The sequence below is a fragment of the Chenopodium album genome, chromosome 3, assembly GCF_948465745.1.
Source record: "Chenopodium album chromosome 3, dcCheAlbu1.1, whole genome shotgun sequence".
NCBI classification, from domain to species: domain Eukaryota; kingdom Viridiplantae; phylum Streptophyta; class Magnoliopsida; order Caryophyllales; family Amaranthaceae; genus Chenopodium; species Chenopodium album.
In genome coordinates, this window is record NC_137836.1 from 17,395,306 (window position 1) to 17,539,484 (window position 144,179).

Sequence of the window (144,179 nt, forward strand, 5' to 3'; positions counted from 1 at the left end):
TGAACCCCACTGTTATCATACACTAAAGTACGGTGGCGTCCAAAGGGAAAGAAGATAGAGCAAAAGAGTCGTCAACAAGTTTTAGGAACTTGTAAACCGTTCACGAGGTGAAGATTACACCCCTTAACGATCCAGGAGATCGTCAACTCCAATGGGTCTGGAACCATGACTGGTAGTTCGGGGATGAAGGTACAAATCCAATCTAAAAGAGATTGAACCTACCCTAATAATAGGCCTCTACTTTATTCTGATCGTATTCATGTGCGCTTTTCGACTAACATGCAATCAATAGGTTTAACCCTAAACCTGTTTAATCTATGTTGGTTGAAAATTATGCACAAATAAAACTATTATTGGCGATCACTTGAATTATAATCAAATTAACCCTAAACAAGATTATTAATTATCTTATTAAGCATGATTACAAGTACCAATTCCCTTTAAGCATGCATAAAAGGTGTGATCAAGCAATAACAATAAATATAATCAAGCAACATGATAATAATCAAATAATTATATTTATAACAATTAAAATAATCATAATAACGCTAAAGCATAATAATAGCAAGATCCTAGGCATGATACTAACAAGATTAATAACAAACCCTAGCATGTCACTAAACAATAAAAATCAAAGCTTTAACCCTAACATGATACTAACATGAATATTAGAAAAGAATATAGGAAGCATCACAGGAATCATAATTGTCATATTTGATAATAGAAATTATAGTTTTTACCCTAAACATGATACCAAGAATCATTGTTGTCATTCAAAACATTAAATTAAGGAAAGCATCCTAACATGATACTAGGAATCATAATAACAACCTAAACATGATTTCTATATCATAATATCAACAAAACCATTAAAGCACTTACTTGGATGCCTCATATCTCTTTCTAATAACAAAGTACACGTGTTAGTAACTTCAAGGAAAATAATAAACAAATAATTAAATTAAATAATTGAAATAAAGATTAGGGACCAAACCCTCAGAAATATCAAACCTTTCACGTCTAGTGCGAATGCAACTTCGAATTATGTTAGGTGTGTCTAGTGCTAATGTATGAGGAATTGGGTTTGTAAAAGGGTTGGTTTAGAAAGTGAGAGAGAATCAAGAAATTCTTGATGAGAGTTGGTTTAGAAAGAGAGAGAGAATAAGCTTTAGCTTAGAGATATAAGAGAATTAGAGAGAATAAGAATTGATGGAAATTGATGATTGAAAACAAAATTTTAAGAGGCTATTTATAGAGAAAATCAGTCGGATGGATAAAAAAACGAATCAAAGTTTCGACGAGAATAAAACTTGATTAGCGCCAGACGCTGGTAATTAGCGCCAGTTGCCAAGCCTTAGCGCCAGCGCTAATGCTTAGCGTCAGGCGCTAATAATCAGTTTCACGCGTTTTTGTTTTTATCATATCTTTTGATCTGGAAGTTCAAATATGGAATATAATATTTTGTTAGAAATCTCTTGAAGTCTAATTTCTAAACCAATTAGAATCAGATTAAAATATTTTGTAGATAAAATGATATGGCCGAAATAGTAGGATAATGTCCGTTTTGGATAGAGTTTTGTATCTCATTCACATCTTTTTCATTATAGCTCCGATTTAATATTATAATATATCACTGGAAAGATAATTTCAAGATCTATCCAACCATATAAAATTTGGATAAATATTATGAGGCATGAAAATAAAATCTGAATATATTCCACTTCGTACAAAACAAGGATTCTTAAAAAGAGTAGTTTTATTCAATTTCAAACTCTTTAAAACATAATTATCAATCCTAACTCCATTAGGATTTAAAAGAACCTTATAGAGTATTCTAGAAAACTATAATCAATCCTAATAGCTTTAGGAATGATAATTAAGAATAGGCCCTCCCCTAGATCATTGGGCTGCATATAAAAACCAAATCGGGCCCAGTTTAGTATTTTGGCCATAACTTCCTCATTATTCATCAGAATTGGGCTTATAATATATCGTTGGAAAGGTATTTTCAAGACCTATCCAATTACACCATTATTGGACCCTTATCATGGACCAAACTAAACTGGAATGCACGTTTTTCATAAATAAGGTAAGAAAAGAAATATTTTCAAAAACAGAAAGAAGAGATATTTTAATAAAAACATCCTCATCACTAGACTTTTCACACTTTCGCTTTGTTCGATAATCAAATGACGTGAAAGGTATTCATCACTGGGTTTGGTTTTGGGGAGACACATTTGGGTGTCTACACTATCCTTCTTAAGGAATGATCGAAGATTGTAAATGTTGTTGTAATTGTGATAACGGCTACCCATCTATCTCAAAATAAGGCAAGGTTGAATAATTATGTTTACGTAGAATTAAAGTACCATAAACAAATTATATAGGTAACTTTAAACACTTTATTCAATATTAATTGATCCCAATTGAATTTTAAGTGAATCCAACACCCTTTATTTTTGTAATAGTTGACCGGACTGAGGCCCTACCATCAAGAATTACATTTTCAAGGTGAGTAAACTCTTTACTGATTACAACTCTTGTAACTCTTGGCTGAATAATTAACCATCACATATTTAATTATTTCCCTTTGCTTCAAGGTTCTAAACTCTTGTTCGTTGAGCATAACAACCTAAATGTGTAGAATGTGATCTACCCCAAATTACCTAAGATAACAAGTGACACTCTGCTGAGGCAAACCCATCACTCACGATCGAAGGGTTGTTGAGTATCTAATTGGAAATGCAATCTCAATATTACTAGGACCTAGATTTATTATGTTGTGATTATTTACACTACTAAAATTCGGTGATTTAACGACTATCATAAAAACGGTCGCAATTAATATTAATTACGACAGTTTCATAGCCTATTGTAATTTTAATTATTTACGAATATTTTTTATAATATTGCGGCCGTTATAACGGTCGTTAAAATTATATGATTAAAAAATTATTATTAATCTTGTTGTCGTAGAAGTTTTAAAAATAAATTAAAACAAAATCGTAAATGCTTTTCTACAGAAAGGAAAAGGGGAAATAAGAAGCAGATAAGAAGGGGGAAGAGGGAGAAGATCGAACAGCGAAAGAAGCGGTCGCTGACTCCGCCGTTGTACCCACCGACGAGCTGACTCCGACCGGCGTTGCTACACACAGGTATGCCATTTTAATATTATTTTATTTTATCAATTTCGATACTTTGTGCGAAAACCCTAGTTTTGGGTCTCAAATCAACCCCCCACGTAGACCATCGTCGCCGGATTCCACTCTACCCGTCCCTCCTTTGTTTTCCGACGGCGGTACTCAGGTAAGTTGATGGTATTTTTTTTTATTTTATGTTCATTTGGGCATAAAACCTAAATTTGAGTCACAAATCAACCCTTTGTAGGCCTACCGTCGCCGGTTTCCTCCTTCTATCTTAGCCTCCTCCGTTTTCAGTCATATGTACTCAGGTAAGTCATGCAATTTGGTTTTATTTTTTATATTTTTTTTTAGTTAATTTTGGCGAAAACCCTAAATTTGAGTCACAAATCAACCCCTTCGCATGCCTACCGTTGTCGGTTTCCTCTTCTATCCTAGCCTCCTCCATTTTCCGTCGACTATACTCAGGTAAGTGGCCGGAATTTATTTTTTTTAAAAATTTAGTTAATTTCTGCCAAAACTCTAAATTTAGTTAATTTTGACTATACTACTGTTTTTTTAATGTGATGATCATATTATTAATAATGTTGATCTGATATTTCTGCCACTGCTACTTGATCTCATTTATGGTTGTTATTTAAGGATGGTGCATACTATTACACTAAACTCTATTTGGTGCTGGACCACCTTATTAAAACTTACTTACATAAGCAAATTTTACACAACTTCTTGTTTTTATTTTGCACTACTGTTTTTTTTTTTACATATCACAAAAAGTTTAGCTTTCAATGCCTCGAATTTTTTGGGAGAAGCATCATAATATGACTTGAGAATTTTAATTAATTAATAAATAAATCTCATTATGTTGCTTTTTTTGGTTATCCCGTTTTGACTATCGACCTTATTCATTTCAATTCATTTTGATCAATCATTGTTGGTCATTTATGTATGTAAAAAGCAAAATTAAATTATATTAGATCTCATAATCTTGTTAGATTCGATTTTGATCAATCCGTTTTCTTATAAGTTATGGTTGGATTTGCACATTTGTTGAGACACAACTTTGACCATCAATATCTTTAATTAGAGACTATTATTTTGTTACAAATATTTTTTTTTGGATAAATTTGTTGAATTAACATCATTCTTTATAAATTTTGTTGTAAAGTTTAATTATGACCGTGCATGGCACGGGATTTAACCTAGTTTGTTACTATAGGTAATCTGGTGGTTATTTATGATTTTCATGCATGCTTATTACAATTATAGAATATATTTAAGTAACTTGTTAGTTTTAATAAGTTATTTGGGTCACTTAACCCAAGTAATTTGGTTGTTTTTTTTTATATATTTTATTTAAATTCATTATTGTGGCCGAAACTGCTAACTGTGGGTAGCAAATTAACCTCCTTTGCAGCACCACCGTCGACGGGTTCCTCTTGTGCCCGTCTCTCCTCCTTTTTTCGTCGTCGCCACCAGGTAAGCCGTGTGTACTTATTTATTTTTTTTAATTCTAAAGATTTTATAAATACCTTAACTAAGACTGTAACACCACCGTATACTAGGACCACCTTCGTCACCGCCTCTGCTTTTCCAGTCAACTCCTCCACTGTGTGTTTTCTTCCCTTCTTATATAACTACTTCTTATACTTGTGCAAATTGATTCATATTTATGTTATTTGTTCATGGAGTTGTGATCTATATTTTAAAAAATTGCATCTTTATTAGTTGCATTTTTTATTTCAGTTTATTAGCATTGCTTTACTTGTGAATGTAGTACTTGATTAAGCGGATTTTCCTAAAGTGATCTTAAATGGTCTTTTTCCATTATCAAGAGGTTTGCTATCAATAGCTTGGTTCATTGTTGGATTTTTTTTACGCTTTGTTGTGCGTAGGATTGGAATAGACATTTTATTTTGCTATATGTCCAATTTAGGACTATTAGTTGGTATGAACTCGTGTGTTGGATAATTTTCGTTTCCGTTTAAAAAAAAGATTCTTGTAGAATGGTTTTAGATTATTGAAATTAATTACATGATGATAACCCTTTATTAAAATGGAGAAATGTGAAGTGGGGATAAATCTATTATAAATTTCTATGGTTCTTTATTATTATTATTATTATTATTATTATTATTATTATTATTATTATTATTATTATTATTATTATTATTATTACTAATTTTTTAAAAAAATATGTATGTTTATATGAGGGGTTGTGATAATTTTGATGAGTAAAACGTTAGAAGCTTGTGAAATCAACAGATATATGTTTAAATCTCTTAATAAAGAACAATGCTTATGAAATCAACTTTCCCGTTCAAGTCATGACAAGGACCTTTCGATATCATTTCAATTCTAATTGTATCTTATACCATTATTGTAATGAATGCAAGTTCAGTGTGAATGATTAATGTGATTTGTTTTTCATAGTGTTGTAGAATTTGTCACCATGAAATGGAAAGAGCGTTGGTGGATGTATGATAGATACGATGGTCGTAATGCCCGTAAACTTAGGCAAGAGTTTGTGGATGGTGTTGAACAATTCATACGGTTCTGTGAAGCTCATCCTGAGAGCCCCGACATAGATGAAGTAAGATGCCCTTGTCTGTTATGTAAGAATAGACGTCTTCATGATGCAAACACAGTAAAACTCCTTTTGTACAAAAAAGGGTTTATACCTGATTACTATGAGTGGGTTTCTCATGGTGAAGGGTTCCCTACATCAAGTGTAGAGCAACCAAATACGTACCGTGAAATGGTTCTCGATGCTCTTGGGAGTAATCATGAACCATTGGGTGACGAGAATATTAGTGGTTCAGATGAAGAGCCAAATGCTCAAGCAAAAGCATTTCAAGAGCTTTTAAAGGCTGCTGAGCAACCACTGTACGAAGGTAGCTCCATGTCTGTGCTAGAAATGGCATCTCGAATTGTATCTTTGAAGTCGGAATACAATTTTCCCCATAGGTGTGTTGATGGGTTTGCTTCATTACTGAACGAAGCGATTCTTGACAATAATAATATGGGGAAAACATTTTATGATACAAAGAAGATTCTTAATAGACTTGAGCTTCCGCACGAGAAGATTCACGCATGCCTAAAGGGTTGTATGTTATTTTGGAAAGCTGATGCTGATTTGGATAAGTGTAGAGTGTGCAATAGGGATTCATACAAGAGGACTTCAAAGGGGTCATTGGTTCCTATAAAAGAACTCATCTATTTTCCCATCACTCAAAGGCTACAACGATTTTTTGCAACAAAGAACGTTATGAAGGAAATGACTTGGCATTACCAAAATCCAAGAGTCTAAGGCACAATGGTGCATCCTAGAGATAGTGAATCTTGGAAGCACTTGGATAGATCCTTTCCCGATTTCGCATCTGAACCTAGAAATGTGAGACTTGGTATGTGTACCGATGGGTTTGCTCCTAATGGCAAGTTTGGGGGTCAGTACTCATGTTGGACAGTCATTATGACCCCTTATAAATTGCCTCCATCGATGTGCATGAAAAAACCATTTATGTTCCTTTCTTTGCTTGTTCCTGGTCCTAAAAATCCGAAGGGGAACTTAGATGTGTATATGCAACCGTTAATTGATGAATTGAAAAAACTGTGGGATGTTGGTGCAACAACTTACGATGTTTCGCAAAGAAAAAACTTCAATTTGCATGCAGAAATCTTGGGGGAATATAAGTGATTTGCAATCCTATGGTATGCTTTTTGGATGGGCAACAGCTGGTAAAAAAGCATGTCCATATTGCTTGGACAAATCAAAAGATTTTTGGCTTGAACATGGTGGTAAAAAGTCATTTTAGCCTAGTTATGACCCTATAGCCTTGTATATGCATGGAAATGTCTATGATTAAGCAATTGGAACATATAAGCATGTTTATTATGATAAATATGAGTTGTTTGATTGATAAATTCTTAGAATATAGCGAAAACAAAGAACATGGGTAAGTTAAAAGGTCATTTAAGCCATTTTAGCCTAGTTATGACCCTATAGCCTTGTATATGCATGAAAATGTCTATGTTTAAGAAATTTGAACCTATAAAAATGTTTAATATGGTAAATATGAGTTTTTGATTGATAAATTCTTAGAATATAGCAAAAACAAAGGAAATGGATCAGTTAGAAGGTCATTTAAGCCATTTTAGCCTAGTTATGACCCCTTGTATATGCATGAAAATGTCTATGAGTAAGTAATTTCAACCTATAAACATGTTTACTATGCTGAATATGAGTTTTTTTATTGATAAAATCCTAGAATATAGCGAAAACAAAGAAAATGGGTAAGTTAGAAGGTCATTTAAGCCATTTTAGCCTAGTTATGACCCTATAGCCTTGTATATGCATGAAAATGTGTATGATTAAGAAATTTCAACCTATAAACATGTTTAATATGCTGAATATTAGTTTTGTTATTGATAAAATCTTAGAACATAACAAACACAAAGGAAATGGATAAGTTAGAAGGTCATTTAAGCCATTTTAGCCTAGTTATGACCCTATAGCCTTGTATATGCATGGAAATGTCTATGATTAAGCAATTTCAACCTGTAAACATATTTAATATGCTGAATATAAGTTTTTTTATTGATAAAATCTTAGAATATACCAAAAACAAAGGAAATGGATAAGTTAGAAGGTCATTTAAGCCATTTTACCCTTATTATGACCCTATAGCCTTGTATATGCATGAAAATGTCTGTGATTAAGAAATTTCAACTTATAAACATGTTCAATATGCTGAATATGAGTTGTTTGATTGATAAAATCTTAGAGTATAGCAAAAAAAAATGGAAATAGACGAGTTAGAAGGTCATTTAAGCCATATTAACCTAGTTATGATCCTATCGCCTTGTATTTGCATGAAAATGTCTATGATTAAGAAATTTGAACCTATAAACATGTTTAATATTCTAAATATGAGTTGTTTGATTGATAAAATCTTAGAATATAGCAAAATCAAAGAAATTGGGTAAGTTAGAAGGTCAATTAAGTTATTTTAGCCTAGTTATGACCCTATAGCCTTGTTGGCCTTTGTATATGAATGAAAATGTCTATTATTAAGCCATTTCAACCTATAAACATTTTTAATATGCTAAATATGATTTGTTTGATTGATAAAATCTTAGAATATAGCAAAAACAAAGGAAATGGATAAGTTAGAAGGTCATTTAAGCTATTTTAGCCTAGTTATGACCCTATAGCTTTGTATATGCATGAAAATGTCTATGATTAAGAAATTTCAACCTATAAATATGTTTAATATGCTGAATATAAGTTGTTTTATTGATAAAATCTTAGAATGTACCAAAAACAAAGAAATGGGGTAAGTTAGAAGGTCATTTAAGCCATTACTTCCAAATTATGACCTTGCAGCCTTGTATTTGCATGAAAATGAATACTTTTAAGCAAATTCCATATACAATAGTGATTAATATAATGAATATGATTTGTCATGATTACAGGATGCCTACCAAAAGAAGCTTGACGAGTCTTCCACTCAAGGGTAACCGGACCCTAACCAGCTGTACTGGGAAGTTGTTAGTGTTTGGAAAAAGGGTGTAATGAAGGGCCTAGGTGCAAGCGGTAGTTTGTTTTATAGCCCCTCTTCTAAGAAAGGCTCGCAATTGTACAATCCTTCTATAGCTTCACAGTTGGAGGAACGTGTGCAAGCCAAGGTTGCCCAGCGAATATAGGAGGCAAAAGTGCAAATGGAGGCACAGTTTGCTACGCAATTGCAAGAAGCATTGAAGAAGGAGCAGGAGGAGACGACACTTGAGAGTAAGCGAATGATAGAGATGATGTTGCAGAACTTGTTCTCTAACTGTTCAGGTGGTCCTCCATTTCAGGTTCATAGGGAAGATGACCCGGACATGAATAGTGGTGGGGTTAATTTGTTACAAGACTCCGGTGTCATAGTTTATTTGTTCATGTAGCTCTTAGTTTAGTATTGTTCATATAGGCCTTAGTTTTTTTTTTTTTTTTGGGGGGGGGGGGTAAAAATATAGGCCTTAGCTTTTTTTTTTTGTTTGGGAATATAAGCCTTAGCTTTTTTTTGAGGGGGGATATAGGCCTTAGGTAATTTTTGGGGGGAATATAGGCCTTAGCTATAATAGTGTTCATATTGGCCTTACTATTTTTGAAAGAACATAGGTCATTACTTTGTATAGTTCTTATAGGCCTAACTTAGTTATTCAATTTAGATTATAAAACTATTACTAACTAATTACTATTATTATTAACTTGAGCATTGTTATTGTAAGTATTGTTCAAAGTTGGACTTGTTAATATGAATTATGCATTTTATTTTTAATTTTTATTATTTTTTAATTTAAGAAATATGATAACAGGTTATAGGTTCAGGTTAGGATGGCATCGTTAAATTAAAGCAAATGGTAATATTATCATAAATTTTGCGACTATCTTGGTGGTTGCAATAACACTAAAACTGCGACCGTCACTTATGTCGCAAATTCTCATTAAATTGCGACCGTTAAAGTATGTCGCAGATTTCAAGAATTGTGACCGTTCACACCGGTCGCAATATGTCAAAAAGTACGACCGTTCCGAACCTGTCGCAATTGTTAGCATTTTGCAACCGTTTCTTGTCATCGCAATTGTTATCATATTGCGACCGTTTTTTCCCTGTCGCAATTCATTAAAAGTTGCGACCGTCCACGCCTGTCACAATTTTTTAATATTGCGACCGTTAAGGCAGTCATAAATACAGAATTACGGCATCTAAATAATAGTCGTTGAAAATATAGAACACGGTCGCAATATTTTTTGCGATCGCCAAATGGTCGTAAATTCTAATTTTTGCGACCAATAGAATAACGACCGGTGCGTTGCGACTGCTAACAGTCGCAATTACAATTTGCGACTGTTTTACCTATTTTTTACGACCAGTGATGGCGATCGCAATTTACTGTTTTTCAGTAGTGTTAGTGAACTCTAGCGCATCATCAATCAACATAAACAAAATCTAACATGCATAATCTACTAATGCATAAAACAAAACATGACATAGTATGGCCTCTTAGTCCTAAGAAAACTAGAAATGAAATCCTCCCACTTAAACCTTATGGATCTCCATCCACCTTGCTCCTTTAGACCTTCTCTTTATGGGCTTCTTTGGACTAAACTATTTAAATAACTAATCTATTTACTTTAAATAAAAGTTAAAAAAAAATACTTAACGGTATGCAGACCGTATTTAGATTAAAAAACATCACGATGTGCAGATCGTATTTAGAATCTATGGGTCATACCAGTCTATATATAACAACATAATATCATATACTATATAAAAATAATAAATCACTCAACATGCTTGTTTAAAACACAACATCGAATGTTCATAATTAAAGCAACACATTTCCTAAAATATCTCATCTTTTAATTCATAATTAGATAATATCATAAATTATTCATTACCAATTATAAAATATCATATATTTTGATTTAAGCATGAGATAGAATCAAATCATATTTTAATCTTGGAAGATAAATCTTTTTTATTTTCCTATGATTATCCTAACTAATTTAAGTGATTCTATCCTAATTACTAGCCAATCAAATAATTTTAGAATCAATTATATCCTAATCTAATTATGGGATAATCACATTATTTAAATCAATTATTATCCTTTTGGAATATGCTTATAGAATCCTAACAAATCTTATCCAAAATTAAAAACCTTAATTATGGATAATTACCAGATTAAAAACTTAAATATGGATAATATCAAATTAGTCAACTTTTGAATGTTTGATTTTATCCTAGAATAAAAGGATTTTATCTCAAATAAAACTAATTTTATCCCAAAATAAATTTGAATTTATCTTGAAATATTTTTAAAACAAAATATTTTTTTAAAGGAAAAATACACTTTAATAATCCCAACTTTGTCCAATTTATTTTAAATAATCCAAACTTTCAATTATTATGTAATAATCCCAACTTTTACCTGTGTTTTTTTTTCTTCAGTCCCGATTACTGGTAACCTGGAGAAAGGGTTAATATTTTTTTTAAATGAAACTGCCACATGTCGCACGTTTATTTGTTCAAAAAAAGAAAAATAAAATAATAAATAAAAAACAAAAAAAATTAACCCCAAAACCAATACACAGCCATGACTACCGTCGGTGGCCAAGACCTTCCCAAATCAGCCATGACCACAGCAGGTGGCCACGACTTTCCGGCGCCTACTACCTCCTTTCTTTTCCCCTCCCTTCTCCCATCTCCCTACCCAACCTAACCCCGAAACATAACCCCTCAGATTAGATATCGGTCCAACAAAGGTTTGACGGCGAAGGTCCAGTTTTCCCGGCTTCTAGGTTGCAATTTTTGGGCAAATTATCTGGGGTTTAGGCTGTGGTTTCCTAGCGACGGCATAGGCGCGTTGAAGTTTCTGGTGATGTCTGTATTTCTGCCGGTTTTCGACTTATTTGGGGGACTTTTTAGGCATTTATCTCGGTTTTTGGGTGCGATATTGGTGTTGTTTCATGTGTAGTTTTTAGGCGTCTTTAAAGTGTTTCAAGTGGCTGTTGTTCGGTGGCTGTATTCTGGTGGTTTTGGGAGTTTTTTAGGTGAATATTTAGGCGGTTTTTGGGCTGTGGTTGGAGTGGGGGACCGATTTTTGGTGTTAAAAATTGGCGGCGGGGCTGGACGGGGTGGTTGGGGTTAGGCTGGAAAGAAAGGTGGCCACCATTAGTGGCTGGTGGTTTAAGTTTTGTAATTTTTTTTCGTTTCTTTTAATATTTTTTTTATTTAGTTTTAATCTTTTTGGACCAATCACGTGTCGACACGTGTTAGGCAACCTACAATAATAAGTTGTTGACTTTTGTTGTCCGGTTTGGGATTGTTAGAAGAAAACGCACATCAAAGTTGGGATTAATATAGAATAATCAATAGTTGGGATTATTTAAAGTAAATTGGGCAAGGTTGGGATTATTAAAATGAATTTTTCCTTTTTTAAAATCGTCTGCCACCGCCAGCCACCATGGTTGGTTAGCCGAAGCTAGCCACTACCGCAAGGACAACAGCGAGCAGCATCACTGTTGTGGCTGCAGGCCACCATGCATGGCCAGCCTAGGCTAGCCACGATGACTGGCTGCTTTACAGCAGCCACTATCGTGCAATGATGTAGCAACAACACTATGTGGTTGTGCAATAGTCGTGCAACTCTTGCACGCTGCATCCTGCCACCCTGGATAACCTGCCCTCCCTCCCTCTTGGACTATCCTCGGTCGGCAGCTACGGATTTTTTTTTTGTTAATTTAATTAAAATAAACATTTATTAAAATTAAATAAAATCAATCCAAAATTAAAATTAAATCTTCATTCAATTTTAAAATTAGGGTTCCTCATAAAATTAATCCAATTTAATTCTAACTCTTATAATTAATTTGATGATCATACAGAAAACACTTTTATGCATAAATCAATCTAATTAAAATTATGAAATTTGAATCAAATCGAATTAAATAAAAAACAAGCACAAAATCAAAATTTAGGGCTATGATTTTCGAAAAATCTGAAAATTGGGTAGGTTGTTCGAAATTTTTGAGCAATTTAGGGCTAAATTTCGGTCCTCTTCATGGCTATTTGAGCATAATTAAATCATATTTAATCAATTCCAAGACTTAAGTCACATTTAATATAATAATTGAACCATAATCAAATTAATTAACTCTCTTATTTGATTATAAAATTAGACTTCAAATAATTGTATTACTATAATCAAGCGTGTTCATGCAAAAAGGTTAACTGATACCACTATAGGAATTTTTAAGTATTATAAGCGGAATTTCATGAATCATATTCATACGCACCTAAAATAGGATCGCATGCATAACACACAAGAATTATATAATCATACTGATCGGGGATAGATAGTGTCGTTGGTCTACTAACCCTAATCAAATTAGAAATTTATAAAACCTAAACTACCCTAATACGAGTATAGGGGTAAGTAAAGGGTCGAACCCAAAAGGACTAAGTGTATCAATCTATGCTAATTAGACTACTAGGGAAGCTTGTGAGATAGAGAGAGGTTAAAATAAACACAACTAAGAACAAACAACTAAAACTAGGGAAAGTGGAATTCAATTACATCAATACATTCAATAACATCATACAATTAGATGAAAATGACCTTTATTAGGAACAATCAACACATTTAACTCACTCTCGCACAATTAAGCATGTTAATTATCCTACTAAGCTAATTCACTCTCGTGCAACTAGCCTAGCAAAGGTATGGAAGAAATTAGGGCTCTCAACCAACTCACTCTCGCACAATCGATTGAAGGCACAATTAAGAACATAGAATCAATTAGCTAGAAAGATTCTAATACATAAAAGCATCATCCATACACAATAATCAAGAAACAATTCCATACTAATCACAATCAATCATTCAATTTATTAACATGACCTTCATCCATTTCCCTAGAACAAAACCTAAGCTAACATAATGAACAAAAATATGGAAAACAAGGTAAAATAATAATAAAAGCAAGAATCAAATAACTAAACTAAATAATCTACTCAAAACAACAAATAAATAAGTAAAAACAATAATAAATGAAAGCAATAAAGGTGAGAGAAAGTTAGAAAGACTCATTGAATTTATGAGAGGAAAAATCCACAAATTTGCTTCTTCAAAATCCCAAAAACTCCATGAAAAATCCAAGCTTTTTCTCTCTAAACTACTCCTAAACTAGAGAGAGAAACTCCTAATCTAACCCTAAGAGAGAGAAAATAAAAGAACTAAAACTACTCTAAAACTAGGGTAAAATTAAATGTTCAAGAGTTAGTAGAAAATAACCCCAAAGGGGTATTTATAATACAAGTTAAATAAAAATAAATAAAACTAATTAAAACTAAATAAAAAAAACAAAACTAAAATAAAAAAATAAAAGGAAATGAAAAGGGAAATAACCCCAAAACCCCCAAACTTTTATCAGACCCACGAAAACCCACAGACTCCTCCTTCAATCCCCCTTTCCTCTTCGTGGCTGCTCTGAACCTTCATCCAACATCACGCATCATCATCTTCGTTCATACTCCATCATCATCAGCGATTATTACTCAATCACCACCGCTCATCAACCACAATCATCTAGCATCACCAGATTCTCGGCCTTTGGATTAATTGAAGAAATCGTGGCCGTCCAATTTTCATAAAAATCACATGAAAAGCTCGTGATTGACCCACATTTGTGCGCCCGCGAAGACGTCGCGCAGAGGTCGCGCAAACCTTACTGCCTCAACTCTGTTTTGGACTCCAATTTGTGTGCGCCTTCTGACAGGGTTGCGCGCCCGCGGAGGTCTGGGTAGCTGCAATTGTTGCAGGTTGTTGCTGGTTGTTGACGGTGGTGCAGGGGTTGATGTTGGTTCAGTTGCGTGGTTGAAATTGGTTGGTAATTGGGTTGGAGTTTGGTGGTTGATTGTGGGTGAAGGGCTGGTGGGTTGCTGCGTGGGTGCTGGTGTGATTGGAGGTGGTTCGGGGTTGCTGCTGTTGATGTTGGTTGCGTTGTTGGTGTTGTTGTGGGGTTGCTTGCGTGAAGAGCAGGGGAGTGGTGGAGGTTGGTGTTTGATGGCTGCTGGCTGCTGGCGGTTTTGGCGGAGGTTGATTGGAGGTGGTAAGGGAGTTGCGTGGTGGTTGATTGGAGAGCTGGGCTGATGGTGTTGTGTTTGTTGCTGTTGGTGATGGTGTGAGTGAGAAGCTGGAAGCAGGGGAAGAAGGAGAGTTGGAGCAGGGGAGATGGTGAGTTGTGCTGCGTGTTGTGGTGTAGGTTAAGAAAATGGGTGGTGTAGGTTAGGCTGGCAGCAGGGGTTGGCTCAAGGGCAGCAGCTTGACTTAATTCTCGGACCTTGAACTCGATCGACCAAGGACCCGAAAACACCTTACAACCAAAAACAACACGAGGGGATTAACGGGACAAAGACTAAAATAATAAAATAAAATAGGAAAAATAAAGTAAAATAAAATAAGATAAATAAAGTAAAATAAAATGCTAAAACTAAAGAAATAATAAAATTAAATGAAATAAAATAAAATAAAATAAAACAAACTAGAAACTAAAATAAAATAAATAAAATGAGAGAAGTGGGAAATTATTAACTAAAACTACAAAAATAAACTAAAAACTAATAAAAAGGGCAAAAATACACAAAATAAAGATAAAAGACGAGAATAATAAAATAATAGAAATAAAGGATAAAAACGGTGAAATTATTGGAAAATAAGCTGGAATACGACTTAATAAACACCCTAAAAGTGACATCAAAGTCGCTTATCACATACCTTTGAAGCGTGATCTCCACATAGCTATTCGATCGGCAAATCATGGAGAGAATAGAGCCACAAGTGTGACTCCTCTACTTAGTCCACGGGATTAAAATGAACAGTCGACCTATACTAGATTGGTTGAGTAAAGGGGAAAACCACGATCACCACCTTTATCGAACAACTGACCACCGCACGAACCATCACCACCACGAGCACACCATCAGTGCCGAGAGAGGGGAGAGAGAGAGAGAGAGAGAGAGATTGAGAGGCTTGGTTTCATGTTTACTAATTAGGGTTTCAACTTAACAAGAAAATTGTTCTCTCGAATAACCTAGGAACCTAGTCTACTTATAATCATATTATATTTGAACTAGGTTAGGAAGCTCGAAACCTCTCAAATCCCTTCATATAACCGCCCACCTAGGGGACGAGGCCCATCATGGGCCTCGCCCTCTGATGCTCGATCTAGACCCTTTGTGTAACCTTATAGGATCCGTCCATTTGGGGTGTGACCTATTTTACTAGCCCCAAGATCGTTAGCACCTCTAGCTATGATATATCAATGACTCTAATGTACGATCTTAATTATCTCCATAATTTGATCCATTTATATATCTAGTAATTGCACTTGATGAAGACATAAATCCTTCACTTATTGTAACTTATCTAAATTTATCTGAACTGATCTGAACTTATCGCAAATGAAACTTATTTTAATAAGGTGAAGAGAACAAGCCCAAAGTGGGGACATTATTAAATAGTTGATTTTATCTCATTATAATTAGGTTTTTATGTAAAATCTATTATATGTATTTTAGGAGGCATGTATTGAAAGGGGGAAGGGAAACATTTATGTCTCTTTAATGTCGTGGTGGGAAATAAAAAAAGAAGAGGAGATATTAGGTAGAGCAATGATGATGAGAAGATCTTATTTAACAAAAGGTCGAATGAACAAGATTAGGATCTAATTAGTGCCCAAGAAATTTACTGCTTTTCCTTGCTAGATCATCACTTAGCTTCAATTCACTTTGACTGAGCATAGTATAAAAGAACGCGCTTGATAAGTGACTTTTAGGGTGTTTATTGAGTCGTATTCCGGCTTATTTTCTAATAATTTCACCCTTTTTATCCTTTATTTCTTTTTTTTTTACTTATTCTCGTCTTTTATCTTTATTTTGAGTATTTTTGTACTTTTTAATAGTTGTTAGTTTATTTTCGTATTTTTAGTTAATAATTCCTAGTTTCTCTCATTTTCTTATTTTATTTTATTTTCATTTTTTGTTTTCTTTATTTTATTTAATTTCTTTTGATTTTATTTTTAAGTTATTTTATTTTATTTTATCTTTATTTTATTTTATTTTATCTCGTGGTAATACCCTCGTGTTTGTGGTTGTAGGTGTTCCGGGTTTCAAGGTCATATTCGTGTTCGGAGGTCCAAGGTTCGAGGCGCAAAACTTGAGCCAACCCCTGCTGCCAGCCTAACCTACACCACCCCATTTCCCTATCCTACACCACACTGCCCTGCTCCCTGCTTTCCACTCACCAATAACAACTCCAACTTCACGCACTCCACAACAACAAACCAACCTCCCTTAATTCCTCTGCTCCCAACTCAGCAGCGAACACAACCACCATCATAACCTGCCACAATCAACCCACGCATCCACCACACCACCAAAACCGCAGCAGCCGCAATTAGCAGCCCCCAAACTCACCAACACCAACTCACACCACCTCCAATAGCCACTGAAACCATCATCTATCTCCACCATCAACCACATACCTCCACCATTGCAGCCTTCACGCAAACCACCAAAACCCACACCAATTAACCTTCTCCAATCACCGCTGCTGCTTAACCCACATCGCACCACCACAATCACACCGACACCACCCAACACCAGCAGCAACCCGCAACAATTGCAGCACCTAACTAGAAAAACCGCATCCACCTACAACCTCCACTATACTCACACATTACAACCAGCAGCGCCACTCAAACCCAGCCTCACCTCCCATTTCGCCACCAAAATCACAACCCACAGCGCCCCTGCTCACCTCACACCAAGAACCACCAAAACACCTCCAATCACCACCCACCAATAACCGCAATTCACCCAATACCGAAACCACTCACAGCCACCACAATTCACCAACTGTAACAGCAGCCACTACCACCACCACGCAAACCCCAACAGCTTCCACAACCACCACCAATCGCACCTTCAACACCACCTATCAGCCCACCACAACCCGCAACAACAATTACCACCTCCAATCAACAACAACCGCCCAAATCACCACCAAATTACTCAGCTCATAGCCGCGCAACTCACAACACCCAAACTCACCATCTCAAGCCTCAAACGCGGATGCACACCCCTGTCAGAAAGCGCACACAATTGGAGTCCAAAACAGAACGATACAGTAGCTTTGCGCGACTTGCTATGCGACCTCTGTGCGGGCGCGCAAATGTGGGTCAATCACGAGCTTTTCACGTGATTTTAATGAGAATTGGACGGCCACGATTTTGGATGCTAGATGACGATGATGCTGATGAACGGTGAGGATGGTTGTTTGGGATGATGCGTGAATGGGTGCTTGAATTGGAGCGCAGGGGAATTTGAAAGTGAAAGGAGTTTGGGGGTCTGATTTCTCGTGGGTTTGGACGGGAATTGTGGGTTTTGGGGTTTTTTTTCTTTTTCATTTTCATTTTCATTTTCCTTTTATTTTATTTTATGCTTGTTTTGTTTATTTTTGGTTTTTAGTTTAGTATTTTAATTGTTTATGTTTAGTTTTATTTCTTTTTCTTTTATATTATTTTTAGCTTGTATTATAAATACCCTCTTTGGGTCATTTTCTAAAAATCATCAATCAACATTTTATTTTAGATTAGATTAGTTTAGCCTTTACTTTCTCTCTCTTAGGGTTAGTTTAGGAGTAGTGTAGAGAGAGAAAACTTGGATTTCCATGGAGTTTTTGAGAGGTTGAAGAAGCAACTTTGTAGAACTTCTTCTCATCTATTCAATGAGCATTTTCTAACTTTCTCTCATCTTTATTTCTTGCTTAATTCTTAGTTTTTGCTTTTTGTTTATTGATTTGAGTAGATTAATTAGTTTATTTGTTTAATCTTGTTTTTATTCTTACTTTACCTTGTTTTCCATGTCTTTCTTCATTATGTTAGCTTAGATTTTGTTCTAGGAAAATGGATGAAGGTTATGTTAATAAATTGAATGGTTGATTGTGATTAGTATGGAATTATTTCTTGATTATTGTGTATGGATGATGCTTTTACGGATTAGAATCTTTCTAGCTAATTGATTCTATGTTCTTAATTGTGCTTTCAATCAATTGTGCAAGAGTGAGTCGGTTGAGAGCCCTAATTTCTTCCATACCTTTGCTAGGCTAGTTGCACGAGAGTGAATTAGCTTAGTAGGATAATTAACATGCTTAATTGTGCGAGAGTGAGTTAAATGTGTTAATTGTTCCTAATCAAGGTCATTTTCATCTAATTGTATGATGTTATTGAATGTATTGATGTAATTGGATTCCACTTTCCCTAGTTTTAGTTATTTGTTCTTAGTTGTGTTTAGTTGAACCTCTCTTTATCTCACAAGCTTTCCTACTAGTCTAGTTAGCACAAATTGATACACTTAGTCCTTTTGGGTTCGACCCTTTACTTGCCACTAACTAACTTAGTGTAAGTTTAGGCTTTATAAATTGTTAATTTGATTAGGGGAATAGTTTAACGACCTACTTCAACCCGCGATCAAATTGTGGCGCCGTTGCCGGGGACTAAGGCGTTCATTAGTGTGTGTTGATTAGATTAGCTAGGTTCTTGTATATTATTTGATTTTGTTTGCTTTTCTTTGCTCTTTGTATAAAAATGGCATGCTTATCTTTTCCTCAATTTGATGGTGAACCCTTCTATGCTTACTTTGAAAGACTAGATGGTTTCCTTAGTTACCATGGGTGTTCTCTCAGTGATGATTGTGGTATAGCTTATTGGGGCATGAATGAGTATACTAGGGGAATGGTTGAGGACATGAATAATGGTAGATTTTGTCATTTGTCTATGCATGAGGCTTGGGATTTCTTCACATGGCTTGCTAGGGACTCTTTAGATAGAGAATCGCATGTTTCTTGCTTTGATTCTCAATGCCAAGATTCTTTTAATTTTTGCATGAATTCTCTTGATACTTCTTATGTGCCTTGTGATAATCCAAGTATGCAAATTGACACCTTTCCCCCTTATGCTCATTTTGACGAGGTTTGTGCTAATTTTGATGATGTGCAATTGGACTTTGATCATGAACCTCAACCCAATAACATTGATGCCCGAATTCTTTCTCAAATGCAATATCTCACCCAACAACTCCAAGAGCTTCAAGAGGAACAAAAATTTAGAGAAGTGAGGCTTGCCCAAGTGATGAGTGCTTTGGTTGATGTAAATGGATGTGAGGCACCTCACTTGGAGTGTGAGAGTGTTTTTGAAAATGATGTGGGCCAAGGGTGTGAAGGTGAGGAGAAATTCTCTTGTGATGAGAGGATTTTTGAGGATTTTGATCCTTTTCATTCCCCATTTGAGCTTGAGTGCCATCCTTCCCCTTATTTACCCCCTTTGAGAGCTTCCCTTGGTGAGGATGTGAGTGAGCCATCTTCCATTTTGAACGAGGGATTTCATGAGGTTGATGATGGTGAGTTTGATCTACCAAGAGAGATTGAGAGTCCCTTGAGTGGTGGTGGAAGAGTTGAGAATGAAGAAAATGTCAATTTTGAGGATTCTAACCCACTTCCCCATCTTAATGAGTCTACTTTGCATGTTTGTGACCCTTCTATCAATGAGTCTTTGGACTCTTTTGAGGCTATTTCTAGTATATTCGTTGAAGGAGTAACAAAGCATTATAGCCTTTTGAGAGGGTTCATTGGCAATGCTTCATGGGAAAGGGATGAGTTTGAGAGAAACCTTTATCCTTTCATGCATGGTTTAGAGACTCTAGGCTTTGAGGATCTTGAGGGAGTTGTTGTTCATTGTTGTAATAGAGAGGAGGATGAGGTTGTTTCTATTGGATAGTTTTTGTTTGAGGGAGATGTGAGTCATGAGTGTTCTTTTGAGGATTCTATGATTGATTTTCATGCCCTCATTGGTGATGTGAGGCTTTGTGAGACCATTGTTTCTCCTTCCCTTCCTCATGTCCCTTTCTCAAGGAAATTTGACCACATCTCCTACTATCCCATGTTCCTCCCTTCTTTTGTCAAAGAGCCTATTGAGGACCCTCTCTTGTTTGATGAGACTTTTCCTTTTCATCCTCCTATTATTGAGGAAATGGGTGATTGTGCCACCCAAAAAGATTTTGAGGAGGTTTTGCCTTTTTATTCTTTTCCTTATTTTTCTTCTTCTTTCTCTTCTTATTTTCTTGATTTTTCTTTTGATTTTTCTTCTTTCTTTTGGCATCTTCCTCCTCACTTACGTGCAATAATCTTGTTGCACGTCCTCCTCCCTTCATTTGCCTACTTGTTATCATATGAAATGTGTAGTAGTGCATTTGATAAGCTCTTGCGTTCGTTGCAATATTATTTACTAGAGCGGTCTTGCTTGGAAGTTAAACAAGCCTTTCTCGGGAAGTAACCCGAGGTTTTATTGCTTTCATTTTCTTTTCTTTTTAGATTAGATTTTCTCTCATGGAAATGTTTGTGTGCCCCTTGCTAGGTACACGACTTGATATACACTTATGCATTGGTTAGGATCAAGAATTAAGGAAGTTTAATGCCTATTTTTGCTAGCATATGGCAATCGAGATTCAATTCAAGAGGAAATCGGCTTTGAAAGGTTAAATGGGTTTATTTGCGGGTGTTTACACCCACCTATATCCGGTAATATCTTTCTTAGCTCTTTCTCTAATGGTTGGTGACTCGTTGGACGTGTGTTGGTTTGTTGGATTGATTTCTTTCTTTTCCCCTCCCATGGATTATTTGGTTTATGTTTGAGTATATTGTCTCATTCAAGCTTGGGGGAGGGTATTTTATCATGCTTTGGTGGGATGTTGATTCATTTATGCCATGCACTTGAGTATATGCATTTCCATGTCTTTTCTTATATTTTGAAAAGTCCAAAAAGATTTTTGTTTACTTTCAAGGTAATTTTGGCAAAATGTGTTTTGTTTGTTCTTATTTTGGACATTCTATTTTGGGAATTTCATTCTTGAATGTTTTTATTCCTAAGTGGTAAATGTGTGCACGGTTTGAGAGTGTCATTGGTTAACTCTAGGATACTATATGCAAAGGTAGTAGGTTAAGAACTTTTAAGGGTCCATGAAGCCTTAGTTCACGGGAATGTGGTAAGATGGAGTTGCTCTCTATAGTGGATTTGATACCCTTGGTTGGTATTTGTTTGGTTATAATCCCTTGTGAGCTTCATTTGTTCTAGCCTTCATCACCTTGTTGAGCGGCTATTTAGGATCCTTGACTATGCATGTCTAAATCCTTGTTTTGACCTCTAGCTCCCAAAATCGTGACCGAGCCACTCTTGGGGAGGAAAAGGGCACCTTTTCTCATTTTTTCTTTATCTTCTTTTTGTTTTGTCACAAATTTGGTTTTCTATTTGGCATCGACCTACTTATTAACCAATTTGAGCCTAATGTTTCCCGCTCTTGTTTAAACCGCATTACAAACCCAATGGCCTATGTTTACCAACCCTTTTAGTTAGTGAAGCATTGGCATGTGAGGTTTGAGAGTGTTGAGATTTAACAACAAAATTTGTGAATTGGTTTAAGTAAGGTATTGAAAATTGAGCTTGAAAAGAAAATGCAAAAGAGTTTGAGAAGAAAGATGCAATTCAAGAAAATCAAATGAAGTTTCAAGAAAAAGCCGTCCATAGTAAAAAAAAAAAAAAAAAAAAGGCAAGGACATCAAATAAGAGCTAAAAAAAAAAAAAAAAAAAAAAAAAAAAAAAAAAAAGAAACAAAAAAGAAAGAAAGAAACAAAAAAAAAAACACAAAAATATTTTAGTTTGGTTTCGTTTTCTTCCCTAGTTTAAGCATTGAGGACAATGCTTAGTTCAAGCTTGGGGGGGGGGGAGCGTTACTTCGTTTTTGGTATATGTTGTGTTAGTGTTGAATAAGCTTGGGGGAGATGGCATTATTAGTATATTTGTTTGATATTTTGTGATTTCTTGAGTTTGTTTTTGAGAGTAGGCCACTCTTTTGCTTCACTTAGGAAATATCACCAAAATTTTCAAATTTTTACCCCGCCTTAACCCTTAGCCTTACGTTACAACCAAATAAAAGACCCTTAGACTTTATTGGGGTTAGGTCAAAGAACGGTGGAGGGAGATAGACTTCAAACCTATGGAGAGAGTATGCATAGTTGAGATGTCGGGATTACCTTCTCAAAGTTTTTCATTTCTTTATCTTTTTCCGGTTCCTTCGTGGAATCATGAGAAGCTAGCTTAAGGGTTGATTTGAAGCTAGTGGAGAGAACGCGGCCCGATTGGTTGGGGCTAGGGTGGATTGTGTCCCCATTAGTTCTCTATGCTTAGCATATGTTATGTTTCATTAAACCATTGACATCTTGGAACGTGCATACATTTGTCTATTTAGAAAGGTTTGCATTCATTGGTGCTTGTTCCTATCTCTCGTCCAAATATGACTGTGTTTTCTTTCTCTTGTTTTCTTTCTTTTTCTTTTCTTTTTATTGTCTTGCCTTGGTTTTTGTTTAGAGTTGTGGGTTAAACTCTTAGGACACCCTCACGAACTCACGAGAGCACACTCGTCCTCTAGGGCGATCTAGGGGTTTAAAGGGCTTGTCTTTAGTTGCTAAAATTGACCGTGATTCCTACGAAAGTGAGTTAGTGTACATTCTTATTCTCCTTTAGTGTCTTAGCTTTGCTTGAATAATTCACTCTCCTTCTCTCGTGTTTCATGTTAATTTGCTCGAGGACGAGCAAAAGGTTAGCTTGGGGGAGTTTGATAAGTGACTTTTATGTCACTTTTAGGGTGTTTATTGAGTCGTATTCCGGCTTATTTTCCAATAATTTCACCCTTTTTATCCTTTATTTCTTTTATTTACTTATTCTCGTCTTTTATCTTTAGTTTGAGTATTTTTGTACTTTTTAATAGTTGTTAGTTTATTTTCGTATTTTTAGTTAATAATTCCTAGTTTCTCTCATTTTCTTATTTTATTTTATTTTCATTTTTTGTTTTCTTTATTTTATTTAATTTCTTTTGATTTTATTTTTAAGTTATTTTATTTTATTTTATTTTATTTTATTTTATTTTATTTTATCTCGTGGTAATACCCTCTTGTTTGTGGTTGTAGGTGTTCCGGGTTTCAAGGTCATATTCGTGTTCGGAGGTCCAAGGTTCGAGGCGCAAAACTTGAGCCAACCCCTGCTGCCAGCCTAACCTACACCACCCCATTTCCCTATCCTACACCACACCTCCCTGCTCCTTGCTTTCCACTCACCAATAACAACTCCAACTTCAAGCACTCCACAACAACAAACCAACCTCCCTTACTTCCCCTGCTCCCAACTCAGCAGCGAACACAACCACCATCATAACCTGCCACAATCAACCCACGCATCCACCACACCACCAAAACCGCAGCAGCCGCAATTAGCAGCCCCCAAACTCACCAACACCAACTCACACAACCTCCAATAGCCACCGAAACCACCATCTATCTCCACCATCAACCACATACCTCCACCATTGCAACCTTCACGCAAACCACCAAAACCCACACCAATTAACCTTCTCCAATCATCACTGCTGCTTAACCCACATCGCACCACCACAATAAACACCGACACCACCCAACACCAGCAGCAACCCGCAACAATTGCAGCACCTAACCAGAAAAACCGCATCCACCTACAACCTCCACTACACTCACACACAACAACCAGCAGCGCCACTCAAACCCAGCCTCACCTCCCATTTCGCCACCAAAATCACAACCCATTGCGCCCCTGATCACCTCACACCAAGAACCACCAAAACACCTCCAATCACCACCCACCAATAACCGCAATTCACCCAACATCGAAACCACTCACAGCCACCACAATTCACCAACTGTAACAGCAGCCACTACCACCACCACGCAAACCCCAACAGCCTCCACAACCACCACCAATCGCACCTTCAACACCACCTATCAGCCCACCACAACCCGCAACAACAATTACCACCTCCAATCAACAACAACCGCCCAAATCACCACCAAATTACTCATCTCATAGCCGCGCAACTCACAACACCCAAACCCACCATCTCAAGCCTCAAACGCGGACGCACAACCCTGTCAGAAAGCGCACACAATTGGAGTCCAAAACAGAACGATACAATAGCTTTGCGCGACTTGCTGTGCGACCTCTGTGCGAGCGCGCAAATGTGGGTCAATCACGAGCTTTTCACGTGATTTTTAATGAGAATTGGACGGCCACGATTTTGGATGCTAGATGACGATGATGCTGATGAACGGTGAGTATGGTTGTTTGGGATGATGCGTGAATGGGTGCTTGAATTGGAGCGCAGGAGATTTTGAAAGTGAAAGAAGTTTGGGGGTCTGATTTCTCGTGGGTTTGGACGGGAATTGTGGGTTTTGGGGTTTGTTTTTCTTTTTCATTTTCCTTTTATTTTATTTTATGCTTGTTTTGTTTATTTTTGGTTTTTAGTTTAGTATTTTAATTGTTTATGTTTAGTTTTATTTCTTTTTCTTTTATATTATTTTTAGCTTGTATTATAAATACCCTCTTTGGGTCATTTTCTAAAAATCATCAATCAACATTTTATTTTAGATTAGATTATTTTAGCCTTTAATTTCTCTCTCTTAGGGTTAGTTTAGGAGTAGTGTAGAGAGAGAAAGCTTGGATTTCCATGGAGTTTTTGAGAGGTTGAAGAAGCAACTTTGTGGAACTTCTTCTCGTCTATTCAATGAGCATTTTCTAACTTTCTCTCATCTTTATTTCTTGCTTAATTCTTAGTTTTTGCTTTTTGTTTATTGATTTGAGTAGATTAATTAGTTTATTTGTTTAATCTTGTTTTTATTCTTATTTTACCTTGTTTTCCATGTCTTTCTTCATTATGTTAGCTTAGATTTTGTTCTAGGAAAATGGATGAAGGTTATGTTAATAAATTGAATGATTGATTGTGATTAGTATGGAATTATTTCTTGATTATTGTGTATGGATGATGCTTTTATGGATTAGAATCTTTCTAGCTAATTGATTCTATGTTCTTAATTGTGCTTTCAATCGATTGTGCTAGAGTGAGTCGGTTGAGAGCCCTAATTTCTTCCATACCTTTGCTAGGCTAGTTGCACGAGAGTGAATTAGCTTAGTAGGATAATTAACATGCTTAATTGTGCGAGAGTGAGTTAAATGTGTTGATTGTTCCTAATCAAGGTCATTTTCATCTAATTGTATGATGTTATTGAATGTATTGATGTAATTGGATTCCACTTTCTCTAGTTTTAGTTATTTGTTCTTAGTTGTGTTTAGTTGAACCTCTCTTTATCTCACAAGCTTCCCTACTAGTCTAGTTAGCACAAATTGATACACTTAGTCCTTTTGGGTTCGACCCTTTACTTGCCACTAACTAGCTTAGTGTAAGTTTAGGTATTATAAATTTCTAATTTGGTTAGGGTTAGTAGTCCCAACGACATATTTTCCACCCTCGATCAGCGCTAATTTTTAGAATTTTCTTTAACGAAAGGATAACCTTGCGAGTGTAAAACAAACAAATAAGGAAGCTTTTCGAAAAGAAGTAAAACAAGTTAGCTTGTTTAAAGAAACGAGTAGATACACATATGACAAAAGATACAAATGCATACCATTAATAAAAGGATAGAGTCAGGTCTTTTATTGTACAAGTTGAAGGAGAGGTTACCTCCATGGTCATACAATTGGAGAAGATGAACGATCTTCAATAAATGCTATGTGATAAACTACAATATAGCTTAATTGGCTACTAAGCCAAAGGAAACTACGAAAGCTAAGAAAAAAGCTATAAAGAAATGAAATGCTTGTTGTTGAATTATTTGTGGATGTCTTCTTACTTCTATCTATAGGAAAAATGGAGCAGTTATGGGTGACTCCCATAACTGTTGTAAGGTTATACTTCGTGGCACCATCTCTACTTTGAAAATTAAAATCATCCATTAGCCTTCTAATCTGGTCTATATATAATTGGTCCTTTAATGTGATACCAGCCCAATGGTTGTTATGTTTTAATCAAACTAGCCCAACAGACCATTCACTGACTCTAGGAATTCTCAACTTAGTCAAAGTCAAGAAAGTCAATTAAAAGTCAAAAATCTGATTTATGGGTGTAACAATGAGTTAAAGGTCTTGTTTATTTGTGTTTTAAGTGCTTCTGATTTACCATTTCTTACAATTCAAAGTCCAAAGGAGCTCAACTTCGATTTGAACTAGAGAAGTGTTACTTGTCTTATTATTCGCTGTCTGGTTAAGTTAGAAGACCGAAAGTAAATGTCTACAATATGTCGAGATAATGGATCATGGTGATTTTATTTAACTAATTGTCAATGACATACAGTATTGAAAGAGAAACCTAAATTTCAATATGTATTTGATGCATAAATTTCACATATTAATTTTAGTAAAGAGCAAACAAGTCACTTGCTAAGCATGATAGAGGAAAAAACATTTCAAAATTGTGACCAAGAAATCATGATCAAAATTACTTTACAAATAGTGGTCATAACTACCTCGTCTACACTTTAATTAAAGAATTACTAGTTGTAGACACCTAAAAATGTCTCCCAAAAATAAAACCCGTGAACAACAACCGCCATTATTGGTCGGGTTGAGTATTTAACCTTTGGAGTGCTTAATCCATAATTCCATTCAATACATTTTGTAAACCAACTCAATTCTTAGCCCATATTGCTAAACCATAACTTACTTTTCTTCTTTTCGTGTCCACACCACAAAACTGATCTAAAATGATTTTGTTAACATATAATTTTGATCCAATTATTACTTGGTTGCTTAGGCCTTTCAATAAGCTTTCCAACGATATATATTATAAACCCAATTTCGATTTAAAATGAAACAGATATGAGCAAAACACTAAACTTGGCCCAAAACCGACACCTTTTCATTAAAACGGCCATATATTTAAATCTACAAAAGATTTTGACCTGATTCTAATTGGGTTGGAAATCAAACTTGATAAGCTTTCCAACTATATATTATATGCTTTATTACGAGTTACGGATCAAAAGTTATCATAATTTTAAAAACGCGTAAAAACTGGATTTGCCGCGTCACGACATAAATGTCGCGCCACGAGGTTTGCTAACATGTCACGGCACTGTGCACCGTGTCACTGTATTTTGCACCATGACACAATGTTTTCCTAGGGTTTTTTTTCTTTGCGGCGCTTCACATTTAGGGTTCTGTGCTTCACCCTACGCAATTTCTTTCTAAACACGAACCTGATTTCTCTAGTTTCGGGGCACAAAATCATTCTTTCTTCCTCTCTTATAAATCAAAACCTTCACTTTTCTCTCTCTCTCTCTCTTTCTCTTTCTTAAACCTAATTTCTATCCTTCCCTATTCTTCCACCATACATCCTTTAAGCACTCCAAGGAGTCCATACTTGACCCGAGGTGTCGTCCTTAAACCAAGGCGTGAAAAGTATAATTAAATGAGGGTTTAAACCAAATTAACTCTACTTCTAATTTAGTTTAATTTCAATTTGATATACTTCCTCTGTTCTTTTATTATTGCACCATAAGGGTTTGACACAAATTTTTTGGTTGTGGAAAAAAGGATGAGAGAGAAAGGTAGAAATACCAAGTTACCCATGTTATTCTATACACAAAATAAAAAGGGTTGAAAAGTAAGGGTATATTAGGTATTTATAGTGTGAACACAAATATTTCTTTTCCTGACATGGATATGGTGCAATATATGTGAAACTTCCTTAAAAGGCAAGTGGTGCAATATTAAAAAAACGGAAGTATATTTTTATTGAAGTTACTAGCTGTAGACACCCAAATGTGTCTTCCCAAAACCAAACCTAGTGATGAATACCTTTCATGTCATTGATTATCGAACAAAGCAAAAGTGTGAAAAGTCTAGTGATGATGATGTTTTTATTAAAATATCTCTTCTTTCTGTTTTTGAAAATATTTATATTCTTACCCTATTTATGAAAAACGTGCATTATAGTTTAGTTTGGTCCATGATATGGGTCCAATAATGGTGTAGTTGGATGGGGCTTGAAAAGACCTTTCCAACGATATATTATAAGCCCAATTCCGATGAATAATGAGGAAGTTATGACCAAAATACTAAACTGGGCTCAAACCGGATTTTACCTACGGCCCAATGATCATGTGGAGGGTCCAAAGGTCTAATCCTATTCCTAAACTAATTAGGATTAATTAGAAGCTTCCATAAGTTTCTAAAAGATATTAATTATCCTTTTTGAAAAGATAAAATCAAAGAATTTGAGTTAAATAAAAACTTTCCTTTTATAAAAACTTTCTTTTTTTAATCCTAATTCTATTCGAATTTAAAGATGTTCAAAGAAAGTCAGATATTATTTTCGTGCCTCATAATATTTATCCAAATATTATATGGTTGGATAGAAATTAAAATTATCTTTCCAATGATATATTATAATATTAAATCTGAGCTATAACGAAAAAGATATGAATGGAATACAAAACTCTATCCAAAACTGACATCGTCCTACTATTTCAGCCATATCTTTTTATATACAAAATATTTTAATATGATTTTAATTGGGTTGGAAAGTAGACTTCAATATCTTTCCAACGACATATTATATGCATTATTCGGACTTCTGGATCAAAAGATATGATAAAAACCAAATCCGCAAAAACTGTTGTCCATCGAGTTTTATGTCGATTCGAATTCGAATTCTTTTCTTATTCTTCGACCCTCTTTTTTCTCTATAAATATAGGTCATATCTCCCCTTTTTAAAAGAAACAATCCTCATCAACTCTTATCAAGAATTTCTTGATTCTCTCTCCCTCTTTCTAGCCTAGCCTTTTACAAACAAAATTCCTCACACATTAGATCTAAACACACCTAGCCGAGTTCAAAGTTGCCTTCTCCCTAGACGTGAAAGGTTTGATATTTCTGAGGGTTTGGTCCCAAATCTCTATTTCAATTATTAATATAATTATTTTATTTTATGTTTTCCTTGAAGTTACAAACGTGTGTATTTTGTTATTAGAAAGAGATACAAGGCATCCAAGTAAGTGTTTTAATTGCTTAATTGATATTATGATATAGAAATCATGCTTAGATTGTTATTTTGATTCCTAGTATCATGTTAGGATGTTTTATTGCTTCCTAGTATCATGTTTAGGGTAACAACTAAAATTTCTAATATTAAGTATGATTGAAAGAATGCTTCCTATTTCGTTCCTAATAGCATGTTAATATCATGTTAGGGCTAAATATTTGATCTTTATTGTTTAGTGACACGCTAGGGTTTGTTATTAATCTTGTTAGTATCATGCATAGGATCTTGCTATAATTATTATATTTTAACATGATAAATTTAATTATTATTATTATTATTATTATTTTGATTATTATGATGATTATAATTATTTGGATTATTGTTATGATTATTATTATGTTGCTTGACAATGTTTATTGTTATTGCTTGATCACACCTTTTATGCATGTTTAAAGGGAATTTGTACTTGTAATCACGCTTAATAAGATAATTAATAATCTTGTTTATGGCTAATTTGATTATAATTCAATTGATCACCAATAATAGTTTTATTTGTGCATTAATATTCAACCAACATTGATTAAACATGTTTAGGAAAAACCTAACGATTGCATGTTAGTCAGAAAGCGCACATGAATACGAGAAGAATAAAGTAGAGGTCTATTATTAGGGCAGGTTCTTTCTCTTTTAGATTGGATTTGTACCTTCATCCCCGAACTTCCAGTCTTGGTTGCAAACCTGTTGGAGTTAACGATCTCTTGGATCGTTAAGGGGTGTAACCTTCACCCTGTGAACGGTTTACAAGTTCCTAAAACTTGTTGGCGACTCTTTTGCTCTAGCTTCCTTCCCTTTGGATGCCACCGTACTTTAGTGTATGATCACAGTGGGGTTCAAGTTTGGGGTAATGCTTGAAATATTCCCTACACTAGCAATTTATTCATGATGTAGCAATTTAAAATAGCGCGCGAAATATGAGTAATTAATTAATTTAATTACTTATTTTATTTTAATATTGCTAGTATCATAATTAGGTTTATTATTATTTGATTTGACTAAATTTATCATTGTTAAATTGCTTTCAATATTAATGTTTATTTATTGTTATTATGATCACCATATTGCAAGTCAAAGAGAATATGTAACTGAATATCACGCCTAATAAGATAATTTGGACAACTGGTTTAGGTTCCTTTTGAATCTTGTTATTAATCAAAGTGATCACAATACTTAGAGTTATATGTTGCATTAATATTCAATCAATTTAGCCTAATAATTGTTTTAAGCAAATTGAATATTTGTTTGTATGCCTTTGAGATTGCAAGAATCACTTTTCACTATAAGAATCGAGTAGATGCCAATACGGGCGAATGTGACTCCATAACTCACTTCGTACCATCATCCCCGATCTTCCTTTCGTGGTTTCGAACCATATGGAGTTAGTAATCTGATGGATTATGAATGGGGTGTAACCTTCATAGGTCAATCTTTGTTGCCTTTCGTTGTCCCTTTATCGTGGTTGTCTTTTATGATCCGTGAATGATTTACAAGTTCCTTAAAAACTTGTATGCGGCTTCCTACTTTATTTGTCCATAATCATATACGTAAATTCCCACTTCCTATGAGTGCTAAGAATATTCACACATGCTTGACGTAGGCACACTTTCAAATGACGCCAACAATTTGGCAACTCCACTAGGGAGGATTCTTGGTTATTTATCGATTTGAGTGATCAGTATTTAATTGAGATGAGTAGATGAGACTTGAAAGATTCTTGAATTATATTTCTGAGATTTAATTGGCATTGTCACATATGCATATGCATTTTAGCTTACCTATTTTTCCACAATAGTATGTGTTCTACGTATGTGGCTAGCTCGAGGGATTGAAGCTCTATCAACCCGAAAACGCTCATGAAAATTAGGGTTCGTTCGATTTTTTAATCCACCCAAACCATGGTTTAGAGTTAGATTTCATCACAAACTTGCGGAGCCTCCCGTTAGCATACACCCTCAGGGAGGCTACCTTGCTTACGCGTTTAAACTCTTAACCATGATACCTTTAGACACCCAAAAGCTTGACCATAGAGGAACATATAACTTGACTTTAGGTTGCGAAATTCATTGCATCATACATGACAATGTGCTTATATGTGCATTTTTTTATTGTATTTTTTATTTTAATTTTTTTTTCTCCTATCAAACCCTTTTTATTAGTCGAGTCATAGCTTTTTTTTTTTTTTTTGAGTTTAAACGGATTTTTATTTCCGTATCCTACACAAGCATTAACTTGTTTTGGTCATAGACAGAGTTCTAGAAACAGTTATGTGTCGTGCAACCTATGGATATGTATCCCCGAGTTTTACCTTTCATTTGGAGTTGGTTTTGTTCAAATCAAAGTCACATATCAAAAGTTATAACTGATATGCTACATCCTGTCTAGTTTAGGTGTCTTTTAGCGTCAACTTTTTTTAAAAATTATTTTATATCTTTTCGTGTCAAGCTAGTCTTAGACAAGTCCTTAAATCCGTGTCAACTCATATAAAATAAAATTATAGATTTTTTATTTTTATTTATTTATTTATGCTCATGAGTCTTAACTCTTTTAGAACTCTAGTCCTCTTCCTATTTTCTTGTGATTTTGTGCTAACCTTAATATGTGTTCTTTGTCTCTGATTGTTGTTGATCTTATTTATGACTACCAATTGTCAATGGGCGTTTTTCACTTAGTAATAATAGCATAAACATTAAAATTGGACAAAACTAATCAAGTTAGTTTGTCTTTTTATTCTTCCATGCTATTTTTGGTCCTTGCGTCAATCGTTTTATATCGTTTACATGTCTAGCCATGTGATCATACCACGAGTCTTATAAAATCACTTAATCACTCACGAGTCAAGTATAGTCCACACACTTTCTTTATTTTCCGACTCAAGTCGTGCACCATGTTGTTTATGATCGTATACTAGGTTCATGCACCCCCTTTATTCGCTATAATAAAAAATGAGTAGAGTTTTTCTCACCTATTTTCAAATGTCTATTTTTTCCCCCTCCTTTTCTATCGTAAGAAATGAGTCAAACAATCAAGTGAATTGTTTTATTTCATAGTAATTGGTCAATGAGCAGGGGTAGATTAATACGGTTCGATTCACTACCACAACAACCTCTTAAACCTAAGAGGTGTACAAGGAAACCATCGTAATCACTTCCACATAATCCATCTTCATCTCTTGTTAATTTTGAATTCATTCCAATGTCTTTTAGAGAAAAAAGTTGAAAACATTAACAAGTCCATCGCGGCACTCACGACCATGATGCAAACGCTCACTACCAAAGTCACCACAATGGAACAGAATAATGTTACTGTGGCTGCAATGGACAAGATCAAAGAACAAATGAGCAAAATTTCTAAGAATTCACCTATGTGGAGCAACCTCCCACTCCTTCGGATATGATGAACAGGCTCTGTAAAAAGTTTTCCACTACTAATATTCCAAAGTTAAAGCCTACTGACAATCCAATTTTCATTTGAAGGCGTTCTCTACAACCTTGGCTCTCAAAGGATTAGACGTAACACTCTTTCCTGCAGTGTTCCTTCTCTCCTTAGAGCATGCTTGCCAACGATGGTTTTATTCTCTAGATGGCAAGCATAATGCAACTTGGCAAGATGTCGCCGACCGTTTCATGAATCGTTACAAGTGTAATATTCAAACCAAAACCTCTTAGCGTGAACTCTCTATTCTCAAACAGAAAGAGAATGAAGGCTTCACTGCTTATCTGAACAGGTGGAGGGAAACGGTTGCACTCTTGGTAGATCCCCCCAAAGAAAAATAGATGGTTTGCCTCTTCATCCAAAACCTAACTTACAAATACAAGCAACATCTTAGGTTTCAACCTTTGAATACTTTCGAAGCTATATACGACAGTGGCAATAATATTGAGGACGAGCTAATAAAGACTGCTAGTAGTAACAATAATAACACTTGGAAAAAAAAAAAAAAAAAGAAGAAGAACGACCTTCCTTCTTCTTTGTCTTTTAAGAACTAAAATACTACCAATAATATAAGCAAAGTTGATCTCAATGAAGTGTTAGCTCTTGATGCTCCATTGCCCAAGAAAAGGAGAACTTACACTCCTTTAGGAATGACTTATGATGTGGCCTTTGATCTCCTTTACGATCAAAGCTTGATCACACCCATTGGGCCATTTCCAAAGACAAAACTTGAAGAAAGGAGCGCCAAGTGGAATCCTAATGCCCGTTGCAATTTCCATCAAGGAAGGGGCCACACTACTGAGCAATGTTGGAATTTGAAGGACGTCATTCAAGACTTGGCGGATGCAAAAAAACTTCCTGTCCCTCCAGGCGGCAAGAAGTAATGAAGACAAGGCGCACAACGGATCCTTCTTGCAGGATTCTATGATATCTTTTTTTATCATTCATCTCCCTTCCCCTATTCATGTCTAGCATAGGTTTTCCATTTCGAATTTCTATATGTTTCATGTGTTTCGTTAACCTTCTCCATTTATAAAAATGAGCATATTTCCTTTACATATCGATCATAGAATTTTTCATTCATTCCTTAAAATTTAAAAAAAAAATCTCCGAACCAAAAACAAGGTATGCCAATGACTTGAGGCACCTTTGCAACTCATTCATTCCCCATGAACCATAATCACATATCCATTTCTTTATCAACCAATTTGAGGCTCGTCTAACTATTGACCTTATTTATTCAACCCATATTCACCTAATTCTGGGATGGGAAAGTGTGAAATTTGTGTAACACTCAAAAAGCAAAAAAAAAAAAAAAGAAAAAAAAACAATAAAGCAACAATAAAACAATGTCTAAGGGCAAGTGTTCCACTGTTTTTGATATGAACACGTGTCAAATTGCATCTCTCATCGAGTGCTTGGTACCGTGCCTGAGAAACGTAAATGCTAAGTGAGAGATTGTCCGCATGATCTGAAATTGCCAAAAATTGATTCAAAAGAATTAAAAAAAAAAAATCAAAGTTAAAAAAATGTTGAAAATAAACTTGCAAAATTCAAAATTTTCAAATTCACAATTTCACATCTTGGGGATTCTCTCGGGTCTTGAGCCTTTTACCCTTTTCTTCTTTATACCATCAACTTAACCACATTACAACCCATAAAAGACCTATTTGAGGTGTACATACACTTGTGCAAAGTTCAGTTAGAGCTATGTTCAACCTGATTTCTAACAGATAAGTAGGTAACCACACATCAAGGTGTGGCTACATTCATATTCATATTCACACATGATTGAGTCATTTCCAATGCTTATTCCTACCCATATAGATCTAGACTTGGGGGCTTGAACCCACGTCACTTTGCTTACCTAATGAGTCACCATCTCTACTCTTCTCACATCTCTTTCCATCACCATAGCCTTTGCAGCCTCACCTTAGTATCACTTTCACACACTTCTTTCAACACTCACATAGCCATATCATCTTTCCTTTAGGAATCCTTTATCATGAAATCTTATTTCCCTACCGCAAATGCTTCATCATCTTTCAAGATAACATTCATTAAAAGAAACATTGTATACTTGCTTATCTTCCTAACCTGAGGAATGTTCATTGTTTCACGCATCGTATAATGTTCTTAGCATTTATATATCAATGATTTGTAATCATACAAAAAATATTGTGCTTAGATCCTTGACCTAAGCAACATTCATTATGCAATACTCAACAATCACTTCATTTATATAAATGCTTAGCTTCCAAACTTCAGTGACGTTCAAGATCGTTTCATTACACCATATATGATGCTTAGATCCATGACCTAAGTTCATTCATCTATCATGTCACATGATGTTAATATTGTCCTTAGCCTCCTGGCCTAAGAACATGCATCATGCATACATTATTTTCAAGACAAGCAATTCAATCCATACGATTCATTTCGTCTTGCTCAACGAGGAAGTTCAAACCTTCTTCCCTTTTTCATGTCTTTTCTTTTAAGGAAGTTTAATAACTTTTTCAAAAAAAATTCATCGAGGGAAGTTCAAAAACAAAACTTCATTTTTCATGTATTTCTTTTTTGGGAGAAAGTCGATACCCTCCACTCATGAAAAAAATGATGAATTTTTTTTGCTTTTTGCATTGTCGGTTGCTTGTGTCTTCATACACACTCAAATCATACACATACACACAATCACAAGTCATACACATGTCATGTCATGTCAAGTCAATCGCAGTCTATACGGGTCCTTTAGCAAATTTTATTTTGCAGGTCTCATCTACAACCCACGTTTGGGGATAAGAAAACCATTTACATCCCACGTTCAGGGATAAGCGAACCATCTACAACCCACGTTCGGAGACAAGCAAACCATTTACAGCCCACGTGCGAGGATAAGCGAATAATCTACATCCCACGTTTGGGGATAAGCGAACCATCTATAGATGACGTTCAGGGACAAGCAAACCATCTACAGCCCACACTCGGGGATAATTGAACCAACTATAGCACACGTTTGGGGATAAGAGAACCATTTATAGCTCACGTTTGGGGACAAGCAAACCATCTACAGCCCACGTTTGGGGGCAATTGAACCAAATACATCCCACATTCAGGGATAATCAAACCATTTACTACCCACATTCGGGAACAATCGAACCAACTACAGCCCACATTCGGGGAAAATCGAACCATCATCAAACATTAGTGATCATCTTCCAAATGGAAGACGATTCACGGCTGTAGGGAATATTTCAAGCATTATTCCAAACTTGAACCCCACTGTGATCATACCCTTAAGCATGGTGGCGTCCAAAGCGAAAGAAAATAGAGCAAAAGAGTCGCCAACAAGTTTTAGAACTTGTAAACCGTTCACGAGGTGAAGGTTACACCCCTTAACGATCCAGGAGATCATCAAGTCCAATAGATCTGGAACCATGACTGGTAGTTCGGGGATGAAGGTACAAATCCAACCTAAAAGAGATTGAACCTGCCTTAATGATAGGCCTCTACTTTATTCTGATCGTATTCATGTGCGCTTTTGGACTAACATGCAATCAATAGGATTACCCTAAACATGTTTATCTATGTTGGTTGAATATTAATGCACAAACAAATCTATTATTGGCGATCACTTGAATTATAATCAAATTAACCCTAACAAGATTAATAATTATCTTATTAAGCGTGATTACAAGTACCAATTCCCTTTAAACATGCATAAAAGGTGTGATCAAGCAATAACAATAAAATATCAAGCAACATATAACAATTATTATAACAATTATAAAAATAATAATAATAATAATAATAATAATAATAATAATAATAATAATAATAATAATAATAATAATAATAATAATAATAATAATAATAATAATAATAATGCTAAAGTATAATAATAGCAAGATCCTAGGCATGATACTAACAAGATTAATAACAAACCCTAGCATGTTACTAAGCAATAAAGATCAAACATATAACCCTAACATGATACTAGCATGATATATTAGGAAGAAAATAGGAAGCATCGCAGGAAACACAATTGTCATGTTTGATAATAGAAATTATAATTGTTACCCTAAACATGATACTAGGAAGATCAAACACCCTAACATGACACTAGGAATCATAATAACAACCTAAGCATGATTTCTACATCATAATATCAATAAAATCAATTAAATCACTTACTTGGATGCCTCGTATCTCTTTCTAATAACAAAATACACACATTAGTAACTTTAAGGAAAATATAAAACAAACAATTAAATTAAATAATTGAAGTAGAGATTTGGGACCAAACCCTCAGAAATTAAAACCTTTCACGTGTAGGGCGAAGGAAACTTCGAATTATGCTAGGTGTGTCTAGTGCTAATGTATGAGGAATTGTGTTTGTAAAAGGGTTGGTTTAAAAAGATAGAGAGAATCAAGAAATTCTTGACGAGAGTTGATTAGAGTTGATGAGAATTAGATAGAATTGATGATTGAAAACAGAATTTTAAGAGGCTATTTATAGAGAAAGTCAGTCGGATATATATAAAAACGAATCAGAGTTTCAAAGAGAATAAAACACGATTAGCGCCAGACACTGGTAATTAGTGTCAGACGTTGGTAATTAGCGCTAGGCACTGAAGGTTAGCGCCATGCGCCAAGCCTTAGCGCATTGCTTGTCGTCAGGCGCTAATAATCAGTTTATGTCCGAAATAGTGGAAGGGTGTCAGTTTTCGATAGAGTTTCATATTCCATTCATACCTTTTTCGTTATAACTCGGAATTAATATTATAATATATCATTGGAAAGATAATTTCAAGATCTATCCAACCATATAAAATTTGGATAAAGATTATGAGGCACAAAAATAATATCTGATTGTCTTTGTATATCTTTAAATTCGAATAGAATTAGGATTTAAGAAAAGGAAAGTTTTAAAAAAGGAAAGTTTTTATTTAACTCAAATTCTTTAATCTTATCATTTCAAAAAGGATAATTAAGATCTTTTAAAAAATTATAAAAGCTTCTAATTAATCCTATTTAGTTTAGGAATAGGATTATACCTTTGGACCCTCCACATGATCATTGGGTCGTAGGTAAAAATTGGTTTGGGCCCAGTTTAGTATTTTGGCCATAACTTCCTCATTATTCATCGGAATTGGGCTTATAATATATCGTTGGAAAGGTCTTTTAAAGCCCTATCAAAATACACTATTATTGGACCCTTATAATGGACCAAACTAAACTGGAATGCACGTTTTTCATAAATAAGGTAAGAAAAGAAATGTTTTCAAAAATAGAAAGAAGAGATATTTTAATAAAAACATCCTTATCACTAGACTTTTCACACTTTTTCTTTGTTCGGTAATCAAATGACGTGAAAGGTATTCATCACTGGGCTTGGTTTTGGGGAGACACATTTGGGTGTCAACAACGGCGCAAGGTTCTCGATACACAAAAAACTTGCAATCTTATCGTTGCCACCTCTCGAGGCGAAGAAGTCAGCGATTATAGAAGCTATCAACATTCCTCAAGTATGGAAAATATCACGGAAATCTTCATACAGTGGATTTCTTTAGGCATAGAAAACTACCAAACTCAGTTGCCACTGATACACTTGTGTCAGATACTTTTGAACATATTCGTCACCAATACACCGGTGTTAGATAAGCATTCTATCCCTTCTCTTTTTATCTGTGGAACTAACATTTTTCTGCAGGTATCAGCGTATATAGATTGATTTAAGATTGCAGACGTCTTAAATATTTCTCCGTCTTAATCGATTACTTTGACTATCGCTTTCGAAACTGACTTTTCTACAAACTCAGTCAAAGTGGGGGCTTCTATAGACACCTAAAAATGTCTCCCCAAAACCAAACCCGATGATGAACAACCTTTCACCGCCATTATTGTTCGGGTTGATTATTTAGAATTTTGAGTGCTTAATCCATATTTCCATTCAATACATTTCATAAACCAACTCAATTCTTAGCCCATTTTGCTAACCATAACTTACTTTTCTTATTTTCGTGTTCACACCACAAAACCGATCTAAACTGATTTGATGGCCATATAATTTTGATCCCATTATTTTTTTTTTAGATAGGAGTTTCATTAAGCTTTCCAACGGTATATCATAAGTCCAATTCTGATTTGAAATGAAAAAGATATGAGCAAAACACTAAAATCGGTCCAAAACTAACACCCTTTCACTAAAACAGCTATATCTTAAAATCTACAAAAGATTTTACCTGATTCCAAGTGACTTGGAAATTATACTTGGTAATATTTCCAACGATATATTATATGCTTTATTTCGAGTTACGGATCAAAAGCTAACGTAGTTTTAAAAATGCGTAAAAGCAGGATTTGCCGCGCCACGGGGTTTGCTGATGTGTCACGGCACTATGCACCATGTCACGGTATTTTTCACCGTAACACGGTGTTTTCCTAGGGTTTTTTCTTCACGTCACTTCACTTATTGGTCGGGTTGAGTATTTAAAATTTTGAGTGCTTAATCCATATTTCCATTCAATACATTTCAAAAACAAACTCAATTCTTAGCCCATTTTGCTAACCATAACTTACTTTTCTTCTTTTTGTGTCCACACCACAAAACTGATCTAAATAGATTTGGTGGCCATATAATTTTGATCCTATTATTATTTTTTTGGATAGGAGTTTCAATAAGCTTTCCAACGGTATATCATAAGTCCAATTCCGATTTGAAATGAAAAAGATATGAGCAAAACACTAAACTTGGCCCAAAACTAACACCCTTTCACTAAAACAGCCATATCTTAAAATCTACAAAAGATATGAGCAAAACACTAAACGCATCACGGAGAATCTCCGTGGATTCCAACACTTTACCGCCGAAGATGAAGAAATTGCCTCCAATCGTGCAACCCCCCCCCCACCCACTTAAAACCACCCTATCACCCGCCTATAACCACCCCACCAACCACCAAAAACCACCCTACCACCCACCTAAAACGACCGAACCACCTCACCACCAACCTAAAACCACCACACAACCCACCTAAAACCACTGCCTCTCAAATAAAAACCCAAAAATTAACAAAAATATAAAATAATAAAAAAAAATACATACCTTCATTCGACCACACAAAAACCTTGAAATTGGGTTTATAAGGCCAAATTCGACCATGAAAACTCTATATCGGCGATGGTTAGTGGTGGTCGAAAGAGGTGACGACCGAGAGCAGAGGGGAAGAGGAGGGACGGGGCGAGCGAGATAAGAGAGGAAGAGGAGAGGGGAAGAGGAGGGAGGAGGGGACGAGAGAAGAGAGAATGAAGGATCGGAGGAGTGAGATCAGAGACAATAAAGGAGGAGCGAAGAAGGGACGAGAAAAGAGAGTGAGGGAGGAGAGAGAAGATGAAGGGGCTAGGGTTTGGTGGGCTATATAGGAAGGAAGAAAAGGACGGTCTTTTTTTGGTAACAAAGCCACCGGTTTTTGTAACAAAGCCACCGGTTCATAATCGAGGGATTAATATTTTCCCCACCGGTTTGGTTTGAACCGGTGGCATTACTCTTCCCTCAAAATTCCGTCCATTTTTTCCCCACTGGTTTTTAAAAACCGGTGGCCATTGCTCGATGTCAATCTCTATTTTTCTACTAGTGATAAGAATGATTGGAATGACACAAAGAGCTTGAAAATTGATCCATAGAAGGCGAATAATTCTATGTATTTGACCACGTTGCTCCATAATATAAGAATGATTGGAACGGCAAAAGGAGCTTGAAAATTGATTCATGGAAGGTGTATGGGAAGATATGTAAAACGGGCCGACATCTTTCACAAATATGGATCTGAACCCAGTAGAGCTGATAAATGGGAAGATATGTTTGATAAAGCAGACATATCGGCCTGTCGGTATTCGGCACGTGGCAACAACAGCTTGACACTTGGCAAGAAAGGCTTTGCATGCTTTGTAGCCACCTGTCTTGGTATTTATTATAAATAGTAGGTTAGGAGTCATTAATGGTAGGAATTAATTACTCTCTCTCTCTCTCTCTCTCTCTCTCTCTCTCTCTCTCTCTCTCTCTCTCTCTCTCTCTCTCTCTCTCTCTCTCTCTCTCTCTTTCTTTCTCTCTCTCTAATTTCTCTTTCTTCATCACAAACTGACTTTGTCATCGGAGTGGTTATCCCTGGATTACCCCAGGGTTAGCTAATCATTTCTCTTTGTGTAGGTTCTCTTCTGGCCGATAGGACCTTAACGGGTTGCATACTCGAGCTTTGAACTTTTAGATCAAGTTGTCAGATCCTTGCAGGAACAATTGGCGCTAGAAGGAGGGGAGCATCATAATTGCTTCTATCGCCTAAGAACCTCACATCCTATTAAAAAAAATTCCTGAAAACCAGAGCACGCCGATAGCCGAGAAGGTGGTTAATCGGACAATCAGAGTGGGAACTAGAGTACTGAATCCGGAGATAGAGATCGAAGATGAAACCCATACTTTAGAAGGTAACCATTTCCATATGCCGTTAACCCCGGAAGGTCAAGGTGAAGGGGATCAGGATCCAAGGGCTGAGTTCACGCCAGAAGAACTCGAAACAGCAGCAAGGGTAATGAGTGCCATGAGTAAAAAAAAGGAAGGAAACTAGGGCAACCTAAGATGGGGAAGGGGTACCAATTACTGGTCATGGTAACCAATCAAACCGGGCTGACAGTTCACAGAGGAGTCGACATGACAGGTCGCCGATGAGGTCACAGCCAACTCGATGAGAGTCAGAAGCTCAGTCTACAGGTCTCGTTGTGAGCACAGAAAATCAGCAACAAGGGGCAGTGCGAACGATAGTCCAGTTGAGGGCATTGCCGTTTACACAAGGGATCTTAGATCAGCCTATGGAAAAGATAAAGATGCCAACATGTCGATATGATGGAAGAAGGGATCCAGGCCGATATATAACTTCTTATGAAGGGCACATGATCCTGTATACAAATTCAGACGCTGTATGGTGTAAAGTTTTTCCGACTACTTTGACTGGGGCAGCAGCAGATTGGTTTAACAACCTAGGAAATGGAACCATAGACAGCTTTGAGAAACTGACAGAGATGTTTGTTGGGCAGTATATCAGCAACAGTGTAAGACAAAGGACTTCGGGGGAATTAATGGCAGTAGAGCAACAACCGGATGAATCTCTGAGAGACTATATCAGGCGGTTTAACAATGAGGCGAACACAATCCCAAAATTGCAGCAAGAAATAGCTGTAATGGCTCTCATGAATGGCTTGAATGATTCTGAGTTCAAGTGTTATCTCACAAGAAAGAATTTTCCTACGTTAGCATCCGCCTTCAACAAGGCACATGATTACATTAAAAGTGAAGAGTTGATGAAGACAAGCAACAAAAGTATACCAGCTGGAAGGTATCAGGCTGACGGAGCAGCCTCCGGAAGTGTGAGGTCGAGAGTTCCATCCCCGGGAAGGGGTGGAAATTGGCAGGAGGCAAGGGCAGCAAAACCACCAATGCGATACAGTTCGTATACCCCCCTTAATACACCAAGGGCGGCAATCTACTCGGTGAATCAGAATAGGGAAGGATGGGTGAGGCCGATTCCAATAAAAGCGAAACCGAGGGATGCCAAAAAAATACTACATGTTTCATAGAGATGTGGGTCACTATACTGAGGAATGTACACTGTTGAAAGATAATATAGAAGAGCTGATAAGAAAGGGTTATTTAGCTCAATACCGGCTGAATGCGGGTGGGAGCCAGCCGCCACCCCGGAAAATTGAAAGGCAACAACTTGAAGTAAGGCCGGAAAGGCCACAAGGTGGTGTGGTCCGACAGGGAGGTGGAGGAATGTCGTCGTTGTCAACGGGAAGAGGAGTTGATGTGATAACCGGAGGGCCGGTACATGGAGGAACGGTCAGTGGAGCAAAGAAGCACTTATCAGAGCACCGCCATATAATCAATGCCCTGGATACCAATAGCCGCCCCAGGCCAACTTCGATCCCCGATGTTATATTCACTGAAGAGGATACAAGGGGAATAGTCTTCCCGCATGATGACCCGCTGGTGCTGATAACTAAGATTAATGGAGCTGACATAAAAAGAGTTCTAGTAGATGGAGGAAGTTCAGCAAATGTTCTTTTTATGAAGGCCTTTAATGAGATGATGATAAGAAGGCAATATCTGATGCAGGTATCATACCCAGTTATCGGATTTAATGGGTCATCATTGCGACCAGAGAGGAGCATAGTCTTGCCGGTACGACTGGGTGATGGGCCAACAACGAGAGATGTGATGGCAGAGTTTTTAGTAGTCAATGTTCCATCGGCTTATAATGCGATTATTGGAAGGCTGATAATTCATGATATCCAAGCTGTTGTGTCAACATATCATTTGACGATAGCTTATGTGTCGAATTTGGCACTACAAGAAAATAACCTTTTCGTAGCGATTATTTTAACCTTTAGTATCGATTGTAATTGCAACAAAAAGCTTTCCCAACGAATGGTCATTCGATACAATATCCCCCGTTGCCTTAGACTTTAGTAGTGGTTTTCAATATCGCTAGGGTTGGCCTCAATAATCGATACGAAAAACTACATCCAATCATGGTGATTATTGTAGCGATTATAATCGCTATAAATGTTCAACTCATTTTCCTCAAAAAAAAAAAAAAAAAAAAAACATGCGTATGATCTTTACAAGATTCGAACATGCAACCTCAAACTCTTATATTAAATGTTTCACCAATAAGCTATGACATATTTTATGTATTCTTTGTCAAACAATATTTATATATCTAGTGTTGAAAAGGCTTTTCGTATCAATTTTTAGGATTTAATGGCGATTGTAAATGATACGATTTCTCAAAATTATATAAGTGTGTAAAAATAGAGTGGATATGTATTATTATGCTTTCCGTATCGATTTTATATGGGAAAACCATGGCGATTGTAAAAATGATACGACATCCTTATTATTTCACAAACATACTTGCATATTGTAGCGAATGAACAATCGCTACGAAATAATCGCTACGAAAAGTGATTTTTCTTGTAGTGTGGGAGATGTAGAAAAGGTTCATGGGGGGCAAGTTATGGCAAAGTCTTGTTATGTAACGGCTTTGAAGAATCCGGTCGGAGATGGTTCAGTGCCGAGTAATTCTAAAAAGGAACTGGAGCCCACAGTACGTGACTTGTCCATGGGTAATTTTGATACAAGACCAGAAACAGCTCCGAGGCCGTTACCAGGAGGGGAAACGGTGCAGGTTGAGTTGCAGCTAGGTGACTCCAGCAGAACGGTTAAGGTTGGAGCGGATATGGATGTTGACATGAGATGTAATCTAATAAGTCTGTTGCGCGAAAATGCGGATGTCTTTGCCTTCTCAGCGAGTGAGATGCCAGGAATTCACCCAGGGGTGATGGAGCATAAGTTGAATGTTAACAGGGGGTTCAGGCCGGTAAGCCAGAAAAGGCGGAACTTCTACTGAGAAGATAGAGGCTATACAGGCTGAAGTTAATAAACTCTTAGCGGCGGGTTTTATTGAGCCATGCACGTATCCAGAGTGGTTGGAAAATGTTGTTATGGTAAGGAAGCCGACAGGGAAATGGCGAATGTGCGTCGACTTTAACAATTTAAACGGGGCTTGTCCCAAGGATTGTTATCCATTTCCCCATATAGACAGACTGGTGGATTCTACTTCTGGTCATGAGATGCTCAGCTTTTTAGATGCGTTTTCAGGGTATCATCAGGTCAGCCTTCATAAAGCCGACGGAGCAAAAACGGCCTTCATAACGGATGTTGGGGTTTACAGTTATAAAGCAATGCCGTTTGGGTTAAAGAATGCTCGGGCAAACAATCAGAAGTTGGTTGACAAGATTTTTGAAAGGCAAAAGGGCCGGAATGTGGAGGTGTCTGTGGATGACACAATTGTTAAAAGTAAGAAAAAAAAAGATCACATAGCAGACTTGAGGGAAACATTTGAAACTTTACGAAAATATTAGATGAAGTTGAATCCCGAGAAGTGTGTATTCGGAGTCCGATCGGGGAAGTTTTTAGGCTTTATGGTTAGCGAGCGGGGAATAGATGCAAATCCTGATAAGGTGAACGCAGTTCTTGAGATGAAACAGCCAAAGACAATCCAAGATATACAAAGGTTGACTGGCAGAATGGAAGGGTTAACTCGTTTTATCAGCAAATCAGCTGATAAGGCACTTCCCTTTTTTGTGGTTTTACGGAAGAACAAGACGTTTGAATGGGGAAAAGAACAGCGAGATGCACTAGAGGTGGTACGAAATAATTTAAGATCTCTCCCAACAGTTGCAAGACCGGAAAGGGGGGAACAGCTGCAATTATACATCTCAGTGTCTCCAAGGACAATAGCTGCAGTATTAGTAGTGGAAATGAAGAAGCAGCAAATGCCGATATACTTTGTTAGTCATGTACAGAATGCGGCAGAGCGCAGATATCCAATAATTGAGAAGATGGCATTAGCAGTGGTGATTGCGGCAAGGAAGTTAAGGCCTTACTTTGATGCACATCCGATAGATGTTCTAACAAATTATCCATTGGAAAAATCGTTGCACAAGATGGATACGTCAGGAAGATTGCTGAAATGGGCAGTGGAATTATCGGAGTATGAGATACACTATAAGCCCTTGGTATCAATAAAGGCACAGGCCTTATCTGACTTCATAGTAGAGGCTTCATATACAGATGAAGAGGAGGATATAGGCACTTGGAAGGTTTCAATAGTTTGTAATTTAATGACCACGGTTTAATAAAGTTTTTCCTTTTTTATACAGAGTAATCAAGTACATATTTAGTTTGTGTCATGTTTATTGTTGTCAACATATAACGTCACAGGTCTCTGTGGATGGATCCGCGACATCAATAGGATCAGGGGCGGGAATAATCATAACGTCTCCAGATGGACAGGTCTTTGAATATGCAGTAAAATTTAAATTCAAGGCAACAAACAATGAAGCTGAGTACGAAGCAGCGGTGGCAGGAATTTAGTTATCTATTGCGGCTGAGGCAAAACGTTTAATGTTTACAACTGATTCCCAACTCGTGTCAGGTCAATGCAATGGGGAGTATGAGACACGAGAACCAACAATGGTTAAGTACCTGGAAAAGATGAATCAACTGACGGCACAGCTGCAGTACTTTGAAATAAAGCTTGTGCCGAGAGCCCAAAATGTGCAAGCAGATGCTTTAGCAAGGTTGGCAAGTTCAAGTTTTAATAACTTAGAAAGAACTGTGATGGTTGAAATTTTGGGTGAGAAGAGTATAGATGAAGCACTAGAACAAATACTTTGTGTTGATAGGGCCACCCAATGGTATGATAACATACTAGCATATCTCGTCCATGGAGTGCTACCAGCAGATAAGGGAGAATCACGGAAGTTATGGAAGGATAGTGTATGGTTCATTATGCATCAAGGACAGTTGTATAAAAGAAGCTTTTCGTTACCATTGATGAGATGCATAAATGACCTTAAGTCGAAAAAGTTAATTGAAGAAATACACGAGGGTACATGTGGCAACCACCTCGGGCCGAGAGTTTTATCAAGAGAAGCAATGAGGAGAGGCTATTACTGGCCGACTATGAATGAAGATGCGATTCGATATGTGAAAGCATGTGAAAAGTGCCAAAAGTTCGCGCCAGCTATCAACCTACCCCCAAACGATTTAACACCAATATTAAATCCAGTTCCTTTCGCGCAATGGGGAATGGATATAGTAGGGCCGTTTCCATCAGCAACAGACGGCAGGAAATTTTTATTAGTGGCTGTTGATTATTTCACAAAATGGATAGAAGCTGAGCCGGCAGCAAAGATAACAGCAGCAGAGGTAAGAAAATACATTTGGAAAAACATTTTCACGAGGTTTGGATTGCCGATGGCCATGGTTTCGACCATGGACAGTTTGATTGTAAGCTGGTAAAAGAGCTCTTATCAATGTACAAGGTTAAGTTTGCATATGCAGTGGTGTGTCATCCGCAATCGAATGGGCAGGCGGAAGCAGCTAATAAGCAAATCATAACGGCAATTAAAAAGAACATAGAAGATGCAAAAGGGTTATGGGCTGACCTGGTGCCAGAAATATTGTGGGCTAATAGAACAACGGCCAAAGAAGCAACAGGTGAATCACCTTTCACGTTGGTTTTTGGAACAGAAGCAGTAGTTCCGGCAGAGGTAGGGTTGCCAACATTTAGAATTCAACACTATTGTGAAGAACAAAACGATCTTTTATTACGACAACAATTAGATTTCCTACCAGAAGTGCGTGAAAAAGCAGCAGTTAGATCAGTTGCTTATAAGAACAGAATGACAAGGGCTTACAACAAGCGCATCAATCACCGGCCTCTTGCTGTAGGAAATCTTGTACTGCGAAGAACAGCTGCAACAGGGAAAGGGAATGAAGACGAAAAGTTGACGGCAAATTAGGAAGGACCTTATCGTATTAGAGATATGGTAATGCAGGGTTCATATTTCCTAGAAACAATGGATGGAAAGCCATTAAAGAATGTTTGGAACACAGCTGTATTAAAGAAATATTTTGCATAATACATTTTAATTAGAAAGGCAAGCAATATTAGGTATTCTGAAAAGTATCAACAATAAATACAAGCAGTTTCGAAGAAAAATTTTCATGATATAGGCACCCTCTACTTAACATAATATCGTTATGTAGGATGGACAGCTAAAAACCACTTCCGTGAAGTCAATGCGCTTATAACCTGATCAGTTATAAACATTGATTCGCGAGGTTGTTGGTTCAATGTATAATACCGGTTAAATCGGTTCAAGTATATGCTGAATTGAAGCATAGCTTTGAATACGATCGCCGAGAGGATACGTCACTAGCTACAACTATAGCGCAGTAAGTGATCAAGGCTATGCAATGAACCAGCAAAAAGTGTATATAGTTATTTCTCAACCATATACACTGTGGGGGTAGAATGGATAGTAATATGAAATGAGCATAAGTTTGTGCTTGAATTATCATAAACGCATAAGTTTGTGGTTGAATTATTGATAAACGAATAAGTTTACGTATATGAGCATAAGATTGTGCTTGAATTATTTTTAACGCATAAGTTTATGTTTTGAATTCTGGTAAAGTTGCTGATAGTAATAAAATTAGTAATAAAATCGGGTAGTCACAAAAAAATTTTAAAAACGATAAAGCAAATATAAAAGTACATGACATATTTGGAAGGTCAATTAAGAAAAAGTTTGGAAATAGATGTGACATGTTCAGGTAGATATGGAATGATCAAAGCAGTTAGAGGTAACAGTCGACAGGCATCACCATAAAAAGGGAATATGCTGATATAGCAGCATTACAGATAAAGAGTCAAACAAAAATAAAAAAAATACAGGTTTTCAGTCAAAGCTGATATGACCCAAATACACAAGACCCGCAAGAGGATGCCGGTGATGACTGCCCTCCCCTTTAAGCTTTTGTACCTCCGAGAGCTGGAGAATCTAGGATGCTGGGATCTGAAACACCCTCATCATCTGCTGGAGCCAGGTTGAAAAGGTCTTCGTCCGCAAACTCTTGCTCCTCAAAACCAGATGGAATCTTGTAAGCTTCTTCGTTAAAGGCCTTTTCAACAGCAGTCCAATCCTCTTTCTTCCAGCCGGCAGCATGGGCAATACATCTTTGAGCAATAGTCCATCCCCCGTCAAAACGGTCCTGAAGCCGTGCGCAGAACTCCTGAGATGTCAGGAAGCGGTTAACTGCCCTTTGCCGGACTCCGGACTTATCTGCCTCCAACTTCTAGACTTTTTCTTCAAGGTCATGAATGGAAGCCTTGCCACCCTTGAGATCTTTCTCATGGGTAGGAACGTGGCTGATAACCTTGTTCTTCTCAGTAATTTGGGTCTTTCGTTGTTGAACTTCCAACTCAAGATCCCCAACCTTAGAGGCTCTATCCCTGAGAGATGACATCTCAAGATCATCTCTTTCTTTTGCTTCCTTTAAATTTGGCAGAGCCTTATCAGCGTTATCTAGGGCTGTTTGAAGTGTGTTTTGGCTAGCAGAGGCTTGATGGTGCTGTTCTTGGTAATAACGGTACATTTCAAAAAGCTCAGTGCCAGACATAACAGCCTGTGTAATAATAAAGGCAAAAATTTAGTAGTGAAAAAATGAAAACATTAAAGTATAATAAAGGCTACAATGTTTAAAAAAAATTAAAAAAATAAAAAAAATAAAAAAAAAATTACTTAAAGTATAATAAAGGCTACAATGTTAAAGGGCGAGAACCTTCATCATGTTATGCATGTGCATAGCAGCCAAAGGGCCGATGACGCCAGCAGGCCTATCCGTTGGGAGGGTCAAGTTACTTAAAAGTCGATAGCCAAGAGTCCCACCAAGCATAGGGTCATCGGTGATCATCGACTCATTCCGACATGCGCCAATGGCAGGTTGCCATTTGTCCCCAGAATGTCCGGGAGGGACAGAGAATCCGTTGATAACAACCTCCGGTATCCTCTCATTAGGGCGCTCGATCCACTGGTTGGATTGATAGATAAGACCAGGAGCGCTTGTGACAGAACCACCGGCATTAGTGGTAACGGTATGAGCAGCTGTTTGGTCCGGTATGTTAGGCTGAGATGGGGTAGGAGATTTTGTGTTGGTAAGATCCTCAACATCAATTCCATTAATCACCTTTTTGACGATTGGTTCAGAACTCTGAACAACCATTTTCACCTGAACCCTTGGAGAAGGAGGTCTTTCCTTGTTCTCGACCTGACTCTTTTTACTACGATCTTCAGGTTGCCGAGTAATACCAGACCTAGTAAGACCACCCTGCCGATTGGCAAGAGAGGTTAGCTTCCTTTTCTTGGCATTTTCATCAGCCATGTTCTCAGCTTTTCTTTTGGCACTGACGGTTGGAGCGCGGCTACAGTGAGTAACAAGAGTGTCGTACAAATGCTTAGTAGCTTTAGGACAGCGTCTGATAACCCTCTTGCCGTTAGCGGAGAGCCCTAGCAGTTTATTATCTAACTTGTCAACACCTGTAGGGACAATTTACGTAATATTAGAATTTCATTATAAATATGTATAGAAAAAAAAGGGGGCTTAACAGGCAAACAACGCAGCGGAAAAAGCTAATTTCTGATAAGTGAGTTAATACCATAGCGGTCGGTCCAGCAAAGACCAACGTGAGATAAAGGGGCGTTGCCGAGAATATATCATGCATTCGGCACCCACACCTTAGGTGTAATACGAACTCGACCGTCTCCATTATCAGATTCGATAATGTCAAAATGGTTGACGGCCCTACGCTTTTGTTTGCCAATATTTCTCTCACGAATAGACTCAAACCTTGGATGGGGCCGAAAGAATGTCCTCCTGAATGGGAAATCGTCAGGAACCGACATAAAAAAGAACATGTCTTGCCACCCTTTGCAGCTTGATAACTTAGGGTGAACGGTGTATTTGTGAGGTTGGGTATATAAAGACCACCACCCATCCGATTGGCCATCTCTCTTTAAAGTCAACAGCCGCCTGAATGCATTGAGGGTTAGCGGATAATTTCTATGTAGCAAAACCCAAATAAGGGAAATAACGGCACAGATGGTGGGAGGGGTCAACTGTACAAGGCAAACTTTCCAGGCCTTTAGAATTTTGGCCACAAAAGGATGAAGAGGGAACCGAAGGCCAAAATCAAAATGCTTAAGGTAAATGGCAACGTGGCCATTTGGGCAGTCTAGCACCGAGGATCCAGAAGGAGGAAGACAAAGGTCATACCCATCCGGAAGCTTATAAAACTGCTTGGCGCACTGGAAATAATCCTTTTCCAAAGCCGTCTGCCTAAACTTGCCGCTTATCTTAGCTTCTGCGACTTTTCCCTTAGCTGCTAAAACAATAGGTTGCCGAAATTCGGCCCCATCGGTCTCAGAGTTATATCCTTCATCGAGACTCTCTTCTTGAATGATTTTTGCCGTCATGTCAATTATGTCGTCCCTACTATCAGTATTTACACTACCTTCTTGGGTATCGTCATCACCCAGAACAGAGTTAACGGATGATTCATGAATAGGAGATGGCTGATTTCTCTCAGGGTTTGGAGGGGTTTCCATGTCATCAGATTCGGAAGAGCTTGTAACCTGACCTTGTTCGGCTTTCTAGCTTGACTCGGCCTCTTCAGCAGCATCACGAGCAGCAGCCTTAGGCTGATAACTGGTACGCTTAACTCTTGGCATAGTATTTATAACTATATGCCCCACGTTTGAGCCGTATTGATCAAATTGAGTATTAGCAAAACTCCTCAAATGATAACGAATACTGACCGGTTCAACCTCAAGGATTTCAGTATCTTCCGGTATGTTAGAATTAACAGGACGGTTTTCTTTTTCACACTCGGCTAATAATTTATGACGGTAAAAAGCCTTCTTTTGTTCTTCTACAGATAACGGTTGAAAGGGGTCGTCAATGTTGTCAGAAAGGGAAGAAGTGGTTTCTCCAGTTCGACCAAGGTCTTTTCCTAAGGATTGTCTAATAAGTCGGTGCCTAGTAGTGTTAAGGGTAGGTTGTTCTTCTTCAATACTACTGTTGGACATCTAATTCTTGGTTTATAAACTTGAAAGTGAAAGAAAAACAAAATTTAAAACATGCAATTTGACTTTTAAAAAAAAAATAATCAAGAACTCGAAATGAAAATCAATCAATTGGAATCAGAGTTTTGTGAATACCTTAAACTATTCGCCAACAACGAAACGCTCCAACAAATCGATTATGTTGATAGAACAAATGCAGAAGACAGGCGATTGCTAGGAAGATATTCTAATCGTGAACCCTTTTGTCGAAATGCTTTCTCAAGAATTTTTCTTCTTTTCCGGGAAATGGCAGGGAAAGTAAGTGAAGTGAATAGGAAAAGTTGTGTTTTAATAAAAATTATTAAGTACATAATATAAAAAAAGAGGTTGATGTGACAACCGTGTCAGAAATCTAACGGTTCAAAAATTAAAAAATTAACATAACAAATCGACAGATTAATGACACGTGTCTATCCTCAATGTGCATTTCCCGCTTATTTTTCTAATAAACGATTCATTTACTTAACTTACCTTGTCTGCTTACGGCACACAAGGTAACTTGGGGGAGAAAACGGAGTTTTTTCTGCTCCCAATGCTTTTTATTTTCTAAAGTAGACCTTGTCTGCTTCCGACACACAAGGTCACTTGGGGGGAGAAAACGGAGTTTTTTCTGCTCCCAGTGCTTTTTATTTTCTAAAGTAGACCTTGTCTGCTTACGGCACACAAGGTCACTTGGAGGAAAAAACGGAGTTTTTTCTGCTCCCAATGCTTTTTATTTTCTAAAGTATACCTTGTCTGCTTACGGCACACAAGGTCAATTGGGGGAGAAAACGGAATTTTTTCTGCTCCCAGTGCTTTTTATTTTCTAAAGTAGACCTTGTCTGCTTACGGCACACAAGGTCACTTAGAGGAGAAAACGGAGTTTTTTCTACTCCCAATGCTTTTTATTTTCTAAAGTAGACCTTGTCTGCTTACGGCACACAAGAAAATGGAGTTTTTTCTGCTCCCAGTGCTTTTTATTTTCTAAAGTAGACTTTGTCTGCTTACGGCACACAAGGTCACTTGGGGGAGAAAACGGAGTTTTTTCTGCTCCCAGTGCTTTTTATTTTCTAAAGTAGACCTTGTCTTCTTACGGCACACAAGGTCACTTGGGGGAGAAAACGGAGTTTTTTCTGCTCCCAATGCTTTTTATTTTCTAAAGTAGACCTTGTCTGCTTCCGGCACACAAGGTCACTTGGGTGAGAAAACAGAGTTTTTTCTGCGTAAATTTAAATATAACGTTAGCAAAATACATACCAAAAAACAACAATAAAATATTTCATGACAAACTCCAAGAAAGTATCCTAAATAACCAAATGCATGATCTTTATAAAATGCTCAACAAGTGCAAGAAATGAAAGCCTGAACATATCATAACATAAATGCTTTTTATTTTCTAAAGTAGACCTTGTCTGCTTACGGCACACAAGGTCACTTGGGGGAGAAAACGGAGTTTTTTCTGCTCTCAGTGCTTTTTATTTTCTAAAGTAGACCTTGTCTGCTTACGACACACAAGGTCACGTGGGGGAGAAAACGGAGTTTTTTCTGCTCCCAGTGCTTTTTATTTTCTAAAGTAGACCTTGTCTGCTTACGGCACACAAGGTCACTTGGGGGAGAAAACGGAGTTTTTTCTGCGTAAATTTAAATATAACGTTAGCAAAATACATACCAAAAAACAACAATAAAATATTTCATGACAAACTCCAAGAAAGTATCCTAAATAACCAAATGCATGATCTTTATAAAATGCTCAACAAGTGCAAGAAATGAAAGCCTGAACATATCATAACATAAATTAAAGTTAATTTTTATTCATTTTCTTAAAGTGAGAACGTCGACCTGTAGTCGAACGTCCTCACTTGGGGGGCTAGTTGTATGGGAAGATATGTAAAACGGGCCGACATCTTTCACAAATATGGATCTGAACCCAGTAGAGCTGATAAATGGGCAGATATGTTTGATAAAGCAGACATATCGGCCTGTCGGTATTCGGCACGTGGCAACAACAGCTTGACACTTGGCAAGAAAGGCTTTGCATGCTTTGTGACCACCTATCTTCGTATTTATTATAAATAGTAGGTTAGGAGTCATTAATGGTAGGAATTAATTACTCTCTCTCTCTCTCTCTCTCTCTCTCTCTAATTTCTCTTTCTTCATCACAAATTGACTTTGTCATCGGAGTGGTTATCCCTGGATTACCCCAGGGTTAGCCAATCCTTTCTCTTTGTGCAGGTTCTCTTCTGGCCGATAGGAGCTTAACGGGTTGCATACTCGAGCTTTGAACTTTTGGATCGGGTTGTCGGATCCTTGCAGGAACATAAGGGCAAAAAGGGGCAGCTAGAAGTGGCTAGGCTTCCTGTCTTAGAAAGAAGTAAAAAAGAATATGATCATAATATTAAATGCAATATATGGCCTTGTAATTTCAAAATTATTGGATTAAAAAGACATTAAAAACAACATTAATTAAAAAGCACGTATTTTACACATTTTTCCCTTTTGCCATTTTGAACACTTAAATCTTGTATTATGTGATAGGGTATAAAATTCTCAGCAGGAGAGTTTATTCCACTTCCACTTACAAGCCCAAACGAGTTGAGGTTAAATACAAAAATAATAACAATTGGTGACACTATGATTAATTTTAATAAGAGGGTTTCATGACTTTCAAGTTTCAACGCTCCCTCTCACATGCAAATATCCATTGAAATTGAGATCCAATTGGAAAGGTAAGTAATAATCCTTTTAGAAGCTAAACATTCTATGGTGAAGACCAACTGATGAATAAAAAAGTTGGGCTAAAGATTATAATTCAATAATTGCATTTTTTTAACATTTTTTTTATTACGTCATAGTCCATCTCATAAAAATTATTTAGGCTTGAATAATGGATTAGAGGTGTCAATGTAGGTGTTTAGGTCGGGTTCAATGAGGTCGGTCGGGTTAGATCTTGTGCAAAATTATTATATCAATGCGAGACAAAATCTGTATTTGGTCGGTTTCAGATCTGGTTGGTCAAGTCATGTTTTGACAACTCTAGTGTGGGTACATTATGAACCTCCGTGTACACTCCACAAACATAAATGAATGAGTTTTGAACTTTGTGATCTTTTCGCTTATATTTTTGATACCATGAAATTTAGCCAACTAAATTAGAAACTTAGGGGGTGTTTGGTTAATCAAGTCGGAATGGATAGGTATGCAATCTCATACTTGAGAGATTCTAAAACCCATACTAGTCCAAAGTTGTTTGATTTTATAGTTGGAATGGATTCTATACTTCATTAATATAATGGATTGTGAATATTAGGAGAAGAGGGGGTATAGGATTCCATGGGTATTGGGGGGGGATTAGAACCTCTTGGGTATGAGATTCCATTAGTAAAAACCTCAACCAAACAAAAAAACTATATAGAATGGATTCTAACTCCATTTCAATCCATTCCAAATGATCCAACCAAACGACCCCTAAATTCTTGCTAGAATCCCATTATCCCAAGATTAATTTTATACTCTATAATTACCAAACTAAGCTTGTGTTAGACCTTGTATTGTATTTAGCTAATGGGCCGATGTTAAGCCCTATTCTCTTCTCCTAGGTTGTATATATATATCTTGTGAATATCGTAATACAAGACAGAAAAACATTTGCACTAAACTTGTTCTCTAAACTTTAGCACGGTATCGGAGCCAATCAATTTAAACCCTAAAACTCTAAATTTTTTTTTTCTCTAATCTCTACAACTCTAATCACTAATCTCTACAACTCTAAACTCTAATTTTCTCTATTGATAATCGACAATGGTGGACGAGAACAAAATCGATCCTTCATCCCCTTTTTACCTAGGATCGGGTGATCAACCCGGAAACCTAATTTCTCACGTAATCTTGAAGGGTGAGAACTATCTACCATGGTAAAGGGCTATGTCTTTGTCCTTGAAATCTAGGCGGAAATTAAGGTTTGTTGATGGCACTATCTCCAAACCTACAGAGAAAAAGAAGATGCTCGATTGGGATACCGGTAAATTCAATGTTAGTGTCTTGGATTTTAAGGGCTATTGAGCCGAAAATTGCTGCATCTATTCCATATTTTGAAGAAGCCAAACGGCTGTGGGAGTACCTAGACAAACGCTACTGTGAAGCAAGCGGTCCTCGCTTGCAACAATTGAGGGTAGCAATCACAAATTGCAAGCAATTGCCCACCATGATTGTCGAGGATTATTACGCCCAATTAATGGGTTATTATGATGACCTTTTACGCCTTAAACCCCCACATGGCTGCAAGTGCGGCTCTTGTTCATGTGATGTTGCTGCTGCATACGAGAAGGACAGGGAGGAGGAGATATTGCATCAATTTTTGGTCGGGATTGATGATAGCAAGTATGCTATGGTTCGCACAAACCTTCTCTCTCAACAGTGCCCCGCAACTATTGATCGTGCTTATCAAGCACTCCTTCAAGAGGAGCGCTCTAGGAGTATTGCCCAATCTCATACCTCTGTGACACGTGAAGATGCTCATGTGTTTTCTTTGCCCTCGGACCGTAAACAATTTCCATCGTCCAATTTCAATCGAGTGGACAAATCAAAACTTTATTGTACTCACTGTAAGCGACCTGGTCATGACAACGTGGGTTGCTTTGTACTCCATGGCTACCCTGACCGGTGGCTGGAGAAGTACGGTAGGAAGGGTCGTGCTCCATCCTCTGCTGCTGCTACTTACTCGGGACAGCAGGGTGCTCTGCCTGCACCTAGCACCAAAGGTCCTGCCTCGACCTCTGCTACTGCTGCTCCTACCTCGAGCAAACCCCCGGTGCGTGCAAATGATGTGGGCTGCTCTGATGACTCCTCTCCTCCTGCGAATGATACTATTTCTGCTCTCTCTGAATTTAAACCCGAGCATGTTCACCTTCTTTTGAATATGGTTAATAACCAACAGGAAAAAATGATTGGTGAGTATTTTTCTCCGTATTGGATTGTCGACACTGGTGCGTCTCACCATGTTATAGGGGATAAAACCTCTTTGATGAATGTGACTGATATTTCTCCGTGTCCTGTTGGGTTACCCGATGGTGCACATGTTATGGCTACGAAGATGGGACGAGTACACTTAACATATTGCATTATTTTGAAAAATGTTCTTTTTGTTCCGAAATTAAATTGCAATTTAATTTCGGTCTCTAAGCTGATTGATGATTCTCATTGTTTTGTGCGATTCACTGACTCTTTGTGTGATATACAGGACCAACATTCGGGGAGCCTGATTAGAGGCGGTGAACGGATAGATGGACTCTACTATTTTCGGCGTCTTCCCAAAGTATGTGCGGTGACGGATCAAGAGGTGTCTACATTTGAGCTCTGGCATCGTCGTATGGGACATCCGTCGGACAGAATTGTCAAGTTAGTTCCTGCAATTAGTGCTAGTTCTAGTAGCAAAATTTTGAATAAAGCATGTGATGTTTGTCCACAGGCTAAACAAACTCGGGATAGTTTTCCCGATAGTGATAGTAGGGCTAGTCGTATTTTTGAATTAATACATTGTGATTTGTGGGGGCCATATAAGACACCTTCTAGTTGTGGTGCTCACTATTTTTTTTACTATTGTTGACGATTTTTCAAGAGGCGTATGGGTTTATTTGTTGAATGATAAAACTGAGGTTTATTCTTCATTTTGCTCTTTCTTTTCTATGATTAAATGCCAATTTGAAGTGACTGTGAAATGTGTGCGGAGTAATAATGGTACGGAATTTAAACACTTGATTCCGTATTTTGATGAACAAGGCATTATTTTTCAAACCTCTTGTGTTGGTACACCACAACAAAATGGCCGGGTAGAACGTAAGCATCAACATATTTTAAATGTGAGTCATGCACTAATGTTTCAAGGCAATTTGCCGGTTCCTTTTTTGGGTGAGTGTGTCCTTGGGGCGGTTTATTTGATTAATCGTACTCCTTCACGTGTCCTATCTAATAAGACTCCATTTGAAATACTATTTGGTGTTGCACCTAATTTTGATACATTGAAGGTATTTGGGTGTCTTTGTTTTGTCCATAATCAAAAGGCTAAGGGTGACAAGTTTGCTCCTCGTAGTCGGAAGTGTGTGTTTGTGGGCTACCCTCATGGTAAGAAGGGATGGAAGGTGTATGATTTGGATTCGGGTGACATTTTTGTTTCTCGTGATGTCAAATTTTTTGAGAATGAATTCCGAACACTATGTCTAATGACAATGTAGGGGTTGACGTTGATTTTTTTAGACGATCTTGAACATATTCTAGCAGTTAGTGAAGCTAGCCTTGATCCCGGGTCTCCACCCGACATACACAACCCTGTTGCCCCCGCTAATGCTGCTGAAACTGCTTCCTCTGCTGCTGTCGGCAGACTAGATCGCAGCCCCACCGTGGCGACTAGTTCTACTCGCAGCCCACCTGCGGCAAAGACTGCTGCCCGCAGCCACAACGCAGGGCAGTCTGCTGCTGCTGCCAGTGCTACGGACAGCAGCTCCAACGCTGATCCGAGCACTCTCTCTGCTTCTTCTCTTGATTTGAGCCGTGACCAACGCAACAGACATCCGCCTGGTTGGCATCGTGACTACGTCGCACATACTATTTCTCTTCCCGGTCCATCTATCTCTCCAAGTTCAACGTCTTCTCCAAGCTCCTCTGGTACTCCCTATCCTTTAGCACACTTTGTGAATTGTGACAAGTTTTCTATGCGCCATCGTGTCTTTATTGCAGCTATTGATACGGTAGTGGAGCCTCGTAATTTCAAAGAGGCTATGCAACATGAGGGGTGGAGGGAAGCTATGCAAAAGAAAATCTCCGCATTGGAAGATAATGAGACTTGGGTTGTGGAAACCTTACCTCCGGGGAAGAAGGCGCTCGGATGCAGGTGGGTTTATAAGGTGAAACCTAATTCTGATGGCACGGTTGAGCGTTTAAAAGCTCGTCTTGTTATATTTGGCAATCATCAGGTTGAGGGTATTGACTACAATGAGACATTTGCCCCGGTTGCTAAAATGGTCACGGTCCGTGCATTCTTAGCTGTTGCTGCAGCGAAGAATTGGGAACTCCATCAAATGGACGTTCATAATGCCTTTCTCCATGGTGATCTTGACGAGGAAGTTTATATGAAACCACCCCCGGGCTTCCATACTTCTAGTTCTGATTCGGTCTTTCGCCTTCAAAAGTCTCTGTATGGTCTCCGACAAGCACCTCGATGTTGGTTTTCTAAGTTGGCCACCTCTCTGAAAAGGTACGGTTTTCTGCAATCGTACTCTAACTACTCTCTATTTACTCTGCAAATTGGATCTATACAGCTTAGTGTTTTGGTGTATGTTGATGACTTTATCATTGCTGGTAATGATTCTTGTACTATTTCACAATTCAAATCATATTTGAGTGATTGTTTTCATATGAAAGATTTGGGTCTGTTGAAGTATTTTCTCGGTATTGAGGTTGCACGTAGTCCGGAGGGCATATTTTTGTGCCAACGGAAATATACTCTGGATATTATCGCTGAGGCTGGTTTACTAGGGGCACGTCCGGCAGGTACCCCTATTGAGCAGAATCATACTCTGGAAACATCAGAGTCATCTTTCTTTTCTGATCCAGAGCAGTATCGGCGGCTTGTAGGTCGTCTGATTTATTTGTCTTTTACTAGACCGGATTTGGCATACGCGATGCATATTTTGTCTCAATTTATGCAACAACCGCGACAGGATCATTGGGAGGCAGCTCTTAGTACAGTCAGGTACTTGAAGGGATGTCCTGGTCAGGGAATTCTTTTGAGTTCCGATTGTGATTTACATATTACAAGTTGGTGCGATTCAGATTGGGCGGGTTGTCCTTTGTCGCCTGGTTCTATCACTGGCTGGTTGGTGTTTCTTGGTGCTTCTCCCATATCCTGGAAGACCAAGAAACAGGACACTATGGCCAAGTCTTCTTCAGAGGCCGAATTCCGCTCAATGTCTAAGACTACTGATGAGTTGAAATGGTTGAAGGCCCTTCTTCTGAGTTTGGGTGTCTCGCATCCCCGTGCTATGAGTTTATTCTGTGATAATCAATCTGCTTTGTATATTGCGAAGAATCCGGTTTTTCATGAGCGTACCAAGCACATTGAGGTGGATTGTTATTATCTTCGCGATGCAATTCAGGATGGTATCATTAGTCCGTCTTATGTGAAGACAACGGACCAATTAGCGAATATATTCACCAAGGCTTTGAGTAAAAGTCAATTCATGTATTTATTTGGCAAGTTGGGCATTTGTGATTTGCTTGCTCCAACTTTAGGGGGGGTGTTAGACCTTGTATTGTATTTAGCTAATGGGTCGATGTTAAGCCCTATTCTCTTCTCCTAGGTTGTATATATATATCTTGTGAATATCGTAATACAAGACAGAAAAACATTTACACTAAACTTGTTCTCTAAACTTTAGCAGCTTGTCTAGTGGAAAAGATTGCACATCCCAACTTTGAGGTTGGGGGTTCAATCCCTACTAGTGACAGTGTGACACTTTGAGTATGAGGATCCCTTCTTCTTCCGCCCTCACTCTCAAAGTATCTGACCCGCAAGTATTGAACCAAAAACACCATAAAGGTTGTGGTACGATCGGAATCCTTTTCCTTACCTTTTAAATATAAATACTCCATAATTTTCCTTACCTTTTAAATATAAATACTCCATAATTATTATGCCTTAGTATCTCAAATTTTCTACACCTTGTAATTGTAGCTCTCTATTATTTCCTACCTTCTACATATCTTATTTCTAGCAGGTTTGCCAACTCCTCTTTACTTTACATTATTCCATTTTAAGTGGATTGATTTGGTGGTCAGTCATAACTCATGATATGTTTGTGGTATGAGCATGTCAACTTATAATATTAAGCAATTTAGAAGTAATATTAAATAATCACATATACAGAATTGCAAGTCTTAAAATACTTTTTACATGCGTATTTTTATATTATAAAGTATTTATTATGATATAACATTGATTAAACACTCAAAGATGGAATTCATAAGAATAAAAGAAAGTATTAACGACTAGGGTACCAATTCATGTACAACTTCATAAAATTGGTTGCATCCCATAAAGATTGAATTGACTTGTTTGACTTTTTAAAATGCATGTTATTATGTAAATATCTCTATTATTATATGCATATAAATTAAATGGTTTTTTTTTTTTAATTCATTTGACTTTTCAATATGCGCATATTTTTGTTCACGTAAATAATTATACAGTTTTTTCACCAAATACCCTTGACTTTTAAAAAAAAAAAGAAAAAAAATCATCAAATGCCCTCGGTGTTTTCAAATTCACCTAATGCCCTCGATTTGCTGGAAAATTTACCAAATACCCTTAATGACTAACAATCGTTAGCTTCTTTATTAATTAACCCTTTACTATCCCATTTGCTCTTAATGCAGTGAAATGCATTTATTTTTAAGCCATGAAATTTGCTCGATTAAGGTTGTGGCGTTCATTTTGGATATTAATTTATGGGTCAAATTTAAGGTCGAAATCGGCAAAAAAAAAAAAAAAAAAAAAAAAAAAAAAAAAAAAAGACTAGAAAACCTCGGTTTACGTGCTAATAAATTCCTTTGTTTGCGTGCTTTAGTTTCAGAGCCGTAAAAATGACTCGGTTAAGATTTTGGAGCCATTTTGGCTCTTTGGAATCAAATTTGAGGTCTAAATTGAAAAAAAAAACAAAAAAAAAAACATGGATTTTATGGTGGCAAAATTGTTGACTTAAGATTTTGGGATCATCTTGCACGTAAACTGAGGCCTTTCTAGTCTTTTTGTTAATTTTGAACAATAAATTTAACCCTTAAGACCAAAAGGATCCCCAAAACCTACACGAATGCAAGCAATTCTTTTAACCTGAAAATCAAAGCGCAACAGCCAAGGCACCTGAAACGCAAATAATCGTGTCATTTTTAGTCTTTTTTGCCAATTTTAACCTTAAATTTGTTCCTTAAGATCCAAAATGACACTTTGGACCTTAATAGAGCAACTTAATTACACGGTTCACAAACCAAGCACGCAAACTGAGACATTTCCCTCTAGTTTTCCCTTTATTTGATTAAGGGTTATTAGGTTAAAGTAGTTAAGAGTTAATGATTTATAGAGTTTAAGATTGTTAGTCATAAAGGGTATGTGGTAAATTTACTAAAAGTCGAGTGTATTTGGTATACCCGACATGATAGCACATGGGCCTGGACCGAGCATGGGTCAACCTTTTAACAATTTTAGCCCATCCCAACATAGCACGTAACTTGTGGGTTGGGCTTAGGGATCGGCCTAAGGGTCTGTTCTCATTTACTGAACTGAGATGAACTAAGCTGAGTTGAACTGAAACTGTTTATGAGAGAAGGGAATTAGGAACTGAATTGAAGTGAACTGAAATGAACAAAATTGAGTTGAAATTAAATGAACTGAAATTAAGATGAAGAGAACAGACCCTAACTAACCCCAAAGTACATTAGCCTAGCACATTTTTAAGATTTGATTTCATTTTATCTTTATTTTAATTTAGTTTTTAAAATTTGATCATTTGATCTTTATAAACTAAGTTAATATTCAAATTAAAAAGTATATAGGGAGTATATTATCACATTTTTCAACCTCAAATAAGTATATTTTACACATCAAATGAAATTATATAGCCACAATTTGAATCATTTATAATGAGAGACAATCTCTTTAAATCATCCCATCTTTAAAAAACAAATAGTACTATTTTTAACCAAAAAGCAATTTTTGCTTAAAACTGTAGATCTAAATGGTTAAATTACCATTAAACAAAGGGTCTATTCACTTCAGCTTAATTTTAGTTTAGTTCAGTTCAGTTCAACTTTAACCAGCTCACTTCAGTTTAAGTCCTAATTTTCTTCTCTTATAAAGAATTTATTTCAGCTCTATTCAGTTCAGTTAAATTTAGTTTAATTTACTTCCAATCAACTCAGTTCAGTAAATCAGAACAAACTGAAGCTTATAGGCCTCTTATCTTTTGTGGATATATCTAGTGATCGTCTACACAAATTTATTTCAACTCTATTCAGTTCAGTTAAATTTAGTTTAATTTACTTACAATCAATTCAGTTCACTAAATCAGAACAAACTCAAAGCTAATAGGCCTCTTATCTTTTGTGGATATACCTAGTGATCCTCTACACAAATCTAAAACGTGGGAAAGTATGTAACTCAAATTACAATTTCTATTTTTAGTACACTCAAATCAGCAACATTGCATGAATGGTAGGACCCACTTATCCCAAAAAATCCGAGGAAGTGGGGCCATTAAGTATTTTCTAGGATGTCAATTCAAGACAACCCGGTTTGATCTAAACCGGCGGCAATGATGAACATCATTCTCCTCTAGCCTACATCTTCATGCTTCATACGTCATACATGATGATATTAATGTATCAACCTTAACTTAGCGAACATACATACATACATACATATTTTTTCTTGTTTTAATTTATGTTATTACTTTTTCTCTTTTTTCTTTTTTTTTTTTCTTCTTATTTTTAATGTGCGACAGCATTATCATATTTTGAAAAAATCATCTCCATATTTTTTTTGCAGCTAGATATTTACTTATTTAAAAAATAAATAAATAAATAAATAAATAAAAAGGCTATATCCACATTATAGTTATTCCTTCCATTAAAATAATTCCTTTAGTCACAAGTAAATGTAGAACCTTTGTTTATAGTAGAGTGTGCATCTTTGATCTCTAATACTAGGTAATTTATTTTAATATTATACATGCAAAATTTTAAATTAACAAATTATGAATGTTAATGTTTTGAAATTAAAATATGAAATGAATCCACAAGATTATACAAGTATATGGTTAAATTATGAGGTCCAACTAGGCAATAAAAGTGTTGTACAGTGAATAATAAAATTTCTCCTTTTTACTTCCTCAAAAAAAAAAAAAAAAAAAAACAAAGCTCCGTTTTATGAAGTTCCACAAGTTTATTATTCATATTGTGAATGTTACATACTTTGACCATATGCAATGACTGATTTGGAAATTTTCATATAGCAGGCCAAATAAGATGTGTGAAATTAGTTCTATAAAAGTTAGGGACTAAGGGCTTTCAACCAAAAGTCACGGTAATAAACATTATTTATCTCTGTTATACTTCGTAATCTAATATATAATTGTAGAGTAAGTGAATGAGGAGCCTCCAAAACCTCATTCGACAACTCTCATGCATTTAGAGTTTTTTTTTTTTTTTTTTTTTCCTTTTTTTTTTTATTTAAAGGAAAAAATAACTACCAATCCCACTATTTTATTTTTATTTTTTTTAATCATTTAAAAAAAAAATCCATAACTACCCATTCACTAATTTTTTTTTTTTGTTTTTTTTAATGGGACTATTCACTTTATGTGTGTGTATTTTTTTTTTTTTTTTTTTGTATGTAGTACTCCGTATAACATATCACATGCATTAGCACGAGTATACAATTTCTTTATCAACAATTCACTATGTCACTCAAGATCCCCAATATTTCACTTTTTTTTTTAAAACACTACGTACTAACATTTCACTTTGTTTTACGAGTATTTTTTTTGGTACATAGTATAGTATATGTCATGCATTAGCACGAGTATACAGTTCCTTTATCAACATTTTACTAAAGTACTCTAAATCCCCAACCCATCAATTATATGTTTTTTTTAGGGAGTACCCTCTAAACATTTTCCACTTCTTTAATCATCAAAAACAAAAAAAAAAAATAAAAAAAATGTACAACACGTTTTTGTGTAACTGGCCTCAACGAATAAGTACTTGCAACAGAACAAAGTATGTAACTCCTAGAGCAAGACACTAACCCATATGACACTAACTGAGTAACACGAGTAACCCCTATAACATTAAACGGGTAACCTCTATAACTTTGAAAAAGTAAACCCCATAATAGCATTGTGTGGCCACCGACATAAAAGAGTAAGACCCTGTATTTTGAGCTTCTAAGCAAAGCATGGAATATCATATTTCAACATAGAACATCATGTGTCAACACATTATTAATACGATTATTATTAATACTCAGTACAACAAAGTTAATTAAGGTTCAACAGAACCAACCAGTCCAAAACCGACCATTACAGCTCAAGTCTAAATTACAACATCAAAATCAACTTTCCATATTTAAAATACGAAATATATTTTTTCTTATCATACCATCCGCATCAGTAGCTACAATCAATCTAATATATACATGTTTTATTTACCCATCGCACTCATTAAATCTATAGACACAATAATAACCCTATATTTGACCTACCAGAACATATATTTTCCTAAGTTAAGCATTGTGCCAAAAACTATATATTATATAATAGTCATATATATAATCAACAGCTGATTAAATATAGTATACGACACAAATACTTCGTATATAGGTATGGATACTGATAATTTTATATAAATAAAATATACGGATTATGTATTACTAAGATTTATCCCTACATTAATTATAAAAAGGTTAACAAAACTCTTATAATAGTGCATGGACATTTATATATCTAAAAATGTTCTTTTTACATATATTTTCCCCCATTTAATTTTAAATGCCTTAAAATTTTTTCTTGAATTCGCTAAATTGATTTAAAAGGTTATGTTTATTTCAATATTTAAACCCATTTACTATTTTCATTTCCTTTTGTTTTAATTTTTCTATTTAGAATTTATTAGACTATTAGGTTTCAAGATCAAAGACAATATCTTTTTACCGTACAATCACTAACAGTGTGTTTGGATAACATTATAGGAAGGAAAAGAAGGGGAGGGAGGAGAAGAGGAGGGGAGGGAAAGGGAGGGGAGAGAAGAATGATGAGTTTTCCTTCAAAATCTCTCCATTGTTGGAGGGATCATTTTCCTATAATTTAATCCCTCCATTTCTCTCCCCTCCAATTCCCTTACTTCCTCATTTGTTATCCAAATGAAAGATATCACATCTCTCCATTTCCCTCCCCTTCTTTTCCTTCCATTTCCTTCTATCCAACCACACCGTAAATCAAAGTCGCTCACTAAAGTTTTGGACATTGCATAGCTACACAACATCCAGCACATTTAATGATTACATGCAAATAATTTTAATAAAACTACGCATTCGATATAAGTTATTAAACAATTTAACTATATATACATTTTGATAGGTTTATATATTTCATATTAACATAAATTTACAAATGTTATTATCATATTTTGAAAAAAAAATTACACTTTGGAGTTTTGTATAAGATAGATAAAGGATAAGTTAATTCCCGTCATATATGCATTGAGTTTTGGGTATTCTATCCGGTTCACCCTTTGGGCTAATCCAGATTTGAGGACATTGCATAGCTACACAACATCCAACACATTTAATGATTACATGCAAATAATTTTAATAAAACTACGCATTCGATATAAGTTATTAAACAATTTAACTATATATACATTTTGATAGGTTTATATCTTTCATATTAACAAAAATTTACAAATGTTATTATCATATTTTTTTAAAAAAAAAATTAGACTTTGGAGTTTTGTATAAGATAGATAAAGGATAAGTTAATTCCCGTCATATATGCATTGAGTTTTGGGTGTTCTATCCGGTTCATTACCCTTTGGGCTAATCCAAATTTGAGGATCAGTTCTAGGTTATTAGGTTCCACTCCCCTTCCGATTGTTGTTGCAGGGGAGCACACATGTCCTCCCTACCAAGTGTAATCTCAATCACCACTACACCAACATGAAGGACACGTGTTATAAAATATTATATTATATACATTTACTTTTTTATATTATAAAAAAAATTATATTATATACACATACTATTATAGTTAAAAGTATTATTATGTATAAAACAACATAAATTATTGCACATGATTGTTGTATATCTAGTATAGTACATGAGCAATGCACGATTTTTAAATCAAAATGTTAGTTTTTCTAAAAAAATTCATAAGTAATAGCATTGTTAATACGAATATTACAATTTAAAACATAAGTAATAGTTATAATACATTTTATATCTATCCCTTTTCCGTCAAAGGTCTAATTCAATTTAACTTTTAATCTTCTTGTTTAGATTGGTTATTGGTTCAGTTTTTTTTTTTTTTTTTTTTTTTTTTTGTTTTTTTTTTTTTTATGCAAGAAAAACAAAAGGTCATTGTAAAAGACATTGTATAGAAAATGAAAGGCCGATTAAAATTAAATTTATGTTCAAGATTATGTATTTTTTTCCAAGACAACATTTCGGCTCGGCATTCAGTATTTGTCAAGGAGTACAACAAACGATAAAAGTAATTTTTACACTATTTTGTATCTTTATCAAAAAATTTTGTATTCATCCGATTACTTGAATTGAATTTAGGATAATTTGTAGACTATTTTGGATAACTTTTATCAATAAAGGATAAATAACTTTCTTTCATTACAAGGTAGCTTTTATAATAGGTGCACAATATTTTATTGTACATCTGATTTTTTTTTTAAAATGTTTGTATTGATTTCATAATTGACGTCAAACTAAATATTATCGATTTTATTTAATTTTCATTAAAAAAAAATATAATAGCCTTTCAAAATACGAAATATTTGTTTTCTGAATTATGCCACTTTAATCATATTGCTTCAAATTAGTTATTATTCTTTAACTTAACTATAAATAAAGATTGGAAAGATTTTATGGATTATTTGTAGTATTGGAAAGTATATATTTATTATAAAAAATTAAATCAATATTTATGTTAGGAAATCATGAAAATCTTATGCATGTATAGAAACTTGCTTTTATTGTTTGAAGTTTAACAAAAATAACTATGCTTGAATATGTAAACAATAATTATATAGATATATTTTATACATAAGATAAGCCAATGAGAGAGTGACATTTGTCATCCTCACATTGAGGCGCTTGTCTTTTACTATAACTAGTTTTTTCCCCGTGCCATGCACGGTTACATAATAATAAAACTTGTAAATCATAAAATTAAAGCCCATTAGTTTAAATGGAAAGAGTTACATAACATTTTTTTTAAAAAAAAAAAAATTGAATTCATGTAATGTCTACTTTAAAACTCTTTTTAATATAATATTGTAACTTTTCATCATCATGTTATTTTTGAAGGAAACTAAAAATAAAAATAAGAAAACTTGGCAATTTTTTTTTTGTTGTTATTGTGACATGTGTACTTATTAAAATTTCATAGTAACAAAACATTTTTTTTTTATCTATTAATAATTTATGTAAGATTATCACAAACAAACCTTTTTTTAAGAAAAAAATTATCAAAAGTGTTTTATTTTTAATAACTATTAAAGAGGTAATACCAATTTAAACCAATATCTAATCTTCATATTTAAATTCAAAAATAATATAACAAACTTTTTTAGAAGATAACCAAGAAAAAAAAAATGAAAACTGTAAAAAAAAAAAAAATAATAATAACAAACTTTAGGCGGAAAATTTTTTAATGAGATTGCGACACGTGTATTAGGGGATAATCACGGTGATTACTTTAGTATAGTAGTATTGATATATAGATTGAACAAGATGAGGCAGGGAAACCCCCCTTGCATCCTCCTCTATTATCCTACAAGAACTCTAAAATACAATAATTTGACATATATGTATTGTAAAAAGATCTACGATAACTCTTAACTATCATAATTTCTAGGAAATTGTGTAAATTACCATCTTTCAAAATACCAGGCCTTATTTTATTTAACCGTTAATTTTTTTTTTATTTAATTTAACCACTTACAAAGGTTAAGCAGATTGAATTTGGATCGAATGGGGCTACATCTGCTCAAATATTATTTCATCCGCTCCACTCGCATCTATCCATCACCCACTTATCTCATGGGTCGAGATAGTGTTGAAATTTGACAAATTTTTTTATTTTATTTTAATGAGAAACAAAGTCTAAAAAATGAAGTTTTCAAAAAAAAAAAAAAAAAAAAAAAAAGTCTAAAAAAAGAAGCTAGCAAAATAGAACCAACTAAGAAACAAAAACAAAAATAAAAAACCAAAACTAAGCTCTTAGGGAGGAATTGAACAAGACGAGGCAGGCTGGCAGGGAAACCCCCTTGCATCCTCCTCTATTATCCTAGAATAACTCTAAAATACGATAATCTAATATATATATATATATATATAAAGGGGAGTTTTTTCCCGAGTTTTTAGAGAGCCACGTAGGATCTAATTTTCTCAGCGCGCCATGTAGGATTATAAATCTTAGTAGTAGCCAATTAAATAAGAGATTATTAATTTCTTTTAGAATTAAATAATTTAAATTCCATGTAAGCAAAATTGGCGAATGAAATTTTTACGTTTAAATTAATTAAATATTATATATTATCTTTTAATATTAGGAATTTTATCTAAATATATAACCAATTTTAGGCTCATAAATACAAAAAAAAAAAAAAAAACATTATTTAAAAAAAATCAAACAAACCGTGCATTGCACAGGCTTCATCTAGTTTGATATATATATATATGTGTGTGTGTGTGTGTGTGTATTGTGAATAAATCTATGATAACTCTGAACTACCATAATTTCTAGGAAATTGCGTAAATTACCATCTTTTGGTCTTGTATGGACCCGGTCTACAATAAATTATTGTAGACCCAAAACTTGACACTTTCAAATGATATAATCACATTCTAGATGATATAATCACTTTTTTAGACGATATAATTATTTTTTTGTGAGTCATATTTTGAATTAAATAATCTCATATTAAACCATTTAATGAGATTATATAATTATCTTTAGGATGATAAAATTTAAAAATCATCTTTTGAATGATGTAATTTACTATTTGATACTTTTTATAATGATAAATTTACTTTTTGAGTGATACATTTACATAATAATTTCAGGATGATATAATCACTTTTGTAGTAATATAATCACATTCGTATGGTATACTAGAAAGTTGGGTCTACAATAAGTTATTGTAGACCAGGTCTATTCTAGTCTTTGAGCTTTCAAAATACCAGGCCTTTTTTTATTTAATCGTTAGTTTTTTTTTTATTTTATTTAATTTAACCACTTACAAAACGGAAAAAAATATATATTTCACCACCTCTAAATACGTTGAGTTCTAATTAAAAGTTTTTGTGTCGAATGCTTGCTCTATGAAGGCTTGGGGGAACATTTTGGTCTCTCGGGAAGACAATTTGGGGTCAAAATTAAAAGCAAATAATTGGAAATACCTCATTTTGCATGTAAAGAAATACCTCAATTTCAGTGATCGACGCACATAAAGAGGAATTTTTATTACTTCCTCCGTTTTTTTAGTTGCATCATTTTTCAAATTGCGAACCCCTAGGCAATTTTCAGAGATGAGAGATATAGAGAGAGTAAAAGAAATGGATCGACGTGATATGAGAGAGATAGAGATCAGAGAGTTTATCAACTTAAAAGGAAACTGATGCAACTAATCTCGAACTTTCTTTTTAGGAAAGTGATGCAATTATAAAGACACGATGGAATTATTTTTGTTAGTTTTGACCTTAAATCGCATCTTATGAAATCAAAATGACCACCAAAACCTTAAAATTGCAAATTTTGGCACGAAAATAGATTATTTTTTTCACAAAAATGGAACTTATTGATTTCCATTAAGAGGTGAGTGGTGAAATTTAATTTTTTTGCCTTATTATAGCTGGTTAAATAAAATAAATGAAAGACTAGGTGGTTTAATTTTAAACATAGTTTATTGAGAGAACGTAAAATACAAATTAACCTAGTTTTCTACAATGAAAGATTATTTTTATTAAGGAGTATAAAAAAGATGATAGATAGCAAAATATTGCTTAAAAATATAATTTGCAACAAACAAGTATAAAGCCTTGTTCGTTTCCCTACCTTATAAAAAATATATTACTCTTATAAATAGTGTGATGCCAATTAAACCTTTGAAAATTTGTATTTACATATTTACCCCTCATTAATGCGTACAAGTTTTTTTTAAGAATAATGTTTGGACAATTATACTCTTTTATATATTTATGTACTTATTTGCTCTATTAATGTTAGTTGTCTTGGATGGACTGTATACCCATAAAAGTAGTTGTTTATATAAGTATTTCTCTCATGAATTCTGTCAACAACTAAATTTGTGATTTTAAGGCCAAACCAAAAGAGCTTCTAGATATGGTTAGCTATGACGCGCGCATCGCGCACTTTAGCTTCCCTAGTCACCTTTATTATCGGTAAAATAATTTTAGTTTAATAAAAATAAGTTCATTTCAATAAAAATAAGTTCTTTTCAGTAATATCAATAACAGTAAGAAGAAATATAAAAGGGTAACAGTAGGGAATATTTCAAGTCATCCCACACTTGAGCCCCACTGTGATCATACACTTAAGCATGGTGGCGTCCAAAGAGAAGGAAGCTAGAGTAAAAGAGTCGCCAACAAGTTTTAGGAACTTGTAAACCGTTCACAGGGTGAAGGTTACACCCCTTAACGATCTCCTAACGATCCAGGAGATCGTTAACTCCAATAGGTCTGGAACCATGACTGGAAGTTCGGGGATGAAGGTAAAAATCCAACCTTAAAGAGATTGAACCTGCCCTAAAAATAGGTCTCTATTTTATTCTTCTCTTATTCATGTGCGCTTTCTGACTAACATGCAATCAATATGTTTACCCTAAACCTGTTTAATCTATGTTGGTTGAAAATTAATGCACAAATAAATCTATTTTTGGCGATCACTTGAATTATAATCATATTAGCCTAAACAAGATTATTAATTATCTTATTAAACGTGATTACAAGTGCAAATTCCCTTTAAACATGCATAAAAGGCGTGATCAAGCAATAAAAATAATATATCATATCAAGCAACATAACATCAATCATCATAATTTCAATATAGCATAATATTATTAGCAAGATCCTAGGCTTGATACTAACAAGATTAATAACAAACCCTAGCATGTCACTTAATATTAAAGATCAATTAGCCCTAACATAACACTAACATGATATTAGGAAAGAAATAGGAAGTATCATAATCATACATGAAATTAGAAATATTAATTAGCCCTAAACATGATACTAGGAAGCAATAAAACATCCTAACATGATACTAGGAATCAACAAAATAACCTAAGAATGATTTCTATATCAAAAGATAAACAATTAAAGCACTTACTTAGATGCCTCGTACCTCTTTCTAATAACAAAATACACACGTTAGTAACTTCAAGAAAATATTAAATAGTAAATCTAATCAAAGAATTGAAATAAGATTTGGGACCAAACCCTCAGAAATTATCAACCTTTCACGTCTAGGGCGAAGACAACTTCGAACTTGGCTAGGTGTTTCTAGAACTAATGAGTGAGGAATTTTGAGAGAGGGAAGATTTACAAAAAGAGAAGAGAGAGAAAGCTTCTAGCTTTTAGAGAGAGAGAAGAGAGAAAATTCTGGGTATTGATGATTTGAAAACAGGGAGACACGTCCCCTATTTATAGGGAAAATAGCACGAGATCGAAGAAAAACATATTCAAAATAAAATACCTTATGTCGCAAACGACAGGAGCCTGCGCGAGACGACAAGCTCATCGCCAAACAACGAAGACCAGCGCCAGGCGACGACTTTGTCATCTCGCGCTGGTTCAAAAGTCAACATGCTTTTCCACGCGTAATTACTTTCCAAACCGGTTGTAGGTAATTATGCATCCAAACAGTTTTCGAAATCAGATTTAATATAAATAAAATATCTTTAAAATATAATTATCAATCCTAACCTTATTAGAACTAAAAAGAACCTTCTAGATATTCCTAGAAGACTAAAATCAATCATAATCACTTTAGAAATAATAATTAATAGGCCCTCCTCCAGATCATTGGGTCGTAGGTAAAATCCGGTTTGAGCCCAATTTAGTATTTTGGCCATAACTTCCTCATTATTTATCGAAATTGGGCTTATAATATATCGTTTAAAAGGTTTTTTCAAGACCCATCCAACTACACTAATATTGGAACCATATCATGGACCAAACTAAACTGGAATGCATGGTTTTCATAAATAGGGTATAAAAAAAAAGAAATATTTTCAAAAACAGAAAGAAGAGATATTTTAATAAAAACATCGTCATCACTAGACTTCTCACACTTTCGCTTTGTTCGATAATCAAATGATGTGAAAGGTATTCATCACTGGGTTTGGTTTTGGGGAGACACAATTGGGTGTCTACAGTAACAGTAGTACAAAATAATTTCAGTTCATTAAGATTAATTTTAGTAAATAATTTCAATTCAGTAAATATTGTTTCAGTTCAGCAAAAAAAAAAAATTCAGTTAAGTAAAAAAAATTTTAATTCAGTAAAAGTAAGGTGAAGTGAACAACTTAAGCTTTTTTTTTTAACATATTTTGTAGGATTTTAAAAAAAAAATTAGAATATATATATACACACACACACGTACACACTAGTTTTGTGCACCTGCGATGCCTTGTTTTTTTTTTTTATTGAATTTTAAGATAAATTCATAATTTATATATCAAATTTTAAAATATATCATTGATACAAAATTAGTTAGGAATCAACATTGATGCGCTTTTCTGATGATTTTCTATCTATTAGGCATGTAATGACTAATAATAATTTTGGTGAAAATGTTTGATTTAATACATTAAAAAAAATAAAAAATAAGCAAAATATAAGCTAAATAAAATAAATGTTCAAAATACAATGGATTGACCCGAACCCAAAACTTTGGGCAGAGTTGAACATTTCTTGACTCGTAACCTGTAGTGATCTAATCCAAAATAGCTCATGACTCAACCTCTAATTGATAGGTCTCCATTCTATTCGATTGTGAAGTATAAAATTTTAACCGATTAGTATATATATTATAAATGGATGTTTTACGCTTTGAACTTCCTTAGCTCCAAAAATATTATGATATAAAAAATAAATTTATATGATAATATTTGAGAATTATAATCTAATAATTTTTTTGAATAAAATAATAATTCAATTTGTACGTCTGAAATATTGGTATTTTATTGATAATAAACTCTAAATTAACATTTTTATTCTAATATTCTATCCAAATAGAATTCTAAACTAACTTTTTTTTATCTTATGAAGTCTATTTAAATCTATCCAACGTATATATATTTATATATATAATGGGGCGGAGCAGATGTTGGCCTTCCCATCCCTATTTTCACTTGACATTTTCATCCCCTATCCTCGCTGCGGGTCCAAAATTCATCCCCATCCCCGCCCCGGTGGATACGACTCCAAAACTATCCGCGCCCCACCCTTCACTTGGATATCCACCATTCCACCCCCACCTAATCCCTACCAAAGATCCGCCTAATCCCCACCCAAGACCTTGCCACCTAATCTTCGTCTCTTAAATACACAATCCTACATGATTAATTTGGATTATAATTTAAAAAAATTCTTAATATTACACATTTTTTGTTTATAATATAAGTGCAATACAAAGTATTATATTTAATATTGTAGGGAATAATTCAAGCCTTAATCCCACTAGCTTGAACCCCACTGTGATCATACACTAAAGTACGGTGGCGTCCAAAAGGGAAGAAGATAGAGCAAAAGAGTTGCCAACAAGTTTTTTAGGAACTTGTAAACCGTTCACGAGGTGAAGGTTACACCCCTTAACGATCCAAGAGATCGTCAACTCCATAAGGTCTAGAACCAAATAAGGGTTCGGGGATGAAGGTACAAATCCAACCTAAAAGAGATTGAACCTGCCCTAATAATAGGCCTCTACTTTATTCTGATCGTATTCATGTGCGCTTTTTTATTAACATGCAATCATTAGGATTAACCCTAAACCTGTTTATCTATGTTGGTTGAATTCAATGCACAAATAAACTATTATTGGCGATCACTTGAATTATAATCATATTAATCCTAACAAGATTATTAATATCTTATTAAGCGTGATTACAAGTACAAATTCCCTTTAACATGCATAAAAGGCGTGATCAAGCAATAAAGAATAAATAATGTATCAAGCAACATAATCAATAAATCAATATCATGAATAATAATTATAATCATAATCATGTTCATGTCAATATTAAAGCATAATAAACATAGCAAGATCCTAGGCATGATACTAACAAGATTAATAACAAACCCTAGCATGTCACTAAGCAATAAAAATCAAATCTTTAACCCTAACATGATACTAACATGAATAAATATTAGGAAGAACATAGGAAGCATCGCAGGAATCATAATAAGCATATTTAATATTAAAAATACCCTAGACATGATACTAGGAATATCATAATAACAATATAAACATGATATCTACATCATAATATCAATAAATCAATTAAAGCACTTACTTTGATGCCTCGTATCTCTTTCTAATAACAAAATACACACGTTAGTAACTTCAAGGAAAATAATAAACAACAATCAAATTAAATAATTGAAATAGAGATTTGGGACCAAACCCTCAGAAATTAAACCTTTCACGTCTAGGGCGAAGACAACTTCGAATATGGCTAGGTGTTTCTAGATCTTGTGAATGCGGAATTTTGTATGAAAACAAAGTTTAGAAAAGAGGAAGAGAGAATTAATGATGAATGAAAACTGATTGTCGGTGAATATTCGTGAGAATAGATGAGAATAAGTGAATGAAAACGGAGTTTTTGATACAATATTTATAGAGAAAATTAGCCAAAAAAGATAATTTAACAAAACAGAGTCTGACGCTCAGGAAACAAGGTTGGCGCCAACCCTGGCTAGCTGGCGCCAGGCACCAGTGGCTAGCGCCTGGCGCCAAGCCTGGTTCCAGGCGCCAAGGCCTGGGGTTGGACGCCAGTCTTGATTTTACCGCGTTTTCGAAAATCCGATAAGTTTACCGTACTGGAGGATAAAATAATATAATTCCTTCGAAAATGCTATTTGATTTTGGTTAAAACTCTGAAAAGTCAACAAAGTCAACTTAGCAATGCTAATTGAATTAGGAATGAAAAGAACCTTCTAGAAGATTCTAGAAGACTAAAACCATTCCTAATTGCATTAAGAATGATAAATCATATTAGGCCCTCCCCTAGATCATTGGGCCGCACATAAAGCTCAAACCGGGCCCAGTTTGGTAAATTGGCCATAACTTCCTCAATATTCATCGGAATTAGGCTTATAATATATCATTGGAAAGGTCTTTGCAAGCCCCATCCAACTACACCACTATTGGACCCATATCATGGACCAACCAAACTGGATTGGCTATTTTCTTAAAATAAAGTTTTCAAAAACAGAGAGAAGAGAAAAGAAAATAAAAACTTTCCGCAACACTAGACTTTTCCACACTTTTGTTTCATTCGATTACGATTCGACGTGAAAGGTACTCATCACTGGGTTTGGTTTTGGGGAGACACAAATGGGTGTCTACAAATATTTTATTACATGTAATTATTTTATAACATTATAAAAAAGTATATAATTTTTCTTTAGTGTGGATATGGGGTGGGTACGAAGCGGGGTGGGTATGATTTTTATCCCCACCCCAGCCCCACCACCAGCCAAACCGAGACCCATCCCCACTAGGGCGGGGATGGGGCAGGTCTTCTACTTGACCCGCGCCCACTGACAAATGCCTGGGTGGATGATTAACAGGTGGAGTGGAGCACTACCCAGATCCAATGTGATCCGTCATTCGCTTTTTATGCATTTATTATAGGCTTAAAGATGGATGACCTACCAGTAAGGTGAAAGTAATTTGGATAAAAACCGACAACCGAACAAAATCGGACCGAATTAGCAATTCAATTCGGTTTTTTTCGGTTTTCGGTTTGGATCGGTTTGAGTATTTGCAAAAATATGATTTCGGTTCGGTTTCGGTTTGGGACTTCCAAAAACCGAAACTCGAAAATCCAATCCTAAAAATATTCAGCCTAAATATCCAGCCCATTTCCTCTATATATATATATATATATACCAAAACCCTAATTAGTTTCCCCTCTTTTCCTACTATCCCTTCTCTCTTCTGAGATCTGACCTCACCAAACCCTTATCTTCCAAATTTCCCTCCTTTCTCCCTCACGGCCTCACCACCTCCATCATCACCACGACACCACCTCAATCACCCCTTTCGTAACTGTTTCTCACCTTCCTCCACCGCTACTCGTGTTCACCGTGGGTTCACCGCTACTCGTGTTCACCGTCGCTATTGTTCGTGCTTCCCTACCACCACCACAGATTTTCAGGGTTATCGTTATACATTTTTTTCTTGATTATATTTTATATACTCTGTAGCTGTAGATCTTAGTGTTGTAATCAATACAATTTATGAATTATTATAGTTGTGTTAATGTATTAATTCTTTTTTTACTATTTTTCTGTAGATATGTTCATTATAAATTTGTTGTTTTTTTTATTTTTTAATTTATAATTCTTCAACAATCTGGAGAAAAAAAACCCTTACAAATTCGGTTTTCGGTTTGGAGCCGAATTAGGTTTTAAATTTTCGGTTTGGATTGGTTCGGTTTCAGATCTAGTTCGGTTTGGATTCGGTTTGAAAAGTTCAAAACCGAATTAATTCGGTTTGGGTCAAAATCCAAACCGAATATCGAACTTTCACCCCCTACCTACCAGAAGTTTTTTGTAAGATTCACACGAGTAAGGCCAAGGACAAAATGCGTCGGAAAAAAAACCTTTAGTCAGTATGTTAAGATAATTGTTGGTCCTAAATGTCCATTTGAGAGCTATAACTCTAACTCATTTTCGGGTTTGAGGTGTTACATATATCTAGGCGGCAATGATGCGACAACATAATTGTATAAACTTAGACTACCTACTTAGCGCGGGGGGGGGGGGGGGGTTTGGGAGAGATTGTTATTAATTATATACACCCGTGTGCATGGTGAAAGGTGCACCCAAGGATATTTGTTTGCTCATTTGATGATAAAACGAGCAATAATCATTGAAATGAGTAAACAATTCTTCTTCCGTTCCATAATGATATCATGTTTGGAATATTTGACTTTTAAAAAATAAGAGAGAATCTTCTAAATTTTTCTCAATCTATAAGAACAAATGTAGTCATGTGGGATTTAGTTTGATTCGTCTTGGTGAGTACATTATTAATATCTAACTTTTATAATTTTTTTTAGTGTGAAGATTAAAGATATTTGCAATAAAAGATGGGTAAAAACTTATACAACCTCCGCTTAACATTACTCGCAACAACTTCCTTTTTTTGGCCGCTTCACATTACTCGCAACAACTCACTTTATTTCCCTTTTTAGTAAGTTTTTACCTATAAAATGACACTTTTACCCTTACTTTTTTTCAAAAAAAACATCCTAATTAATTTATAAATCTATTCTTACTACAATAATCCCTAAGTTTAATTAATTATAACTTAACACCACATTCTTCCTAATTCATTTCCCTCCTCCATTACATTCAACATCTTTCTTCATAAGTTTTCTCTCTCCTCCTTCATAATCCACCACCTTCAATGGAAACCACCACCATCACCACCTACACAACCACCGACCACCACAACCACCATCTGCAATGGAAACCACCACCTACATTGCCGCCTCTGTTTTCTCTCTTTTCTTTTGCCTTTTGTTTTCCTCTTTGGCGATGAAACCCAAATTCGAAGGTTATATTGTCAAATTTAACCATCAAAACTCTAGATCTAGAGATTTGAAGAGCTTTGACGGATAAATTTGTAAAATTAAAGCTTTAATTGATGATAGAGAATGGTTTGTGGGTTCGTCGAAGGTTTGTTCGTGGTTGCTAGGTTCATGGGTGTGATGGTTTCGTGGGTTTGATTGAGGGTAAGGTTTTGGTTTCGAATTTGTTGGTGGGTTTGGTTTTTGTTTCGATTGTGGGTTTGATAAGGGTTCAGGGTTCGATGGTGGTGGTGTTGGTGTTGGTGCGTAAGTGATGATAGTGTTGGTGCGTCGGTGGTGATGGTTGTGTTGGGGCGTCGGTGGTGATAGTGTTGTTGGTGCATCGCTGGTGATGGTGGAGTTGGTGCGTCGGTGGTGATGGTGGGTGGTGGTAGTTGGTTCCGATGGTGGTGGTGGGTGGTTCCGGTGATGCCGGGTGTTGGTGGTGGCTGGTTTTGGTGATGCCTGGTGGTTTTGTGGTAGTGGGTTATTTTAATTTAATCAAAGTTGAATTTGTTTTTTTTGGGCAGGATTAATAGTTAAGCATATACCCTTATTTTTCAATAATCACCCTTTCAATCTTTTGCCTCGACCTCCGCAAGCATGTACTTTGTTGCGAGTAATGTGAAGCGGAGGTAGTATCAATTTACGTAAATAGGAACATCATTTTGAAACGGAGGATAGGGATGGCAATGGGGCAGGTCGGATGCAGATGATGGTACCTCCATACCCATACCTGCCTAAAAATCTTTTACCCATCCCAGCCCTACCAACCGTGGCGGGTACAATATCCACATCCATACCCGCCCCATCACCCACTTGGATATTCATACCCACCTCATACCCGCTCCAAAATTGTCCCAAATCCATTGCCATGATGCTTTATTGTATCACATTAATGACAATTATGTAAATTAGGTAAAGAAAATTGAGACTTTCATTATTCAAGTTTATTGGGTCTTAGAGGGTATCAAGTTTCATAAATTCTAAAATCTTCTAAAAGAAATATAGTGCGGGTAAGATGGGTACGGGGCAGGGCAGATATGGGGTGGTCTACTCTAAAATCCATACTCGCCCCATCACTCATGGCGGGTACACATTTTATACCTATCCCCGCCCCATCACCCGCCAAACCTCCCTTCATCCCCGCCTAACTTGGGCGGGGTTGGGGCGGGTCTCCCATTTAACCCGACCCACTGCCATCCCTAGGAGTACCATTAGGCGTACCATGCGCCCGGGTGTATATAACAACTTCTAAAATTCTATATAGGTACGAAATGTAACAAAATGTTTCATTGAATTTTTTTGAAAATACATTGCAAAATTACGCATCAATCATTGTAATTACTGTTTTATATCATCATTTTTTACATTTAGCTCCTTGGCCAAAACATTGTACGAATCAAATTCATTTTAGGGAAATTCCCATTAGTACACCCGTGGTTTTGACTTTTCCCATTGATACACCCAAAATTTTTGCCTTTCCATCGGTACACCCATGGTTTGGTCTTTTTCCCAATCGTGACTAACACCGTTAAAAAGTATTTCATTAAGTTAAAATAATTAAGGAAAAGACTATAATACCCCTTTTAAACATCTAATGCCTCGATTTGCGTGTCGAAAATTGTTCGGTTAAAGTTTTGAGAGTCCTAGTCGTTAAGGATCCAAATCGAGACATTAGAAATTTAAAAGGGGTATTATAGTCTTTTTCTGAATTATTTTAATTTAATGAAATACTTTTTAACGGTGTTAGTCACGGTTGGGAAAAAGACTAAACCATGGGTGTACCGATGGAAAGGCAAAAATTTTGGAGTGTATCAATGGGAAAAGTCAAAACCACGGGTGTACCAATGGGTTCATTTTAACAACTCAATTATAATTTATTTGTACATTGAAAATCGTGCAAAACATAACGTAAACTACGAGTAGAAAATTTTTAAGGGAAAAAAATATAGGGACCATCAACCTAATTGGTTGAATAAAGAAGTAATACGGAGTAATAAATATAGTCAAGACTTTAACTATACTCGACACTTATGTAGAAACATGTCTACATTCAATTTTTATGTTTCTTACAAATGAGAAAGCAAATAAAACCACAAAAAAAAAAAAAATGTGGATTGACTATTACTGGTTTTTTAACCTTTGAGGTACATCTAATACTACTACTCTACTAAATACATACTCTAGTACTCCCTCCGTCCCAAAAAGAACGACCCATTTGGCCAAAACGTTGTCCCAAAAAGAATGACCCATTTGCATTAAAACACCACCAATTTGCAACAATATTTGTGCAAAATTAGCTTCCCCATAAAAAAATTCATTTTCCATATTATTTTATTATTTTCTCTCTCTATTTTTTTTACAAACCCCATGTAAATTTATCTTTCCAATATATTTTTACTTTTTTTTACTTAACTTCCTTAATACCCGCGTAATCAACCCAAATGGGTCGTTTTTTTTTGGGACGGAGGGAGTACAACAACATCATCCATTCATTGCATGAAAAAATAAAAAATTAAACGCATTAAACGGTGAATTGAAAGGCAGCATGGCATAACCCCACACATTAATTAATTAACCCTTTATTATAAAATATTAAAAATTGTTAAAAAATAAAATAAAAAAAAATAAAAAAAAATAAAAAAAAATAAATAGAAGTTGCAATTAAAAATAATTAAATAAATTAGGAAATTTCCACCTTGACTTCATCTATATATATTCACTCAAATTAGACAATCTCCTTGTTCGATCAAATATTAATTCCTCTCTTTGAGAAGACAATACTTTTCTTACCCTCCAAACAAACAAACCCTTGTCATTTTTTTTCCAACAAAAAAAATAACATACCCATAATTCTGAAATTAGAAATTTCATCTTCTACTAACAAATTCACTCATGGGTGAGGTTAGTTTTCCTAATTTCTCTTCATATCTTCATTAAAGTTTTAATCTTTCCATAATTTTATACCAATAATTTGAATTTTATATCAATAATTTGAATTTTGTTATATGGGCAGAAAAAAGATGGAGATCAGAAGAACAATGATGGACCCAAAAAGGGTGGCGGCGGTGGTGGTGACGGCGGTTCAACCACCGTTGTTTTGAAGTTTGATATGCATTGTGAAGGTTGTGCTAAGAAAGTCCGACGATCAATCAAGAATTTTAATGGTAAGATTTCAATGAGTTTTCTAAAAGTCCTCGAAAAATTGAAATTAATGAATATTTAATTTTACTTTTAATTTCACAATTTACACTTGTAATTAATTAATTCAACCGGTTATTTCTTTCTTCTTCCTAATTTTCCGTTTCAGTTTTCAACATTTCCGAATTTTTATCATTTTATTTTAATTTTGAAATAAATAGAACCTTTAGTCCGTTACCAATACTAGTTTGTTATCAAATCCCGCCTACATCATTACATTCTGCCGGAGACTCTGTTTGAGCAGAATTGTAAATTGATTATAGTAGTACTTGTTTGGTATGGTGTAATCAGATCAAATCTTGTCTACATCATTAAATTCTGCTGTAGGCTCTGTCTACGCGCTGCAGCAGAATTGTAAATTTGTTTTACTAAAAGTTTGTTTGGTGTGTGAAATTGTAGGAGTGGAGAGTATAAAGACGGATTGTTCAGCAGGCAAACTAACGGTGGTTGGGAAAGTGGACCCAGTAAAGATTAAGGAAAGAGTGGAGGAGAAAACTAAGAAGAAGGTGGAATTGTTATCTTTTCAACCAAATAAGCCGCCTAATAAGGAAGGCGGGGGTGGTGGTGAGAAAAAGTCTGATGGTGGCGGCGGCGGCGGCGGTGAGAAAAAGTCAGAAGCAAAATCCGATGTTAAGAAGTCAGAGGATAAGAAGGAGAAAGAGAAGGAAAAGCCTAAAGAGGTATTTTATTTATTTGATTATTTCTCTTTGTTTTGAGAATTTGAGCTAGTCTGTTTTTGACTTCTTCCTTTATTTTAATTAGTGGTTTTACATGGTTCACAAATTGGATCACATAAAAGGTTAATTGTATGGCTTAAAAGATTGATAAAAGTTCATTTATTTTAAGGGAAATGATATGGAGTATATACAAAGCTGAAAGTGGATATAGTATACTATAACATTAATTACAACAATCGACGTTTTATTTTGACCTGTATTTATATATTTTTATCAATTTATGTAAGTTATTGGAGTAAATGGTTATATGTTGTACGAGTAACTTGTAACTACTATTACATGTCAAAAAGAAGGGTATATTTGGAATATTCTTATGTTTCATCTTTTGTGTTGTGAACTTTAGTATAAAATCTTGCTTGTTGCTTGTATTAAACATGTTAATATCGGGTCTACTTTATCCACAACAAAAGAACTTAGCTAAGAACTCAAGTTTACTATGACTAGTTTTGTATAGCGTATGGTAATATCTTACCAAAAATTAGTTGAAGAGTTTTGCTTAATGTATAAGCATCAAATATACATTTTCTAATAGTGTTACAGTATATTGATTTGTGAATTTCTAACATTTAACATGCCATGTTTGGGGGAATCTCATGGTTGTTAAAATGTCAACCTATTATCTAATTGAAACTATGATAGGATAGAACCAGTGTGTGTGTGCTAGGAGCGTGCTCATGATCGATTAATAGCGTATATTCCGTGTGCTCGAAATTAAAAATACTAATATTTCGTAATTGATTTCATATTTTTGTTAGAGAGAATGTCACATTATGCCACCTATTATGTGAGACCTAGCAAATACTCCCCTATATTCGTATTTTAATTTAGTTGTCACATCACTAGTTTAAACTATTAATTACACCGTCAAATGTGACTTATGGATTCGAGTGAATAGAATATTTCGTTTTCTACCTTCGAAAATTCATAGCCTTCCATATAGACTATTTATTGTTTGATTATAACATTTTAACCGAAGGTCCAACTTGATTCATGCCGAAAGGATATTGTTGCACAAAGTAAAATCAATTAATTAATAGTTTGGTAGTTTTTGTTTTCTTTCCTCCATTCTAATAAGGCCAATCCACTAATAATGATTATCATCGTAATCAGATTAATAATTTAAGTGTTTTTGTAATTAAGCACAGCTTACGTATTTGTCGCGTTATCATATTGATCATGTGTGGACGAAAAGAAACGATTCGATTATGTTGATTACGTAATTACAATTGGTGGGATTAGTTTAGCTATAATTTGAATAATTAATCACGGAATATAATTATTTAAAAACCTTTCATGTTTCTAAATTAATTTTTAATTTCTATACAATACTTGTTAGTTCATCCGTGTAAGTATTGATAGTGATATATTTAATGAATTGGTATAGAGAAAAGTATAAATTATTAGTCTTAATCTGTATTTGATGCTGATTAACTTTAAATAAAATTTTATTAAAATTATTAATTATTGGAGAAATTAAGGTAGATGATGTATGTGTATAGTCATTAATAATTTTTTTGTTGATTGACATTTACTAACTTTATATTAAAAATAATTGGTTTATGCAGCCTCAAGTCGCTACCGTATTATTGAAGACGAGGGTACACTGTGAAGGATGTGCTCAGAAAATTAAGAAAATTGTCGCTAAGTGTGATGGTGAGTGATTTTGGTTTACAAACTTTAGCATGCTTTACTAGCCAATCACCATTTTTGTGCTAATTAAATTCACTAGAAACTTCATTATTTTCATATTTCATACGACTAATACGAGTACATATTTTTCAATTTTCATACTTTTCTTACGGTGACAGTGAGAAATATAATTTGGTACAAGTGATATGTAAAACTCGTGAATAGGTTTTCTAATATTTCTTTTTCTTACCTTTGAAAAATTAATTTGATGATATTGTGTTATTGTTGGACTTTTATATCCTTGTAATAATTAAAGACATTAGATTGAAAAAATCATTTTACTTTTTATAATTAGTATGTTTGGACGTTTATGATTAGTTGTTTTACTTTATTAATTTAACTTTTTCTCATCCTCACAACTACTCAATTTCAATATGATAATTTAAGAAATTTGATATAAATAGTTATTTTCAAATTTTGTACTATAATAAATTTTTTTTTTTTTTTTTTTTTTTGAGAACTTGTACTATAATAATTTAAGTGGACCATTAAACAAACTTTTAGAATAGTAGAATTTGGAAGTGTTATTATGAGGTACACGGTGTCACTATTCAAGCATTTGTGCATAGAAACAAAATTTGATTCTTCCTCTCAAATGTAAGAGTGTCAAATTGACGCGTCTAACAAGTAAAGACGAAGGCACCTAACTTAACTTTTTAATAAGGAACTTTCTTGTACAATTGAGAGAATTTAAACCTAATTTTCGTACTCGAAATTATTAAAATTCAAATTGAAACAAAAGATAGCAAAGGAACTTTTTGTTTTTGGTAAATTATTAATGATATTTGTTTTGATTTGGTAGGTGTACAAGATGTTAATGTGGACTTACAAAAGGATACAATCACGGTCAAGGGGTCAATGAACATGAAAGAGATGCTACCTTACTTGAATGTAAAGCTAAAGAGAAATGTAGAGCTTGCTGCTCCGGCAAAGAAGGATGAAGGAGGCGGTGGTGACAAGAAAGGCAAGGAAGGTGGCGGCGGAGATAAAGAAAAACCTAAAGAAGGTGGTGGTGGAGCATCTGATAAGCCGAAAGAAGGTGGTGAAAAGGCTAAAGGAGGTGGTGAGAACAAGGAAGGTGGTGGTGGAGGAGGAAAGAAAGACGCGGGAGAAGGAAAGGCAGAAAATGTGACTAAAATTGAGGTTAACAAAATGGAGTATAATCCTTATGCTTATGGGTTTGGTGCTCATGCATACACTTATGACCCAAGGCAGCATGGGGAAAGCAGCAGCTATAGTCACCAAGTTACAGATTATTGGCACGAACCCGAGTACTCTCAGCCACCTCAGATGTTCAGTGATGAGAATCCGAACGCCTGTTCTATTATGTGATCGGGTTAGGATATGGATTGTTTTGGTTTAGTCTAGTTCTACCACTTATTAAACTTGTATATACTTAATTAGTGAGGCAAATCTTAATGGAGGATGATAATTTATCTAACAAGAGCTGAGTTAGCTAGCCTGGCCTTTTCTGCTCTTTTTCTCTTGGAAAATTATGTATTAGCAATAGCATGGGAGTGGAAAGGAGATTACTTTAGTACTTAATATGTAAAATTTTTGTGTTGGTAAGAAAGGAAAAGAGGTGGTAAAATGACTGAAGATTTATAGAAAATTAGAAATGTTTTTGCTTTTGTACATATTAATGTGATGATCAATAATAACACTTTGATACTTGGTTTTATGATCACATTGCCTTGTTTGCTAATTAGATGGTTATATTTGTTGGTTTATGTTTTGGCCTACTTGATTGTGTTGGATGTTTGAATAAATATGTTTACTAAAATTATCAGATTATATAATTTATTGTAGTTGTTTTGTTATTTGGACATTTGAAATGATACATAACAATGCAAAACTTAATATTTGACAACTAATATTTGGATTGATATTCAGAATACAATTTAAAATAGCTCCAATTTAAGCTTTTTACAAATTAACGAATTCAACTTTAATCAACCAAATTAAGGAATCAACATAGCCAACCCTCTAAATTCTTGAATAAAAATCAACTCATTTTGGTCAAAATTCTCATCTATATCTATGGCCTTGTTTGGCAAGTGGCTGTTGGCGGTTGGCTGTTGGATGGTTCACTTGGCTTGTTTGACCAGCTGGTTTGTTTGGCTGTTTATAATGACTTTTGAAATTGGCTGTTAAAGCTGACTGTTTATAAAAGTGTTTGGTAAATTAATTGTTGATAATTGGCTATTTATTAGATAATTTGTGGGCCAACAAGCCAAAAGCCAACAAAAAAAAGCTACTCAAAGCAGCTTTTTCATTTTGGCTTAAAAGCTAGCTTTTTCACTGGCTAAAAAGCCAATTACCAAACACATTTTTTGGCTGTTTGACCTCATAAAAAAGCCAAAAGCCAAAAGCCAAAAGCTAACAAAAAAGCCACCAAAAAACTCAGTATTTAAAAACACAAACCACAAATTATTCATATGACACATGACCTCACAAGTCACTCGATACCCCCATATGCCACTTGTCACCTCCTTTAATATTTATCATTAAGTCTTAATGCATTGTACAACTTGTAAATTCAAGTAAGAAAATGAAGTGTTTCATTTCCACCATAATAAAATAGAGTTCAATTAATTAGTACATATTACATATTCATATGAATTATAATAAAAATTGTCTTTTAATCTCATAGACTTTAAATAAAATTTAAACTAATATGTCATTTCATATCCCACAATCTTCATGTATATATATCTAACTAAATTCCTTCATCTTCTTCACAGTTCTACTCTCACTATTTTTTTCTCATAAGTTTTAGAAATAAAAAATTACTACGTATAAAAGCATACCTACATATGAAAATAATTAACCCAAAAAAAAACATATGAAAATAATTAACCCAAGTAACAAGTTGTGCATTGAACGGGCCAAAAAGCTAGTTACAAACAAAAACATCTATACAATATAATATAAGATGTTCCTTTTACAGGAATTGTGTCACGTGGCACTCTTCAACGTATAAGACACCATGTTACAAGGCCACGTCACTATTCAAAATACATGCGACACGTAAGCTTGCAACTTTATTTAACAAAATAAATTATGGTTTGATCTAGATTTGAACCGACAATCTCAAACAAATAACGGTTATACACTTACCATCTCAACCAACTTTTATTAGTGTTTTAAATTTTACATAATTAGCATTATATATTCTTTTCAAATTAGAGGTTATTTTATTTATTTATTTTTCACAAGATTAAAAAATAAATACATATGAGGATACATATGAGGTAAAAAAAACCGTAACATCCAAGGAAACGTCCGGATCACACACTTGCTATACAAATAGTTGAACATAATTATCAAATTTAAGAAGTATAAAGTACAAAATAGTAATTTGGGATATCGCACATAGCACACACTAGTTGGTATTTGACTTGAAGAAGGTAAAAGAGAAAAAACATAGGCCACATGGAAGAGAGTAGTTGATGGTTTTCCTTTAAAAAAAAAAAAGTTGATGGTTTAAGTTCTAAAAATTAACTAGCCTTTTGGCCCGTACAATGTACGGGTTGTTACTTGGGTTAATCATATTCATAGTAGGTATGCTTTTATACAAAGTAATTGTTTCATTTCTAAAACTTAAAAGAAAAAATAGTGAGAACATGAAGGAATTTAGTTAGATATATATACATGAAAGAATGTGGGATATGAAATGACATATTAATTTAAATTATATTTAAAGTCTAGGATATGAAATGACATATTAATTTAAATTATATTTAAAGTCTAGGATATGAAAAGACAATTTTTATAAAAATTCATATGTTTATGTAATGTATACTAATTAATTGAACATTATTTTATTATGGTGAAAATGAAACACTTTATTTTCTTACTTGAATTTGCAAGTTGCATTAAGATTTAAATATACATATTAAGAGAGGTGTCATGTGGCATATAGGGTGATGAGTGACTTGTGAATTGTGATGCCATGTGTCATATGAAAAATTTGTGGTTTGTGTTTTTAAATACTAACTAAGTATAGATTATTAGGTGGAATAAAAGAAAAATATGAAAAGAAGGGGGATAAAACGCGAAAAACGAGTGTGAATTGCACGCATTGCCTAATATAAGTCCGATCAAATTATTGGCCAAATTGAAGCTGGGTCTATTTTTTCTAAATGTAAGACCGAATGGCACAGGTATTTTAAAAATAAGTCTCACTAAAAGATTTTTTGCATAAAATTTTGATTAACTTATTGCTTCTTTTAGACAATTTTTAATTAATTTTATGCAATTAATAATGTGATTTTATTAGTTGATGTTAGTTTGTTATGTGGAAATTGATTTTAAAATTCATAACTAAATTATAAATATGATCACAAATGTTTATTACTCCGTAACATCCAATTTACACTAATTAGTGTAAATCGGGTTGGGCAACAAATAACAATTTTGTTTCCTTATTTAATCACACATTCACACGTGTCAGAAACTTTAACTTCAAAATTTTCTCTCTTCCTCATTCATTTAAAAACTTCTTTCACTCTCTTCTTTCTTCCTCAACTAGCGATTTTCTCTCTCTTCAACTTGCGATTTTCTCTCTCTTCAACATCTCTTTAATCGGCGATTTTCTCTCTTCCCTTTCACTTGTGAAGTTGTTATTTGCTGCATTCAGGTTTGTTTACTTAATTTTATGAGATTTTTGTTAGTTTTAGTTGTTTTGATTCTTCGATTTTTAGGTTTTTGTATTTTGTTTTCCTTTTCCTTTTTGTAGTGTTTGATTTTGCAATGGGGAATAAGAAGAGTACAAAAAAGTCGTCAGATGCTGAAGGAGTGTTTTCTTAATTTTTTTCATGATTTTTTCAAAATTTGCAACTCAATTTTCACTTATAAATGTGTTGTTATATGTCGAATTAGGTCTGTTCTCTGAACTCAGGTGAATTGAACTGAACTGAACTGAATTAAGCTGAACTGAACTGAGCTGAACTGAACTGAACTGAAATGAATATTTTATAAGAGAAGGAAATTAGGAGTTGAGCTGAACTGAACTGAACTGAATTGAACTGAACTGAACTGAGCTGAACTGAACTGAATTTCAACGTAAAAGAACAGACCCTTACTAGTGCATGTTATTTTTAGAGTTTGCACTTGATTTTTTTGCTTGTTTTTTTATGGAGATTATGATAATTGGAATTGAATTTGAAGTTAATGTGTTTAATTTTGCTTTAATTTTTTGTTCATTGTATTTAATTGGTTAAAAATTGCTTATACATGCGTTGTTACGTGTTAAACAACTTTTGCATGTTATTATTCAGAATTTTCTCTTTGGGTTTTTTCTTTTTTAAAGGGAGATTATGATAATTGGTATTGATTATTGTATTTACTTGCTTATAAATTGCTTATTAATGTGTTGTTATATGTCCAATAACTAGTACATATTATTTTTCAGAATTTGCTCTATGTTATTTTTTTGCTTAGATTTTAGGCAGAGTACATTAATTGGAATTGACCTTGGTTTTAGGTAGGGTATGAAAATAGGCAGTATGTCATCGTGTTTAGAAATCAAAGTAAAGGGGAGTAATATTATGTGTTATATGTGTCACTTATATGCATAACAAAGGTCACTCTATGTAGTTAAAAGGGTAACTTATATGCACACAAAGGGTCAACTTATACATTTAAAATGGTCACTTTATGCAGTGAAAAGGGTCACTTTATGCAATTAAAAGAGTCACTTTCGCAGTTAAAATGGTCACTTTTTACATAAGAGTTTGTCTGGGTAACTTTTTTGCATACAACCTAAATTGTCCCAGGAGTATTTTATTAATTGGTAATTTTTGGTAATTTCTGTGTAGTAATTTGATCAAAAGGGAAAAGCAACGCCTAAAGATTTTTCTAAGGCCAAAACAGTACCTAAGAAGGCCAAAACTGTGCCCGAAGAGTCTGCTATGGTCAAAACAGTATGTAAGAATGTCAAAACAATATCTAATGTAAAGAAGAGAAAGAGGAGTCCTCAATTGGAATTGGATTCCGATTCTGATTCTGATACTTCACTATAATAGAACTTGTTTTCAATGATTCTTGATTTGCATTTTCTTATTATATTTTATTGTAGTCTATATCGTTTTAGTTACTTTTTATTTTATTTATTTATTTTTTTAATAATTATTAAGGGTCTAGAGACGTGTGATTACAAGGTGTAGACTACATACCTTGGAAAGTTTGGTGCAAAATTTTAGTGTTAAACAAAAACAAGCTGTTGAAGAAGTTAGTTTTGGTGGTTTGTTACATATAAAATTGAAAACTCTCTATCGTAAAATGCTACCTTGGCTTGTTAAAAACTTTAATGGTGGTAGCTTGTAGGGAATATTTCAAGCATTACCCTAAACTTGAACCCCACTGTAATCATACACTAAAGTACAGTGGCGTCCAAAGGGAAAGAAGATAGAACAAAAGAGTCGCCAACAAGTTTTAGGAACTTGTAAACCGTTCACGAGGTGAAGGTTACACCCCTTAACGATCCAACACCCCTTAACGATCCAAGAGATCGTTAACTCCAATAGGTCTGGAACCATGACTGGTATTTTGGGGATGAAGGTACAAATCCAACCTAAAAGAGATTGAACCTGCCCTAATAATAAGCCTCTACTTTATTCTGATTGTATTCATGTGCGCTTTCTGACTAACTTGCAATCAATAGGATTAACCCTAAACCTGTTTAATCTATGTTGGTGGAATATTAATACACAAACAAAACTATTATTGGTGTTCACTTGAATTATAATCAAATTAACCCTAAACAAGATTATTAATTATCTTATTAAGCGTGATTACAAGTACCAATTCCCTTTAACAAACATAAAAGGCGTGATCAAGCAATAACAATAAAATAAATATCAAGCAACATGATAATAATCAAATTATATATAAGTTATCCGTCAATTAACAAATAACATTAAATAATTCGTAAATTAACAAATTACGTAAAATAATTTGCAAATTAACAAATTACGTTAAATTATATAATTCAACAAAACATTAATCATAATCATAATCATAATAATTATGTTAAAGCAAAATAATAGCAAGATCCTAGCCATGATACTAACAAGATTAATAACAAACCCTAACATGTCACTAAAAAATAAAGATCAAATATATAGCCCTAACATGATACTAACATGAATATTAAGAAGAGAATACAGGAAGCATCGCAGGAATCATAATAAGCATATTTGATATTAGAAACCTTTTCCCTAAACATAATACTAGGAATCATTATTGTCATTCAAAACATCAAGCATCCTAACATGATACTAAGAATCATAATGACAACCTAAGCATGATTTCTATATCATAATATCAATAAATCAATTAAAACACTTACTTGGATGCCTCGTATCTCTTTCTAATAACAAAATACACGCGTTAGTAACTTCAAGGAAAATAATAAATCAAACAATTAAATTAAATAATTGAAATAGAGATTTGAGACCAAACCCTCAGAAATTAAAACCTTTTACGTCTAGGGCGAAGGCAACTTCGAACTATGCTACGTGTGTCTAGTGCTAATGTGTGAGGAATTGTGTTTGTAAAATGGTTGGTTAGAAAGAGAGAGAGAATTAAGAATTCTTGATAAGAGTTGGTGAAAGAGAGAATTAGAAAGAATAAGAATTGATGAGAATTGATGATTGTTGAGAATTGATGATTAAAAACAGAATTTTAAGAGGCTATTTATAGAGAAAATCATTCGGATGGATAAAAAAACGAATCAGAGTTTCAACGAGAATAAAACTCGATTAGCATCAGACGCTTAATATTAGCGCCAGGCGCTGAAGGTTAGCGCCAGGTGCCAAGCCTTAGCGCTAGGCGCTAATGCTTGTCGTCAGACGCTAATAATCAGTTTCACGCGTTTTTGTTTTTATCATATCTTTTGATTCGGAAGTCCAAATAAGGCATATAATATGTCGTTGAAATCTCTTGAAGTCTAATTTCCAACCCAATTAGAATCAGATTAAAATAATTTTTAGATAAAAATATATGGCCGAAATAGTGGAAAGGTGTCAGTTTTGGATAGAGTTTTGTATTCCATTCATATCTTTTTCGTTATAGCTCGGAATTAATATTATAATATATCATTGGAAAGATAATTTCAAGATCTATCCGAACATATAAAATTTGGATAAAAATTATGAGGCATGAAAATAAAATCTGAATATATTCCACTTCGTACTAAACAAGGATTCTAAAAAAGAGTAGTTTTATTCAATTTCAAACTCTTTAAAACATAATTATCAATCCTAACTCCATTAGGATTTAAGAGAACCTTCTAGAATATTCTAGAAGACTATAATAAATCCTAATAGATTTAGGAATGATAATTAATAATAGGCTCTCCTCTAGATCATTGGGCTGTATATAAAAACCAAATCGGGTCCAGTTTAGTATATTGGCCATAACTTCCTCATTATTCATCGGAATTGAGCTGATAATATATCGCTGGAAAGGTCTTTTCAAAACCCTTCAAAATACACTATTATTGGACCCATATCATGGACCAAACTAAACTAGAATGCACGTTTTTCATAAATAAGGTAAGAAAAGAAATATTTTCAAAAACAGAAAGGAGATATTATAATAAAAGCATCCTCATCACTAGACTTTCCACACTTTCTCTTTGTTTGATAATCAAATGACATTAAAGGTATTCATCACTGGGTTTGGTTTTGGGGAGACACATTTGGGTGTCTACAGAAGCCCCCACTTTGACTGAGTTTGGAGAGACGCAAGTTTGGAAAACAAAAGTCAATGTATCGATAGGGACGGAGAATGATCCTGAACGTTCTGCGATCCTAAATCAATCTTGTAACACCGATACCTACAAAACTATCGTTAGTTAAAACAGATAAGAGACTTAAAGAAATGCGTATCATGCACCGTCGAGCACACGTCTCTGGAGGTAACCGATTTGTTGCTGCCTTTGCTGTTGTGACAACTTTCCACAAGCTAGGGAACGCCATCTTGATGTTTTGTTGTTCACTCGCCTCTGAACAATAAAGCTTTTTTGGATATGTTCACGCGTCTCTAAACAAAGAGCTTATTTTATTTATGTCCACGCGTCTCAGAACAAAGAGCTTCTTAATGATATGCCCACTTGTCTCTGAGAAAAAGAGCTTTGATGATATGTCCACGCGCCTATGAACAAAGAGCTTTTAAATAATATGCCCACGCGTCTCTGAGCAAAAGAGCTTTGATGATATGTCCACGCGTCTCTGAACAAAAGAACTTTGATAATATGTCCACGCGTCTCTGAACTAAAGAGCTTTGAAAATATGTTCACGCGTCTCTAAACAAAGGAGCTTTGATAATATGTCCACGCGTCTCTGAACAAAAGAGCTTTGATATTATGTCCACGCGTCTCTGAACTAAAGAGCTTTGGTAATATGTCCACGCGTCTCTGAACAAAGGAGCTTTGATAATATGTCCACGTGTCTCTGAACAAAAGAGCTTTGATAATATGTCCACGCGTCTCTAAACAAAAGAGCTTTGATAATATGTCCACGCGTCTCTGAACAAAGAGCTTTTTGATATGTCCATGCGTCTCTGAACAAAAGAGCTTTGATGATATGTCCACGCGTCTCTGAACAATAGAGCTTTGATACTTGAATGTTTGTTGCGATTGTTTGGTTGGCTGCGAATAGGAGCTTTGCTGAATAGTTGTATCCTGTAAAAATCAAAAGATTTCCAAAAGACTTTGCTAGTGCTTTTCTTAGGGTTGACCTAAGGCTTGATGTTTTTTTCTTAGGGTTGACCTAAGGTGATTGACTGACTTGAGGTTGACTCAACGTGACTGACACGTGTGTGCATTGTATTGTGATCATGCGACTCGAAAATGCAAAAAAGCAAAAATTTTCCGTCATTTTTGTGGAGGGTATCGACTTTCTCCCGAAAAAGAAAGACGTGAAAAAGAAAGAAGCAAAGTTTTTTGAAGATGCATGTTGAATGAGCTTAATCCGTTAACGTTGTCTATCATAGTACAAGGATTGTAACATCTTAGACTATCCTAGTTGACTCGATAATGAAAGTATTTAGGTAACTTAGGCGCGGAGGCTAAGTACTTCATACTTTGTGATGCAATGATGATTGATGACCGATTTTGATATGACATGGCATGCTTTAGCGTTATGTTAAGATTTCATGACAAAGGGTTCCTAAGGGAAAGTATATTTGGTTATGTATCTGTGCGGTGTGTGAAAGTGATACTAAAGTTAGGCTGCAAAGACTAAGTGTATGGAAAGATATTATTTTGAGAAGAGTCAAATGATGGTGACTCTTTAGGCTAGGTAAGTGAATAATGTAGGGATCACGCCCCCAATTCTAGCTCTAAGTAGATAGGGATGAGCAAAGGAGATCCCTTGATATGATCGATTATGAATGTAAATATGAATGAATGAATTTTTATTACGGCCGCACCTCGATGTGAGGTTGCCTACGTATCCGTTAGGAATCAGGCCGAACATAGCTCTAGCCAAACCTCGCACAAGTGTGTGTATACCTCAAAAAGGTCTTTTTAAGGGTTGTAACGTGGTTAGGCTAAAGGTTGAAGAAGAAGGGGATAAAGGCTCAAGACCCTAGATAAGCCCCCAAGGTGTGCAACCTTGCTTTTGAATCTTTATATTTTTATGCTTGAGGCTTTTAACTCTTTTTTAGCTCTCTTTTCTCTTTTGCTTTAGCATCTATTTTATTTTTATAAGTGTGGGCGATCCCGATCATGCGGTCTATCACTCACTTGGCATTCATGTTTCTCAGGCACGGTATCGAGCACTTGATAAGAGACGCAATCTGAGACGTGTTCTTATCAAAGACATTTTCATATCAAAGACATTGGAACACTTACCCTTTTGTACACTTTTATTTATTTTTTGCTTATTGTTTTGCTATTTTAATATTTTGAAGTCACTCAAGATTTTTATGAATTGAAAATTGCATACGTTGCACACAATCTCATCCCAAAGTTAGGTAGATATGGGTTGAAAAATGAAGGGTCTATCATTAGACGAGGCTCAAAGTGGTTTATCTAGAAAGGATTGTATATTTGAAAGGGTCAAAGGTGATATGATGTGGCTACAAGGGGTGCCTCAAATAATTGGTATACCTTGTGCTTAGTTCGACATGGATATTTTTTTTTTTTTTTTTTTTTTTTTTTTTTTTTTTTAATGCAATGCAATGTAATGATCATATGCAAGGAAATAAATGCTCATTTTATTTAAAAAGTGAAGGGTAAAGATCAAACTCTAAGAAATAAATTCAAGGAGGATGAAGGGTGCCTAAGCTAGACTTATTGGGGAATGGGCTTGAAAAAAAGAAGAAGAAAGCATGAAATTTTGGTGAGAAGCTTGCCTTGTGCATTTGTTTCATCATTACCCTCATTTTTTTTATTTGTCAATCACATGACTCAAACTTGATTCAACATGCATGGATAGAAGAAGGTAGGAATAATGAAGGTTTTGATATGGAGAAAGCATGTAGAGAATGGAAAGATGATGTAGATGAAGAGATATGAAAAAAATTAGGAATAGAATGTACCCCCAACTCAAATGACGGAAAAAATCGACTCATACATGAACCTAAGACATGTTCATGGTGTATATACATATTAGTGGGTGCTTTATTGTGAGTGCAAGTGACATGTTAAGACTCGTGCCATGACCATGTGGCTAGACTATGTGACTAGATTCGAACAAAGACTAAGTTAAGACTTCATGTATATGCATTAAACTGGACAGACTGTGGTATTTTAGTCATGACTTTTGATCTGTGACTCTTATTGGGATGAAACCAACGCCAAATTAAAGATAAAACTAGGGGCTACAGATCCATAAGTTGTACGACTCGTAGTTTTTCCTAGAACTCCGGCTATGACCAAAACAAGTTGACGCTTGTGCAGTATACGGGAATAAAAATCCGGGTTGACTTAAAGGGACTATGACTTGATTTTAGACATATTTATTAGCTCAAATTAATTAATTAATTAATTAAGCAAAGTCCTTTAGTCATTAATTAGTTTATTTAATCTTAAGCACAAGTCAAACAAACGGTTAATTTAGTCACATAATAAGTATGCACAAGTAAGAGATGCACAAGTAATCAAGTAGTCACAACATGATGCAATGAGTTTGCAACCTAACCATGGCTCTAGTTCTCTAAAGTTCGGGATATGGGTTATTCAAAGAGGGTCCATGGTTAATTGTCCGGATGCACCGCGCAGAAGCCTTACCTTTTGAAGGGTTGGCGCTAGTGGATGGGACACCGCGAGTTAAAAACTCGCTTCCATGGTTTGGTGAATTCAACATTCTCGGATGTACCCTTTGTTGCACAGAGCGTTCAATCAGGTAGATGGAGCATGAATTCCCAGAGGGTTATGTCCATATGTAGAACACATATGAGTTTTAGAAAAGTGAGAAAAACTCAATCAGGAAGTAGGATCGAGCAAACAATGCTAAAAACTGGTCAAAATTAGAATGCATATTTATGGCTCGGTATTGGAAGAACTTGGCGCCAGCAAACAGAGGTCGGCGCCAACATATTTGGCTTTGGCGCCTGACGACAGAAACTGTCGCCAGACGCCAGAGTTAAATTAGTGGCTAAACTCTGTTTTCTGACGCTAGTTCCTTCATGCATCAGCAGCTTTCTGTGCTCGTTAAAATTTTCCAGTTTTACGCAGCATTATTTCGATCCTAGTTGTGAAAGATATTCCTCAAATTTCCTACGTGTAAAAATCCTATGTTTTAACTCATTACGGATGGTACGGTCTTTCCAATGAGATCTTTTTTTATGCATATGACAATAATATTAATCAAAATCACGCACATGAAATACTTAGAACTTTTCGAGTCTTATCCACTCATTCTAAATTATTGCCGAAATAAATTTCAAGACTTAAAATAGAAATCCTCCCCAGTGGAGTCGCCAAAAACTGTAGGGAATATTTCAAGCATTACCCCAAACTTGAACCCCACTGTGATCATACACTAAAGTACAGTGGCGTCCAAAGGGAAAGAAGATAGAGCAAAAGAGTCGCCAACAAGTTTTAGGAACTTGTAAACCGTTCACGAGGTGAAGGTTACACCCCTTAACGAGCCAAGAGATCGTTAACTCCAATAGGTCCGGAACCATGACTGATAGTTCGGGGATGAAGGTACAAATCAAACCTAAAAGAGATTGAACCTGCCCTAATAATAGGCCTCTACTTTAGTCTGATCGTATTCATGTGCGCTTTCTGACTAAGATGCAATCAATAGGATTAACCCTAAACCTGTTTAACCTATGTTGGATGAATATTAATGCACAAACAAAACTATTATTGGTGATCACTTGAATTATAATCAAATTAACCCTAAACAAGATTATTAATTATCTTATTAAGCGTGATTACAAGTACCAATTTCCTTTAACAAGCATAAAAGGCGTGATTAAGCAATAACTATAAAATAAATATCAAGCAACATGATAATAATAAAATTATATATAAGTTATTCGTCAATTAACAAATAACATTAAATAATTCGTAAATTAACAAATTACGTAAAATAATTTGCAAATTAACAAATTACGTTAAATTATATAATTCAACAAAACATTAATCATAATCATAATCATAATAATCATGTTAAAGCATAATAATAGCAAGATCCTAGGAATGATACTAACAAAATTAATAACAAACCCCTAGCATGTCACTAAAAAGTAAAGATCAAATATATAGCCCTAACATGATACTAACATGAATATTAGGAAGAGAATACAAGAAGTATCGTAGGAATCATAATAAGCATATTTGATATTAGAAACCTTTTTCCTAAACATAATACTAGGAATCATTATTGTCATTCAAAACATCAAGCATGCTAACATGATACTAGGAATAATAATAACAAACTAAGCATGATTTCTATATCATAATATCAATAAATCAATTAAAGCACTTACTTGGATGCCTTGTATCTCTTTCTAATAACAAAATACACGCGTTAGTAACTTCAAAAAAAATAATAAATCAAACAATTAAATTAAATAATTGAAATAGAGATTTGGGACCAAACCCTCAGAAATTAAAAACCTTTCACGTCTAGGGCGAAGGCAACTTCGAACTATGCTAGATGTGTCTAGTGCTAATGTGTGAGGAATTGTGTTTGTAAAAGGGTTGGTTAGAAGGAGAGAGAGAATCAAGAATTTTTTGATGAGAGTTGGTGAAAGAGAGAATTAGAAAGAATAAGAATTGATGAGAATTGATGATTGTTGAGAATTGATGATTGAAAACAGAATTTTAAGAGGCTATTTATAGAGAAAATCAGTCGAATGGATAAAAAAACGAATCAGAGTTTCAACGAGAATAAAAATCGATTAGCACTAGACGCTGGACATTAGCGCTAGGCGCTGAAGGTTAGCGCCAGGCGCCAAGCGTTAATGCTTGTCATCAGACGCTAATAATCAGTTTCACGCGTTTTTGTTTTTATCATATCTTTTGACCCGGAAGTCCAAATAAGTTATATAATATCTCGTTGGAAATCTCTTGAAGTCTACTTTCCAACCCAATTAGAATCAGATTAAAATATTTTTTAGATAAAAATATATGGCCGAAATAGTGGAAAGGTGTCAGTTTTGGATAGAGTTTTGTATTCCATTCATATCTTTTTCGTTATAGCTCGGAATTAATATTATAATATATCATTGGAAAGATAATTTCAAGATCTATCCTACCATATAAAATTTGGATAAAGATTATGAGGCATGAAAATAAAATCTGAATATATTCCACATCGTATAAAATAAGGATTCTAAAAAAGAGTAGTTTTATTCAATTTCAAAATCTTTAAAACATAATTATCAATCCTAACTCCATTAGGATTTAAGAGAACCTTCTAGAATATTCTAGAAGACTATAAATAATCCTAATAGATTTAGGAATGATAATTAATAATAGGCCCTCCTCTAGATCATTGGGCTGCATATAAAAACCAAATCGGGTCCAGTTTAGTATTTTGGCCATAACTTCCTCATTATTCATCGGAATTGGGCTTATAATATATCGTTGGAAAGGTCTTTTCAAAACCCATCCAAATACACTATTATTGGACCCATATCATGGACCAAACTAAAATATAATGCACATTTTTCATAAATAAGGTAAGAAAAGAAATATTTTCAAAAACAGAAAGAAGAGATATTTTAATAAAAACATCCTCATCACTAGACTTTCCACACTTTTGCTTTGTTTGATAATCAAATGACATAAAAGGTATTCATCACTGGGTTTGGTTTTGGGGAGACACATTTGGGTGTCTACATAGCTGCATGTGTTATCATTGCTTGTGGTAAAGAATTTGTAGTTACTAGGTGTAAGGAGGGTGTTCCCATCGTAGGGGATCTTTCTCCTTAAATGCCCATGGTATTTTAAAAGCCTAAGACTTTACACTTGTAAGGGTGTATTAGCATTTGAATTCCTGACTGTTAGAGGGACCTTGAATTAGAAATGATCCTCTCATCACACTTTTTTGTAAGAAACAAGTAGGAGTCGCCAATGAGTTTTAGGAAAACTCATAAATCTCGTTCATGCCTTTCTCCCAATTAGAGTTCAAGGGATAATTAGCACGAATGGTAAGTTTACCCATGCCCAAATTGGTCTACATGTACTAGAAATGAGTTCGGGAGCAAGGGTACTAAAATAACGTTCCTTTTAGGGAGGAATCACTATTCTAGCCCTAGTTACTGCCTCTACTAGATTTTTCTTTTTCACAATTTCATCACCAAACAATAAATGCAACGTGATACCTAAAACTAAGTTAGTTGATTTTATTTACACGCATTGATCACGTAGGAATTACATTGCAAAAGTCGTTATTCTTATAATCCCTGCGCCTTGCAGCTCTTACTAACAAGTGAGCATTACTAACAGCAACTCTTGAAGCCTTCCGAATCTGGCAAGCAACAAAGGAGGGAAGCAGAGCCCGTAGTTCTTGTAGAATCTAAACAACTGAAATATCACCGGGACCCTGGCCCAGAATCAATTGAGGGCTAATAACACATACTACCCCCGTTTCTTTTTAATTTGATATAGTTCTTAGTACTTTTTACAAACAACATATATACAACGTAGTTGCTAATAACACATACTACCTCCGTTTCTTTTTAGTTGACATGTATTCCTTTTTAGGAAGTTTTTTTTAGTTGACACGTTTCTTTTTGGGGTAAATTTTTTACCTTGCATTTACAAGCTACACCACTTGTTTTTTCACTCTCTCTCCTCTCCTTAATATATGTGCCTAAATCAAACGCATCAACTAAATAGAAACGGAGTATCAAATATGTAGTTTGTAAAATTCACTATCTTCCATACCAAGACCTGATAGAGATGTGGGTGCGTGATTTATTATAAGTCTATGTTGTTTTGAAAATAAGTTATGAGTGGTAAGTCTGAATAAGACTCATGTTTTCTCCACTCCTGTCTCCAAAAATTGATGTTACTTTGTTGAAAGCTTGGACAATATATGACCATTTCATTTACAAGAAACTATATTTATGAGGTATAAGTAATTAAAATTGTAACAATTTGTATTATTTAGAAGAAATAATACGAGTATAAATAATAATTAGAATTGTTACAAGTTGTATAAATAATACGAGTATCATACTACTTGTAATGCACTTGCATTGTAAGGTCCAAAAGTGCGCATCCTAACTTAAAGTGACCGGTGCTATTTACATGTCACCCACCGTGCAAAGATAATCCATGTCTTCCTGTTGTGGCTTTGATAACCCCTCGGGTCATTGTAGCGCCTATATATCAAAGTCTAATGATGGGATAGAGGAGGATTATAGGAAGGGTGAGGAGGAAGATTTGAAGGAGATGGAAAGTAAAAGTAGTAAATATCGTAATGAAGAAAATGAAAAAAAAAAAAAATTATTTTTGGAAAATTTGCTTCGAATACTCCTAACTATTAAAGGCATGTACGGAATAATACAACTTCAACTATTTGCTACCTATATAGTACCACATTTTGATCTATATGTGCAAAAATGGTATGCCGCCCAGGAGTATGTATTTAAGAGCTTGAGGAATATTTAGTCCATATTCACTATTATGTTATTTTTATAATATATTTTATATGAAATGATATATTTTATATTATTTATGTAATATATATATTTTATTTTAACTTATAATAAAAATATGTAGTTTGAAAAATTCACTGTCTTTCATTCCATGACTTGATAGAATTGCGGGTGTGTGTTTTCTTGTCCAGTCTATGTTGTTTTGAAAATAAGCTATAAGTGGTAAGTCTGAACAAGACCCGTGTTTTCTCCACTCATGTCTCCAAAAATTAATGTTACTTTGTTAAAAGTTTGGCCAATATATGACCATATCATTTACAAAAAACTATATATATTACATGAGGTATAAATAATTAAAATTATAGCAATTTGTTTATTTAGTAGAAATAATATGGGTATAAATAATAATTAAAATTATACTCCCTCCATCCCTAAATTACATTCGTACTTCTCTCTATTATGTAAGGAATAAATGCTAGAAGTAGGAATCTAATTTAGGAACAGAGGGAGTAACAATTTTTATAAATAATATGAGTATCACACTACTTGTAATGTATTTGCATTGTAAGGTCCAAAGGTGCATCCCACCCAATTCTCTAAAGGTACTCTCCCATTGTAGTACCTAGGAGTTCTTATTTTCTCATAAAAGACTAACTTAAAGTGATCGGTGTTATTCACATGACATCCACCGTGCAAAGATAATCCTTGTCTGGCTGTTGGAACCTTGATTCATGGTCGCAATTTAGAAAATTTACGACCATTTTTGACGGTCGTAATAGATTTTTATAATTTAGAATTATTTTAAATACCCTTGCAACGGTTTAAAAGGGAAAAACGGTCGCAAATTTGCGACCGCTTTTAAGACGGTCGTAAATTTCATATTTTGCAACCATTTTAATGACGGTCGTAGAAAAACGGTCGCAATTTGACCGAATTTTAGTAGTGAAATTAGTTTGATTCATCTCGATGAATACAATATTAATATCTATTTTTTTTTATAATTTATGTTAATGTGAAATTAAAATTATTAGCGATTAAAAATTTACAATTAATATACGTAAATATGAAGTTCATAAAGTACTCGTACTATAATAACTATATACAAGTATATATATAAAACAAAAATTAAAAAAAAATAAAAATAAAAAATAAAAAATGAGAGATAAAGGTGTCCAAGTCTATACCTATAACATCATCCATGTAGTATAAGGGAGAATACTTCTAAAAATGATGTTCATCATATAGTAGACAGTACACAGTAGTACTCCATATGTCCATAGGAATGTAGGATATATTGGGTAGTTAAAGAAAACAATATACTGTAGCAGTGCCCTTTTTTGCCAAACCAACTATTCTCTATTTAGAATGTTAAAGATTCGTGAATTAAACAAAATAAACAAGATTCGCCTTGGCTTAAGTGATCAACCAACAATTAATTATTCAATTCTATTCTTATTTGACGCAAGATACTATGTGAAATTAATTAATTAAAGGTTCGCTTAAAGTGATCAAACAACACTAATTAATTAATTAAAGTTATTTTAAACAAGAACAAAAAGGTGATTGATGGGTGTCATAAATGGCACCCATTTGATGAATATTTAGGTTGTTTTTACCTTCTTTTCATAGCTTTCTTTCTTAATAAATGCTTAGTTTCATGCTTTTGCTCTTTGTTTTACCTTTTCTCTGTTATTTTATGGTTTTGTGCATTTTGATGATTTTCAAGTGTTTTCTCCTTTATTTGTTCTCTTTTCGTGGTTGTAGGTATTGTACGAGGTTTGGGTGTCGATATTGATGATTTTCCACGTTGGAAGATGCTTTTAGAATAAGCTCATAGCATTAAAAAAGCTCAAGGTGCAAGGAAGTGTATGCTCCAAGTTCTAGCTCTTGCGCTCTCGAGTCGTGCTCCCATAAAGAGGGGGTGTCAAACCCCCCCAAAGAGCTCCTAGCTACTGCCTCTACCATCATGCATCATCCGGAGTTCGCGGGTTCATTATCGAGTGCACGAAGCAGCAAAGAAGATTGAAGAAACACATAATGGAGCGGGCGCGCCACTTATCAGCGAGGACACGTGGCTCGGGCACGGGCGCGTGCCTCTGCCCGCGCGGCCGCTCCTCCCCTACTTTTCGGCTTTGTTCGATCTCTTTTCCGCGCCTCTATAAATACCTTTATTAACCGATTTTTTGAAGAAGTTTTAGACATAATTTTGAACATAATTTTAGCTTAGTTGAGAGTCTCTCTCTCTCTCTACTTTTAGGGTTAGTTTAGGAGTAGATTTAGAGAAAGAATGTGAGGAATTTCAATGGTGATTTGAGAGATTGAAGATTCAATGGTGATCTTCTCTATTATCAATGAGCATTTCTAACTCTATCTCATTTTATTGCTTTGTTTAATACTCAAGTTTGTTTGGATTGATTTTGATGTATGATGCTTGATTAGTGTAGTTGTTCTTCACATATTGTTGATTCTTGGTTTCCTTAGTTGTTAAATGATTAGATGATGATATTAGAGTAGTTGTTTGGCTAGGAATTGGGTGAAACTTGTATGATTGATTGATTGTGCTTAATTTGGGAATTGTGTTGATTGATTGTTGAGATTAAAGTAATTAATGGAAATTATGCATGTGTGTAATTTGATTAGGCCTTGAGAATTATGCTAGATTGCATTGTAATTGCTAATGACATGAACAATAGATTTAGGAATTGCAATTATCAATTGGTTTGGATTGTGATTCTCTTAGTTTGTTATTCGTAGAGACATCTGGCTTAATGATTAGGAGATAGCTCTTTGATTCCAATTGATTGCTCTTATAATTAGTCTTCACAACCATTGATTGGCATTTTGTCCCAAGTTGCTATTGTCATGATTACTTGTTGATCTCCATTCCTAGTGTTTTATATATTTGTTTGGTTCTTTGTTTTTTAGTTGTTAGTGTTCTCTCTTTACATTTGGCTTTGACCTAGCTTAGGCGCCCAAATTGAAAGCGCTTGAACATAACCATTCCTTTGGGTTCGACCCTTGAATTGCCTCTATACTTGTATTTAGGTTTGTTAAGTGTTTATAAATTTAGTTTGACCGAGGGAGGATTAGTCAACGACCTAGTTTCACCCGTCGTCAGTGATTGTTCTAAGTGCTCGGGAATTTACCACTTCTCTTTGCTAGATCTTCGTTTAGAACACTTATGGGCTCCTTATTATTCGGGAACCTCTATCGTAGTAACAAGTATTAAAGGGGGTGAGTATTTAGGATAAGAGGGTTTGGTAGTTCACAAGCTCACAAAGTTTCTGCCAATGTTTTAGGTTAATTTCTGTCTGTTTGAGCCTCGTATTAAGCCCCTATTTATAGGTAATGGGTACGATTAAGGTTTTGAACATTCTATCGCAGCAGGTGTCGCATGCATTTGACTGGGTAGCGCGTGATAGGACAAAGCAAGTGGATTGGTTGCGCTGCTATGGGCAGCGCAACTGATTGTCTTGCGCATGGTATTATGGTGAGATTCGATTTCATAATTTTATGAAATTCTGAATCTTCCGCAAGCGCATCACTAGCAGTTGCGCTGGATTTTGTGCGCAACCTTGTGAGTTGCGCGTGCCATACCAGCGCGACTCATTTTGATTCGCGCGGATTTCTCTGCGGCAACATTGATTTTAACTTAGGTTCCTCTAAATTCGTCATTTTAGGTTTAAAGCTCGGGTTTAAGCCTAATTATGATCAGGCTTAGTTGATTGGACCTTTATGCTTTTGTTTTTGGGTTAGGCTAGTTTATTTTTATGTTCTTGCGATTCAATCAGTTATCCATAAGTGCTCATCATGTTAATCCAACACGAAGATGGTTTTATTTATCGTCATTGCACTTCCTGTCAGGACAGGAGGCCAAAAGTAGATGTCTACACTAGGAATGATGTATGTGATGTGTTTTTCTTGCCTATGAGTGATATCCCTGTTCGTGAATTGAAAAAAAATGTTGAAGATGAAAGTGTAGACAACTGTATTATTCAAGCATGAAGATCTGATTTTGATCTTTTTGATAAGCAATCTATTCCTTTGTAAAAATTGGAGTCTTGGATGAAGGATTTGGTTGATAGAGGGGAAGAGTTTAAGAGGTATTTTGTGGTTCATGCTATGTCTAGGTTTTTAGCTCCTACTATTAATAGGACTATTTCTTTGAAGTTGCTAAGGGCTGTTAAAGAAGTTGATGAAATAAAAACTTTTGATTGGTGTTCTTATGTTTTGAGGAAGTTGAATAAGTCTGTTGATAAGTATAACAATGATTTAACTGTTCAAAATGTTAGTGGATGTTTGGTGGTTTTGCAAATTCTGTATTTTCATCGTTTAAATTTTCAAGGAGAAAAGGAAAGTTGTAGCATTCCTTTTATTCAACGTTAGACAGATGCTAAGATTAAGAGTCGAATTAATTTAGAGATTAAATCTGGTGGTTTTGGGCAGGGACCATTAGATACTTCTATGATCTACATATCCTTTGTCACATCTTGCTATTAATTAAACTATTGTTAAACAACCTCTTACTTTGGGATATGATCAAGGTGGTTTAAAAGTTGGTGGTGCTTTTTCAATTGGTATAATTAACCACTTTGTTCAATTTGAGCTCCTAGAAGGTTTGATGACTGATGATGAATTAAAAGAAATTTCAACTGATGTAAGTTTTTTTTTTTTTTTTTTTTTTTTTTTTTTTTTTTTTTAATATTTTTAATAGTTACCCCTTTATGTGCACTAAACATGACGAGACCCCAAAAGCACTAAACATGGTAAAATGAAATAATGATGCACTAAACATGCATGCGAAGACCCCAAGCTAAAATAATGTTGAATTCTCGACATCATATCATTGGTGCATATGACATATTATGAGCATGATTCTAGAAAAACTTATTTGGTTACCCTAAATATTCAGTTTCACTAACTTTTTCATTATTTTTCTGTCACATTTGATTAGTTTTGTCTTTGATTCCATATGTTTGTAGGTTGTTCACGAATCATTTCTTTTGCTTAAAAGAAACATGGATTTTTTATCAAGTATTTAGTCAAATGGTTTTAAAACCTTGAGTGATTTTGTTTCCATGTTCTTTCTGAAAGAACTGTTTCATTATCTTCTTAGGATCTTGTTATAGTTTCTCAAACTCGACAGTTACTCTCATATCCTCATTACCATAAGCTTTTAGATGGTATAATTGTCGAGTGTATTAAGATGAAGTATGCACATGACTTGTTTCGTGAAATGTATGGTCCTGAACAACGTAATAAAGAAGATGTTCGTGGAAATAATGACGATGTTCCTGGAGCTAATGACGATGATCCTGGAAATAATGATGATGTTTTAGGAGCTAATGAAAATGTTCTGAACCTAATGATAATGTTCCCAGACGTATTATCAGATCCAATAAATCTATATGCTCATTGAATTGTGGGCCAGTAGGTCAAAATGTGCCTTTTGCGACTCTATTTTTTAGGGGTAATGCTCGGATTTTCAACAGTTTACCTAAGTTACATTTGGAAGTTCTTAATTATTGTTTGCTGAAGGATAAATCAATGCATAAGAAGTTAAGTGTCATTTTCTATCATAAATATATTTTTATCCTTGATTTTTTTAATGCTTATCTTATTTTTTTTTTTTTATCGTTGTAGTGAGAACCTTGTGACTTTTGGAATGAATTTTATAGTTCCAAGAGAAGATATGGTGTCCCCTTGTCGCTTCACTTAATATTTGATGGTGTATTATTGATTGCTTTGCATGTTTTGAGTCGAAGATTCTTTTTTGGTGTGAGGCAAAGTGTACTTAACTTGATATTTTTATATTTAAACACATTGACTTTATACTTATATATAAAAAAGATCTTATACTTTAATAGTTTTCATTGTTGTATGTTTGTAAAAACATTGGGCAAGATGACCTTTCTAATACTATTAACAATTTGCACATACAATCTATGGGAAGGGTGGGTCTGTTACGATAATCATGAATGTGATATAATGGATGCTGAACTGGTATATTTTATGCTAAACTAATAGCATACCCTTACAAGAGTTATGTCTGTGAAATGTTGTGTCTAAACCACTTTTACTTTTACTATTTTAGATCTATATTCCTATTCTTGTTAAGGATCACTACGTTTTGTTTGTTCTTGATCATGCAAAAGATGAGTTGATATATTATCTTGACAATATAATTTGGCGTGATTCTAGTATTGACTACTTTAGAGATTTGTCTTCTCAAGTGGTATGTTTCTATTGATTTATTTGTTTCAATTTATACTTTTTATTTTTTTTTATTTTTTTTGTATTTATTCAAGGATTCTAAACTTTTATACTTTTTATCAGTGTGGTCAATTGGGTGGTTTTCTTGGCAAAATAAATCATCCAAAGAGTACTCGGCTACGTTCCTATAAGTTTGAAATTGTTAAGTTGGAATGGAGAAAGGATAAGATTGACAAATTAGACTGTGGAGTGTTTGTCATGTAACATATGCTCCATTTTGTTGGTGAATCGTTCAAATAAAATGAAATCAAAACAGTAACTATTCATCTATTTGTCTTTTGTTTTTCCCTTTTTGATGTTTTAAGTAATTTCATATTGATAAGTTTTTTTTTTTTTTCCAATTTGTGAGGTTGCTGGAAGAAAATTTCTGCGTGGACACATCTATATCACACTTTTATTATGTGATATGAATGAATTTAGGGCTGCCGTCTTGGAAGAATTAGCCAAGTTCAATGAGAAGAAGAAAAATGATGATTATGTCAAGGCAATTGAAGAAAAAAGAAAGGCTACAATTGCTGAGAAGAAAAAGAAAGAAGCTGAGGAAAGAAGAAAGGCTACAAAGGAAGCAAAAGAAAAGGCACATGCAGCAGAAGAAAAGCCCAAACAAAAAAGGGCAAAAAAACAAACAAAGAAGTACACTCCTTCTAAAGAGTAAACTAACTTGTCAGTGATTAGGTGTAGGAGTATTTTTTGAAAACTTAATGTATGTGCATAAATCAAGTTCAATGATGTACATAGTAATTAAATTTTCTATGGTATAGTTTTTTGTGGGTTTATTTTTTATTTTTTATTTTTTATTTTTTTTGAAAATTGAATGTATTTTTTGGTGGTTTTGTTTAGAAAAATGAATATATGTACATACATTAAGTAATTTGAAATGTTATTTTGTATATATCTTTCTTTTTAATTGTGCATTAAAAAGGGTCATTTATGCATTAAAAAGGGTCACTTCATGCAGGTATAAGAGTTACTTCATACAGGTTAAAGGTTCAATTTAGTTTATAGGGTCACTTTTGTGCATAGAATGGGTAACCTTTGAGCATAAAAAGGGTACCTTTGTGGGTAGAAAGGGTAACTTTTATGCATGAAAAAGGTATTTTTTTTGGGAAGAAAGGGTAACTTTTATGCATAAAAAGAGTAACTTATGTGTATAAAATGGATAACTTATATTCACAAAAGGGTATGCGTTTACTCTATTCATGTTTCCACTTAGCTACATGTAGGTAATAATTTCAAGCCTTTAAAATCCCACTAGCTTGAACCCCACTGTGATCATACACTAAAGTACGGTGGCGTCCAAAAGGGAAGAAGATAGAGCAAAAGAGTCGCCAACAAGTTTTTTAGGAACTTGTAAACCGTTCACGAGGTGAAGGTTACACCCCTTAACGATCCAAGAGATCGTCAACTCCATAAGGTCATGAACCAAATAAGGGTTCGGGGATGAAGGTACAAATCCAACCTAAAAGAGATTGAACCTGCCCTAATAATAGGCCTCTACTTTATTCTGCTCGTATTCATGTGCGCTTTCTGATTAACATGCAATCAATAGGATTAACCTAAACCTGTTTAATCTATGTTGGTTGAATTTAATGCACAAATAAACTATTATTGACGATCACTTGAATTATAATCAAAATTAACCCTAACAAGATTATTAATTATCTTATTAAGTGTGGTTGCAAATACCAATTCCCTTTAACATGCAATAAAGGTGATCAAGCAATAACATAAATATCAAGCAACATAATAAATAATCAACATCATGAATAAACATGAATTATAATAATTATAATAATCATCATGAAAATAATAATAACAATAATATTCACAATCATCATAAATTATAAGAATTATAATCATAATCATGTTCATGTTAATATTAAAGCATAATAAAAATAGCAAGATCCTAGGCATGATACTAACAAGATTAATAACAAACCCTAGCATGTCACTAAGCAATAAAAATCAAATATTTAGCCCTAACATGAATTAATATTAGGAAGAACATAGGAAGCATCACAACAATCATATTTAATATTAAAATATCCTAGACATGATACTAGGAATCATAATAACAATATAAACATGATATCTACATCATAAAATCAATTAAAACCATTAAAGTACTTACTTGGATGCCTCGTACCTCTTTCTAATAAAAAAATACACATGTTAGTAACTTTGCCAGAGATGACAATCCAATCTTGGGGTTGGACGCCAAACTGGTTTTTAACGCGTTTTCGAAAATCTGATAAATTTACCGTACTGGAAGATAAAATAATATAATTCCAATCGAAAATGCTATTTGATCTTGATTAAAACTCTGAAAAGTCCTAATTAAATTAGGAATGATGAGAACCTTCTAGAATGTTCTAGAAGACTAAAACCATTCCTAATTGCATTAGGAATGATAAATTATATTAGGCCCTCCCCTAGATCATTGGGCCGTACATAAAGCTCAAACCGGACCCAGTTTAGTAAATTGGCCATAACTTCCTCAATATTCATCGGAATTGGGCTTATAATATATCGTTGGAAAGGTCTTTGCAAGCCCCATCCAACTACACCACTATTGGACCCATATCATGGACCAACCAAACTGGATTGGCTGTTTTCTTAAAATAAAGTTTTCAAAAACAGGGAGAAGAGAAAAGAAATAAAACTTTCCACAACACTAGACCTTTCCACACTTTCGTTTCATTCGATTTTGATTTGACGTGAAAGGCACTCATCACCGGGTTTGGTTTTGGGGAGACACAAATGGGTGTCTACAGAAGCCCCCACTTTGACTGAGTTTGGAGAAACGCAAGTTTCGAAAACGAAAGTCAAAGTATCGATAGGGACGGAGAATGATTCAGAACGTTCTGCGATCCTAAATCAACCTTGTAACGCCGATACCTGCAAAACTAGCATTAGTTAAACAGATAAAAGAGTTAAGAAACGCGTATCTTGCACCGTCGAGCACACGTCTCTGAAAGTAACCGATTGTTGCTGCTATGTTGTTTTGATGACCTCCTGCAAGCTAGAGAATGCCATCCCGCTTGAAAACCGCTACGCCTGTAACTGCTTCCAAATTAGAAGATTGCTTCGCCCGAAACTATCCTCCCCGCTATGATAACATTCCACGTCCAAGGGAACATCATCGAAAATTATTTCTCTCGAAACAATTCTCATCCGCATTGATAATATTCCACGTCCAAGGGAATACTTTCGAAAATTATTTCTCTTGAAATAATTCCCATCCGCATTATGATCATCTTCCATGCCTAAGGGACTATGATCGAAGACAACTTCGCCCGAAATTACCTTCAGTTGTTTGTGACAACTTTCCGCAAGCTAGGGAACATCACCTTGCTGTTTCGATGTTCACTCGTCTCTGAACAAAGAGCTTCTTTTGGATATGTTCCAATTTCCGCTGTGATAGTCTTCGAAAAGATCACTGCTTTTAGTATTTTCTATGCCAGTACGTCGGCGCTTTGCTGCTTGTGAACCAGTATGTCGGTGCTTTTGCTGTGATGACAATCCTCTTTTCTTTGGGAATAGTTGCCAACATAACTCTTGTATGATGTATGACAATCCTCTTTAGGGAAAGTTGTCAATGCCACGTAACAATCCATCCTTGGAAATGTTGTCACGATGAAGCGACAATCCGTACCTCGGAAAATTTGCCAAAATCCAATTTTTGGAAAAGTTGCCAATGCTTCGTAACAATCTTTCATAAGAACTTTGCTATGATCGACAATCCATATCTTGGAATATAACTCTTAAAAGCAATCCACCTTGGAAATTTGCCAACGCTATGCGACAATCCTTTTTGGAAAATATTGCCACTATTGACAATCCGCGTCTTGGAACATTTGCAAAAAAGAGTCGACCGACAATCCACTTCTGGAAAATTTGCCACTTACTGAAATGAATGACAATCCACATTGAGGAACTTTTGCCGAAATTTATGATAAGTAGAGACCTACAACAATCCTTTGGGAAATTTTGCCATAGGGAACTGGGTGCATGACAATCCAATCTCGGAAAACTTGCCAATGAGCCGATGAATGTATGACAATCCGAACTTGGAAAAACTTGCCAAACAAAGAAGTAGCACGACAATCCACGCTTGGAAACTTTTCCAGAGATGACAATCCAATCTTGGAAAAATTGTCGTTGAAGAAGATGCACGACAATCCATTTTTGGAAATATTGTCAGTTGGGGATGACAATCCAGTTTTTGGAAAATTTTGTCGTTTTAATAAGAATGCGCGACAATCCATATTTGGAAATATTGTCGTTTAAGTGTTTGCTTTTGAACCGATGCTTTGGTGCTTGTAATGAGCCAATACTTAGGCGCTTAAGCTAAGTGAAACGATCTTTCGTCAGGTCAATCACTTATTGCAATTGTAATCAAGCCGACTACTAATCATGTTAAATTGCTTATAGGGGCTAACTGGCGTACCAAGGAACCCAAAATTGCTGTATGAAGTCGAAATCACCTTTTTGGGAGGCTTCGAGCTCTGCCGTTGCTGAGATATCTCTGGCGCCAAGAATTGGAGTAGGGTCTTCCCTATTCTGCTGCACCTGTATTTATTTTGACTATAGAACTTTTCCAATTTCTTTAACCATCTTAGGGTTGACCTAAGGTTTAATGTAGCTTTACTCATCGACTTGACACGACTCAAGGTATAAACTTGACTTGCTGATTGACTGACTCGAGGTTGACTCGACTCGAAGTGTAATGACACGTGTGTTAGACTCAAATCAAAGTGATATGACACGACATGACTCAATGTGTACATGACTCGTGCGTGCATTGTAATGTGATCGTGTGACTCGAAAAAAGCAAAAAAGCAAAACTTTTCCGTCAATTGTGGAGGGTACCAACTTTCTCCCGAAAAAGAAAGACGTGAAAAAGAAAATTAAAAGTTTGAAGATGCATGTTGAATGAGCTTAGTCAAATGTTGTGCAAGGATTAACCCATCCTAGGCTATCTCAACTGTTGACTCAATGATGAAAGTATTTGGGTAACTTAGGCACGGAGGCTAAGCACTTCATACTTCGTGATGCAATGATGATTATGAGTGATTAGTGATGCGACAAGGCATGCTTCAATGTCAAGGTTTCATGACAAAGGGTTCCTAAGGGGAGTATATTTGGTCATGTATGTGTGCAGTGTGTGAAAGTGACACTAAAGTTAGGCTGCAAGAGCTAAGTGTGTGGAAAAATATATTAAAAAGAGTCAAATGGTGGTGACTCTTAGGCTAGGTAAGCTAATGATGTAGGGATCAAGCCCCCAAGTCTAGCTCTAAATGAATAGGGATAAGCATAGGAGATCCCTTGATATGATCATGGTGCAAGTGTGTGAATGTGAATATGAATGCATGTTTATTACGGCCGCACCTCGATGTGAGGTTGCCTATGTATCCATTAGGAATCAGGCCGAATGTAGCTCTAGCCGAACCTCGCACAAGTGTGTATACCTCAAAAAAGGTCTTTTCAAGGGTTGTAACGTGGTTAGGCTAAAGGTTTGAAGAAGAAGGGGATAAAAAAGGCTCAAGACCCTAGATAAGCCCCCAAGGTGTGCAACCTTGCTTTTGAATCTTTGTATTTTTATACTTGAGTTTCTACTCTTTGTTTTAGCTCTCTTTGCTTTAGCATTTATTTTATTTTTGCAAGTGTGGGGAATCTCGATTATGCGGTCTATCACTCACTTGGCATTCATGTTTCTCAGGCACGGTACCGAGCACTCGATAAGAGACGCAATCTGAGACGTGTTCTTATCGAAGATACTTTCATATCAAAGACATTGGAACACTTACCCTTTTGTACACTTGTTTTCGTTTTTTATTATTGCTTATTTTTTGCTATTGTTTTCTTTAGAATTTGCTCAAGCTTTCTTTAGAATTGCATAAGTTGCACGCCATCCCATCCCAAGGTTAGGTAGATGTAGGTTGAAAAAAGAAGGGTCTATCGTTAGACGAGGCTCAAAGTGGTTTATGAAGAAAGTATTGTATAATTGAAGGGCGAAAGGAGATATGATGTGGGTACAAGGGGTGCCTCAAATCATTAGTATACCTTGTGCTTAATTCGACATGGTTTTTTTTTTTTTTTTTTTTTTTTTTTTTTTTTTTTTTTTTAATGCAATGTAATGAAATGATCATATGCAAGGAAATAAATGCTCATTATTATTAAAAAGGGAAAAGAAAAGAAAAACTACAAAAATAATCTACAGGAGAAGAAAAGGTGCCTATGCTAGACTTATTGGGGAAAGGAAAAAATGAAAAAGAAATAGAAAAGGAGGCCATGAGATCTTGTCGTTGAAGCTCGCCTCTTGTCTTGTGTCATTCGCTTCATCATCACCCAGTCTTCTCACTAGCTAGAGGAATTAGGACCTTATTTGCCTCTATGAGATCTTGAATGAGATTTTGAAGCCTGTAGCATTCATCAGTGGTATGACCGTTTCCTCGATGGTACTTGCAATAGGAATTTGGATTCCATCTCGAAGATCGATTTTCTGGTGTTGGATCCTCGGTAGGGCCAATAGGTTTGATTAATCCTCGATCATAGAGACGATCAAAAGCAGCATCGTAGGTCATTCCAATGGATGTGAACTCTCGCCCAGGTTTCCTTTTAGATCCTTGATTGTCCATGGCTAAGACATCATTATGGTCAAAGGTGCTAACATTATTACTAGAGTGGGCGTTTTCGGAAGAAGAAGGATTGTCGCTCTTCTTTCCTTTCAAGCTGTAGGGAATAGTTTCAAGCCTTATTTAATCCCACTAGCTTGAACCCCACTGTGATCATACACTAAAGTACGGTGGCGTCCAAAAGGGAAGAAGATAGAGCAAAAGAGTCGCCAACAAGTTTTTAAGGAACTTGTAAACCGTTCACAAGGTGAATGTTACACCCCTTAACGATCCAAGAGATCGTCAACTCCATAAGGTCATGAACCAAATAAGGGTCCGGGGATGATGGTACAAATCCAACCTAAAAGAGATTGAACCTGCCCTAATAATAGGCCTCTACTTTATTCTGATCATATTCATGTGCGCTTTCTGAATAACATGCAATCAATAGGATTAACCCTAAACCTGTTTAATCTATAATGGTTGAATTTAATGCACAAACAAACTATTATTGGCGATCACTTGAATTATAATCACAATTAACCCTAACAAGATTATTAATTATCTTATTAAGCGTGATTACAAGTACCAAATTCCCTTTAAACAATGCAATAAAAGGTGATCAAGCAATAACAATAAAATAATAAGCATCAAGCAACATAATAAATAATCAATATCATTAATAATAATATTAATCATAAAAAATCATGACAATAATGAATATCATAATCATAGCAATCAGAAATATTAATAATCATAATTATAACAATATTCATGTTAAAGCATAATAAAAGTAAGATCCTAGGCATGATACTAACAAGATTAATAACAAACCCTAGCATGTCACTAAGTGATAAAAATCAAATCTTTAGCCCTAACATGATACTAACATGAATAAATATTAGGAAGAGAATAAAAGGCATCATAGCAATCATATTTAATATTAAATATACCCTAGACATGATACTAGGAATATCATAATAACAATATAAACATGATATCTACATCATAAAATCAATTAAAACCATTAAAGTACTTACTTGGATGCCTCGTACCTCTTTCTAATAACAAAATACACGCGTTAGTAACTTCAAGGAAAATAATAATCAAAACAATTAAATTAAATAATTGAAAAAGAGATTTGGGACTAAACCCTCAGAAATTAAAACCTTTCACGTCTCGGGTGAAGGCAACTTCGAATATAGCTAGGTGTTTCTAGATCTAATGAATGCGGAATTTTGTATTTGAAAAAGCAAAGTTTAGAAAAAGAGAGAGAGAATAATCAAGAAAATCTTAATGAAAGTTGGTGAATGATTTGAGTTGATGAAAACTAATTAAAACTAATTGTTGATGAGAATTCGTGAATGAAAACGGAGTTTTTAATACGATATTTATAGAGAAAATCATCCAAAAAAGATAATTTAACAAAACAGAGTCTGAAGACCACAAAAACACATTGGTGCCAACCCTGGCTAGTTGGCGCCAGCACCAGTGGCTAGCGCCAGGCGCCAATGGCTAGCGTCTGGCGCCAAGCCTGGTTCCAGGCGCCAAGGCCTGGGGTTGGACGCCAAACCGGATTCCAACGCGTTTTCGAAAATCTGATAAATTTACCGTACTGGAAGATAAAATATTATAATTCCATCGAAAATGCTATTTGATCTTGATTAAAACTCTGAAGAGTCCTAATTGAATTAGAAATGATGAGAACCTTCTGGAATGTTCTAGAAGACTAAAACCATTCCTAATTGCATTAGGAATGATAAATTATATTAGGCCCTCCCCTAGATCATTTGGCCGTACATAAAGCTCAAACCGGACCCAGTTTAGTAAATTGGCCATAATTTCCTCAACATTCATCGGAATTGGGCTTATAATATATCTTTGGAAAGGTCTTTGCAAGCCCCATCCAACTACACCACTATTGGACCCATATCATGGACCAACCAAACTGGATTGGCTGTTTTCTTAAAATAAAGTTTTCAAAAACAGGAAGAAGAGAAAAGAAATAAAACTTTCCGCAACACTAGACCTTTCCACACTTTCGTTTCATTCGATTATGATTCGACGTGAAAGGCACTCATCACTGGGTTTGGTTTTGGGGAGACACAAATGGGTGTCTACAGAAGCCCCCACTTTGACTGAGTTTGGAGAAACGCAAGTTTCGAAAACAAAAGTCAAAGTATCGATAGGGACGGAGAATGATGCAGAACGTTCTGCGATCCTAAATCAATCTTGTAACACCGATACCTGCAAAACTAGCATTAGTTAAACAGATAAAAGAGTTAAGAAACGCGTATCTTGCACCGTCGAGCACACGTCTCTGAAAGTAACCGATTACTTTGATGACCTCCTGCAAGCTAGAGAATGCCATCCCGCTTGAAAACCGCTACGCCTGTAACTGCTTCCAAATTAGAAGATTGCTTCGCCTGAAACGATCCTCTTCCGCAATGATAATATTCCACGTCCAAGGGAATACTATCGAAGATTATTTCTCTCGAAACAATCTCCATCCGCATTGATAATATTCCACGTCCAAGGGAATATTATCGAAAATTATTTCTCTCGAAATAATTCTCATCCGCATTATGATCATCTTCCATGCCTAAGGGAATATGATCGAAGACAACTTCGCCCGAAATTACCTTCAGTTGTTTGTGACAACTTTCCGCAAGCTAGGGAATGCCACCTTGCTGCTTTGACGTTCTGAACAAAGAGCTTCTTTTTCCCGCTGTGATAGTCTTCGAAAAGATCACTGCTTTTTAATATTTGCTATGCCAGTACGTCGGCGCTTTGCTGCTTGTGAACCAGTATGTCGGTGGTTTTGCTGTGATGACAATCCTCTTTTCTTTGGGAATAGTTGCCAACATAACTCTTGTATGATGTATGACAATCCGATTTAGGGAAAGTTATCAATGCCACGTAACAATCCATCCTTGGAAATGTTGTCACGATGAAGCGACAATCCGTATCGGATTATTTGCCAAAATCCAATTTTTGGAAAAGTTGCCAACGCTTCGTAACAATCTTTCATAAGAACTTTGCTACGATCGACAATCCACATCTTGGAATATAACTCTTAAAAGCAATCCACCTTGGAAATTTGCCAACGCTATGCGACAATCCTTTTGGGAAAATATTGCCACAATTGACAATCCGCGTCTTGGAAGATTTGCAAAAAAGAGTCGACCGACAATCCACTTTGGGAAAATTTGCCACTTGCTGAAGACAATCCACGTTGAGGAACTTTTGCCGAAATTTATGATAAGTAGAGACCTACAACAATCCTTTGGGAAATTTTGCCATTGGGAACTGGGTGCATGACAATCAAATCTCGGAAAACTTGCCAACGAGCCGATGAATGTATGACAATCCGAACTTGGAAAAACTTGCCAACAAAGAAGGAGCACGACAATCCACGCTTGGAAACTTTGCCAGAGATGACAATCCAATCTTGGAAAAATTGTCGTTGAAGAAGATGCACAACAATCCATTTTTGGAAATATTGTCAGTTGGGGATGACAATCCAATTTCTGGAAAACTTTGTCGTTTAATAAGAATGCGCGACAATCCATATTTGGAAATATTGTCGTTTAAGTGCTTGCTTTTGAACTGATGCTTTGGTGCTTGTAATGAGCCAATACTTAGGCGCTTAAGCTAAGTGAGACGATCTTTCGTCAGGTCAACCACTTATTGCAATTGTAAACAAGCCGACTACTAATCATGTCAAATTGCTTATAGGGGCTAACTGGCGTACCAAGGAACCCGAAATTGCTGCATGAGGTCGAAATCACCTTTCTGGGAGGCTTCGAGCTCTGTCGTTGCTGAGATATCTCTGGCGCCAAGAATTGGAGTAGGGTCTTCCCTATTCTGCTGCACCTGTATTTATTTTTTACTATAGAACTTTGCCAATATTTTTGATTATCTTAGGGTTGACCTAAGGCTTAATGTTGCTTGACTCAATAACTTGACACGACTCAAGGCATAAACTTGACTCGATGTGATCGACTGACTCGAGGTTGACTCGACTTAAAGTGAAATGACACGTGTGACTCATGACTCGTGTGTGCATTGTAATGTGATTGTGTGACTCGAAAATTCAGAAAGCAAAAGCAAAAAATTTCCGTCATTTTTGTGGAGGGTACCGACTTTCTCCCGAAAAAGAAAGACGTGAAAAAGAAAATCAAAAGTTTGAAGATGCATGTTGAATGAGCTTAGTCAAATGTTATTTGATACTATCTCTCAAGGTGCAAGGATTAATCCATCCTAGGCTATCTCAACTGTTGACTCAATGATGAAAGCATTTAGGTAACTTAGGCACGGAGGCTAAGCACTTCATACTTCTATGTAATGACAATTATAAGTGATGAGTGATGTCACAAGGCATGCTTCAGCGTTGTGTTAAGATTTCATGACAAAGGGTTCCTAAGGGAAGTATATTTGGTCATGTATGCATGATGTGTGTGATAGTGACACTAAAGTTAGGCCGCAAGAGCTAAGTGTGTGGGAAAATATTATTTTTAGAAGAGTCAAATGATGGTGACTCTTAGGCTAGGTAGGCTAATGATGTAGGGATCAAGCCCCCAAGTCTAGCTCTAAGTAAATAGGGATGAGCGTAGGATATCCTTTAATATGATCATGGTGCATGTGTGTGAATGTCAATATGAATGCATGTTTATTACGGCCGCACCTCGATGTGAGGTTGCCTACGTATCTGTTAGGAATCAGGCCGAACGTAGCTCTAGCCGAACCTCGCACAAGTGTGTATACCTCAAAAAAAGGTCTTTTTAAGGGTTGTAACGTGGTTAGGATAAAGGTTTAAAGAAGAAGGGGATAAAGGCTCAAGACCCTAGATAAGCCCCCAAGGTGTGCAACTTCGCTTTTGAATCTTTGTATTTTCATGTTTGAATTTCTATTCTTTTTTAGCTCTTTTTGCTTTAGCATTTATTTTATTTTTATAAGTGTGGGCAATCCCGATCATGCGGTCTATCACTCACTTGGCATTCATGTTTCTCAGGCACGGTACCGAGCACTCGATAAGAGACGCAATCTGAGACGTGTTCTTATCGAAGATACTTTCATATCAAAGACATTGGAACACTTACCCTTTTGTACACTTTTATTTATTATTTTTTGCTTATTTTTGCTATTTTGATTTTCTGAAATCACTCAAGCTTTGTTCTTTGAAAATTGCATAAGTTGCACACCATCCCATCCCAAGGTTAGATAGATGTAGGTTGAAAAAAGAAAGGTCTATCGTTAGACGAGGCTCAAAGTGGCTTATGAAGAAAGGATTATATAATTGAAGGGCGAAAGGAGATATGATGTGGCTACAATGGGTGCCTCAAATCATTATTATACCTTGTGCTTAATTCGACATGGTTTTTTTTTTTTTTTTTTTGAATGCAATGTAATGAAATGATCATATGCAAGGAAATAAATGCTCATTTTATTAAAGGAAAATAAATAAAGAATCTACAAAAATTAATCTAAGGGAAAAGAAAGGTGCCTATGCTAGACTTATTGGGGAAAGGAAAAAAATGAAAAAGAAATAGAAAAAAGAGGCCATGAAATCTTGTCGTTGCAGCTCGCCTCTTGTCTTGTGTCATTCGCTTCATCATCACCCAGTCTTCTCGGTAACTAGAGGCAATGGGACATTGTTTGCTTCTATGAGGTCTTGAATGAGATTTTGAAACCTGTAGCATTCATCAGTGGTATGACCGTTTCCTCGATGGTACTTGCAATAGTAATTTGGATTCCATCTCGAAGATCGATTTTCTGGTGTTGGATCCTCGGTAGGGCCAATAGGTTTGATTAATCCTCGATCATAGAGACGATCGAAAGCAGCATCGTAGGTCATTCCAATGGGTGTGAACTCTCGCCTGGGTTTCCTTTTAGATCCTTGATTATCTATGGCTAAGACACCATTATGTTCAAAGGTACTAACATTATTACTAGAGTGGGCGTTTTCGGAAGAAGAAGGATTGTCGCTCTTCTTTCCTTTCCAGCCACCGTGGTTGCTATTGTTAGTAGCTTTTTGCTTTGCGAGGTCATCTTCGATCTCGATACCTATGTCATAGACGGCCTTGAAAGTATTCAAGTTGTGTTGATATTTTAAGTGCTTTGAATACTTTTCTTGGAGATTCTTGATAAACATCCTCACGGATTCTTTTTCAGTGGGGACCTTAATCATCTTGGCGGAAGTTTCCCTCCATTTATTAAAGAAAGAAGTAAAGCCTTCATTCTCTTTTTGTCTTAGCATCTCAAGTTGTCTATGGCCGGTTTCAACTTGGATATTGCACTTGTACCTATCAACGAAAGCGTTCACTATCAATTCCCAGGTAGAGGTTTTCTCCTTGTCAAGGGAGAAGAACCATTGTTGGCAAACGGTTTCAAGAGATAGTGGGAACAGAGAGGGGAAAACCTTCTTATCGATACCCTTAATGCTCATTATAGTTTCAAAATCTCTTAGATGGAAGTAAGGGTTATCTGTTGCCTTGAATTTAGGGATGTCAGCGGTGTTGAACTTATGCGGAAGAAGTTCCTTGTCCAGCGAGACCCCTTGTGAACTCATGCCCTGGAATTTGTAGTCACTAGATAGCTTGCTTAGACTCTCTTGCATGAGGTTCATTTGTTGTTGCTTCACGGGATCATCAACCTTGAGGGTGAGTAGCTTCAGTGTTTCAGTCATGGTAACCAATTGGTTCCTAAGCTCATTGACTTCTTCTTGAGTTGCCATTATCTTCTTAGCCTTCCTCTTTTGACAAATCGGTTATCAAAAAGCGAGACTTGAATAAAGAGGTTGTCCTTGATTAATCGCCCTTCTCTCCTCGACCAAGTACTGTGGGAAAGGGATTTGGGGGTACTGATTGTTAATTATTTGACTCAAACTCTATTCGACATGCAATGGAAGGAGGAAGTGAAGAAAGATGGAATAGAATGTGAAGAAGAATGATGGAGGGATATGAAGAATTAGGAATAGAATGTACCCTCAACTCAAATGATGGAAAGACCGACTCATGCATGAACCTAAGACATGGTCATGGTGATGTGTACTCAAAGTGTGTGCTAAGACTAGTGAGTGTAAATGGTGCGTTAAGACTCGTATCATGACCATGTGGCTAGACTATGTGACCAAGACTCGATTAATGACTCGACAAGGTGTTATTGACAGCGGAAATTAACCGAATTATTTAGCAAACTGGTTAATTAGACCTTAGGTGATGACCCGACCAATAATCCGAACTGTCAGCCAAGCGACAGGACTGGCGTCGCACTATGGTGGTTGGCGCCAAACAATTTAGTAAATGTCTGGCGCTACACACTATAATGTGGCGCTACAGCTCAGACTTTGGCGCCAATATTGGAGCTTCGGTCTGGGACTGTTTTCGGTATTATTAGTCAACTGGGGTATGCCTAAAGTCGTACTAGGTCAATTCCGATTAAAAAAAGAAAAAACTTTGTTGACTCAAATTAATTAATTAATTAATTAAATAGGCAAAGTTCTTTAAGTCACTAATTTTAGTCTCAACACAAATCAACAAACGGTTAAGAGGAACATAGAATATATATGCACAACAAATAATGCACAATTAGTCAAGTAGGCACAATATGATGCAATGAGTTCGCAACCTAACCATGGCTCTAGTTCTCTAAAGTTCGGGATATGGTTTAGTCAAATAGGGTCCATGGTTAATTGTCCGGATGCACCGCGTAGAAGCCTAACCGTGAAGGGTTAACGCGTGTGGATGGGACACCGAGAGTTTTTAGGAAAAACTCACTTCCATGGTTTGGTGAATTCAACATCTCAGATGTACCCTTTGTTGCCAGGAGCGTTCAATCGGGTAGATAGAGCATGAATTCCCAGAGGGTTATGTCCATATGTAGAACACATATGGGTTTCAGAAAAGTGAGAAAAAATTCAATCAGGAAGCAGGATCGAGCAAAAAATACGAAAAACCGGTCGAAATTAGAACGCATATTTCTGGCTCGGTATTGGGGGAAATTGGCGCCAGCAAACAGAGACTGGCGCCAACTTTTAACTGTAGCGCCTGGCGCCAATACTTGCGTCTGGCGCTACGGCTAAAAGTATGGCGCCAAGCTCTGGCCCCTGACGCTACTTCCCACATGCCTCAGCAGCTTTCTGTGCTCAATAAAATCATCCAGTTTCGCGTGGTGTTATTTCAGTCCTAGTTGTGAAAGACATTTCTCAAATTTCCTACGTGTAAAATCCTATGTTTTTGACTCATTACGGATGGTCTTTCCAATGAGAACCTTTTTTATGCATATGACAATAATGTTAATCAAAATTACGCACATGAAATACTTAGAACTTTTCGAGTCTCATCCACTCATTCTAAATCATTTCCGAAACAAATTCAGGAATTAAAATAGAAATCCTCCCCAGTGGAGTCGCCAAAAACTGTAGGGAATAGTTTCAAGCCTTATTTAATCCCACTAGCTTGAACCCCACTGTGATCATACACTAAAGTACGGTGGCGTCCAAAAGGGAAGAAGATAGAGCAAAAGAGTCGCCAACAAGTTTTTAAGGAACTTGTAAACCGTTCACGAGGTGAAGGTTACACCCCTTAACGATCCAAGAGATCGTCAACTCCATAAGGTCATGAACCAAATAAGGGTTCGAGGATGAAGGTACAAATCCAACCTAAAAGAGATTGAACCTGCCCTAATAATAGGCCTCTACTTTATTCTGCTCGTATTCATGTGCGCTTTCTGATTAACATGCAATCAATAGGATTAACCTAAACTTGTTTAATCTATGTTGGTTGAATTTAATGCACAAATAAACTATTATTGGCGATCACTTGAATTATAATCACAATTAACCCTAACAAGATTATTAATTATCTTATTAAGTGTGGTTGCAAATACCAATTCCCTTTAACATGCAATAAAGGTGATCAAGCAATAACATAAATATCAAGCAACATAATAAATAATCAAAATCATGAATAAACATGAATTATAATAATTATAATAATCATCATGAAAATAATAATAACAATAATATTCACAATCATCATAAATTATAACAATTATAATCATAATCATGTTCATGTTAATATTAAAGCATAATAAAAATAGCAAGATCCTAGGCATGATACTAACAAGATTAATAACAAACCCTAGCATGTCACTAAGCAATAAAAACCAAATCTTTAGCCCTAACATGATACTAACATGAATTAATATTAGGAAGAACATAGGAAGCATCACAACAATCATATTTAATATTTAAATATCCTAGACATGATACTAGGAATCATAATAACAATATAAACATGATATCTACATCATAAAATCAATTAAAACCATTAAAGTACTTACTTGGATGCCTCGTACCTCTTTCTAATAACAAAATACACGCGTTAGTAACTTCAAGGAAAATAATAATCAAAGCAATTAAATTAAATAATTGAAAGAGAGATTTGGGACCAAACCCTCAGAAATTAAAACCTTTCACGTCTAAGGCGAAGGCAACTTCGAATATGGCTAGGTGTTTCTAGATCTTGCGAATGCGGAATTTTGTATGTGAAAACAAATTTTAAAAGAAAAAGATGAAAGAAAGAGATGAATGATTAAGAGAGAATTAGAGAATTAATGATTGCGAATGAAAACTGATTGTAGGTGAATATTCGTGAGAATTGGTGAATGAAAACTTGTGAATGAAGAGAGTTGATCAAAGCTAATTAAAACAAATTGTTGATGAGAATTCGTGAATGAAAACGGAGTTTTTAATACGATATTTATAGAGAAAATCATCCAAAAAAGATAATTTAACAAAACTGAGTCTGAAGATCGAAAAACAACCTTGGCGCAGCCCTGGCTAATTGGCGCCAGCACAAGTGGCTAGCGCTAGGCGCCAATGGTTAGCGTCTGGCGCCAAGCCTGGTTCCAGGCGCCAAGGCCTGGGGTTGGACGCCAAACTGGTTTTCAACGCGTTTTCGAAAATCTGATAAATTTACCGTACTGGAAGATAAAATAATATAATTCCAATCGAAAATGCTATTTGATCTTGATTAAAACTCTGAAAAGTCCTAATTGAATTAGGAATGATGAGAACCTTCTAAAATGTTCTAGAAGACTAAAACCATTCCTAATTGCATTAGGAATGATAAATTATATTAGGCCCTCCCCTAGATCATTGGGCCGTACATAAAGCTCAAACCGGACCCAGTTTAGTAAATTGGCCATAACTTCCTCAATATTCATCGGAATTGGGCTTATAATATATCGTTGGAAAGGTATATGCAAGCCCCATCCAACTACACCACTATTGGACCCATATCATGGACCAACTAAACTGGATTGGCTGTTTTCTTAAAATAAAGTTTTCAAAAACAGGGAGAAGAGAAAAGAAATAAAACTTTCCACAACACTAGACCTTTCCACACTTTCGTTTCATTCGATTATGATTCAACGTGAAAGGTACTCATCACCGGGTTTGGTTTTGGGGAGACACAAATGGGTGTCTACAGAAGCCCCCACTTTGACTGAGTTTGGAGAAACGCAAGTTTCGAAAACGAAAGTCAAAGTATCGATAGGGACGGAGAATGATTCAGAACGTTCTGCGATCCTAAATCAATCTTGTAACGCCAATACCTGCAAAACTAGCATTAGTTATACAGATAAAAGAGTTAAGAAACGCGTATCTTGCACCGTCGAGCACACGTCTCTGAAAGTAACCGATTGTTGCTGCTCTGTTGTTTTGATGACCTCCTGCAAGCTAGAGAATGCCATCCCGCTTGAAAACCGCTACGCCCGTAACTGCTTCCAAATTAGAAGATTGCTTCACCCGAAACTATCCTCCCCGCTATGATAACATTCCACGTCCAAGGGAACATCATCGAAAATTATTTTTCTCGAAACAATTCTCATCCGCATTGATAATATTCCACGTCCAAGGGAATACTATAGAAAATTATTTCTCTTGAAATAATTCCCATCCGCATTATGATCATCTTCCATGCCTAAGGGACTATGATCGAAGACAACTTCGCCCGAAACTACCTTCAGTTGTTTGTGACAACTTTCCGCAAGCTAGGGAACGCCACCTTGTTGTTTCGATGTTCACTCGTCTCTGAACAAAGAGCTTCTTTTGGATATGTTCTAATTTCCGCTGTGATAGTCTTCGAAAAGATCACTGCTTTTAGTATTTGCTATGCCAGTACGTCGGCGCTTTGCTGCTTGTGAACCAGTATGTCGGTGCTTTTGCTGTGATGACAATCCTCTTTTCTTTGGGAATAGTTGCCAACATAACTCTTGTATGATGTATGACAATCCTCTTTAGGGAAAGTTGTCAATGCCACGTAACAATCCATCCTTGGAGATGTTGTCACGATGAAGCGACAATCCGTACCTCGGAAAATTTGCCAAAATCCAATTTTTGGAAAAGTTGCCAATGCTTCGTAACAATCTTTCCTAAGAACTTTGCTATGATCGACAATCCATATCTTGGAATATAACTCTTGAAAGCAGTCCACCTTGGAAATTTGCCAACGCTATGCGACAATCCTTTTTGGAAAATATTGCCACTATTGACAATCCGCGTCTTGGAACATTTGCAAAAAAGAGTCGACCGACAATCCACTTCGGGAAAATTTGCCACTTACTGAAATGAATGACAATCCACGTCTTGCTATGATCGGGAAAATTTTTACAAGTACACCATACACTTTGGATCTCATGTATATAATTTACTTGATGTGCAGACCATGGCCTATCTTCTAGGGTTACTTGATAAAGTAGACATTTCAGTTCTCCCTATCATTTGAACAGTTCCTGTAATAGAGTATCCAAACTCCTCTTCAAAATCTCTGAAGAGTGATAAAGTGAAAACCTGTTCACCAAAATCATGTAGCTACATTTAATCTGCTATATATTTTGTGTTATTTATGTACTTTTGAGTTAACTTTTTACCTATGCAGCATGTTTTAGCATTCCGGACAGTGGCAATGAAGTAAATGCTATTGACTTGCTACAGGTAAACTCATCATATTTCTTTGTGCTTCTTTAACGATTAGTTGTCTTCTTAAATATGGTATAAAAATCTGTCAGGGTAGTTGCTTTATTCGCTTTGAATCCTATAGTATGATTAGTGCTTTCACTCCAGAAGAAATCTCTACTAAGGGCAGGATACCATTTCCTTTTCAATTCATACACTCTTTTGTACCAAGAGTGTGCTCTTAAGTCATATTTTTGCATCATTGCGTGCCACTTTTCTTCAAATTCTTGTTCTGTCATACACCACTTTAAGCACTAGTTAAATGCATGCTTGAACTCTTTGTGTTTTTTAGAGCCCCAAATCTGATTATTACATTTTGTTCCAAATGTCAGATACAAAGGTCACTTCATGCATTAAAAAGGGTCACTTTATGCAGTTAAAAGGTTAACTTTATGCACTAAAAAGGGTAAATTGTGGTTTGATGGTAAAATATTTTATGTTATCAGAACTTATTAGTTAGGGTAACATGTAAATATAAATTTTTTACCTTCTCAATTGCATTTCCCATTGCTTGGTCCTCGTCAGTGAATATTTTAGTTGGTGTTCTATCCTCTATAGCTTTCAAGAAGGTTTCTAGTAGCCACACAAACGATTCTGTTTTTTCATCCCCAATAAGAGCACATGCAAACATACAATTATGCAAGTGATTGTTTATGCCAACAAATGGAGCACATATAAGATTATATCTGGTGGTTCTGTATACTGTATCAAAGACAAGCACATCTCCATATATCTTATAGTCTTCTAGCATCATTGAATCCCTCTAAAAGATATTGGAAATTCTTCTTTCATTGTCAAACTTCACTCTAAAAAGAAGCCTAGATCCTCTGATTGTTCCTGATTTAAAATGTTCACTAAAGTTTGCGCATCTCCAGCCTCAATTTTCTCCATTCTTAACCTTGAGCAAAAATTCAGGTAATCTACAACGAACACTATGCCCTACATTATGTTCCCCTTCAGCTTCTGTAGCTATGTAATTGAAAGTGTCCATTGTAGTTAGACCTGAAGATTTCATTGTTTTGATTGCTTCATCTTTTTTCCTGTTATTTTTCTTTCAGAACAATGCAAATAATGCCACTGTGACCTTGTTAGCTCATGGTTATGCTGTTAAACATGATTCACCATCTAAAACTGTCCTTTTTTATTCAGTTTTGCTCTTATGCATGCCTTGTAATTCGATCTTGTAATGACTACTTATCTTGGCTTTCTTGTTTTCACATTTACATCCACTTCATCAACCATATCAACTAACTTTGTTTTCTTGCACCTGAATTTCTCTTTCCTTCAGCAAAACACACATAATTTTTCTCACTTACTTCTGTGTGTGTGAAGTATCTAGTTGAATGCTTTATTATTGAAAACCCCAATATGGCAGCATGTTTTTCATACAAATCTAATATTTCTTCAAAAATTTCTCTTACTACACCAACAAATGATCCTTTAAGATCAAAACCAGAAGCATCAATTGGATTTGCAACTGTGATTTTAAACAGACATATCAGATAAGCAGAGGCATCATATCATTCTGTTTAGAGAAATTAAATCAAATTGGAGGGGAGTAATACTATGTTATGTATGGGTCACTTTTATTCATAAAAAGGGTACCTTCTGAGCATACAAAGGGTAACATTTTTATATAAAAAGATTAATGTTTTGTAGAAAAAGGGTAACATTTGAGCATACAAAGGGTCACATTTATGCATAAAAAGGGTAAATTAAAATTTGTGCATTCAAAGGGTAACTTAGAACAAATTTGATTACCTCCAAAAATTTGATTACCTCCAGTGTCAGAATTGTTATTATTGTAAAAACTTGGAACAAATTCATCTCTAAAACTCTATGTTTCTTCTTCTTCTATAATCGATAAATTTAAATCGATTTCAGCAAAAGACTTTGAGTTCTCAAAATCACCTAACAAGGGAGTTTTAATTTGCCTCTGATTTTGTATAAATTCGCCTCTAATTTCCTATAAATTCGTGGATCTGATTATTGTAATTGAGGTATTGAAGTTCGATGATGTATTCTCCAATGATGATCGAAGCCTCAAGATACTCAAATTCGCATTTTCTCTCTGCGTTTTCTCACTTTCTCTCTCCTCCATTGTTGTTCAGTGATTTCTAACTTTGAGTTTTTTTTTTTATTTTCGCGATTTTTGTTATAGAAATAAAAAAAGAGAAAATTAGCTCGCACGTGTGCGTCGCCGATTTACAATAAATTTATTTTAAATCGGGAGTACCTAAAAGTTTTTGAAATATTATATCTTATTCGTCAGATATTAGAACAAATAGTTAATGTTAAAAGATATTTTTCTTTAAATAATTTAAACCTTAAAACACTATTAGTAGTTCTTTAACCTAACACATAAAATTAAACTCTCAAATGTCAATCGTGAATTTCGCTTATGTGGCGATTGATTTTTTCAATTCTAAAATAAAATTAAATAGATGAAGCACGTACGATACACAGTTTATTTATATTTTTTAAAACAAATATATTAATGTATTTAATTATGTGATAAATTTATTCTTTTTTTTTGTTGTTGTACGTATTATATATCATATAGTAATATTTTTATTTTGAAATTTATGGATGCTTTTTCTGTATGACGGTGTGGCCGGGGTAACTCATTTACGGGTTATCTAGTCGGTCAAGGGTAACTTAATCCGGGTTAATCTGTTGGTTAGTGAGTTTTTAATAGGGTTACTTATTGGGGGGTTACTTATTCGGGGGTTAACAGGGGTTACTTAGTCGGTCAAGGGTTACTTATTCTAGGGTTACTTAGTTGGTTAAAACGTTTTCTATGTAAGAGTAACCCCTGACCGACCGAGTAACCCCTAAATAAGTAATCCTGACCTACCGAGGATCTCTTGAATATGTAATCTCAGCATAAGTAACCTTTGAAAAAATAACCTCGGCCACATGGTGTGGACTACCACATATAAAAATTTATGTAGAACAAATTGTAAATTTCCTCTCATTCGTTATATATTTAGATAAAATGTCAAAAGATAATATTTTATATATAATTAATTTAAACTCTAAAGTCTCATTCACCAATTTTGCTTATATGGCCCTTGGATTATTTAATTTTAAAAGAAAACATTATTTTCATATTTAATTAGCTATAACAAAAATTTATAATCCTACATGACGTATTAAAGATTATAATGTTGGGGTTTGGTGAGTCCGACTCACCGCGGAAACAAACCCAAAAACAAGACCGCACTCGCAATAAATAAAACCATAAACATAATTAACTTAATGACAAGATTAAGATAATAAATATACCTTTGACATGTGCTTCGCCTGACCTCAAGGGGCTCTTACTTCGAAAGCTAGCCTCGAAATTATGATGACCTCCAACGAAAGTCCTCCCATAACTCGAACACTGACTAGGTCCAATGACTTGGAGTTAGCAAGGCCCGACCAAAACCCGAGTAATTGAGTTCAAAGGTTTTCACAATGGTGATGCCTATTTCAACTCTTGAGTTCAAAGGTTTTCACAAATAGTGATGCCTTTTCCAACTCTTACTCAAGTGAACAATCCCAAGCCATGCCTTGAGTATTTATAAGGAAAGCTTTTTTGTGAATTCCACTCATTTTTCAATGTGGGATCTTTTTGTTTTTTACAAAAAGATCCCACATGGAAAGATTGATGAATTTAACCCTTAGTTAAATAAACCAAGGAACAAGTAACAAGTGCCACATGGTTAGGTGAGGACCACTTTCTCACTTTGTCCCCAAGGCAACTCACATGCATTGTGAGCTAACCGTGTTTCACACAACCTTGAGCCCCAAGGTTGTTCAGTTGGGCCACTTCCTTTTGGCCCGTGTCCATGACCCGTCACCCGGGTCCACGGCCCCCTTTTGCCACGTCTCTTCCACTGTGGCGCGCTGCCAACGTGGCACTCTGTCATATGGTGCGTTGCCAACGTGGCACGCTGCCACTTGGTGGCTGCCATATAGCACAACCACATGTACTGCCACGTGGCACACTCCTATTTTTCACGCTTCCCTAGCCTTTAGCGTGGCTAGGGTTTTACTTGTTACTTGAAGCATTTTCCTGTCTCGCCAAATTCTAAATTTTTGCTCGACATTTGAGATTTGGTTCCGACGCTCGGTTTTGACGCTCCAAGCTCGAATTTTCGACGTCTAAATATTAATTTCTCGGTCGACTCATTAATTAATTCATATTAATTCGTCGCTTCGGCTCGTTAGTTGCTTGGGTGTGACCAAAGGGTTCAGTCAAGATTAAGCTGTAATATTAATTATGCATTAATATTACTAATCGAAAGCGGCCTACACCCAGGCATTCTGATCACTTGACCTCACTGGAAAAATTAGCTTTCTAATAATTCCGAACCCCCTATAGGAATAATACACTTGTTCGAAGGACACAATTCCTTTCATATAATCCTACGTGGTGCTCTAAAAACTCAGAAAAAAAGCTCTTCTTATTATATACTAGTTTTGTGCCCGAAACCCATGTTGTTTATTGAATCTTAAGACAAACGTTTAATCTATATGCCAATTTTAAAATATATCTGTAGACACCCATTTGTGTCTCCCCAAAACCAAACCCGGTGATGAGTACCTTTTGCGTCGAATCATAATCGAATGAAGTGAAAGAGTGGAAAGTCTAGTGTTGCGGATATTTTTAATTTCTTTTCTCTCTGTTTTTGAAAACTTATTTCAAGAAAACAGCCAATACAGTTTGGTTGGTCTATAATATGGGTCCAATAGTAGTGTAGTTTGATGGGGCTTGCAAAGACCTTTCCAAAGATATATTATAAGCCCAATTCCGATGAATATTGAGAAAGTTATGGCCAAATTACTAAACTGGGCCCGTTTTGAGCCTTATATACGGCCCAATGATCTAGGGGAGGGCCTAATATGATTTATCATTCCTAATGCAATTAGGAATGGTTTTAGTCTTCTAGATTCTTCTAGAAGGTTCTTTTCATTCCTAATTCAATTAGCATTGATAAATTGACTTTTGCTGGCTTTTCAGAGTTTTAATTAAAATCAAAGAACATTTTTGAGGAAAAGATATGATTTTATCCTCCTGTACGGCAAAATTTATCAGATTTTAGAAAACGCGTCAAAAACAAGATTGGCGCCTAACGCCAGGCATTGGCGCCTGGCGCTGACGTTGGCGCCTGGCGCTGACGTTGGCGCCTGGCGCTGACGTTGGCGCCTGGCGCTGACGTTGGCGCCTGGCGCCAATGGCCAATGGCTGGCGCCAGCTCCGTTTTGCGTACGCCAGACTCTATTTTGTTAATTTTATCCTTTTGGCTGATTTTCTCTATAAATAACGTATTAAAAACTCCGTTTTCATTCACCAATTCTCATCAACATTAATCTATATTCACCTACAACCAGTTTTGAATTCTCTTTCATTCTCTTTAATCATTCGCTAATTCTCATCAAGATTTCCTTAATCATTCATCTCCCTTTCTCTTTTTCTAAACTAGTCTTTTAAATACAAAATTCCGCATTCATTAGATCTAGAAACACCTAGCCATATTCGAAGTTGCCTTCGCACTAGACGTGAAAGGTTTAATTTCTGAGGGTTTGGTCCCAAATCTCTATTTCAATTATTTAATTTAATTGTTTGTTTATTATTTCCCTTGAAGTTACTAACGGTGTATTTTTTTAATAGAAAGAGATACGAAGCATCCAAGTAAGTACTTTAATGGTTTAATTAATATTATGATATAGAAATCATGCTTAGATTGTTATTTTAAATTCCTAGTATCATGTCTAGGATAACTTTAATATCAAGTATGATTAAAAGTATGATGCCTTTTATGTTCTTTCTAATATTTATGATTGTTATTATCATGTTAGGGTTAAAGCTTTGATTATTATTGCTTACTGACATGCTAGGATTTGTTATTAATCTTGTTGGTATCATGCCTAGGGTCTTGCTATTATTATGCTTTAACATGATTATTATGATTATGATTATTATAATTATTATTATGATGATTATTGTTTTGATTATTATTATGATTGTTTTAATTATTGATTATTATTATGTTGCTATATATTTATTGTTATTGCTTGATCACACCTTTTATGCATGTTTAAAGGGAATTTGTACTTGTAATCATGCTTAGTAAGATAATTAATAATCTTGTTTAGGGTGAATTTGATTATAATTCAAGTGATCGCCAATAATAGTTTTATTTGTGCATTAATATTCAACCAACATAGATAAACAGGTTTAGGTTAACCTATTGATTGTATGTTAGTCAGAAAGCGCACATGAGTACGATCAGAATAAAGTAGAGGCCTATTATTAGGGCAGGTTCAATCTCTTTTAGGTTGGATTTGTACCTTCATCCCCGAACTACCAGTCATGGTTCCAGACCTATTGGAGTTGACGATCTCCTGGATCGTTAAGGGGTGTAACCTTCACCTCGTGAACGGTTTACAAGTTCCTAAAACTTGTTGGCGACTCTTTTGCTCTATCTTCTTTCCCTTTGGACGCCACCGTACTTTGTGTATGATCACAGTGGGGTTCAAGCTAGGGGTAATGCTTGAAATATTCCCTACAGTTTTTGGCGACTCCGCTAGGGAGGATTTCTATTTTAATTCCTGAATTTGTTTCGGCAATGATTTAGAATGAGTGGATGAGACTCGAAACGTTCTAAGTATTTCATGTGCGTAATTTTGATTAAAATTATTGTCATATGCATAAAAAAAGATCTCATTGGAAAGACCATCCGTAATGAGTTAAAAATATAGGATTTTACACGTAGGAAATTTGAGAAATATCTTTCACAACTAGGACCGAAATAACACCGCGTGAAACTGGAAAATTTTATCGAGCACAGAAAGCTGCTGAGGCATGTAGGAAGTAGCGCCAGGGTCCAGAGCATTGGCGCCAGACTTTTAGCCGTAGCGCCAGACGCCAGCATTGGCGCCAGGCGCTACAGTTAAAAACTGGCGCCAACCACCCTCAATACCGAGCCAGAAATATGCGTTCTAATTTCGACCAGTTTTTCATATTGTTTGCTCGATCCTACTTCCTGATTGAATTTTTTCTCATTTTTCTGAAACCCATATGTGTTCTACATATGGACATAACTCCGTGCAACAAAGGGTACATCCGAGAATGTTGAATTCACCAAACCATGGAAGCCAGTTTTTTCTAAAACTCGCGGTGTCCCATCCACTCACGCCAACCCTTCACGGTTAGGCTTCCGCGCGGTGCATCCGGACAATTAACCATGGACCCTCTATTGACTAAACCATATCCCGAACTTTAGAGAACTAGAGCCATGGTTAGGTTGCAAACTCATTGCATCATATTGTGCCTACTTGACTAATTGTGCATTATTTGTTGTGCATATATTCTATATTTCTCTTAACCATTTATTGGACTTGTGTTGAGATTAAATAAATTAATGACTTAAAGAACTTTGCCTAATTAATTAATTAATTAATTTGAGTCAATAAAGTCTAATATTTTAATCAGAATTGACCTAGTATGACTTTAGGCATACCCCAGCTGATTAATAACACCGAAAATAGTCCTAGATTGAAGCTCCAATATTGGCGCCAAAATATGGACTGTAGCGCCACCCTGTGGAGTGTGGCGCCTGGCGACAGCTCTGTCGTCTGGCGCCAAGCTACACAGTACGGCGCCAGTTCTGTCGTTTGGCCGACAGTTCGGATTATTGGTCGAGTCATCACCTAGGGTCTAATTAACCAGTTTACTAATTAATTCGGTTAATTTTCGTTGTCAATCATGCCTTGCCGAGTCGTTAATTAAGTCTAGTCACATAGTCTAGCCACATGGTCATGACACGAGTCTTAACGCACCACCTACACTCACTAGTCCTAGCATACACTTTTAGTACACATCACCATGACCATGTCTTAGGTTCATGCATGAGTCGGTTTTTTCCGTCATTTGAGTTGGGGTACATTCTATCCTTAATTCTTCATATCCCTCCATCTAAATCTTCTTTCACATTCTATTCCAATCTTTCTTCACTTCCTCCATTCATTGCATGTTGAATGAAGTTTGAGCCAAATAATTAACAATAAATATCCCCAAATTCCTTTTCCACAGTACTTGGTCGAGGAGAGAAGGGCGATTAATCAAGGACAACCTCTTTGTTCAAGTCTCACTTTTTGATAAATCGATTCGTCAAAAGAGGAAGGCTAAAAAGATAATGGCAATTCAAGAAGAAGTCAATGAGCTTAGGAACCAATTGGTTACCGTGACTGAGACACTGAAGCTACTCACCTCAAGATCGATGATCCCGTGAAGTAACAACAAATGAACCTCATGCAAGAAAGTTTGAGCAAGCTATCTAGTGACTATAAATTTCAGGGCATGAGTTCACAAGGGGTTTCGCTGGACAAGGAACTTCTTCCGCATAAGTTCAACGCCACTGACATCCCTAAATTCAAGTAACCAGATAACCCTTACTTCCATCTAAGAGCTTTCGAAACTATAATGAACATTAAGGGTATCGATAAGAAGGTTTTCCCCTCTCTGTTCCCACTATCTCCCGAAATCGTTTTCCAACCATGGTTCTTCTCCCTTGACAAGGAGAAAACCTCTACCTGGGAATCGATAGTGAACGTTTTCGTTGATAGGTACAAGTGCAATATCCAAGTTGAAACCGACCATAGACAACTTGAGATGCTAAGACAAAAAGAGAATGAAGGATTTACTTCTTTCTTTAATAAATGGAGGGAAACTTCCGCTAAGATGATTGAGGTCCCTACCGAAAAGGAGTCTGTGAGGATGTTTATCAAGAATCTCCAAGAAAAGTATTCAAAGCACTTAAAATATCAACACAACTTGAATACTTTCAAGGCTGTTTATGACATCGGAATTGAAATTGAAGACGACCTCGCAAAGCAAAAAGCTACTAACAATAGTAACCACGGTGGCTGGAAAGGAAAGAAGAACGACAATCCTTCTTCTTCCGAAAACGCCCACTCGAGTAATAATGTTAGTACCTTTGACCATAATGGTGTCTTAGCCATAGATAATCAAGGATCTAAAAGGAAACCCAGGCGAGAGTTCACACCCATTAGAATGACCTACGATGCTGCCTTCGACCGTCTTTACGATCGAGGATTAATCAAACCTATTGGCCCTACCGAGGATCCAACACCAGAAAATCGCTCTTCGAGATGGAATCCAAACTCCTATTGCAAGTACCATCGAGGGCGCGGTCATACTACTGATGAATGATACAGGTTTCAAAACCTCATTCAAGATCTCATAGAGGCAAATAAGATCCCATTGCCTCTAGCTAGCGAGAAGACTGGATGATGTCGGAGCAAACAACACAAGATAGAGGCGAGCTTCAACGACGAGATTTCACGACCTCTTTTTCTACTTCTTTTTCATTTTTTCCTTTCCCCAATAAGTCTAGCATAGGCACCTTTTCTTTTCCTTTAGATTAATTTTGTAGTTTTTTTTTCCTTTTCCCCTTTTTAATAAAATGAGCATTTATTTCCTTATATATGATCATTTCATTATATTGCATAAAAAAAAACATAAAAAAAAATAAAAAAATAAAAATCCATGTCGAATTAAGCACAAGGTATACCAATGATTTGAGGCACCCCTTGTAGCCACATCATATCTCCTTTCACCATTCAAATATACAATCCTTCCTTCATAAACCACTTTGAGCCTCGTCTAACGATATACCCTTCATTTTTTCAACCCACATCTACCTAACCTTGGGATGGGATGGTGTGTAACTTGTGCAATTCTAAAATAGAACAAAAGCTTGAGTGATTCAAAAGATTAAAATAGCAAAAATAAGCAAAAAAATAAATAAAAGTGTACAAAAGGGCAAGTGTTCCAATGTCTTCGATATGAAAATGTCTTCAATAAGAACATGTCTCAGATTGCGTCTCTTATCGAGTGCTCGGTACCGTGCCTGAGAAACATGAATGCAAAGTGAGTGATAGACCGCATGATCGGGATTGCCCACACTTATTAAAATAAAATAAATGCTAAAGAAAAAAGAGCTACAAAAAGAGTAGCAACTCAAGCATAAAAATATAAATATTCCAAAAAGCAAAGTTGCACACCTTGGGGGCTTATCTAGGGTCTTGAGCCTTTTATCCCCTTCTTCTTCAACCTCTAGCCTAACCACGTTACAACCCTTAAAAAGGCCTTTTTGAGGTATACACACACTTGTGCGAGGTTCGGCTAGAGCTACGTTCGGCCTGATTCCTAACGGATACGTAGGCAACCTCACATCGAGGTGCGGCCGTAATAAACATGCATTCATATTCACATTCACACACTCACACCATGATCATATCAAGGGATTCCCTATGCTCATACCTATTCATTTAGAGCTAGACTTGGGGGCTTGATCCTTACATCATTAACTTACCTAGCCTAAGAGTCACTATCATTCGACTCTTCTAAAAAATAATATCTTTCCACACACTTAGCTCTTGCGGCCTAGCTTTAGTGTCAATTTCACACACTGCACAGATACATGACCAAATATACTTCCCTTAGGAACCCTTTGTCATGAAATCTTAACATTAAAGCATGCCTTGTCATATCAAAATCGCTCATTAATCATAATTGTCATCGCATCATGAAGTATGAAGTGCTTAGCCTCCGTGTCTAAGTTACCCAAATACTTTCATCATTGAGTCAACCATTGAGATAGCCTCCGTGTCTAAGTTACCCAAATACATTTGACTAAGCTCGTTCAACATGCATTTTCAAAACTTCACTTCGATTCTTTTTCGCGTCTTTCTTTTTCGGGAGAAAGTCGGTACCCTCCACAAAAATGACGGAAAATTTTTGCTTTTTGCATTTTCGAGTCGCGCGATCATAATACTATGCACACACGGGTCATGAGTCACACGTGTCTTTTCACTTCGAGTCGAGTCAACCTTGAGTCAGTCGATCACAACGAGTCAAGTTTATGCCTTGAGTCGTGTCAAGTCAATGAGTCAAGCGACGTTAAACCTTAGGTCAACCCTAAGATAATTAAAAAGATTGGCAAAGTTCTATAGTCAAAATAAATACAGGTGCAGCAGAATAGGGAGGACCCTACTCCAATTCCTGGCGCCAGAAATATCTCAGCAACGACAGAGCTCGAAGCCTCTCAGAAAAGTGATTTCGACCTCATACAACAATTTCGGGTTCCTTGGTACGCCAGTTAGCCCCTATAAGCAATTTGACATGATTAAGTAGTTGGTTTGATTATAGTCTAAGTGATCGACCTGACGAAAGATCGTCTCACTTAGCTTAAGCGCCTAAAACACTGGCTTATTACAATCGGTTCAAAAGCAAGCACTTAAACGACAATATTTCCAAATATGGATTGTCGCGCATTCTTATTAAACGACAATATTTTCCAAAATGGATTGTCGTGCATCTTCTTCAACGACAATTTTTCCAAGATTGGATTGTCATCTCTGGCAAAGTTTCCAAGCGTGGATTGTCGTGCTCCTTCTTTGTCGGCAAGTTTTCCAAGTTCGGATTGTCATACATTCATCGACTCATTGGCAAGTTTTTCGAGATTGGATTGTCATACACCCAGTTCCCTATGGCAAAATTTCCCAAAGAATTGTTGTAGGTTTCTATTCATCATAAATATCGGCAAGGTTCCTCAACGTGGATTGTCATTCATGTCAATAGTGGAAATATTTTCCCAAAAGGATTGTCGCATATCGTTGGCAAATTTCCAAGGTGGATTGCTTTCAAGAGTTTTATTCCAAGATGTGGATTGTCGATCGTAGCAAAGTTCTTATGAAAGATTGTTACGAAGCATTGGCAACTTTTCCAAAAATTGGATTTTGGCAAATTTTCCGAGATACAGATTGCCGTTTCATCATCGATGGATTGTTACATGGCATTGACAACTTTCCCTAAATCGGATTGTCATACATCATACAAGAGTTGTGTTGGCAACTATTCCCAAAGAAAAGAGGATTGTCATCACAGCAAAAGCACCGACATACTGGTTCACAAGCAGCAAAGCGCCGACGTACTGGCATAGCATCATTAAGGATTAAAAAGCAGTGACCTTAGCTTTTCGAAGACTATCACAACGGAAATTGGAGTCATATCAAAAGAAGCTCTCTGTTCAGAGACACGTGAACATATCAAAAAGAAGGTCTTTGTTCAGAGGCGAGTGAACATCGAAACATCAAGGTGGCGTTCCCTAGATTGTAGAGAGTTGTCACAAACAACTGAGGATTGTTTCAGGAGAAGCAGTCTTCGATAGTATTCCCTTAGACGTGGAATATTATCAATGCGGAAGAGGATCGTTTCGGGCGAAGCAATCTTCCAATTTGGAAGCAGTTACAGGCGTAGCGGTTTTCAAGCGGGATGGCATTCTCTAGCTTGCAGAAGGTCATCAAAACAACAAGGATACAACAACAATCGGTTACTTTCAGAGACGTGTGCTCGACGGTGCAAGATACGCGTTTCTTAACTCTTTTATCTGTTTTAACTAACGCTAGTTTGCAGGTATCGGCGTTACAAGAGTGATTTAGGATTGCAGAACGTTCTGAATCATTCTCCGTCCCTATCGATACTTTGACTTTTGTTTTCGAAACTTGCGTTTCTCCAAACTCAGTCAAAGTGGGGGCTTCTGTAGACACCCATTTGTGTCTCCCCAAAACCAAACCCGGTGATGAGTACCTTTCGCGTCGAATCATAATCGAATGAAGTGAAAGTGTGGAAAGTCTAGTGTTGCGAATAGTTTTAATTTCTTTTCTCTCTGTTTTTGAAAACTTATTTCAAGAAAACAGCCAATCCAGTTTTGTTGGTCTATGATATGGGTCCAATAGTAGTGTAGTTGGATGGGGCTTTCAAAGACCTTTCCAACGATATATTATAAGCCCAATTCCGATGAATATTGAGGAAGTTATGGCCAAATTACTGAACTGGGCCCGTTTTGAGCCTTATATACGGCCCAATGATCTAGGGGAGGGCCTAATATGATTTATCATTCCTAATGCAATTAGGAATGGTTTTAGTCTTCTAGATTCTTCTAGAAGGTTCTTTTCATTCCTAATTCAATAAGCATTGATAAATTGACTTTTGTTGGCTTTTCAGAGTTTTAATTAAAATCAAAGAACATTTTTGAGGAAAAGATATGATTTTATCCTCCTGTACGGCAAATTTTATCAGATTTTAGAAAACGCGTCAAAAACAAGATTGGCGCCTAACGCCAGGCATTGGCGCCTGGCACCAGCATTGGCGCCTGGCGCTGACGTTGGCGCCTGGCGCCAATGCCAATGGCTGGCGCCAGCTCCGTTTTGCGTACGCCAGACTCTATTTTGTTAGTTTTATCCTTTTGGCTGATTTTCTCTATAAATAACGTATTAAAAACTCCGTTTTCATTCACCAATTCTCATCAACATTCATTTATATGCACCTACAACCAGTTTTGAATTCCATTTCATTCTCTTTAATCATTCGCTAATTCTCATCAAGATTTCCTTAATCATTTATCTCCCTTTCTCTTTTTCTAAACTAGTCTTTTAAATACAAAATTCTGCATTCATTAGATCTAGAAACACCTATCCATATTCGAAGTTGCCTTCGCCCTAGACGTGAAAGGTTTAATTTCTGAGGGTTTGGTCCCAAATCTCTATTTCAATTATTTAATTTAATTGTTTGTTTATTATTTCCCTTGAAGTTACTAACGCGTGTATTTTGTTAATAGAAAGAGATACGAAGCATCCAAGTAAGTACTTTAATGGTTTAATTGATATTATGATATAGAAATCATGCTTAGATTGCTATTTTAAATTCCTAGTATCATGTCTAGGATAACTTTAATATCAAGTATGATTAAAAGTATGATGCCTTTTATGTTCTTTCTAATATTTATGATTGTTAGTATCATGTTAGGGTTAAAGCTTTGATTTTTATTGCTTACTGACATGCTAGGGTTTGTTATTAATCTTGTTAGTATTATGCCTAGGGTCTTGCTATTATTATGCTTTAACATGATTATTATGATTATGATTATTATAATTATTATTATGGTGATTATTGTTTTGATTATTATTATGATTGTTTTAATTATTAATTATTATTATGTTGCTATATATTTATTGTTATTGCTTGATCACACCTTTTATATATGTTTAAAGGGAATTTGTACTTGTAATCATGCTTAATAAGATAATTAATAATCTTGTTTAGGGTTAATTTGATTATAATTCAAGTGATCGCCAATAATAGTTTTATTTGTGCATTAATATTCAACCAACATAGATAAACAGGTTTAGGTTAACCTATTGATTGTATGTTAGTCAGAAAGCGCACATGAGTACGATCAGAATAAAGTAGAGGCCTATTATTAGGGCAGGTTCAATCTCTTTTAGGTTGGATTTGTACCCCTTCATCCCGAACTACCAGTCATGGTTCCAGACCTATTGGATTTAACGATCTCCTGGATCGTTAAGGGGTGTAACCTTCACCTCGTAAACGGTTTACAAGTTCCTAAAACTTGTTGGCGACTCTTTTTCTCTATCTTCTTTCCCTTTGGACGCCTCCATACTTTGTGTATGATCATAGTGGGGTTCAAGCTAGGGGTAATGCTTGAAATATTCCCTACAATATCATTCATACAATATTAATTAGAAATTGATGTGCTTTTGTGATGATTTAAATTATGAACTAGGCACATAATGACTAATTATAAATTTGATGAAATGTTTGATTAAAAACATTATTAAAAAAAAATAGCAAAATAAGATTGAAATTTTAGAAATTTCTAAAAATTAACCAAAAATAAATTAAGTAAAAAATATTTTATAAGCTTGTTAGGTGCACATGAACTCAAAACTTTGGGCTAGGGTTAAACATTTCTTGACCAGTGACCTAAAGTGACCCGATCCAAAATGACACATAACCAATTGATAAGTCTACATACAATAATAACATCATATTTGTTTTTAAAGTACATTATTATAATCAATTAGAATATATATTATAAATGGATGTTGTACATTTTGAACTTCTTCCTTCGCTACTAAAAAAATTATGATATAAAAAATAAATTTATATGATAATTATCGAGATCATAGTTATAATCTAATACTTTTTTGAAAAAAATAATAATTTAATTTGTACTTATAAATATTGGTATTTATCGAAATTAAACTCTAAATTAACAATCTTATCCTTAAATTCTATTCAAATTTCATTGAAAATAAAAAATTAAACTAACTTTTCTATGCTAGAAAGTCTATATATATGTGTTGCCAACGTGGCACACCATTCAGTGAAAAGTAGTTATTTTGTTACCTAACATGTTGCTTAGTGACAAATGTATGTTTATTTTGTTGGCTAACATGTTGCTTTTGTTTGCTTATTTCATCATTTTATTGGATGATATGTTTCTTCTGTTAGCTGATTGGTACCTTTTGTTAGCTGATATATTTCTCTTGTTGGCTGATATGTGTCTTTTAATTTGTTGGTTGATATATAGGTGATAAGTGGTTTATTTGACCACTTATTGTGTTAATTTAAACCCGATTTTACATTCATTTCCCCTCTTTCTAACCCGTTTTTGAATGAAAATGATTTTTCTCGGCCTTGCCCCCTCTTGGTTTGTGTTTGTCCATGTTTTGCAGGTCTATTGACTCAATTTGGAAAGTATTCGATGCATGGTTTGTGTTCAAGGAAAGGAAATTAGAGAATGGAGAGGGCGCTCCAGCTGGAGCGGGCGTGCACCCGTCAGGAGCGGGCGCTCCAAACCTTCTGCCAAGTTTTTGCCAAACTTACTACTAAGTGCACCCTGTGAGAAGCGGGCGCTCCTCCCCAAACTTTCAAAACTGCTTGTATTCTGAAGACAGCTGGAGAGGGCGTGCAACAATCTGGAGTGGGCGCTCTTGGCCGTGGAGCGGGCGCTCCTTCGTTGGGAATCCGTTTTCTTTTGACGGATTTCCCTATATGTTTTGGGGAGTATAAATACTTCCCCTTTAGTTCATTTGTAACTTAGACAGAAATAGCCTAGTTTTTAGAAACTCCTCTTAGTTTGACACATTAATTTAGCTTAGTTTTCATCAAATTAATCATTGTAATAGTTGGTTTCAAGAATCATCCTCATGAATTGGCACTTCGTATTCAACATTTCCAAGCTTCAATTAGTAACTTCCTTCTTATTTTCTCCATTCAATTTCTGATTTTATTTGTTCTTGCATGATATTTAAATCTTCTTAGTTCTAAATAATTTGTTATTGGATGATAGTTATTTCAATTGTTAATCATTTTTCCCCAATTATTGAAGAAGTTAGAACCCTAATACTTGTTTGCATGTTGATAAACATGAGTTGTGAGTAGTCTTCTTGCTAGGGGTTGGGTGAAGCTCAACCTTTTGGGTTAATTATGCAAATGTAGGAAAAGCATTGATGTTTGTATTGCAATTAAATTGATTATATGAAATTGCTTTTTAGTTCTTCATGATAGGATTAGCTACCCTTGACTTAGGAGCTTGATAGCATGATATGCTTAGTTTGACATGGGAATGTAAATTGAGTATGTCATTACTTATTGCAATTTGATTATGTATCATCTATTGCTAGACTAATGAGGAATCTAAGTTTAGTAGTGTGAGTTGTTTTCTAATTGCATGAGGTCGATTTTACATATTGTCCTTGCTATACCTTGTCTATTTTACTCCCCGTTTGCCTAATTGCCTTGGTTGAGTGGATCCCATTCCCTAGTGTCTTTAATCCATCGATATAGAATCATATTTTGTTTGTCTACTTGACGAACCCCAATTGACCATAGACTTCGAATTAGCTTAAGTGTTAAGATCTTTAGCAACCATATCCCATTCCTTGTGGACCGAACTCTTACTTATCATTATGCTTGGTTTGTAAGGTGTTTGCTAATAAATGTGTTTGATTGAGTGTGGAATGTGCAACCGTTCTAACGCCCATAAAAATGGCGCCGTTGCCGGGGAACGGTGTTGTTGATTGCAAATTGATTACTTGAGTCTAGTTCACCATAAAATAACAAAAATTCAAAAAAAAAAAGTGTGTTTCTTTTTGGCTACACTTGTAGCCTCGTTACTAATTGCAATTGTTGAGAGTGTATGCGCAGAAATCATAACAGGATTTTGGTGCCTTACGATCCCAAGATTGAGCAAACCTATAGGAGGATAAGGAGAGTCGGTTCTAGGCCATTAACTACTTCCCCAACTAGGGAGGTCAATTTCGAGGAAAGACAAGAACAAATGGATGGCGAGGAACAATCGGTCCAAAGGCCTTTGAAGGAGTTGGGAACTCCGGGAGCTTATAGAACTTCAAGTGGCATTGCTCCACCCGTTACTCAAGCCAATGATTTTGAAATATGCCCGTCAATGATAAATTTGATCAAAAGGAGGCAATTTAGTGGAGCAAAACATGAGAGCCCTCTTGCACATTTGAACGAATTTGAAAAATATTGCAACACGATCAAGGTAAATGGGGTAACTCAAGAATTTGTGAGACTAAAGCTATTTCCTTTCTCCTTGATAGGAAGGGCTCTTAAATGGCTTGAGAAAGAAGTAAGTCCGAACTCCTTAAGAACTTGGGACGAGGTCACCACGGCTTTCTTAGGGAGATTCTACTCTCAAAAGAAGACGGCCGAGGCAAGGGCTTTGATACAAGGTTTCCGTCAACGGGCTAGTGAAACCATTTATGTGGCTTGGGAGAGGTATAAAGAATATCAAAGAGAGTGTCCCCATCATGGCATTCCGACATAACAAGAGCTTCAAATCTTCTATGGGGGCTTGATCCCACAAGGAAAGACTAGCCTAGATGCGGGAGCGGGTGGCCCGATTATGAACAAGACGGAGGAGAAAGTCATAGAGATAATTGAGGATGTGGTGAGGCACCACATGTATTGGCAAGAGGGAGAGAGAGAGTCTCTAAAAAAGGGAGGAAATGTGGTTTACTCCGTTGATCATCTTAATGCCATCAACAATTTGATGTCCCAAATCGCCAACCTTGGCAAGGAGATGACGTCCATCAAGGAAAAACTAGAGACCTCTAGTTCAACACAAGAGCATCCCTCCCAATCTAAGGGGAGAGGTATGAATTCTAACTCTTCTCCTTCTACTTCTAATAACATGCCACATGGGTGTTTGTTTTATGACAATTGTGGGTC

General features: G+C 35.5%; 4 protein-coding genes and 1 non-coding gene across 6 annotated transcripts; 4 read left to right on the top strand and 1 right to left on the bottom strand.

Annotated features, from left to right (window-relative positions):
• Positions 1-5,592: 5,592 nt before the first annotated feature.
• Positions 5,593-6,450, top strand: LOC145624904 (uncharacterized). Its single transcript, XM_081677989.1, has one exon. It carries the CDS (start codon positions 5,593-5,595, stop codon positions 6,448-6,450), a length of 858 nt encoding a protein of 285 aa, XP_081534115.1.
• A 35,621-nt stretch (positions 6,451-42,071) lies between these two features.
• LOC145624905 (uncharacterized) lies at positions 42,072-45,170 on the top strand. The gene is made up of 4 exons (XM_081677990.1): positions 42,072-42,690; positions 42,863-43,547; positions 44,227-44,626; positions 44,676-45,170. Exons 1-4 carry the CDS (start codon positions 42,072-42,074, stop codon positions 45,168-45,170), a joined length of 2,199 nt encoding a protein of 732 aa, XP_081534116.1.
• Positions 45,171-55,788: 10,618 nt separating this feature from the next.
• On the top strand, positions 55,789-60,112 carry LOC145624906 (uncharacterized). The gene is made up of 4 exons (XM_081677991.1): positions 55,789-56,859; positions 56,998-57,213; positions 57,782-57,878; positions 58,011-60,112. The coding sequence occupies exons 1-4, from the start codon at positions 55,789-55,791 to the stop codon at positions 60,110-60,112; spliced, it is 3,486 nt and encodes a 1,161-aa protein (XP_081534117.1).
• Positions 60,113-81,156: 21,044 nt separating this feature from the next.
• Positions 81,157-85,733, top strand: LOC145623873 (heavy metal-associated isoprenylated plant protein 3-like). Of its 2 annotated transcripts, none has more exons than XM_081676757.1 (5): positions 81,157-81,326; positions 81,439-81,589; positions 82,023-82,303; positions 83,926-84,013; positions 84,852-85,733. In XM_081676757.1, the coding sequence occupies exons 1-5, from the start codon at positions 81,318-81,320 to the stop codon at positions 85,379-85,381; spliced, it is 1,059 nt and encodes a 352-aa protein (XP_081532883.1). In that variant the 5' UTR covers positions 81,157-81,317; the 3' UTR covers positions 85,382-85,733. The 2 variants fall into 2 exon arrangements, with proteins under 2 accessions (XP_081532883.1, XP_081532884.1); XM_081676758.1 differs by having other exon boundaries at positions 81,157-81,321.
• A 57,926-nt stretch (positions 85,734-143,659) lies between these two features.
• On the bottom strand, positions 143,660-143,765 carry LOC145625993 (small nucleolar RNA R71). The gene has a single exon (XR_014110881.1). It is a non-coding gene; the product is annotated as a small nucleolar RNA R71 (small nucleolar RNA).
• Positions 143,766-144,179: the final 414 nt, after the last annotated feature.

Bases quoted from the DNA above. Each gene is read 5' to 3' on its own strand.
- LOC145624906 (XM_081677991.1), top strand. From the start codon at position 55,789: ATGTTAGTGTCTTGGATTTTAAGGGCTATTGAGCCGAAAATTGCTGCA. The intron at 56,860-56,997 runs GTACACTTAACA...TGTGATATACAG, and splicing joins TGGCTACGAAGATGGGACGA to GACCAACATTCGGGGAGCCT. The intron at 57,214-57,781 runs GTTTGTCCACAG...GATACATTGAAG, and splicing joins TTTTGAATAAAGCATGTGAT to GTATTTGGGTGTCTTTGTTT.
- LOC145624904 (XM_081677989.1), top strand. From the start codon at position 5,593: ATGAAATGGAAAGAGCGTTGGTGGATGTATGATAGATACGATGGTCGT.
- LOC145623873 (XM_081676757.1), top strand. The intron at 82,304-83,925 runs GTATTTTATTTA...TGGTTTATGCAG, and splicing joins AGAAGGAAAAGCCTAAAGAG to CCTCAAGTCGCTACCGTATT. The intron at 84,014-84,851 runs GTGAGTGATTTT...TTGATTTGGTAG, and splicing joins AATTGTCGCTAAGTGTGATG to GTGTACAAGATGTTAATGTG.
- LOC145624905 (XM_081677990.1), top strand. From the start codon at position 42,072: ATGCCAACATGTCGATATGATGGAAGAAGGGATCCAGGCCGATATATA. The intron at 42,691-42,862 runs GTTCGTATACCC...CACTGTTGAAAG, and splicing joins AAAACCACCAATGCGATACA to ATAATATAGAAGAGCTGATA. The intron at 43,548-44,226 runs GTCAACATATCA...TTTTTCTTGTAG, and splicing joins CATGATATCCAAGCTGTTGT to TGTGGGAGATGTAGAAAAGG.